Source organism: Dreissena polymorpha, chromosome 4 (assembly GCF_020536995.1).
Source record: "Dreissena polymorpha isolate Duluth1 chromosome 4, UMN_Dpol_1.0, whole genome shotgun sequence".
Classification (NCBI taxonomy): Eukaryota; Metazoa; Mollusca; class Bivalvia; order Myida; family Dreissenidae; genus Dreissena; species Dreissena polymorpha.
This window is the reverse complement of record NC_068358.1, coordinates 71,286,348-71,430,526: the sequence shown is the minus strand read 5'-3', so window position 1 is coordinate 71,430,526 and position 144,179 is coordinate 71,286,348. Positions and strand designations below refer to the sequence as shown.

Here is a 144,179-nt window from a genome sequence, read left to right as displayed (position 1 = left end):
TTTGGCCATTGTCACTGCTATTCCTCTGTTTTCTCTTTTTATTGTTTGAATTATTGATCGTGCACCATTGTAACCATGTAAAAGAAAACTTAGCACGTTTATTTATCTATACTAACATTCACAAATATGCATTAAATCCAGTAAATAAAACATTTTCCTCTCTTGACCTTAAAACGCCGGCATTGGCACCTTATCACGTGACTATACTTGCCCGCTACAAATGACAGACATACTTGCCCGCTACAAATGAAACACATACTTGCTCGCTACAAAAAAACACAAACTTGCTCGCTACAAATGACAAACATACTTGCTCGCTACAAATGACACACATACTTGCCCGCTACAAATGACACACATACTTGCTCGCTACAAATGCCACACATACTTGCTCGCTACAATGAAACACATACTTACCAGCTACAAATGACACATATACTTGCCCGCTACAAATAAACATACTTGCTCCTAGAAATAAACATACTTGCTCGCTAAAAATGACACGCATACTTGCTCGCTACAAATGACACACATGCTTGCCCGCTACAAATGACACACATACTTGCCCGCTGCAAATGACACACATACTTGCACGCTACAAATGACACACATACTTGCTCGTTACAAATGACACTCATACTTGCTCGCTACAAATGACACACATACTTGCTCGCTATAAATGACACACATACTTGATCGCTTCAAATGACACACATACTTGCATAATGAATCTGGAAACAAAGAACACACAAACTTACGCATACTTTTGAAAAACAAAAACAATTTTAATATTATATTTTATGAAACTTTCTAACAATATGACAAATGAACGTTTGTGGTAAAAAAAAACATAGCTTATCATGATTAGGCCACGACTTTTATATTTCTTGGTTTACAAAACCGCCGACCCTAATTTTTGGAAAATGGGAAAAAAATAAAATCGGAAAATCGTCTTTTTTTAAAATATTTTATTCCCGACCGCACTGCAAAACGAGCGAAACGAGAAAAAAAATCGATCTGGTTTGAGTACGGTTGCGAATAAAATCAAGTACGTACAATCACCGATTGGTTCACATATATTGCAGAGATCGGGATATTTTTCAATGTGACACATTATGTACCAGTCCTTTTATGGGCACTTCTCAAAATTTATTTCGGGTAAAAATTACAGACAATAAGAAAATCAGCGTCAGTAAAATGTCGACCCCATCAAAATGTATTTCCGAGTCTGTGACGCAACTATATTGTTTAACATGTTAATTATATTAAACAAACCCGATATTATAGTAGATAAAAAGTATTTGATAATTAGTATAAATAATCCAATAAAACACTGCCATTATTTACGATATATGTGTTTAGGAATTTTGTTTCAATGCTTAGGGCCGAGTAATTTCGGCAAATCGGAACTCAACTTGCGTAAAACACTTGCTCAATTAACAGTTAAACTCCGCCTCCGTTCTCTGCAAAAGATTCGAAGGCGGAGCTATGCACGTGCTTTTATTAAATTGGAGGATTGCAATTGAGAAACAAACACACGATTGGTTCGGCATGTTGATTGCTAGACAAAGGAAGCCAATTTTTTCGGCGCGAAATTTGTCGCTTTATTGCTTCCGACAGAAAGCGGCTTTCCTTTGATGACGTCAAACTGTCAATTCACACAGGCTGCACATTTTCGGAAGACTTTAACTGACTCCTTGTTTACAATTCCAGTAAACAAAAACACTTGCTAACATTAAACTTTGGATTAAATTATCAAAATAAAGCAAAAGCGAAGTTGACAAATATGATTAAATTAATTCGCGTCAGTTCAAATAAGACGTTTTGCTTTGTAAATCAACGAGTTTTCATGACAACAACAACTTTGACAAACATTACCGCGACGACGCATGGATCGATCTACCTCGATTTTTTTTCATGCACGATCTCATAAGTCGAGTAAGAGCAAACACATACCAGGTAATTTGTGTATGAGTAGTTTATCTTATATAAGATTTATGCAACGGGCATCGCATTGCGTAATGGTGCGCATCGAATTATGGAAATGAAGCGCAGTTTTTCGTTTTAATGGGAGAAGAACGCATGTCATGTAACGGAGTGTTTAAAATTGCCTGATGTTACAAAAGGTGCTTTTAGGACTCATTTCATTTGAAGATATAGATGTGTATTATTGCATAATTTGATTTTTTGTCTCTGTGTTAAGGTTATAAAAGATATGTTGTCTTTGTTCTGATGTTATTAGTATTAACTTTTTTTTCCAATGATGTTTTTTTTTTTTTTTTTTTTTCGACCGCCCGATGGACCATTTTCAAAATAATTTTTGTAAACCAATAAAAAAAAAGTCGTGGCCTTATCTAAAGAATAATAACCGTAAACATGACAATCCATATTGTGTCAAATAATAACGAACAAAACGATATTTAATGGCTAGATCCGCTTTTATACTGTGCCTAGAAAAAAGTCAGCCCTTTCTCCGAATTACAGTTGTAAATATATACACACAAATCATACCATATTGGCGAAAGAGCTCTGGACTACTATGACTCCGATGAGTGCGGTTCTTATCGAGGTCCGGTCACATTGTATAGGGATTGGACGCACAGTGTATCGACGGCCGTTTTACGCAATTCCTCTGATTCAAGAAGGGTAGTTGTCAATTAATTTAACCAGCTTATCCAATAAAGACGTGAGTAGGTTAACCGATGATATTAACAAACGAATAGAATTTGAAGAAAAAAATTAGTGTTTTGTATAGTAAGCAAATTCTTATAACATTATATTAATAATATGGTGCAATAAGGTTTCAGAATTGATCTCTATAATGAGAGAGATAATTAGCCGCGTCATGCCAAAATTGGCCTTCTACCATATGCGGCAAGAGTATCTCCAAACCAGTCTAGACAATCGCTCAGTCTGGTTAGGATCTACCATGTCAGCCATAAAGAAAGGCAAGGGTTCGTGGTCTCATTAGCGGGCAGGATAGCTCTTGACCCGATTGCGCGGATGCCAGGGATATTCCTGAGCTACGCTGGGCAAATATGTCGTAAGACCCATTCTCGCATGAAGCGTCTCGTATGTCTCATGCTGTAATACAAGAAGACACAGTGACGCAGTTCATGTCTAATTCATGACTCAGCAGATATATTTCATGCACATACATGACAGTAGACGTTTTTAAGATTATTTAAGCTTTTAATATGAACATACTTTGATTGACAAGGGTTTTCCGTCGTCCTGTATGACATTTTATGGCATTTGACTTCAGTTTTTAAGCGATGAAGTTGGATTACGCTTTTGTCTGCCTCGAATGAAGCGTGTCCCAAATATGTATGCGATAAATATTAAGTAAATAACCACGTATTGAAAATGATCCTATGACAATCTTGTATTTGTGAAATACTGCAATAAAAAGAAAGTTGTTCGCCGCGTTCAATAAAATCTGTACGCTCCATTGAAGCATGTTACATAAATCTAACATCCACCCCGACGAAAAAAAGCTTTTTAGAAAACCAAATATGTCAGTTATTAATATCACCATCGCGTACAAGGTACAGCATGCATTACCGGCGGGCCGTGAACTGCCCTGTTGAAGCCAAGATCTGATAAATTCGCTCATTTGAATAATTAAGATCAAAGATGGCCGACCAGTGACGTTGTCAATACTATATTTTGCTCGCTGTCATGGTTTATTGTGCGTATATACATGAAAAACGGGGGCGAATATTGCTGGTTGGATATAATTTTCATACGAGAAAACGAATGGTTCTTTTCGCACGAAACTGGAAAACTTTTGTGACGTTAAAATTAACGTTCAAATGGAATATGTGACGAATGACGCCGCTGTGTCTTCGTTTACGGGCTTTAGTGAGAGCTTGAGCGGATACTAAGAGTAGAGTAAGAATTTACTCAGACCGGATGCTGGGGACAGGAAAGGGCGGCTACCGATGATTATAACGACGCATGGACCGCAGATTTTCGAATTTAGTCGAAGCGTTGAATTTTGTGGTCCTTATTATTCGGCTTCTCTTCTGTCTCCCCTCTTGTTTTACCAAAAACTATACGCGGATGTCAGTTACAATCAGGTATGACACATGTGTATATATTTTCTTAGTTGATGAACAAGTTATCTGGTACTTCTCTCTGATAAAATGGTTACCTATACTAAGTATTTGGTTCGTTTTTATGAATTTATATTTGGTTGATATAAAGCAATACGAAAATTGTACGTCTCTGTTTATAAATAGATGTTCATGTTGCATGGTCAAAATAATTAGGCAATGTTAGAATATATTAGAATATAATTGTTAAAATTAGTAGAATTTTATTTTTAAGTGGATGTTGGGCAAGCATTATAAATAAAGAAAAAAAAATACAGAAAAATCTAAATAAAGTGAGTAGGACATTTTTTGTATTTGGTCATGTAATATGAAACAAAAATATATTACACCTGAACGAAAAAGGTGACAAGCCTCTTAATATTATATACTTTCAAATGAAACACATATTATTATTATAATTATTAAAATTGTTAAAAAAAATAATGCAATTTACCTGATATATGGTTTGTTTGATGTGCTGTTGTGTTTTTCAATCTGTTTAATTTAATTTAATTTTAAATTTAGTTCAATGACTATTTAAGAAAAACAATACCAAAAAATAATATTTTAAGTAGATAATTAATTATAACCATAGCTTTATATGCCCGTCTTAAAGTATGTTCACCATAAACATGTAGTATTTATATCACAAAAGAAACATGCAACAGTACAATCTTGAAAAAATAAATCTATGCTGTTCTTTATTTTCTTAATTAAAAAACTGCAAATGAAAAATGCAGCTACATAATTTAGATTCAAAACTTCTCTTTATAAATCAAAGTTGTTGTTTTTTTAATCAGAATTAACATTTGCAAATATTTTAAACAAATATGGACACGGGCTACGTTTATAAATGTAATCGAGTTATTATTATTTGGATTTATAACTTCTCTTGTGTTTAATATTTAAAACAGTTGTATATACGTCATCCCAAATATTTGAGAATTTAGCAATTCAAATATTATAACGGCTTATTTTACAAAAATGTGAATACCGGGTAGTATTTCGCTATTTTTTTTGTTTCTGATCACACTTCTTAAATCGCCACATTCAAGTAAAAGATTTAAACAAAATCATATATATTAAATTTATGTAAAAGAATAATGGAGAGTGCATTTTCAAAACATTTGATTTTTATTGTTTGTAGTATTATGGCAACCATTTGACACATAAAGGAGCTAACATGTCAAACGTGTGTTGCAAAAATATTAAAATAAAATATGCGCTCAACGAAATACGTATTTTTTCAAACTCCCTTGAGTTCAGTAAATCTAAATTATTTGAGCATGCTTCATCGCTAAACTATTCAGTGTAAGAATGCGTACATGAGATAAATTGACAATCGTATACATTAGGCAAATCTAATTAGAAAATCAGTCGTCATCCATTCTCATGTAATGAATTGCACGTCGTCGGCTTTGACAGTCGAGCGTCGGCGAAGTGACTCGTATAATGTACTGTGTGTGATGTTCGCCTATATACTAGCAAATTTTATTACTTTCTTCAAACACCTGTGAGTCACGTGAAATATTACCTTTATTAATAGTTATATTGCATTCTTTGAAAGCGATTGTGCATGTTTGTTACGGATCAAAAAATTATTTGAAAAGCAGTCCTCAAAGAAGGATAAAATAAACATTGGCGAATTATTAGAAACGTGTTTTTTTTAAACAATATATGTCAAACGAATGAGAAAAAAATATAATGCGGTATACGCTCTTTAAAAAATGATTTAAACATTATTTAAGCTGTTATTCTCAAAAGCAGAAAAATTTACTGCATGAGGAGTGGGTTATATTTGAGTTAGTTCGCGAACATTAAGTAAAAGTATATATTGTAACGAATTGAGTATAAAGTATTTAGCTCAAACAATAATTATAAAACGTTATAAGAAGATAATTGCAAAAGATATTATTATCATAACCGTTAAACAACAAAAAAACAATTTTGATTATATGTAGATTTTTTTGGAGTCAACGCATTACGTGGGTCTGATCAAATATTGGCGAAATTATCATTCAAAAAGTGCCATGTATGCTCAATGCATTATAGTCAATACGAGAAACATAGTGTAGTCTCCACGAATGCAATCATATATTATTGTATACTATAGTAGCGTAATTACACCCCAAACATCTTTGTTCAAGCTGATTGTTTTGGCGTGTTTGCTAAAATCTAAGGTTTCTAGTTTGCAATGTCATTGGAACACTATGAAAAAATACAACACGGTACCTTGGAAAGTCCAACAGAACACAAACTGACAAACCCCACATAGCACAGACTGACAACCGCCCACATAACACAGACTGACAAAACCCACAGAACACAGACTGGCAATCCCCACAGAACACGTACTGGCAACCCGAACAGAACACAGACTGGCAACCCCCACAGACCACAAACTGGCAACCCCCACATAACACAAACTGGCAACCCCCACAGAACACAAACTGGCAACCCCCACAGAACACAGACTGGCAACCACCACAGAACACAGACTAGCCACCCTACAAAACACAGACTGGTAACCCTCACAGACTCCCACAAAACACAGGCTGGCAACCCTCACAGAACCACACAGAACACAGACTGGCAATCCTCACAGACCCCCACAGAAAACAGACTGGAAACCCCCGCAGAATAAAGACTGGCAACCCCCACAGAACACAGACTGGCAACCACCTCAGACTACAGACTGACAACACCCACAGAAAACAGACTGGCAACCACCACAGAACACAGACTGGCAACCACCACAGAACACAGACTGGCAACCACCTCAGAAAACAGACTGGCAACACCCACAGAACACAGACTGACAATCCCCACAGAACACAGACTGGCAACCACCACGAAACACAGACTGGCGACACCCACAGAAAACAGACTGGCAACCCTCACAGAACACAGACTGGCATTCCCCACTGAACACAGACTGGCAACACCAACAGAACACAAACTGGCAACCCCCACAGAACACAGACTGGCAACCCTCACAGACCCCCACAGAAAACAAACTGGAAACCCCTACAGAAAACAGACTGGAAACCCCCACAGAAACAGACTGGCAACCACCTCAGAACACAAACTGGCAACACCCACAGAAAACAGACTGGCAACCTTCACAGAACACAGACTGGCAACCACCACATAACACAGAATGACAACACCCACAGAAAACAACAGACTGGCAACCACCACAGAACACAGACTGGCAACCACCAAAGAACACAGACTGGCAACACCCACATAACACAAACTGGCAACCACCACAGAACACAGACTAGCCACCCCACAGAACACAGACTGGCAACCCTCACAGACCCCCACAGAAAGCAGACTGGCAAACACCACAGAACACAGACTGGCATTCCCCACTGAACACAGACTGGTAACACCCACAGAACACAAACTGACTACCCCCACAGAACACAAACTGACAACACCCACATAACACAAACTGGCAACCACCACAGAACACAAACTGGCAAACCCCACATAACACAGACTGACAACTCCCACAGAACACAGACTGGCAACACCCACAGAACACAGACTGGCAACACCCACAGAACACAGACTGACAACACCCACAAAGACAGACTGGCATCTCCCACAGAACACAGACTGACAACAATCACAAAACACTGACTGACAACCCCCACAGAACAAAGACTGGCAAACCCCACATAACACATACTGGAAACCCCACATAACACAGACGGGAAGCCCCCACAGAACACAGACTGGCAACCCCCACATAATACATACTGGCAACACTCACAGAACACAAACTTGCAACCTCCACATAACACAGACTGGCGACCCCCACATATCACAGACTGGCAACCCGCACAGAACACTGACTGACAACACCCACATAACACAGACTGACAACACCCACATTACACAGACTGACAACACCCACACAACACAAACTGACACACCACCATAGAACACAGACTGGCAATCCCCACAGAATAAAGACTGACAACACCCACAGAACACATACTGGCAACACCAACATTACACAGACTGACAACACCCACAGAACAAAGACTTGCAATCCCCACAGAATACAGACTGACAACACCCACAAAACACAGACTGGCAACCCCCATAAAACACAGACTGACAACACCCACAGAACACAGACTGGAAACACCCACAGAACACAGACTGACAACACCCACAGAACACAGACTGACAACACGCACATAACACAGACTGACAACACCCAAAGAACACAGACTGGCCATCCCCACAGAACACAATTTTTTTTTTACTATTGTGCTAGTATAATTATGTATTATATTTATGCATTTGTATATGCTAGTTAATATTTCTTTGTATGGGTTAGAAACCAAATATGACTTTTTAGATCTTCATTTATGTAGATCAACAGATTCTCGGCGATTTCACAAACGTGCCTCCCAAATATAAGTGTATTTAGAATTTATCTAATTACATGTAACATATGCCAGTCAGTCATCATGTTATAAAAAATATTATTTAATATCGTTTTTATAAAAAAAATACATACAAATCATGAATATGTACATCTATATTATATGAATACATATTAAAGCATTTTAAATTATTTTTTTCAAAACATGTGTTTTCAATGTTTTGTGATTACTGTTTCCATTATTTTTACGTCTGAAACAAGTTTTTGTTGCGCAATTTATTGTCGTCTGTTCCAGTTTCTAAACAGAAAAGCAAAAAATTAGGTTAGACATAATTCGAGTGCATGCATTGATCATGGTCATTAAAATGCTGAATATTTTTAATTAGTTCCGTCTTACACTTACAGCAAAGTTATAGCATGAAATATTGAAATAATTGACAAATACTGCTTAAGCAAAGATATTATTAGCTGCCTTTACGTTATTTATTCTACTTTAATCTCTGCCGAAAGCGACGTTAAAACAATTCAGTCCATGAAAAAACAATACGCAAACTCATTTAATTGTTTATTCGTGTTCATTCCTTTTCCTATTTAATTCGTTCATCCTCATTGTTTATTTTATCTGCCTTCTTTTTTCTGTTCAGTCTTCTTCTTGTCGATCTTCTTATTCATAATAATAATAGGAAAAAACGCAACTTCGTTAAATTGATTATATATTACAGTACTCCTTTTAAATACACGAATAAATCATTTCTACTTCATAAAAAAGTATTGCTGATTTCGATGCATGGTCGAGTTCATTTCACGTGTAGGTTATAGAAAAAAATCACGAGTAGCTAAGCCAATACTACTTGTAGAAGATCCACTTATATTTCTAATAATTCATGATTACCTCTTGGACAATTTCTTATCTATAACCATCAGAACATTACATAAAATCGTGATTTATTTACTGATTACCAACTCAAAATAGTATAACTTGCCCTCCGATAATTAAAGAGCACTGCACGTTTCTACTGAAACATACATTTTTACGCGCAATTTACCTATATTCGGATTGATTACCTTATTCGCAAAAACCGGCATGTTCAAACATTTCTTTTTTTTTTCATACACATATGATTGTTAAAGGGACCGTCAACCAGATTGACGAAAAAAAGAAAAGTTTTAAAATACCGTACATTTTTACAATTATAAGTTTATGTTGATTGAAATATCACGACTGGTATATAACATTACTTGAAAAAAAGTTGTTAAGTTTTCATATTTTCAGTATATTCGGTAATAAAATTGTACTGGGTATGTCTACCAGGTAACTACCAGTTAACTATGAATAACGCAAGTAGATTGATCATCATTGTCACGTGGTAAATCCAGGAATGCAAATTGTGCATGCGTAGTGAAATGTATATATATATATATATATAATCTACTTGCGTTATTTATAGTGTGTATATCGTTATGTCACCTATTTTCGCGATGTACTTTGGATTTCACATCGCGAAATTTTATTACCGAATATACTAAAATTATGAAAAATTAACAACTTTTTTCAAGTAATGTAATATACCAGTCGTGATATTTTAACTGTCATTACTGCTAAAACGGAATCGCTTAATAATATAGTCATTGAATGGGCTATTTACAGTATATTAACATTTTCTATAACCGAAGCCTTACCAATGTACTTAAACACATGCATATTCGATGTTTCAGAACAGTTACATCGATTTTTATAGAGTTTTCCCAATGAATGAATGAACCAGTTGAATGCGTATACACGTTTTATTTCTGTATTTGTGTTTGAGCCCACGCTAAGTTGCGAACGACATGTATTGTTTGTATGCATATTTACTCGTTGTATGGTTAATATTTTAGCTGACGAAGTTATCATAATCGTGTGTATTTAAAATATGATATAAAATCACGACCTGAAAACTTTAACCCATTTATGCCTAGCGTCTAGAAAAAAATGCCTTGGCAAACAGCGTAGACCCAGATGAGACGCCGCATGATGCGACGTCTCGTCAGGGTCTGTGCTGTTTGCTTAAAGGAATTTCTGTAAGAAATATTATAAATATAGAAATAAATATACTAGACATCCCCAATTTTGGAAATAAATTGATCCAATTTAGAAGGATGGGAGAGTCCACTAGGCATAAATGGGTTAAAATATGATATAAAATCACGCCCTGAACACTTTAAAAGAATCTTAGAGAGTCCGCGTTGGTTCTGTGAGTGCGTTTTATGTGCTCATTCCTAATTCCCCATTAGTGATCGAGATCTTTGTGCAACACTTTCGCTTTCAACCTGCTCAAAATGATTGGAATTGAAATGAATAATTGACACGAGAACCTTTTTATGTTGCTATCAACGCGATTCCACACGTACCATACCACCGCCAATGCTCGCAGATCGAACTATTGATACTGCGCCAGGCTTAGTAAATTAAAGGCAGAATTATATTGCTTGTATGGCAACGTTGAAAGAGAAAAACGGCACGTCTAAGTAATTCATTATTAAAATTACTTAAGGAAACTTAATCAGGTCTTATTTTGAAACATTATTTTTAAATGTAACATGGTGTATTCACTTAAGTTTTATAAGAACACAAAAAGAAATGTAAACTAATGCATCAAAGGAACGAACATTTGCTTTCAAAAAGCGAGATTGTTGCTGTTTTTGTTGGACTGATTTTGATAACGTTCATGGTTAAATAAATTGTTCGCGCTGCAAAAAAGTTGTTAGTTTGTTTGTTTGTTATTGTTCCATGTTGAGTGGCAAGGCCATGACGACATCAACTGATCTTTTTGTATTCCGTTCATTTACGATATTAACCATTTTGACTTGTCTTGAATGTAGGTTGCATGTCTAGCACAAAGGTTGTCCACATCAAATCTTACGTTTTCTTTGTACATGCGAGGCGTTGTTGTGTCGTAGTTTATGTCCTTCTGCACCGCAGAGTGCATCAGTGAGGGGTTTGCCGGAGTTCGATCCTCATTCGCTTCATGAGTACGTTGTATCCTTATCAGACAAATATGTTTTCGTTTGGCCATCTTATATGATTCAGCTTAATACATCACATTACAAAAATCCAATAAAATCATGTATTAACAACAATAATCACAATAAAATATTCAAGTATAATATCAATACTTCGCAAGGACACTGCGTCTTGCAATATGGGAACAATTTACACTATATTCGATATGTCAATGATATGTGTTTGTAACAATTGCGATCATTCAGTTAAAATGTGCTCTATTCATCTAACGCATCATGGACACTTTATTTTGAAAGTGGAATGTGAATACATCCAAAAATATTATTGGATTCATCATTTTAATTAAGCTGTAAGTTTTATTAGCTGTGTGAGAAAAGCATATGTATATGTTTGAAACAAAAGTGCACATGTTTGTTTGGTAAACATTGTGGAAATATGTGTCCTACCTGTGAAAGCGACGTAGAGCAATTGTTTTTAAATTTAAAATGTGTTGTTACTTTTTTTTTATTAGTTGTCGTTCATGACTAGCAGGATGGAAACGAATATTCTCAGTGTTCGACAATGATTTCTTAGAAATCAACCAGTAAGATTCAGTGTCAATCATTGGTTTTCCAATCGTTTTCTTTGGGTTAAATATTGTAATATAATTCTGCGTTTGACACAAGGTCAGTATGCCCCAGCATTTTTCTTAACCTAAAACAAAAACTTATACTTATCTTGAAAATGTGATATTTTTCTCTTTAACATGTAAGTTCGCTTTAAAAAAATCGTGTTCTTTGTTTTCATCCTCTCTTATAACAACGTTTTTAAAAGATTTGTTAAAAACTTTAGCAGAAATTGTAGCAAGAATGCTCGCACACGGACTAAACGTACATTATATTGAGCCTATGTCTATAACGTGTATAAAAGACTAAGAATGGTTAAATAGTCATATCCAAAAGACATCCGCGCACGCACCGCATCTCCAGGTGTTGATATCGGGGTGTGCTGTATATCAATTCACTTCTTAAAAAGCGTCAAAGCGTTCATGGCGAACCCTTTGTTCACAAAAGCTGCGATTCAACAATGCAAATACCTTTAGTTTAAACGCGTTCAAATATTTCTTTCATTTTCCAAGTAATAAAATGCTTTAATTACTAAAGAAAAGCTCAGTAATTTAGCAATAAAAAATAACTCCTAAAATTTTCGGCGGTACGATTAAAAGGATTGTTAAAACAACCATAAATGTTCGCCTACATTTTGTAAAACCTTTGTATACGATAAGATCTTTCATAAATCACGGGTAAATGACTTTGCAAGCTGCCTATCCATTAGCGGGCTACAACATTATCAACGATAAAAAGGGAATATCAACACTATTTAAATTCAAACATGTGTTTTGCGAACGGCGAAAGGTGGCATATGCGCGTAAAAAACACACAACATGTTTAGAGTTAAAGGGATCTTTTCACGGTTTGTTAAACTGACAAAATTGAAAAAAGTTGTTTCAGATTCGCAAATTTTCGTTTTAGTTATGATATTTGTGAGGAAACAGTATTACTGAACATTTACCATAGTCCAATATAGCCATTATATGTATCTTTTGACGATTTGAAAACCTAAAAATTATAAATCGTTGCAACGCCAAACGATTGAATAATTTGGAGAGTTCTGTTGTTGTCGTTTAAATTTGCGAAACTACGAAGATTGCTTATATAAGGTATAAAATACTAAAATTGTGGATACCCGGCGGAATAGCCGAGAGGGCTAATGCGTTTTTACTTCAGACTAAATCCAGCACTCCGGGGGTCACTGGTTCGAGCCCTGGCACCGGCTACTTTTTTTTCCTTCTTTTAATTTTATTCTTGATTTTTTACTGGAGCTTTTAAGATCCAATGTTTACATTTATCAATATAAAGCATTTAATGACAAACTTCAAAATATGCCAAAATCTGTGAAAAGGCCCCTTTAAAATATATCGGTAGTTTCAGACTGTTAAGGAATGGCTCCAATGTTTTGTTTTATAAAGTTTCTAATTGTCATCGTCCTCATTTTGATTCTATATTTAATAGAAATGCAGTGGATCATCCCAAATGTAACGAAGAATGTTTTTGTAATACAACGTTCAAGATAAATTGTCTTTTTATTTGAAGCTAATTTTCTAAGTTAAATAAAGTTTTATACCCATCGACTCCGCTTGAAAAGTTAAGAGTAAAATTATAAAAAGTATATGGACTACCTTAAATTAAGTATTTTTTATTGGATGTAACAGCCTTGTCAGGCTGTGTGCATGTATGGTATAGCAGCTTATATGTTGCGGTCCATTTTCTTTAAAAGAAACTGCAATTGTGTTGCATATTAACGGTATGATGATTTATTCACAAGGGATAATTAACACGGAATAATGGGTTAATGCTACTGAAAACTTAAAATATGTATTCGTTTTATGACAGACAATCTTGAAGAGCTTACTAGTTTTCTTTCTGCATAAATATGACAGTGGCATTAAATCGGAACAGATATGTAATAGGATGGTCTCGTGTTCAAATGAGCCGCGTTATGAGAAAACTGGGCATAATGCATGTGCGTAAAGTGTCGTCCCCAATTCCCAAAACCAGGGAAGACATTTTCCGCTTTTATGATATTTTTTGTTTCAAAGAAGTCCCTCCTTACCGAAAATCAAGTTAAGGCGAAAAGTGTCGTCACTGATTAGCCTGTGCGGACTGCACAGGCTAATCTGGCACAACACTTTACGCACATGCATTATGCCCAGTTTTCTCAGAACAAGCCACCAATTATTAATTCTCAAATGCAAGTATTGCACGACAAAAATGATATAAAAGCAAGAAAGAGTATTTTGGCAAATTAAATAAGGTGTATTGCATACTTCAAATGAACCAACGTTCGCATAGTCTGTGATATTTGCATTTTGCTATCGAATCAGTGAAAAAAAAAAACATTTATTTTTATTAACATGCTTGAATACCAATTTAGTACATGTATTACATACACTTTTGGTTAAATCATTGCTCAATATCTTCAGCTAATAATATAGATATATAATTTGCAACACTAAAACATATTACCAGATCACAAAGTCTATAAGTCAATATCACATTTATGAAATGTCAAATATCCTTTTCATGCTTTTAATGCGCATGATTATACTATATACATACATCCCCAAAGGCGTACGGCTTTAACGGAATAGCTTCCGTATGACGTCAACAGCGTCGCCCGAGCAACGTTGTTTTGCAAATCGTCGTCTATAACCGTTATTTACTTTGTAACTGACACCAAATACCCTACGGGTAAATAATCACAGGTTCAATTAGTAATTAATTTAATTAATTTTCGATTTATTTGACATGTGCGCGACGCTCTTGCCCATCCTTACGCATCCTTGCGGAAACCGTTGGGTAAATCAAAACGTAACTTTTTTGGTAACTGGAAACAAGACATTATAAAGCGACCGATTGTTCAGTTCACTTCGTTTCAGTATCGCGGATGTACATTTGCAGTCGCCGCGTTACCCGATATATGAAACGGTATGTTGTTCATTTTCTTACTTGTTTAATATTAGAAATAATAATAATTTTAATGTATCTTTTGTCGCGCTTTCTGATTTCAATTAATGTGTTAAAAAATATCTCTGAAACCCTCTTATGATATAAAAAGAACATATAAATTTGCTCACACTTATTGCAATTTATTGTGCGCGAACATCATTTAAGTTCATGTATTGTAAACAGTAGCACAGTAACGTAAAATGAACGTACGTACACTATCAACAATGTAATACAATATTGGTATAAGTTTAAACACACTTTAAAAACAGGCTATTCAACAAAGTTTTATTTGATTGTCCCGGCTAAGAACACACACAGGAAATGCATTTTGCAAACATAGTGTCATAGGGAGGTATCGATGTGGGTGACATGGGGTGGTGTGTCGGACACAGCAAGCGATCTGAGAAGAATAAAAGAATAATCCCGAGCATTCAAACATGAGTACGGACTGAATGTAGCGATGAATTGATGTTTTAACATGCAATTAAGTGCAATTCTATAGGGCAATTAATGTCGAAATGTGCACAATAATCATATTACAGCGGATTAAGGAACACACTCGGGGTAAATCCAAGAGGTCGCGGAACGTTCGTTGCTTTGTCGAAGTGTATTGTAGGTCAATATGTTTTTACTTATCATACAAGATCATGCTTGAAAAAATATAGTAAACTATCTTCTCGAGCGCGATAATTTTGGATTGTATTCTTCGCATCGTCATGATATAATTATTCAAATTGTATATGCAGTCTCTTTAATACCATCCCAATGTGTTTTATTTTCGGTATGAAATGACCGCTTATGCAAAGCTAGGCCGTGACGTAGGCCACGTTTTTACCATTCACACGTTTCAGACTTGTGAGGCTTTGTTCAGACTTTTTAACGATTAGAATAACATATAATATGTATGTGGATAATATAATATAACTAGTTACATGACTTTTTCTGGTCGCATGCGGTGTCATGCGGTTATACAGTGTCAGTTAATCAACTATCCTGTATAAAACCGTGTTTAGTAAGTAAGAAGATAAGTGAAAAATGTGTACATTGTACCTAACACACACACGCACACACACTAAAAATCAACTAGAGTTAAAATGATAGGTTTTCCATATTTAAACGTAGTATAAAATAGCTCCCAATTGTGAAAATAATCTTATCCTGAATAGATACAATGTTTTTACGTAAGATAATAAATAACCTTTGTTTTTTTCTTGAATGAATGACATTCAAATCGATCCAAAAGTTGCTTGTAATACGTAGGATTACGCAACCAAATATGTTTTATAACCTCTTTCAAATAACTTGATAACAATGCGCTTAAACCTCAGACAACATCTTGAACATGTGCGCCTTCATATGAACACAAATTATCGAAGGGGCGGTCCTTTCTATCCGGCTGTCAATAATTATGTATTTGGGGTGCAAATCGTCTTCACCATACTATTCAAATATTTCTGATATCCAATGATGCTCCGTCTTTCGAACAATATCTTTTCAATAGCTAATAGAAATATGTAGTTCTCTTTTGATAACTGGGTTTTTGCGCAATTTGAGTAATTTCTGCATGTGAACTGCAATATTGAAGTGTTACCGTCGATTATAAAAAAATCGCTTTTGTTAAATATCGCTGTTTTCATTCATTTTCTATAAATTTCCATGGATAACATGGCATAAATAAAGCAGAGCAGTACGCTGGTTGGCAAGAAATTTGTAGATTTCAAGATAGACGGCACATTGCGGTATTGAATAAATAAATATTTTTCAGGATGCTTGACAATAGAAAACATTTTAAATAAAAACCAATTTCAGTTCAGTCAATTGCGTATTGTTTGTCGTTAAATATTAAATAGAACTCTGGTTTGATAATTGTGAAAACCTTTTAAAACTAAAATTTGAAATTAATAGTAGAATTTCGAGATCGAGAAACCTATCAGTAAAAAAATACATCTTCACATTTATTTATATTTAGGCAACATAATAAACAGTGTAACGGATATATTAAATGTTACGTGCGAGTCAAATGTATTTATTTTGCCCATATTATATTGAAGTCCAAATCGAACGAACGAAGACTTAATCGATACAAATGTTTCGTATTTGTCCATCAACTTGATGCTCCTCTTTTTCTTGCGACTTTGCTGTCGCATGTTTCACCTTGGGTTGAGAAGTATTGATTCCCGTATTTCTGATTTCTTGATAAGGTATGTGATGGAGTTTGAATTGAAACGTTTTTTTCTCACTCGACGCATCCCTTGGGAGTTTTTAAATCTCGCAATAATTTGTAGAAGAACAAAGCCGGGGCGTTAGTAAAGGAATATATACAATTAAGTGGAATATTAAATAATAAACACAAATGTACCGGTATATATTTAATTATTCTAGAGAGAAATACACATTCGCTGTCCGTGTCAAAACGGTGCCAACGTAGGTCAAACAGTTTATATAAAACACAAATTGAAGTGTGCAATCCTAATTAAAACAAGGGCGAAACATTTAATAAAATATTAAATGTAATTCCTTTGAAATTATTAAATGTATTGTGAGTACAAGTATATTAGTAATTTCATAATCAGTTGGTTGCGATACAAAATATGTGCACGTTGTTTACATTATAATGACCATATTGTATTGGTCCGTTAATGTGTAATTCGTTCCTTAATTGCCTGTGAAGGTCTACAAGGATGTTCGTATATTTTCTGAAATATTCTAGTAAGACGTAATTGTGTAGTTCCTGAAAATTTATAGAAATATGTAAGTGTATATTTTCTGAGATTTCCTTGTAAAATGCATGTGTATATTGCTTGATAAGGTCTAGTAAGATGAACGTGTGTAGTTTCTGAGAAATACTATTAAAAGCTGTACGAGTGAAGTTCCTGGAAAATTGCAAAAAGGTGTTCTGTCCCCTACCGATGAAATTTGACAAACGAAGTATCGGCTTTCGTGACACGCGCTTATTTGCACGTTCAAAGTAACCGGATGTCACGTGTACATTTCTTTTGAAGTATTGATAAGATGAATTGTGGCTTCAAAATCTTGCAGTATTTATTGCGCCTATCACGCATTTCGAAAGAGATGCTAAACTTAGCTTTTTTGTTGATATTGAATAAGAATGTTCACTCTCGATATTTGATAAATGCCAACAAAATGTACACTTAATGTTTTCTTAAATCATACGGAATGGTTCGTCTAATTGTCAGTAAAACATTAACAAATAAAAAAAACCATCTGACTGCGACTGTAAAAAGTAGATAAATAACGTACACTGCTTTTTTCAAGTGTTTTCGTACATCAATTACATCAGTTGAAACCATCATAAATGACAAACATCTGTCATAGGGAATTGTGCACACCTTTGTACTCCTTCTACAAATGTTTTAGAAGTATTTCATGTGATGAAATCTGATGACATAAATAGCGGTAGCTCAATGTTAAGAGTGAACATGTAGACTCGCATTCAGTTGATCAAATGACAGGGACGGAATGAACGAACAATCTATTTGAAAGGCGAATATATATAGCTTATACAGTATTATACGTATTGAAAAATGTAATGCATGTATTATAGATACAGAAATTAGCTGCTCATTTAATGATTGAAAAAACACGCAGTTATCGTACATTACAAGTTGTTCCATGAACAACTTTCGCATGCACGGAAAACTCAGTAGTAGTAGTAGCAGTAGCAGTAGCAGTAGCAGTAGTAGTAGTAGTAGTAGTAGTAGTAGTAGTAGTAGTAGTAGTAGTAGTAGTAGTAGAAGTAGCAGTAGTAGCACAGGAGGGAATCCCGTATTTTTTGTTGTATTTGTTTTGTATATATGCTATAATAGAATACCAAAAAAAATAAATAAATACGGGATTCCCTCCTGTGAGTAGTAGTAGTAGTAATAGTAGTAGTAGTAGTAGTAGTAGTAGTAGTAGTAGTAGTAGTAGTAGTAGTAGTAGTAGTAGTAGTAGTAGTAGTAGTAGTAGTAAAAGTAGTAGTAGTAGTAGTAGTAGTAGTAGGAGTAGTAGTAGTAGTAGTAGTAGTAGTAGTAGTAGTAGTAGTAGTAGTAGTAGTAGTAGTAGTAGTAGAAGTAGTAGTAGTAGTAGTAGTAGAAGTAGCAGTAGTAGAATAAGTAGTAGTAGTAGTAGTAGTAGTAGTAGTAGTAGTAGTAGCAGTAGCAGTAGCAGCAGCAGTAGCAGTAGCAGAAGTAGCAGTAGCAGCAGTAGTAGTAGTAGTAGTAGTAGTAGTAGTAGTAGTAGTAGTAGTAGTAGTAGTAGTAGTAGTAGTAATAGTAGAAGTAGTAGAAGTAGTAGTAGTAGTAGTAGTAGTAGTAGTAGTAGTAGTAGTAGTAGTAGTAGTAGTAGTAGTAGTAGTAGTAGTACTAGTAGTAGAAGTAGTAGTAGTAGTAGTAGAAGTAGTAGTAGTAGTAGTAGTAGTAGTAGTAGTAGTAGTAGTAGTAGTAGTAGTAGAAGTAGTAGAAGTAGTAGTAGTAGTAGTAGTAGTAGTAGTAGTAGCAGTAGCAGTAGCAGTAGCAGTAGTAGTAGTAGTAGTAGAAGTAGCAGTAGCAGTAGCAGCAGTAGTAGTAGTAGTAGTAGTAGTGGCAGTAGTTTTTTTCCCGCCAAGGTTGTTTCGAAGTATCTTTATTTGAATATAACCTTAAATGCACTATGAGCATGTTTATTATTTAATTAAGTTTTTGTATCTACATATATATATGTTGTTGTAATTGTTTCATACGCAAAGGTAAATGTGTCAGTAAGATGTTGTTTAACATTCTCGAGATTAATATGCTACAAGATAATAAAATGTCATCCTTTTATTTAAAAAAATAATAAATGCATATTTAAATGAGTTGCAAAAACTCGTTTTAAACATTTATAATCGATCTAGTTGAGAATTGATAATTGCAAATACCATTTAATATATATTAGCGACCTAAACATAAGATTAACGGCATAAATATCAAATATAGAGTCAGTAAACAAGAACTTGTAATGGATTATAGGATTGCAAAACGGTATTGTATTTATTGAAGGTTTGTTTGATAATAAAAACTTTATTTCTGATTGATATTAAAAATCGTTTGTTTAAAAAGCTTCAAAGTCGTATAAAAGCAAACTTCTTCAAAACCCGTTACTTGAGAAATGAAAAATTGAAAACAAAAGGCAAAATATTCCATAACAAGACATAACAAAAATAAAAATTAATGTGCTTATCAATCAATTTAATTCTTTATTTATGTACTTATTTAAGTATGTATTTATTTATACATTTATTTATTATACATGTATAGATATAAAAGTTCATACTCTTAAGAAACACACGTTTCAAATCTTTGAGAAAAAAATCTTCTGAGTCAATTACTTTTAATATCATAACTAATTTGCATTCATCAAATTCATAAAAAGCTATCGAACATAGCTTACAAATCCCTTCTCTTTGCCCGCTCTCCCCAATCTGGGCAATGGAAATGGTGATAAAGGCCGCCCGGGCGACCGTGACGGGACGATGTGGGTGAACTCGATTGACATTGATGGCTCAACGTTGACTTATTGATGTTCGTGAGAAAAATGTCTATACATGCACACCGGCTGCCCTGGTCTATTTCCGAGTCCGTACATGCTTTGTGGTCTTTGAGGATGCTGTATTTCAGAATTCTGAGGGAAATTACTGGTTCAATAGTGTGATTTTGAAATGTTCGCGAAAATGTTCGTGTATATCGTGTAGTACCAAACGATGCTTTTGGAGGTGTAACATTCTTCATTTTAAAACTTTGCTTCATATTTCGAACGGTAACAGTTTTAATCAATTTGCTCGTACCATTATGGATTCAAGAAACAATTATAGTTATAATAGTGGGAACCTTTTAACATTCGCTAATTATACCGTATATAGTGTGTTCCAAAATATGTGTATGTATCCGAAAGGTGTACTTTTTGAGGATAAAAAGGAAGATTGGTGATTTTCAAAGTTATGGTAAGACGTATCTCTTTGTTACTCCGCGTATGCATAATATATTGTGCGCTAGTTTTAGTTGTTTCAATGATAAATAATAGTACCTGTGCTTAATTAATGATTTTAATTTTGATTTTAAGCTGTGTTTAATGTTTATTTATTGTAACATTGATATACATGATATTGGGGCGAAGTAGAGTATAATATCTCCTTATTAGATTATGTAAACTTTTAAAAATAAAATACTCTAGCCAATGATACAGTTTTTCTTCTACGCGGTTATTTCCCACAATTTATATCAGTTCATCAACTTAACAATGAAAATAGAAAATAAAGCAAGCCATGTGCATTCTCCAACGTGTATAGGTAGTTAAGTTTGGTTAAGTGAAGAAAGAATAACTGCTAATATTAAATATTATTTAACATGAAATAAGAAAAATAAAATTGTTCAAAAATCAATTTAAATACCTGGTAAATCCTTATATGCATTAAAGGTGAATTATACAAATTATTGGCAACTACCATGGTAGCGTTAAACGTGGTATACAACAGAATTCCAAGGATGGGCTACACATTGGATTATGTAATATCAATTTTGATAACGGAATTACAAGTAAATAACACTTAAGCGTTATAAATAAACTTATTAATGGTCGCAATTTCTAAGCTTATATCGCCTGTAATATTGTGTATGCAATAAAAGTAATGTGACATTTGATCCGACATGTATCTCTACTTAAAATAATACATCGAATGTTATAGATATTGTGATCGAAGACTTTAAATGATATAAAAATGAACATGTAATGAAATGTATATACATGTTATCCGTAATGTTATGAGTTATAATTTTGATTTTTTTTTAATGTGATCATTTGACTACATTCTGAGCAAGCTCACGATAAAATCATTCATCCTTGACGATTGGACGCGTTAGCACGTGGGGTATGAATAGTTTCGTCTTTTAATTAAAAGATAATAATTAACTAAAAAAATGTATGGCTCATATAAATATTCAGAAGCGAAACCGCGCATTTTGGCGAAATTGCATGCAACCCATCCCACGTGATAAATCGTTCGATCGTCATGTATGAATGATTTTATCGATAGCTTGCACCGAATGTAGTCAAATGATCTCATCTACAATTTCAAATGAAATTTGTTACTTATAACAGAGATATTAACAGTTAAAGTTTGAAAAGTGTTGCTTTAAAAGTATCCAATACACTTGCAGGTCACTTGCAAAATGCCAAAATGCGCGATTGCGGTCTTCAATATATTATGAGTCATACATTTTTAAAGACTAGTGATTTTACCGTGAGCTTGCTCAGAATGTAGTCAAATAATCACACGTATTTTTTTTTAATCAAAAGCTTAACTATTAACTGAGATATTCAAGTTTAAACAGAGTTGCGGTAGAAAAGTCTCCAAGTGTACATGACAAGTTTGATATAAGTTTCGAAAAATAAAACGAAATCCATTAAACCTTCCATGCTGAAAATGAGCCGTAAATTATTCAAAGTAATCAATGGCGAAACGGTCTTTTTCATGATGTTCCACAAGCATCAAAGGAACCATTTGGAAAAATAAAGTCATCGTAGAACGAATTCGACGTCAACCAGTCTGTGCTAATTATTTTTATAATCGACCATCCACGTTTTCAAAGTGGTTACCTCTACAAAAAGTTATTACACGTAAGGAATATACACTTGCGCAACTTGACATTCGAATTCTATGAGTCTTTCCGTCAGATCCTCGTTGGACATGGAACGGAGGTGGTCATTAGTAAAGATGCGAGCAACATCCGCAAATTTAATCTGATTCACTTTGTGTTTGATCCGCCTATTGTTTATCTATTGGAGCGAAGAAAAATGCGCCTTCGGGGTAGAAAATCTTCGTATCTTGATCAGGACATTATGTTTGCTCATGGTCATATTTAGTATGCTTAACAAACAGAATTGATATACACCTTCAGTTTCTGTGTTGAATGTGTTTTTGAAAGTGATATGATTTTTACCTATAAATCAGTGATACATGTTAGTACCAAAAGGAGAAATGTGAGGACTAAAGCAACAAAACAAGAACACTCCATGTAAAAAATGTGTCAGGTAAAAGATGGAAACGTTCATCTGTGATTTTAATTTTGATAATGCATACATTAATGCGTACAATATGTTTTAGTATAAACCTGTGTCCTTTTATATGTAATTAACACCTAAAAACAGCATTGCAATCATAAAAAATGGTGTTTGGGTTCAATGTCAGAGTAATGCAAGGATTCGATGGAAACGAAAGGACAAAGACAAGGTACGTTAGGTAAAAAGGGAACAAATTAAAACTTTTTTAATTTATTAAAACTGCAATACCGATACCGTATGTTATTAGTACGTTTTTGTAATATTGTCATATTTGCTCACGACGAGCATTATTTGCATTGACATGACTATATGTTTTTTCTTTGCCATACTTGTTTGTGCTGCATGAAGGTTGAACTTTCAATGTTATCATTATATGACGGATTGGCTTATTTTATTTCATTAAAAGACAAATAACGTAGTTGGAAAAGAACACAAAAAGAAATTCAAGAATTATACATAGTTTGTTGTTTAATTCAAATACAACGGATCTCCTCTCTTAATTCCGAAAACGACGGCCTTGCATACAATAGTCAGCGTTAAAATTCGTGTACTCAAACGATAGTAACATCATGGCAGGAAAGGCGTTGAACATTCCAGGGAATTGAAGGAGATATGAAGCATTGTATTTCAGATTTGGGGAATTACTACGATCATTTCAAATACAATCTGAACGGTGTGGACAATTGAGTACTCCATACAACTTACGAATAACCTTCTGGAGTATTTAAAGCCAGTTATCATCACGTATTTCATAAATTAAAACTCAACTGTCGAATATCCATTCACCATATTGCACGAATCGAAGACGGACACCGTAGAACTGATAGAAAGCTGCCTCGATCATCACTGGACACTGCATGGATGTATTACAAGTGGCGTTGATACACGAAGTGCATGGAGTTTGGAGGAATATACCCATGCGGCGGATCTTCTAGAAGACTCTGGTTCTGTCTTTGGTTATCTAGCTGTATGATGGAACACTGCGCTCATAAAGCTAGGTTACCAAAGGCAGAAATAGATGTCAGTTCCACAGTTAAATGTCGCGGTATGAGGTTACCAAAGGCAGAAATAGATGTCAGTTCCACATTCAAATGTCGCGGTATGAGGTTACCAAAGGCAGAAATAGATGTCAGTTCCACAGTTAAATGTCGCGGTATGAGGTTACCAAAGGCAGAAATAGATGTCAGTTCCACATTCAAATGTCGCGGTATGAGGTTACCAAAGGCAGAAATAGATGTCAGTTCCACATTCAAATGTCGCGGTATGAGGTTACCAAAAGCAGAAATAGATGTCAGTTCCACATTCAAATGTCGCGGTATGAGGTTACCAAAGGCAGAAATAGATGTCAGTTCCACATTCAAATGTCGCGGTATGAAAAGCGACTGTTGAATGAAGATATTTGGAGATGGATAGCAAAAATATAAGATGAAGATCACAGTTCACCATTCGGATTTCGTTTAAAGAAACAGGGAAGCACCTATTGGACTTATGCCTAGCGTCTAGAAAAAAGGCCTTGGCAAACAGCGTAGACCCAGATGAGACTCCGCATGATGCGGCGTCACATCAGGGTCTGCGCTGTTTGCTTAAAGGAATTCGTGTAAGAAATATTCTAAATGTAGAAAAAAATATACCAGACATCCCTAATTTTGAAAATGAATTGATCCAATCTAGAAGGATGGGAGAGTCCACAAGGAATAAATGCGTTTAGACAAATAATTCAACGTGCTACGGGACATTGGTTGGATGTAAGTCTTAAGTAAGAATTAAAAAATGAAATGGACAAGAAATGCGCATAAAACCCTACGTTAGGAATGCTAGAAGTTGCCGATTAAATGGATTGATAACAGGAAAATGAAATGGATGAATTTCTTGCCCGGGGAGTAACAGGTTTCAGCAATTGAATGTAAAAAACAAGACGTAGAATGTTCATGATTTACATTATTTAGTAAGGAAACCGGCTTTGTTCATCAGATATTGAAACAATGAAACACAAGATATTTCAATACCAATCAAAATGTAATAGTATCGTGTAGAAGGATTGTATTTGTATATATTGGTCAATTAGTTATTAAGCTGTAATAAGTGTTTTTCAAGACAGTAGCCCAAAAACACTGGACGATCCGTTTCACGTACATTATTGAAATGGAAATATGGAATTTGAGGCTTCAGTATGTTATTCAATAATTTCATGTTCAGTTTGCTAAAACTTAACAGTCTCGATCGGTAAAAGAAAATACATATTATCTTAATATATTCTTTTCTTGATCGAGATACTACCAGCAAAGATAACAACGAATAACATGGAATCAAACACCAGATAATGAGTCAAATTCAAACAACTTATAGGCTCCAAAACACGCCAACGACCCTGTGATTGCATATGGAGCAAGTGAGCAGTTAATACGGGAATGTGAAATCATGAATGGAAATCAAGTCGGAACATGCGACAAAATGGAGCAGAATTAAATAGAATTATGACATGGAGTGAAGAAACAACAGCACAAGATTGTCTGCCACTTGGAAGTACAGAACTGCAATGAGTCAAAGAACGTATGATGACATAAATCTTAAGGACCCAAGCTGTTTTCTGGAATTTAAAGGGGCCGTCCAACAGATACAGCGTCGTATCGACGCAATTCGATATTTTGGGAAACTACGAGGATTGCTTATAAAGCTAAACAATATATCCTCTCTGGATATGAGCGTGGATGGTCGAGTGGTCTGGGCGGGAGGCATTTTACTCCAGGACTTCAGGGGTCAGTGGTTCGAGCCCTGTTGAGGGTAACATTTTTTTCTATTTTTAAATTGTATTCTTGTTTATTTACTGGAGATTTTTAGTTCAAATGTTTAAATTTATCAATATACAGCATTTAATGACAAGCTTCAATACATGCCAAAATCTGTTGGACGGCCCCTTTAACTGAAGAAACAATTATTACGCTAGTATGAACTTACGAAGCAAGTCGTTTTTTATTAATAAAAATCTTATTTTTTCAATGGTTCACTTCACGTAATGCATAGTTGACCTCAGGTATCGTGAATGGTAGCATTGCTTATAATGGCAATCTTTGGGGACTTATGAGTATAGTGAACACAATGATTAAAAGTTATATTTTACTTTTAGCCTATTGTGAAAGTCTTATTGAGGATTTGCATAATAAACGGTCTATGTAGGATGATGCAATATTATTGCAGTAAGATGATAACGAATACATGACAACCCATCACAATGACTAGCAGATGTTCGTATTAAAAATGGTTTACATTCCAAAATCAACATTTTTAAATAAGCGAATTCAAAATGGATATCCAAGAAACGAAGAAAAGATTACAATCGTTTTGCAATTTTTCGCAGTTTTCAACATTATTTCATTCATATCTCGGTCATTGCTAACCAGCAAACACATTAACCCTTTGCATGCTGGGAAATTTGTCGTCTGCTAAAATGTCGTCTGCTGAATTTGTAAAATAAGCATTTTCTTCATTTTTTTCAAAGAATACTATCAGAAAAGCAAACAGTTTGGATCAAGATGAGACGCCACGTTCTGTGGCGTCTCATCTGGATCCAAACTGTTTGCAAAGGCCTTTAAAATTCGGTTCCCGCAATGAAAGGGTTAAATGGGATATTGGTGTACTAGTTTTATGCTCATACTTATGATAGTAACCGACAACTTCTCCACTTGAATCAGAGCTAGGGGAGTATGCCCGTAGAATGGACACAGTTATGTGGCCGGTCGGGTATGCCCGTATAATGGACACAGTTATGTGGCAATGTCGGGTATCGAACCCGCGATCCTCGGTTTTAGCGCTCTACCGATTGAGCTCGTCGGAACGGTTCATAGTAGAAGTTAAAAGAGGTACGACAAGTAGTATTATAGTCAATGTATTTCAGTATAAGGGTTTTTACGCTTCTTTATATATTACATAAACATTATTTCATTGTTTGACTACGGCAAAAAACAAGTAATTCACTTGTACTGTGCGAATAGGACAGTGTCTCTAAGACGATGAACTTTAAAGTGTGAAAATTATGCACATTTAAGTTTCAGTTGCATCATATAAATGTATTCATGTTTTAAATCAGTTTTCATATGAAAACCGTTTAAGTAAACTTGATTGACATAATCCCGGAAATGGCGTATACGCCAGATCACCGTACGCGAGATATTCATTTGCAGTCAATCTCTGTACAAGTGTCGCATACCGAGCTTTTAATGTTGATGACGCGCACAATATAATCTAGTGATCATTTATGATAAATATAGGAGGTAAAAGCACGGGGCCGTGACAGGTTATGAATATCATTATATCAATACAAACCGCTCACGCAGACGTAAAACTTCAAAAAAGATGATCGAGTAAGCAACATTTGTGCAGTATTACCGTATTTACCATATCAATTGAAACATTTAAAATCATAAATGAAATTTCTCCACCTTTGTTAAATGATTTAATTGTTAAGAGACAGTCAACCATAAATTTTAGATATACCAATATTTTACAGATACCACAGGTACGCACAACAACATATGGTAAAAATTCTTTTAGATATGCTGCCCCCTCGCTGTGGAACTCCCTACCAGAAGATTTTAGAAAATGTACAAATTTTTCGCAATTTAAAACTTTAATTGGGACATGGAATGGAAAAATCTGTAGGTGCAAATGCTGTAGACTGAATGGGATTTCCACAGCAAGGGAGCATCACATCACTTAGTTTTAAGTACACTTTCTGCTATAATGTTATATAATGTCAGTTTTGCTTAGCTTTGTGTGCTTTGGTTGCTTAGCATGCTCTATATGCTTTATTTTTACTTAAATGTTATATGCTGTTAGTGTTTTTCTTAGCTTTGTATGCTTTGTGTGCTTTGCATGCTATATATGCTTTGTAGGCCCTATATGCTTTATATGCTTTGTGTGATCTGTATGCTTTGTACACTTTGTGTGCTTTGCATGTTTTTTGTGTGCTTTATATACTTTATATGCATTGGTTGCATGTATACTTTGTGTGCTTTGCATGTGTTTCTTGCTCTATATACTCTATATGCCTTGTTTGCTAGGTGTATTTTTGTGTGCTGTGTATGCCTAGTATATTTTGTATGCCTGGCATGCTTTATGTGCTTTATTTGCGCTGAATTGCTATGTATGCTATGTATACTTTATGTGCCCTACGCTTTGTATACTCAGGTTGCTTTGTACGCTCCGTACGCTTTGTATGCTCTGCATGCTATGTATGCTCTTTATGCTTGATATGTTTTTTATGCTCTGCATGCTGTGTCTTAGTTGATATTTTATTCTTTCTCTTAAAAAATTATCTGACTTTTAATGTAAACAAATCTAAATTTTTTAGTACCATATCTGATGTTGTAATATCATGCTATATATTTATATGTATATCTGCCTTTTAATTGTAGAACAAATTGTTTCCAGTCTTTCAGCTTTTATACACTTGTTATTTCTTATTCATCATGTTTTATAGTCGGTTGTACAAGCTGTCTGAGCTTATGTTTGTTGTTTAACCCTTGCCGACTCAAAATAAATCTTATCTTATCTTATCTTTTATCAACATTCACGTGTTGGTAAAAAAAGCGAAACCATCGCATAAATGTCGAATGTTGTGTCATAATTATATTCGCAATGGCAATATTGAGATACTATGTCTGTTCGCTCGGAAACAGTAACATTTATCGTGATATTATCTTATATTGTATCATAGTAATCTTAAACGGTACACTCTAAATTACTTAATGCTTGACATTGTATTTTTGATGTGGTTCAATCACAGTGCGATTTATTACAAACGAACGTATACAAATATTCATATTTTGACAATCTGTTATCTTTGATGTACCAATATTCAAACGTTCAGTTCGTTAGAACCATTGAACACGCAATTATTAAAGCAATAACAATTAGTAATTGTATGTATATTATACAACTAGAGCTTTGTCACAGACGTGACGTATACCCCCACGTGCTGCATTGACAAAGAATATTTTGCATGTACCTTCACAAAACAAGAGAAGCTTATTTACGGCGATTTTTAAGAATTATTATGCCATTATCATTCATGGCCATTTTGAACTCTTGAATTCTTTCGCATGACACGCCGTCCAATGACTGTGAACAAAATTAATGTACAGAGTCATTTTAAAATCTCACAATGAATGGCATAGTTATGGCCCGGACAAGCTCATTTATGGCCATTGTTGACTTTTGAACTCAAAGTGTGACCTTGCAGATATCGACGTAATTCCTTCGCATGACACACCGTCTAATGATTGTGAGCAACTGTACCGAGTAATTATAAAATTACACAATGAATAACATAGTTATGGCCCGGACAAGATCATTTATGGCCATTTATGACCTTTGAACTCAAAGTATGTCCTTGACTTTGCAGATATCGACACAATTCTTTCGCATGACACACCTTCAAATGATGGTGAACAAATGTGCCAAATGATTTTAAAATCTCACTTTGAACGACATAGTTATGGCCCGGACAAGATCATTTATGGCCATTTTTGGCCTTTGAACTCAAAGTGTGACCTTAACCTTGCAGATATCGACGTAATTCTTTCGCATGACACACCGTCCAATGATGGTGAACAAATAGGCCAAATGATTTTAAAATCTCACAATGAACGACACAGTTATGGCCCGGACAAACTCATTTATGGCCATTTTTGACCTTTGAACTCAAAGTGTGACCTTGACTTTGGAGATATCGACGTAATTTTTTCGTACGACACACCGTCCAATGATGGTGAAAAAATGTGCCAAATGATTTTAAAATCTCACAATGAACAACACAGTTAAGGCCCGGACAAGCTCATTTATGGCCATTTGTGACCTTTGAACTCAAAGTATGACCTGGACCTTGGAGATATCAACGTAATTCTTTCGCATGACACACCGTCCAATACTGGTGAACAAATGTGCCGAATGATTTTAAAGTCTCACGATAAATGACAAAGTTATGGCCCGGACAAGCTTATTTATGGGCAACTCCAAGTGTGACCTTGACCTTGGAGATATGGACGTACTTCTTTCGCATGACACACCGTTACATGATGGTTAACAAATGTACCAGGTCATCTAACGATAAATGACAAAGTATTGTGCGGACAAACTTTTGTTTAAAACGCACTAAGTGACCCCGTGACCTAGTGTTTGACCCTGCATGACCCATATTCAAACCTGACCTAGACATCATATAGATACAACTTCTGACCAAGTTTGGTGAAGATCAGATGAAATTTTCGGGACGGAAAGACTGACCGACCGACAGACTGACAGACAAAGTGACTCCTATATAGCCCCCATTACTAATGGTAATGGGGGTATAATTAATAACCTACGATCATTTATTAGTTTGTATTTTCAATTTGTGTTATATAATGGTGCACCTACTAATTTAAGTTAGATGTCATTGTATCACATCTGTAAATATGTCATCGGTACTAACCGTATTTTAATTGAGCTGCATGGATTAGTACTGTTGTTTTTCAGCATCGAATATCTTCAAACTAAATGACCCACGTTTTTGGAAATCTGGGCTTCATGTATGTGAGTAAATTGTTGTCCCAAATGAGCCTGTGTTGCGCTCATGGGCTTATCAGGGGGGACACTTTCCACTTGATATGGATTTTTTTGTTTTCAGGAAGCCTCTTCTAAATGAAAATCAGTCAACCCTTTGCATGCTGGGAAATTTGTCGTCTGCAAAAATGTCGTCTGCTGAATTTCTAAAATTAGCATTTTCTTCGATTTTTTTTCAAAGAATACTATCAGAATAGCAAACAGTTTGGATCCAGATGAGACGCCACGTTCTGTGGCGTCTCATCTGGATCCAAACTGTTTGCAAAGGCCTTCACAACTCGGTTCCCGCACTGTAAGGTTTAAGGCTGAAAGTATTATCCCTAATTGCACAGGCTAATCTGGGACGACACAACACCCACATTCAACAAACCCAGTTTTCACAGGACGCGTCTAAACAACTGATAAGTCACTGTGCTTATACTTAATAGACAGTGCTTTATTCAGATGTAACTAGTATCTTGAATACAAAAAAAGGTAGCTGCGCATGTTTATCAGAAAATCAATCAGATAGGTAACAAATGGTTAATTTAGTCATTAAATTTCAGAACAAAGCTGTTACAATCTGGCATGGTGCAACCTGTGACAGAAATGACAATACAACATTTACAGGTAGTTCCCGTAATTGAACAAAAACACAATGCCAGCTGGCAAGTGAAAATGTTTCACTAAAATGTTTTAAGAGTAGTATGTAGGGATACGGTGTATTTAACTTTTACGCCTTAATTATAACATATTTTCTGATTTCTAAACACTTGTGCCAATGCAGTCTTGTTTAGTTACTTGTTTTGCCCATCTTTTTCAGTAAGGCAAACGTTTTGACAGCATTTTAAACTTTTCTGTAGACTTAGTGAACATTATCATACAAACATGGTAAATTTTTATCAGGAAACATTTATTACAGTGGCTAAAATTATTCGCATGACTTACATTTCATGTCAATTAGGGGCATTTTATGCGCGGGCATTACAAACTTTTTAGAATTTCACCTTTATATCAATGAATAATAACAACAGTAAAATAACCAACAACTAACAAAACCTCCAAAAATGAACTGCATATAACTTTATATAAAATCCCAATCTGATTAACAAAGAAACACTAAGATACTTGTATAAATGCAAAAATAATACAATACAAAATAATGAGACAAACAACTGAAAATGGATTTTCTTTCAGTAGGTGAGACTGATTCCACTAGAGGAAGGAGTCAAGTATTTGAAAAACTGGGCTACCGGCATGTGATTAAATTGTTGTCTCAGATTAGCCTGTGACGGCTGCACAGGCTCATCGGGTATAACCACTGAACGCTTTATGGAATTTATTGTTCGAAGAAAGTCTCTTCATAGCAAAAATCCAGTTAATATAAGGAAAGTGTTGTCCCTGATAAGCCTGTGAAGACTACACAGGCTAATCTGAAAACACACTTTGCACACTTGCATTGAGCCAAGTTTTCCCACAGGCTAAAAGAACACAATTACCCTTGATGAACTACCACAAACAATTAAAACAAGTCCCATTCTTGCCATGAATGCAGTATAGTAAAATATTGTTCTCCTCTCAATTTCACAAAAAGTTGCCTGATAATTTTAGAATCAAAACACATTGTCTGAATAATTATAATGAATGTACACATGTTTTGTATTTTCTCATGTGATTTGATTCATAGGTTTCTGTACTCCAAATTATTGTTAATTGACTGATTATTAACAATAAACAGTTAACTCACTAAAGATTTTGGCTGATTATTGCTATTAATAAAAAGTGTTCTTTCACACCAAGATAGATTTTATTTCTGTAAGAAATCATTTCCACACGGGGACAAACATTTTTAATACAATATTTGATTGGTAAAGTGCAACATAAAGCAGTTGGACCTTACATAACAAATTATTCATGCAATTTAACATATTATGCTAAATTACTGAAACCTATCATGCATGTGTACACATATGTGTACCATTATGAACACCTATGATTTTCTTCTTAAATAAAATCTTGGGTCACATTTTTTTATCCTAAGCAATTTTAAAAACGTGTCTAAGTGACTAAGTTTTTCCCTTCTTAAAGCGTTGCCTAGCAGCTCCCATTCCACCCTTTCTGTGGGTTCGCTGGTTTGTAGTCTGACTGGCATCCTCTGCTTCAACTTTGTGTTCAGAGTTTGGAGACGTTTGCTGGCCCATTGCTAAGGAGAGAACAACAGGTTTCACATTTCATCTATTAATTGTTTATTAAACCACTTAAAAACGTATTTTGACGCATTTGTAGTCACTTAGAAAGTTAAATTTAATTAAAGACCTTTCTTACTAGATTCAAATTTTATAGGTTTCATTTCCAACCCTTAGATACTGATGAGCCGCAAACAGCATAAAACCTGAACAAACTGCGAGTTACTCGAAGGCTGTACTGGTTTTATGCTGTTTGCACATAGCCATTTTCACTTAGCCTATGAGTGGGAAAGGGTTTAAAAAAACAAATGACCATGCCAAAAAAATATTTGCATTTTTTATAACTACATGTAATTTACTTTAATAGAAATAACTATGCAATCCCACACATTCTTTATCAGTCATTATGTAGCCCTCTGCCTTCTTCATCAGTCATCATGCAGCATTCTTTGTTAGTTATCATATAGCCTTCATTACATTAAATAATAAAGCACAGCTAGTGGCTTAAAGTGTTTTTCTTCAGCTTGACCTCTTCACCTTGTGTTTGATTCCACATGAACCTGTTTTGAGCTCAGTTGATATATCATTGAACAAACTATTCATGAATATTGGGCAAAAAATGTGGCATTAGACAAAGATTTTACGAAAATTTGGCAATGAATGTTGAGTGAACAAAGGTTTCATGAAGATTGGGCAATAAATGTAGCATTGAAAAAGTTTTGATGAACATTGGAAAAAACTTGGCGAGCTAGACATTTCACTTTGAAGCTTTCAAAACAGCCATATATTGTCAAAATTTCAAGAGATAATTGACACAAATATTGATTTGGCAAAAAATGTGATTTATATGAGATTTTATCAACTTCTCCTTAATTTGCACCTTGTGCCCTAGTTTTTAACCCCATATGACCCAGGGTCTATCCCTTCCAAATATCCTTGGCACCAAGACAAATGTTCTTGCCATGTTTCAGAAAGATTGGGAAAAAAATGATTTCTGAATTTTTCACAAGGTATTAAATAGTGGACACAAAGAATCAATGACAGACCAAAATGTGATCACAAGAATCCTTCATAGGCATGATAAGCTCAAGCGAGAATAAAATTATATCTATGGATGCATGTAATTGAAGTAATCCATTCATTCACTAGAATTGATATGTAGTGAAGAAATATTTCCCATCACTCCCTGGTGCCATATGTTGTAACATGGAGCCAGTTGATACACACAAAATGTTACACACGGGACCAGTGTTGAGCATGTGGCATGGTTTTATACACATGATAGAGGACAGCACTACAATGTTACTTACCAAATACTACACTACCATTCTACGAATTAATAATAATTTTACATAAATCATAGGACCCCTGCCTGTGGCTAGTGTTGACTATAGAGGTATGGTTGGAACAAATATCATTGATGACCGCAACGCTGCTTGTTTGACCAAATCTTAAACCTCTGGCTATGACATAATGTTGTGTCAAAGGAAAAGATTTTTCCATCGACATATTTAAGGGGTGGGGGTATAAAAATTGCAGCCAACCTTCCATTAAATTCACAGGTGGTTCCAATCTGGACTTCACGTCTGATTGCCTAAGGTGCCTGAAAATGAAAAACTTTAAGATTCTTCATGTTTTTCCTTCTCTTAAACATATGGGCGTTTCTCTGTGAAAAGGGGGTTTAATTCATGTGTGCAAAGAGGGTTTAATTCATGTGCGTAAAGTGTCATCCCAGATTAGCCTGTGCAATTTGCACATCTAACAGCGTTAACACTTTCCGGTTTTATTACTTTATTTGTTTAAAGAAAGTCTCGTCTTAGCAAAAATCCTGTTTAGACCAAAAGTGTTGTCAATGATTAGCCTGTGCACACTGCACAGGCTTATCTGGGACGGCACTACGCACAAGCATTAAACCCCATATAGCATTAACAAGCTTTTGGAAAAAAATATTTTAAGTTTCAGATTACACCAGCCAACACATAAATTATGGCCATCATTTTATGTGATCTTAAATGGAATCAAGTGCTGCCTGTTCATAAATAACTCAAGACATCAATACTGTTAGTTTTACCTTGAACCAGAAACTGCTAGAGCTTTGTTACAAACCTTAATAATATTTCCACACTCCTTTGTCAACTATGTTAACTTGCAAATAACTAAGAACTGTGTGAAAGGCTTGGCATTAAGTGTTTGCACTTCTATTCTTCTTGGTGATGACGTTTGTTTCTATGTCAACTCTATCTCTTCAGAAATGTAGGATTTCTTTTCTAAACAAACTTATTCCAGCATACCAACCAAAAAAGCCATAATCAAACAGGAAGACTAATATATATATGCACTCCATGTGGGTGTAAAAAAAATTAAGAGATGCACATAATGAAAACAATTTGACTAAAAGTGTGAAATAAATAAAAGGTTGACTGTCTCAATATGTGGCTCAATACAAAGTCTTTTCAGCTTTAAAAGCTTGAATACAACAGATCCATAGAATTTGTTAATTATGACTCATAGCCATAAGCTGCATTATTTAAACTAAAATGCATTTTCCTGTACTGTTTATTAGCAAAATAATTGATGTGACAATTTCTCCCTGAACATACAAAATTAATCCACCATCTACATGTATACCTCACCTGTAAGCCAGCAGCACTAGAAATCCAAGGCACCCAAACACCGTAACCAGAAGTACCTGCAGCACCACATTCTGAAAATATACCATACATTATATTACCACAGTTTAACAGAAGATATACCAAACATTATATTACCACAGTTTAACAGAAGATATATCAAAACTTATATTACCACAGTTTAACAGAAGAAATACCAAACATTATATTGCCACAGTTTAACAGAAGATATACCATACATTATATTTACAAATTTAAACAGAAATTATACTATACATTATATCACCACAGTTTAACAGAAGATATACCAATCATTATATTACCACAGTTTAACAGAAAATATACCATACATTATATTGCCACAGTTTAACAGAAAATATACCATACATTATATTGTCATAGTTTAACAGAAGATATACCAAACATTATATTGCCACAGTTTAACAGAAAATATTCCATACATTATATTGTCACAGTTTAACAGAAAATATACCATACATTATATTGCCACAGATAAACAGAAAATATACTATACATTATGTTGACACAGTTTAAAAGGAAATTATACCATACCTTATATTGCCACACTTTAACAAAAGATATACCATACATTATATTGCCACAGTTTAACAGAAAATATAATATACACTATATTGCCATAGTTTAACAGAAAATATACCATACATTATATTGCCACAGTTTAACAGAAGATATACCAAACATTATACTGCCACAGTTTAAAAGAACATATACCACACATTATATTGCCACCATTTAACAGAAGATATACCAAACATTGTATTGCCACCGTTTAACAGAAGATATACCAAACATAATATAGCAACAGCTTAACAGAAAATATACTATACATTAAATCACCACAGTTTAACAGAAGATATACCATTCCAAACATTATATTGAAACAGTTTAACAGAAAATATACTATACATTATATTGCCACAGTTTAACAGAAAATATACCATACCTTATATTGCCATAGTTTAACAGAAGATATACCAAACATTATATTGCCACAGTTTAACAGACAATATACAGTACCAAACATTATGTTGCCACAGTTTAAAGATGTATACCACCTTACAGTGAAATAATATTTGAATAGCTGCCTATGGTATTAAAGAAAGCTAATAACAGTCACAAAATGGTTGTTCTTGTTAGTTTTTTTTACAAATGACAACATTCTTCTTGCTAAAGAAGAAGGCCAAGATGGCCCTAGTTCGCTCACCTGAGAGGAGTCTGTTCATTCAATCTTTACCTAATGTCAAACATAACCTAGATATTGACAAGACAAACATCCTGGTCAAGTTTCATCATTATTGAACCAAAACTCTGGCGTATGGAGTGTTTTTGTTTTTGTAAGATTTGAACTGGTGACCTATATTTTGAGTTGGCCCCCCATACCAAACATCAAACTTTGCTTACAAAAATAAATATAATGACCAAGATTCATAAAATCTGAAACAAAATTGTGACCTCTAGAGTGTTTACAAGGATTTTGTATAATATAATGAAAATTTGGACAATCTAAGTGCAATAATTATGGCATTAATTATGTGATTTTGCTCATTATCAAACTTGACTGAGATCTTTCAGCAACTTTGATAAAGAATGCTTGAGAAATGTGAATGCTAGAGTTTTTACAAACCAAATGTGGACGGGCGGACTGCGGACAAAGACCAATCCTTAAACCTCACCTGAGCAATCAGGTCAGCTAAAAAGTGTGTTTCACCAATCTGAGCCATTTTCCAACTTGTCCGAGAAATCAATAAAACCAATGTATTGACTAAGTTTCACGATGATTAGGCAAAAAATGTGACTTCTATAGTGTTCGATCACAAGGTTTCTCACCCCCACTAGCAGCCATGTTTTTTGACCGATCGGGACCATTTGCGAACTCATCTGAGATATATATATTTAACCAATCTTTTCACCAAGTTTCATGATGATTGGGCAAAAAATGTGATTTCTAGAGTGTTCACAAGCTTTTTTTACTATATAAATATAAGAAAACTGCCCCCCCCCCCCGGCAGCCATGTTATTCAACTGACCCGAACCATTTTCGAACTCAACTCTCATATCAAGGAAACGAATGTTCTGACCAATTTAATGAAAATTTGGCAAAAAATGTGACTTCTAAAGTGTTAATATGTTTTCACTATATACATATAGAGAAAAATGCCCCACCCACTGGCGGCCATGTTTTTTCACCGATCTGGACCATTCTCGAACTGGTCCGAGATGTCAATAAAACCAATGTTTGACCAACTTTCATGATGATTGGGCAAAAATTGTGACTTCTAGAGTGTTTACAAGGTTTCTCTATAGCCAAATAAGGAAAACTGCCCCGCCCACTGGCGGCCATGTATTTCAACTGACCGGAACCACTTTTGAACTCAACCAACATATCATTAAGACAAACATTTTGACAAAGTTACATGAAGATTGGGCATGAAATGTGACTTCTACAGTGTTTACAAGTTTTTTCTTTTGTTTGACCTAGTGACCTAGTTTTTCACCCGGCACGACCCAGTTTCGAACTCTACCGAGATTTCATTGGGACAAAGCTTCTGACCAAGTTTCATGAAGATCGGACAATAAATGTGGCCTCTAGAGTGTTTACGAACAATTGTGAACGGACGGAGGGCAGAAGTTAAATATCAGTATGCTACCTTATATTCAAAGAAATATCTGTATGGAAGGTTTATCAGCAAGGTATATATCAGTATGCTACCTTATATTCAAATGAATATCTGTATGGAATGTTTATCAGCTTGGTCTATATCAGTAAGCTACCTTATATTCAAAGGAATACCTGTATGGAAGGTTTATCAGCAAGGTATATATCAGTATGCTACCTTATATTCAAAGGAATATCTGAATGGAAGGTTTATCAGCATGGTATATATCAGTATGCTGCCTTATATTCGAAGAAATACCTGTATGGAAGGTTTATCAGCAAGGCATATATCAGTATGCTACCTTATATTCAAATGAATATCTGTATGGAAGGTTTATCAGCGTGGTCTATATCAGTATGCTACCTTATATTCAAAGGAATATCTGTATGGAAGGTTTATCAGCAAGGTATATATCAGTATGCTACCTTATATTCAAAGGAATATCTGTATGGAAGGTTTATCAGCAAGTTAAATATCAGTATGCTACCTTATATTCAAAGGAATACCTGTATGGAAGGTTTATCAGCGTGGTATTTATCAGTATGCTACCTTATATATGAAGAAATACCTGTATGGAAGATTTATCAGCAAGGTATTATATCAGTATGCTACCTTATATTCAAAGGAATATCTGTATGGAAGGTTTATCAGCAAGGTATATATCAGTATGCTACCTTGTACTCAAAGCAATACCTGTATGGATGGCTTATCAGCGAGGTATGTGTCTGCCATGACAATCAGGAGACCTATAAAGGAACCGCCTCCACAGAACACCCAGGGCTCCCTCTGCTCCTCTGTAAAGTAATTAACAAGTTTACATGTGCACACGCTAAATTGAAAACAACAATAGATGTGTTTGTCAGAAACACAATGCCCCCTATTGCGCCTCTTTGAAATAAAATTTCAATATATCATTTGGCAGGTTTAGAAATTATCTCCCTTTTAAAGCTTATTACTTCCCTTGGATTGTATTTTTTTACTTTTGACCTTGAAGGATGACCTTGACCTTTCACCACTCAAAATGTGCAGCTCCATGAGATACACATGCATGCTAAATATCAAGTTGCTATCTTCAATATTGCAAAAGTTATGGCCAACTTTAAAGTTTTCTGACGGACGGACAGACAGTTCAAATGCTATATGCCACCCTACCGGGGGCATACAAATGACCTTATGACTAAAGTGTCTAAAGGCTCAGTAACAAACAGGAGATCCATTATTGGCATTCTCGAAATGCGTTTTGTAATGGTGGGTTGACATCAAATTTTAGTAATTAATGTCACTTTTTTAAAGTTTTGATCTACTAAAATCCAACTACAGTGCTGCTGTCATTGATTGCTTCATTTGTCAAGGTGCAGGAGCACATGACTTTGTGGTGCTTTTTTTCCAATAGCTTAAAAAAAAATCTTATGAATTTCAACTAGTGCATAAAAGACAGATTTTATGCTGCTTATGGCAGTATGAAATACATCAGAATTACTTTTTTTTTTTAATAAGCATGTGTTCTTGTTTAAAAATACGATCTGTACTGCATTCATTTATACAGTTATGCTTCACGCAATCTAAAATTTTGTCACCGATTTCAGACGTATTCAAGGATTTATTCTTATACCTTATGATATCGACACAAACTGCAAGAATACTCTCTTTTATGCACTAAAGATTTTGCAAATGAATTTAAATAACTTGAGATATTTGCAAAAATAAAGTTCTTGACAGTGTGTTAACATTCTGTCCAGCCTGTGTGTAAACCCTTGAAAACCCCGTTGATTCTGCACCCTGTTGTTTTTATTAACGTTATGACCAAAATGCAAAATTGCTGTTTCTGCTAAACAATTTTGTATCAGATACAATAGTTTCAAGTAGATCTTCAAAATGTTCATCTGCAAAGTGTAAAAATGTATTTTTAACAAAAGACATAATAAAGCTTTTGAAATATGGTACCCACGAGATCAGAAACTGCAAAATAATACTAGAAATTACAAACGATTTTGACTGGATGAAAACACATTAAATTTCCTTGATATATGCCTGAATGGGCAAGCTTTTCCATACAGAAATAGGATGCCTGTACTTTTATATGCTTAATTGCTTATGAGACTTTATAACAAGAGCACCGCTTAACGGGTGCCACGCTCGGCTACGGGTGCAGTTTTGAATAAATGAAAGCTTGTCAGAATTATTATTTTTTGAAGGTAGGTCACAGTGACCTTGACCTTTGACCTAGTGACCCCAAAGTGGGTGTGGCATGTAGAACTCATCAAGGTGCATATACATACGAAGTTTCAAAGTTGTAGGTGGAAGCACTTTGATTTTAGAGTCAATGTTAAGGTTATCGCACGACGCGGACATCAGTCAGCGGACGACAAGCTGGCTATGACAATACCTCGGGTTTTCTCTGAAAACGCAGAGAAACGCCGTGCTAAAAACACGTTACAGCAAAGAAGTACGTGAAAGACATTTTGCACTTTACTACAACACAACAATAGCAAAACTGTGTTAGAACTAAAAATGTTTGAGTCAACATTAACATATATAAAAACAAAAGCACCGCATAACAGGTGCCAATGCTTGGCTGCGGGTGCATTTTTTAATAAACGAAAAAGCTTGTCAGAATTTATTTATTAATAATTACTTATTTTAGAGGTCACAGTGACCTTGACCTTTGACCTAGTGACCCAAAAATGGGTGTGGCGTGTAGAACTCGTCAAGGTGCAGCTACATATGAAGTTTCAAAGTTGTAGGTGGAAGCACTTTGATTTTAGAGCCAATGTTCAAAACCTTAACAAAATGTTAAGGTTTTAGCACAACGCGGACGGCGGACACAATGACGGACAAGACACGACACGACCAGCTGGCTATGACAATACCTCGGGTTTTCTCCGAAAACAGCCGAGCTAATAAAGCAATACAACTTAGTTAGAATGTAGAAAGATCACAGTAAAGAAGGCAGTATCTTTGAAGAGAGTGGTGAAACTACTATGTGTGGTTGTCAAGGAAACATTCAAACAGAATGAAAATGTTTGTCACTTGTTATTGAATGAAACACTACACATGAAAGGGAACTAAACAACATGGTAAACATTAACTTAATTGACAAGCTAATAGCAATCAATCTATTGAGAAAACAAGGTATACATTGTATATATTTCTTACTTACTCAGAAAAATTTCACTCGTAATTTACCCATTACCATGCTTTATAAAAACTTGATGATCATTCAAAATAAATAAATATTCATAAACTTTAGTTTTTACACTGAAAATAAAAGAGGTAATGTGTTAAAAGGCATATGAATCAATCCACATGAAAACAGCCCTAGCAGCATAATTTTTGTGCATCCAATTGAAGGAGCAATTTATATTTAAAGATATTAAATGGAAAAAAAATTTGATTATCTAATGACCTGAAAATATATCCTGAAGTAAGAATGCAAGAGAAATTTTGATATTTTTACAATTTCAGTCCATTGCTCCTTGAAAACCAAACTCTCTAACAACCGGATTTCTCTGAAAACTTAACAGAGTCAATTAACCATTTTTTAATGTGCTGCTATTGACCCTTATTTTTAATGTGCTAAATTCCTTGGCATACTGAACACTCTCAATGATCAGTGGACAGGGGTCAATCAATGCTTGTGGTAACCAATCATGGATTTGAGCCTACCTCTGGTTATACCAGGCTACATGCTTAGTGTTGCCCAGATTAGCCTGTACAGTCTGGATTTTTCTTTGAGAAGACAAAAAAGTAAATATTATATAAAAGTGGAAAGATTGTCATCCCTGAAAAGCCTGCACTACAAATTTCTGGCAACCAGTTAAATCTGGATACCCTACAGCAGGCGATGCTGGTCAACCAGTTAAATCTGGATACCCTACAGCAGGCGGTGCTGGTCTTCATGTTAAATCTGGATACCCTACAGCAGGCGGTGCTGGTCAACCAGTTAAATCTGGATACCCTACAGCAGGCGGTGCTGGTCTTCATGTTAAATCTGGATACCCTACAGCAGGCGGTGCTGGTCAACCAGTTAAATCTGGATACCCTACAGCAGGCGGTGCTGGTCTTCATCAACCAGTTAAATCTGGATACCCTACAGCAGGCGGTGCTGGTCTTCATCAACCAGTTAAATCTGGATACCCTACAGAAGGTGGTGCTGGTCTTCATCAACCAGTTAAATCTGGATACCCTACAGCAGGCGGTGCTGGTCTTCAACCAGTTAAATCTGGATACCCTACAGCAGGCGGTGCTGGTCTGTCAACCAGTTAAATCTGGATACCCTACAGCAGGCCGTGCTGGTCTTCAACCAGTTAAATCTGGATACCCTACAGCAGGCGGTGCTGGTCTGTCAACCATTTTAATCTGAATACCCTACAGCAGGCGGTGCTGGTCTTCGTTTCATTATATAAAAAAATCTTCTGTATCCTTAATTTTTGTGACCAACAACTCCTTTCCTGATAATTAGACTATTCACTTTTACATTATACCTTCATAACTCTATGTTTTCGGACACTTAAAAATAATTAAAAAATTTTCGTGTCCGAAAACTTAGATACGAAAAATATTCACAAAATACAGATGTCCGAAAACTAAGAGAAGAAAATTAAAGTGTCCGAAAATAGCGTCAATTGTATCAACGACTACCGGTAATAGCATGCGCTTGTAAAATACCATGCCATATAGTATAAATTACAGTTATAAATGTTTGCACTGCATTTAAAGTAATTTTAAATGCTTAATTTATTTGACAGAAAGTTACAACAAGGCTGTACTTTGACCAACAAGTTCAAAGATGAGCATGTGATGTACCGATACTCGCTAGTATGAACCTGTAATTAACTCAATAAAAAAAGCAAACTATGAATTCTTTGTTAATTTCTGATAGTTGTTGTCTAACACCTTCCATTGTTCGTAAATCTTGCAAAAGGGTGCATCACACTTTGAAGCGTTTAGTATTTTTCACAGTTATTTGACTGAGAAGGGGTAGTACCATTGCGGTAGATAATTGAACTGTTAATTGGCACTACCCCTGGTAATTGTCATAATGCTTATTCTATCGGGCGAAACCATTGTTTCATACTGGTTTACAAGGTTATTTACCCAATAACGCAAATGTAATGGTACGGCGTTGCCCTCAGGCATGCACCTGCCATGTTTTATGATGTTAATCTGGTTGTAAACCCCATGATCGAAGTGTCATTAGATATCAAAAACTTGAACGAATTTGGTAACATAGCGCTGTAAAATATACTGTCCGAAAACATTAATTATGGACGAAAACTCGTGTGTCCGAAAATTAAGAGTCACAAAAAATATTTATTTTTGCTAAAAAAGGGGTGTCCAAAAACTTAGTGTCCTAAAACATAGAGTAATTACGGTAATGTAATGAAATATGTTTTAATTGTTTACTGTGTCTCTTGTCATGCGTACCAAACGTTAAAAAAAAATATATAAAATGAATTTAAAATAATAATTTGTGACAATTAAAATGTTATTAATGTCATAATACAAAATGCAAGAAAAAGTGAAAAATACAATTTATTATGCGTTATTGTAAAAACTATGTGCTTTAAATCCTCAATAAAAATATTGTGCCTGTGTTTTAAAAACCTTTATCACACCAAAATGTTCAAAATACTCATTTGAAAATATCACCATCACTGTATTGTAATTCCATTTAAAAAGACCTGCAACAGATTGTTTTATGCAATCTGTTTAATGCAATCTGTTTAATGCAATCTGATCAAACAACTATCTCTCAGCACATCAACACAGTTCAACCACTTAAAACTGGAAAACAATGACAGCTGTGAAGAATCTAAAGAGAGACCGCATGCATATTCAAGACAGAGGTGAAAACTATACTTTTCTTAGCATCTTGTACCAGTGTGTTTGTGTTGGCCACAGTCTTGCGGACCTCTTCGTTGCTTGGGTCAAGAATCATGGCTTGCTGAAACAGAGAAGCACCATGCAAAAATGGGTCATGTGTACCCAGCAGAGCCCTAGACCAGCCTGTACAGTCGCGCAGTCTGGTCATGAACTACCCTTTCTGCTATTAAGTCACTCACAGTTTATTAAGCGGACAAGGGGACTCTTGACCTGACCAAGTGAAGGCACAGTCTGGTCTAGAGCTATCCAGGCACCATATGTCATGAGATTAAATGCTAGATTTCTAATAAGGATACTGATAAATACCAAAGTAGGTATTCAAATCCATAAAATAAATCTGCGGAAAAGTATTTTGACTCTCAAGATGGTGTATTGTTTCATTCCTATTATCATTTGCTTCAAAATATAAATCCTCATTTTAAGTCCATGTTAATGTCATACCAGGACAGTAATTCTAGTTTTAGTAAAATGTTTTTCAAAGACCAGCCAGCTACTAGTATTTTCGTTATAGAAAACAGCAATTCTTATAATTGCTGCTATGGTATGTTAAATTTTGTTCATGTTTTATTATCAGACGGCCAAGTTACATATTTACATATATAAATTAATGATATATCAACATTTTCAATTTTTTCATCATGCATATGTCTGTTCCTGTTGACTGTCCCCTGGGAATACTAGTCCATTAAGTTTTGCAAAAAAATGATTTTGATCTAGAGAAAATTGAAAGACACAGAGTGAAATAACAAAAGTCATGGTCTTTAAGAAGCTACATCCCTGGTCAGGAAAGTAATTCTCGTTTTACTCAACATACCAGATTACAGCGCATACTAATTACAGTTATAATCAAAATTTCAGATTACAAACTTGAAAAATCAATATCATGATCAAAATCATGATATACATATAAATTAATATTTAAATATTTTTCAATCAATCCACAGAATAACTATTATCTTTTATCAATCAGTAAGATTCATTAAAAGTACATGAATGCAATTGTTTTCACGAAATAAGACTTCACATCATGCTATTGGAATGCCAGGTTAGGATGCATTCTTTATAACTTTATACAAAGGAACTCTATACAACAGGGAAAGTAAAGCCTATGAGTGGTCGTCATGGATTTTTTTTCCCTTTTGACAGGTAATTTTTTCTGTCAATATAAGGTGTGAATTTTCCAAATGCTTGTATTGGTGAGCAAGGGAGTATCTTTAAAAGCAGAAAAGAATGAGCTTCATCACAAGCTCTGATATGTTTTTCTGGAGGCCATTACTTCAAATGCAAACATAAAATCAGTGTTCACCAAGATTCAATGAGTACACAGGAAAACACCAATTATATATATACATATAAAAGGCAATAAAGACCAATTACGCGGAAGAAACCGAAGATAATGTGACAGCTCAAAGCAATTTATTCACCATTAAATCTCAGGTGATCGTAAATATGTGTAGGTATACTGTTAACTACATATTCCACGAGCATGCCCCTAAGGTGGGCATACAGGCATTACCAATATGTACATGTAGATATTTCACACCTTGTCACCAAGCAATGTACAATAATGTGTATTTCAAACCTTAGTTTCAGTTGTGTACACTTTCACACTAAATAAATTTATAAAAATCTTTGTAAATTATTTTATATCAACTGTATGTCTAAATTATTTTGTGTAATTGTTGTAAATATTTTTTATGGCAAAAGTATGTCTTCGATCGACTTTTGTTTCTTTTATATCATCATTCCAACAAACAAACAAGAGCACCGCATAACGGGTGTTAATGCTCATCTGCGGATGCAGTTTTGAACAAGAGCACCGCCTTGCGGGTGCAGACAGCTCATCTATTTTCTTGTTAAAGGTGAAGGGACTCTCATTTTCAATCACAAAGGAGGGAGGGGTGGAGTGAAGAGGGGTGTATAGTGTGGGGGTGTGGACATTTATTACATTATCTTCCAAAAATGCGAAAAAAATGCAAAAAAAAAAAAATCGGGGGGGGGGTGGGGGTGGGGGGGGGGAGGGGGGGGGATTCTTGGGTGCGATGGTAGGACGGTATTTCAAACATAAAATAATAAAAATAAATATTTGTGTTTTTTAACCGTTTAAAAAAATAAACAAATTGGGGGGAGAGGTGGGGGGGGGGTGTAGTGTGAGGGTGTGGTGGTAATTTGTGAGATGATCTTAAAAAAAAAATTAAAAAAAATTGAGGGGGGGGGGGGAGATTCGGGTGGGGGAGGAGTGGTGGTGGGGGATTCTTGGGTGCGATGGTTGGACGGTATTTCAAACATAAAATAATAAAAATAAATAGTTGTGTTTTTTAACCGTTTAAAAAAAAATAATTGGGGGATGGGGGGTATAGTGTGAGGGTTTGGTGGTCATTTGTGAGATGATCTTAAAAAAAAAAAATAGGGGGGGGGGGGTATTCGTATGATAACAACGCACTATACACACCCCATATGATAGTAACGCACTATACACACCCCATATGATAATAATGCACTATACACATCCCATATGATATAGTAACGCACTATACACACCCCATATGATAGTAACGCACTATACACACCCCATATGATAATAACGCATTATACACACCCCATATGATAATAACGCACTATACACACCCCATATGATAATAACGCACTATACACACCCCATATGATAGTGACGCACTTTACACCTCCCATATGATAGTAACGCACTATACACACCCCATATGATAATACAAATGTAATGCACTATACACACCCCATATGATAATAACGCACTATACATACACACCCCATATGATAATAATGCACTAAACACACCCCATATGATAGTAACGCACTATACACACCCCATATGATAATAATGCACTATACACATCCCATATGATAGTAACGCACTATACACACCCCATATGATAGTAACGCACTATAGACACCCCATATGATAATAATGCACTATACACACCCCATATGATAATAATGTACTATGCACACCCTATATGATAATAATGCACTATACACAACCCATATGATAATAATGCACTATACACACCCCATATGATAATAACGCACTATACATACACACCCCATATGATAATAACGCATTATACACACCCCATATGATAGTTATGCACTATACACACCCCATATGATAGGAACGCACTATACACACCCCATATGATAGTAATGCACTATACACACCCCATATGATAGTAACGCACTATACACACCCCGAATGATAGTAATGCACTATACACACCCCATATGATAGTAACACACTATACACACCCCATATGGTAATAACGCACCATACACACCCCATATGATAATAATGCACTATACACACCCCATATGATAGTAACGCACTATACACACCCATATGATAATAATGCACTATACACACCCCATATGATAATTACACACTATACACATCCCCATATGATAGTAACACACTATACACACCCCATATGATAATAACACACTATACACACCCCATATGATAGTAATGCACTATACACACCCCATATGATAGTAACGCACTATACACACCCCATATGATAATAACGCACTCTGGTAATGTCCAGCCTGGAATTCAACCTCTCCTTTCCTGAAATACCCCTGCAAACAAAAACAAACAGATAACCGTGTATTTAGTTTAAGAAGTGGAAAGAGAAAAGTTTAAAAGATAAGAATAGTTACATACATTATTTTTGATAAAAAATTATATTAGTCTTCTTACATTAACATTTACTAAAACACTGATAACAATAGCAAATGTTAACTTATATGTAACAATAATATACTTGTTGCATTAGAAAGAAATAAAAGATATACTTGTTGATTATACAGAAAGGTACAGCATTTAAAACAAGATGTGTTTGTGAAACACAATGTCCCCCTAAATGATGTTCGACCTTGAAGGATGACCTTGACCTTGTGAAGGATGACCTTGACCTTGACCTTTCACCACTCAAAATGTGCAGCTCCATGAGATACACATGCATGACAAATATCAAGTTGCTATCTTCAATATTGCAAAAGTATTCATAAAATAAGCAATTTGGGCCACATATATTTGACCTATGACCTTGAAGGATGACCTTGACCTTTCACCACTCAAAATGTGCAGCTCCATGAGATACACATGCATGCCAAATATCAAGTTGCTATCTTCAATATTGCAAAAGTATTCATAAAATGAGTGATTTTGGCCACATATATTTGACCTCTGACCTTGAAGGATGATCTTGACCTTGACCTTTCACCACTCAAAATGTGCAGCTTCATGAGATACACATGCATGCCAAATATGAAGTTGCTATCTTCAATATAGCAAAAATTATTGCAAAATGTTAAAGTTGGTGCAAACAGACCAACAGACAGACCAACAGACAGGGCAAAAACAATATGTCCCCCACTACTATAGTGGGAAGTGGGGGGCATAAAAATGTAATTGTGGTAAGCCTTTAATAATGTTACATCATGAAGTGCAACTGTTCTGATCTACACAGTGTTTTTTTTTCACCATTTGGGAATAGAGCCAGTTCCTTTTGAATTAGAAACAAATTGCGGCGTTTTGACTAAAATTGGGGAAGTATTGTTGTTGTTGATTTGCTAACAAATAATTCAAAATTTAGAATAAAAAGACTTCAATATATTATTAACTAAGGTTCAACTTATAGAGCTGGAAGGAGATAAACTAAATGTTAAGAGCTCAAATACACAAATAAATAATCAAACCTTCAATTGGGAGTTTTTAAGTCCCATTTGGAAAAAATGTATACTTTTTTTGCATTGGGAATTGGGCAGAATACCGGCCTCTTATTCAAACGAAAAAAAACAACACTGCTACATAAAGCTAAATCTATGTACTTACAACCTTTCCCAACCAAGGCAAACTGGTAAGAACATACCGATACATTTAATGTACATATTGTTGCATTCATAGCAGATTTTTGTTACTTTATTTACATCAATACCAAATTTCACCATGCTTGTAAAAAACTCACATATTTTTTTGGGAAATTAAATTCAATATGGAAACATTGCTGGAGATAGTGCTTTAAATACATATACATCTTTGCTCTGATCCATACGAATAAATACAGAGTGAAGTTCAAGGGAGGCAACCTTAAAAAAATACAGCTTTATGGCAGTGTTTCATGATTTAACTCCCCCCAAAATAATCTAGAGCAAATGAGAAGATTACTGCAACCGTCTCACTTTGTCTTCCTCCTGCTGCCGCTCAGCACAGATTCACATACAAACATATAAACATCTTTTTAAATATATGTTTTGCAAATATTCAAAGGAAAATGATAACACTATGCTGAAACACCCTTGTAACCAGTTGAAATGTTTAAATTCCTTTGATTCAGCAAATAAGTCAAAGATGTCACTTTAATGCTCCGGATTTTTCCTACCTGCCTCTTTTTAGCAGCATCCTGTACCCTAGATCTCAGAGCTTCAGATGGGCCTAAATAGAAGGGCACGGCAACCTCAAGGGCCCACCCTGCCCCTGAGGACTCCCACCAAACCATTTCATTATCTGATCACATCAAATTTTATTTGAAGTTTACATAAACTAAGTGAAACTAGTTTTATTGAGTATAAACACAATGTTTTAATGAAAATACATGTTACATGATGTACTTGTAATATCATATGTATATTTTACACAATCATGCTATATTGAAATGAGTTAATATGACCATGCACATTCAAGTGCCCTTTTTACAAAAAAAGCCCTTTTCAAATCCTATCTTTAATACTGCAGATCTTTCCCAATATCCATGCATTTTAAAATACTAACCCATTTGATCAATGTAACAATAACAATAAGGTCACCTTGGGCCACTTGGGTTGTAGCCGTATGGTGGTGTTGGCATCCTGCATGGCCAGATAATACTGTTGCAGCTTTAGGAAGGCCAGAGAGCGATTGCTGTATATGAGGTGATTCTGCCGGTCTGTATCCAGAGCATGAGTATAGTGTAGCACGGCCTCTGTGTACTTCCCTGCCTTGACACACTCATTGCCTTGCAGCCTCAGCTCTTCAGACTTCAAATAAAAAAGATAATCATTATATGCATTCAGTTATTGTTAATTTAATTCTGGCACAATTTGGACACTCTGGGCGAATTCATAATATTGAAGTTTTGCTTTTTAGATTCTTAGTAATACTGATTGGCATGATTTCACAATATCAAAATGTTAGCTTGCTTTTTTTAAGTGACATGTTCACAGTTTGGCAAAACGATGATTTTCAAAATCAATGTCATATATTCAAACAAGAATGTATGCCTTATGTTTAATCAAGCAAAATAATGCTCTTGACTGAGCAAAATGATTAAAAATATTGATAAATTAAGGGATAGTTATCATTTGAGATCTGTAAAATAATAAACTGTTTGTAATGCTTTCCTCAACTATTTAGAAAATATGCAGACTATTACTATAGGGTTTATGGTTAGCTAATCAATATTAACGACTGCATGTGGCTGTGGAAGTGCATGGGCTTCCACAGGAACCGGGTTTGAATCCCGAGAACGCCAATGTTTTTTATTCAATTTTTTTTTCTTGCAATTATCGGTATTTTATGGAATTGTTTTTCAACATATTTAATGGTATTTTTCAAAAATTGGAAAATCTGTGAACTAGTCCCTTTAATAATTATGGAACATGGAGCATCAGTGTAGATATGTATATTATATTTTGAAATAGAAAAGCTTAAAATTTCTAATAGGCACATGAAAAGTACAAACATAAAATCCATGACCTAATTGTGTTAACCTTTGCAGTTTAAAAATTCATGTGGTTAGCACATGGGACAATAATGCCCAGGAATATGTATTTATATGTTTCTCATTAGACAGTCACTTGAGGCAAAAAAAAAGTCCGTTTCCGGTCGCCCGACCGTGTCTCCCAAATCGGCGCCGACCCTCAACTTTTTATTGGGGTCGCCAAAAAAAAAATCAAGAGAAAATTTAAAAAATGTTCATTTCGTTCATATAAGATGTTATATCAAGCAAACAAAGCATATATATACATGTATTTTTTTTATCTTATTAGAAGCTTTAGTAGCCTTCCATTCTGGTACCCCCCCCCTCCCAATTTTTTTTTTAAATCCCTACCTACTGACCCTGTTTTTTTTCCAAGGAGAACAGAAACGGACCTTCTCTTTTTTTGGACAAAGTATTTAACCATTACTTGACACCAAAGCTGTGGAATAAATTCCAAGGAAACACATTTTTTCCTTCTTTATTAAGTGTCAGTGAAAAACACTTTCCCAATATAGTAAAATTACATAATTACAAATTGCTGACTTAATTTTTATATTTTTTTTACATACAATAATTTATTAATTCCTTATTAAATTGTAATTAATCTATTCCTCATTGCAGACATTTAATTTGCAATTTGCATGATTTAATAATAATGGAAATAATATATTATAACAATTATTAATAACATAAAAATTAATATGCAACAGGGAGCATTCAAGATATGCCCGCATGCTCAAAAGTGCCTTTTTTACAAAATATTGCGCGTCGAAAGGGCTTTTTTGACAAAATAGCCCCCCCCTGCCCTTTTCAAATCTTAGCTGGAGCACTTAGATGGTTGTGTGCAGTTAAATACATGTACCAAGCAATACAAAAATCCCAATCTGAAGATTTCTCGAGCAAATTTTCCCATTCCCTGGGGTTTTCAAGATTATTCTTCCAGTTGGCAGGGTACCAGAAAGTTTCCTGATCGGGCAAAAATATCGCTGGATTGTGTTTGATAAATTCCATTTTTATAATCCAGAAGTTTGTATGGTTACAGGTAGTCTTATTTATAAGACGCGCAAAGAATTTAGAGATACCTTTAATATGGGCTAAATTTTTCTCCAAATATTACCAATATAAAAAGTAGCTTAATATTTGAGAGCGTCAACAAGTTGGACTAGGTTACAGGTAGTACATAACACATACATGCCATATGTCCCGGATTGTCCAGGATTGTCCCGGAAATAAAGAAGGTGTCCCGCAGTCCAGGAGACCTGTCAAATGTCCTGGATTTTACAAAATCCACATATACATGTACCTTATTTTAGGCTTAACTGCACATCAAATCTGTTTTCCCACTAATCTGCAGGGTCTCCATGGCAATGCCTACCCAAATAGGGGACTACACTACGTGTCAAAATCGATCAATTAACAGGGGTCCTCTTATCATATTCTCATTTTGGCAGTCAAACCGAAAAGGCGGCATTGTTTAATGTGGTTGTTAATTGGCTTGAATACTTGTATACTGATTATATGGCAGTTTGTTGACGCACGCTTAGAATGAGCGACAACACTCGTAAGCAGTCATACCTGTACCTGCAGTAAGATCATGCAGACGACGATTGACGTAATTTTCATATGCATGTGATTTTATTGCAGTTTGTTGAATTACTTACGCTCAACTGTAAATGATTCTCAAATGAGCATTATTCAATTTGTAATCCGAAACACTCTTCCGAATTTTAATGCATACGCGACATTAACAATTACTAGCGTCAAATAAACAGTGCTTTATCCTTTGTCTCAATAAAAAGCGCCCCAAAATTATGCAGACATAAAGAACGTTGCATAGAAAGTGTGGGTGTATTTTGTGTTGAATAGAAACATGAACATCACGTCACTGACGTCAGGCGACTTGCGTGTTCAGTGGGAAAAAAACGCCCCGATATGACGTTATTTCATCACATCTTAAAAAAGTATCAAATGCGCTACAAAGTTTTTATGCGGCCGTGGATACGCCCACGCGTTTCTTGCAATGATGTGACATGTACACAAAAGCAATTTGGTGCTCTTTTCTAACACGAAAAACACATGGCTTGTATCTAGTAACAGAAGTAGTAATGTTTAATTCGATCTAGTATATTTAGGATAGGCTTTCAAACTTAGCAATTTACAATGTGAAAAAAAAATGGGTACCCAAAATGCACATATTTCTTTATATATTGCTATATGAATACATGTCCAGGAAAATCTGCAAAAGTCCCAGAAAATTGAGCTCAATGTCCCGGAATTGGTCTGAAAATTTATGGCATGTATGCATAACAACACCAACGCACATCGACCAGTGATCAAATTAGGACAAGCAGTAGCAATTTCAAACAATAAACATGTCTGAGGGAGAGCTAACAGAAAAACAATGCAATAGATTTCCCGAATCATCATAGACTGACTGCTATTTTATAAATGTCTGGTACGAAACTGCGGTACAAAAGTCGATCAATTGAACTTAAAAATAATTCCAAAGAGGTACACATTCGAGATGTTCCCACTGTTTTATGGTTTCAATGCGCTTTTTGCGTATTATTCTACATGAAAGCTATTCCATTACCTTATTTGACATTTTAATTCATTGAAATCGTTTAGTAAAACTAGTTTTAAAGTTAGTACAACATTGGCTACACACCGCTAATACTGTGTCGGTGCAATTGTGTGTAACCGATATAAAGACTATTATAAAGGGATGTAACTCCATTAAAATATATTTTATTGAAACTTTGTATTCTTTCAACCTCATGCGACTAGTAATAAGTCCAGTGAATAATTTATGCGACAGTTATTTTAGTTTTGGTTATTGCATTTTATTCCTTTTAAATACTTTAAATGAATTTAATCATAGTCATTTCTGGTACGAAGTGGTTCGAGTCAGCACGATTCAATATGGCAGCGCCCATGAACAAATGACAACAAGTTTGACATTGATATGATTATTACATTTTACGAAGCTGTAAATTTATACAATTAAAGGAAATTTAAGGCAGACAACATATCTCTACAATGCCGATAAGAAACCACTTCCCAATATTCCATAAACTAAGTATGAATTGCATGATAATATTGAGTTCTTATTATATACAACCATTGCTGTGGCATACATGCCGTTTTGAAGAAAAAAATATGTGATGTTTTATACCCATATGTTAATTATTTAACAATAAAGTATGTACATAAAAAACAACCACACAACTGCATGGAAGCAACACCATCTGACAAGGCTGCATAATTGTGATTTATAGCATGATACGAATGTCCATTAATTGCCTTAATTTAGCAGGGTAGAAAATATAACTTCCGTTTAAGATCTGCTTTCTGACCGGGTGAATCAAATATGTTGCTACCATCTAGTCCACTGGATGAAATAATGCTTCTTAGATATTTCTTATTATTGTGGAGTATTTGATATGTTTTCCAATGGTTTTGTCTGCAAGACATACAAAGTTTGGATTTCAAACTGCAGTTTTCAAGTAAATCTTCTTGCAAACAAACAAAACTTAAGAATGATTCAGTTAATGTCATAATGATAAAAAAGTTGGTTGCATGATGTTTGCAGCTATATGAATAAAATTTAGGAAAATCTTTGGCACAAATCTAACAGAAATTGTAAATTTTATGAAAAAATACAAGAATGAACAACATTCTTGTTTTTAAATTAAATTTAAAATGAATTATTTCAGTTGGCTTGTGTGTTATAACAAAATATATATGAGTTGTATGATGTTTTATACACAATAGCGTTACAAAATTACCTTAATTACTCTATGTTTTCAGACACTTAAAAATAATAATTTTTTTCGTGCCCGAAAACTTAGATACGAAAAATATTCACAAAATACAGATGTCCGAAAACTTAGAGTCGAATATTGAAGTGTCCGAAAATAGCGTAAATTGTATCAACGACTACCGGAAATAGCACGCGCTTGTAAAATACCATGCCGTATAGTATAAATAACAGTTATAAAAGTTTGCACTGCATTTAAAGTAATTTTAAATGCTTAATTTATTTGACAGAAAGTTACTACAAGGCTGTACTTTGACCAACGAGTTTAAAGATGAGCATGTGATGTACCGATACTCGCTAGTATGAACCTGTAATTAACGCAATTAAAACAAGCAAACTATGAATTCTTTGTTTGTTAATTTTCGATAGTTGTTGTCTAACACCTTCCATTGTTCGTAAAACATGCAATAGGGTGCATCACACTTTGAAGCGTTTAGTATTTGTCACAGTTATTTAACTGAGAATGTGTAGTACCACTGCGGTAGATAATTGAATTGTTAATTGGCATTACCCCTGGTAATTGTCATAACGCTTATTATATCGGGCGAAACCATTGTTTAATACCGGTTTACAAGGTTATTTACCCCATAACGCAAATGTAATGGTTCGTTGCCCTCAGGCATGCACCTGCCATGTTTTATGATGTTAATCTGGTTGTCAAACCCCATGATCGAAGTGTCATTAGATATCGAAAACAGGACCGAAATTTGGCAACATAGCGCTGTAAAATATATTGTCCAAAAACTTAGAGACATTAATTATGGACGAAAACTCGCATGTCCGAAAATTAAGAGTCACGAATAATAATTATTTTTGCTAAAAAATGGGGTCTTCGAAAATTTAGAGTGTCCGAAAACATAGAGTAATTACAATAAGTTAAAAACATTTATTAATAGTTTATTAGTTTGCATCCCTAACATAATGTAGTGTAAACAATTAATAGCAAATGGTTCAGATTAACTCAGGTGGTAGAGCACCATCCATGTGTTCAACCACCTAAATGGAGAACTTTTTCTTCCTGGTTAAATTTAAAGTTGTGAGCAGTAAATTTTAGGAATTCCCCTGGAGTGGGTTTTCAATTGGGGAAAATATTTTGGAGGTGCTCATGGACAGTAACACTTCATTAGCTTGAGCATCTATGACTCTAAAACGTATGGTTACCGGTACTCACAGTTGGCACAAATCGAAGAGTCCCTTCACAATTGTAAAGGCTTAAATATGAAAAAAAAACACCTGTAAATCAAGATTGATAACTTAATAACTTAAGCACATTTGGCATTATGGCATTATATTACCTCCCCCCTATCTTGAGTTTGTTTTGACATCTATGTGTAGGTACCAAGTGTTTCCACCTTGTTTTTCAATCTGATTAATATGATGTTTTCTCAACCTATTTCAATCAGAGAAGAATTTAACTGGTGCGAATAGCAAAAGAGGCATTCGGTTGATATTAATTAAATGTTGTTTACATGAAAATACTGACATTTGAATTGGATCTTGCCAATTAAAAATTATAACTCTGATGGTTAAACATTATAGTAAATATTTTTGACTTCTCAAGATGAAAACATGTATAACTCTAGACATGCAATACCGGTAACTGGAGCATTTTTGTCATCTTGCGACTACAAGTTTAAGAAGTATTACTGTATGTATGATTATTGATGCTTGGTGAAAAATTAGAGGTCATGGGTTCAATCCCTACTGTGGGAGCATTCTTTAGATCTCCCCAAAAGACACCAAGTACTGGTTCTAGGCCTTTGAAACAGACTCGAGATCCTTTCAATAAGTGTGAGGCTTTCCATGCAATCGAGCTAAAAAATAAATAGGTTTAAACTAAACTTACTTAATGAGAGGACTATGACTATTTTATCCGTATTGTGCATTAACCATAACCAAATGTTATATATAAGTTCATTTCTGTAAATATACAAATTAGAACAAGCCTGCAAGCCGTGTACAAGTACATTGTATATTTTTCATAATCTGGTCTTGCTTGTTCTAACTGCAAGTTTCAATATTTGTTAGAATGATTGAATTAACAAAATCTACTGACTGTTCTTTTTATACGCCCGTATAAAATACGGGACGTATTATGTGAAACCCCTTGGCGGGCGGGCGGCGGGCGGGCGGCGGGCGGAAGGCATCACTTTGTCCGGACTCTAATTCAAATTGTATTCATCCGATCTTCACCAAACTTGGTCAGCAGTTGCATCTAGTTGATATCTAGGCCAAGTTCGAATATGGGTCATGCCGGGTCAAAAACTAGGTCATAGGGTCAATAAGTGCATTTTCAAAGGGGCCACTTTGTCCGGACTCTATTTCAAATTGTATTCATCCGATCTTCACCAAACTTGGTCAGCAGTTGCATCTAGTTGATATATAGGCCAAGTTCGAATATGGGTCATGCCGGGTCAAAAACTAGGTCATAGGGTCAATGAGTGCATTTTCAACGGCGCCACTTTGTCCGGACTCTAATTCAAATTGTATTCATCCGATCTTCACCAAACTTGGTCAGTAGTTGCATCTAGTTGATATCTAGGTCAAGTCCGAATATGGGTCATGCTGGGTCAAAAACTAGGTCAAAGGGTCAATTAGTGCATTTTACTTTGTCCGGACTCTAATTCAAATTGTATAAATCTTATCTTCACCAAACTTGGTCAGTAGTTGCATCTAGTTGATATCTAGGCCAAGTTCGAATATGGGTCATGCCAGGTAAAAAACTAGGTCATAGGGTCAATTAGTCCATTTTCAACAGCGCCACTTTGTCCGGACTCTTATTCAAATTGTATTCATCCGATCTTTACCAAACTTGGTCAGTAGTTGCATCTAGTTGATATCTAGGTCAAGTTCGAATATGGGTCATGTCGGGTCAAGAACTAGGTCATAGGGTCAATTAGTGATTTAAATATTATGTTTTAGAGAACAAATGAGACTAAGTGTACACTTATTGATATCAATGCATATATATGAATATATCAGTTATATAAGTTGTTGTTGTTTTTTTTGCTTATTTCCAAAACAAATACATCAATCATCAGTGTATCATCTCCAATGGCACACGAATCGGGCGTATATTGCTCCGTCATGCGGCGCTCTTGTTTTTATATTTGATTTGCACAACTAAATTACCATTAACATTAAATATCTTAAGACTTTAAAACACAGTTTTATGTGAAGTTGGAATAAGAAATCAATTTGGGAATAAATTGTGTTTTTTCAACCGTGCATATTATACAGTTTTACATGTTGTATTTATTTAGTTTGAAATATTATAATTAAAATAGAAAATTGCATATAAAATAGCATCATTTAAATTGTTTTACTACAAAACTGGATTTTTTATTGATTTTTTTTAAATCCTCATAAAATAAAACTGTGTCCATACGGTGCATGAACACAGTTTAAAAATACAGTAAAAAGGATAAATCACTTTTAATAAAAAAGTCATGGAAAATTGCTTATTAAGCTTGAAGTATAGTTTAAATATTACAAAAATAAATTCTTATCATGAAATTAATAGTTTTGTTTGAGAAAATCCCCAAATGATGTTCATTCCCAGTTTGATGTCTTATTCCAAATCACATAATACAGTGTTTTAACTCTTTCAGTGCTGGAACCGAGTTTTGAAGGCCTTTGCAAACAGTTTGGATCCAGATGAGACGCCACAGAACGTGGCGTCTCATCAGGATCCAAACTGTTTGCTATTCTGATAGTATTCTTTGGAAAAAAATGAAGAAAATTCTAATTTTATAAATTCAGCAGACAACATTTTAGCAGATGACAAATTTCCCAGCATGCAAAGGGTTAAGCTTGATTATTTTGAGAGTCACACCACAAGTGTTTGCATGGCGTCTTAATTTTAAGAACTTGTTGGCTAGTAACTCCAGCAAGGCTTATGATCAAAATATAAAACTTTCAAGAAAACATAAGACTTTTTACCAATCAATATACTACATATCATTGATTAGTTTGATTTATTTGTTAACAGGGACAAGACAAGTGAAGACTTACATGGAGTTTGATATTGAACTTAGTGTCAGTGGCCACTAGTATAGTCACTAGTCACAATTATACACCCTACTACATTTGTCAGTAGTAAATGGTTATTTTAATTGGTTATTATAAGTATTGCCTTGAGACTTGTTAATCATTACCAAAACAACCTCATGCGTAAGTGTGATCATGCATTTACCGGTAGTCAGTAAGTGTGATCATGCATTTACCGGTAGTCAGTAAGTGTGATCATGCATTTACCGGTAGTCAGTAAGTGTGATCATGCATTTACCTGTAGTCATAGAAACTAAGAAATGATGATCAAATTTATTGATCGGTTAATACAGAACCACATGAACCTCTTCAATTAATGTATTAAGCAACGATAGTTGAAACTTGTCTTTATTTGCGTAAGAGTTTGTTCAGGAAAAGGAATATATATTGTGTCTAAAATAAATTACATTTGCCAATATTTGAATGTCAGTCAAATATATGAATACTTTCAATCTTAAATTAAATTTCATTGACCATGTTGACGAAGGCTACAAATATGGCACTATTAGAATAATTTTGTGGAATTTCAGATAATTAAAAATATGTTTTCTTTCATTCTTGGAAAATGGGGCTTAATGCACGAGCATTTAATTACATTTTTAGTCAATCCAGTTTAGGCAGAAAGTTTTGCCCCTGATTGGCCTGTGTGGACTAAAAGGCTTATCTGGGAAGACAGCTTTCAAATATGCATGTAACCCTGTTTTCACAGAGTTAGGCACATTACTTAAATAACATTTCATTGGTTATTGTAGAGCAAGCAGCCTACACATACGTTTGGACTGATAAATGTGAAAGATTGCTGCCAAAGCACTACAAGGAACGATGCCTGAACTTCATGATGAAAGACCCGGAGGCTGTGCACTGGATTCCAGATCCAAGGAAATATGAATACAATAAGGATGGACTGTTGTGAGTAGATTAGTTGGTCCAAAAATCTAGGAATGTCATGCATGCTAGCTCAGTTGGTTGATCGATGGACCACACATTTGGGGATCAATAATTCTATGCCCTACCCAGCAACATAACTTGTGTGTTGATTGGTAATGAAATCCATTCTACTGACATCCACCCCTACCTCTGATATACAAAACTGTGTAGAAGCCTGCATCCTATTGTTTGGTAGCATGTATACAATTGTGATGTACCGAAGCTGATACACAATTTTGAGGTAGCCTTTTTTCAACAATTCTTAAAGGCCTTCCAGTAATATACAAAATGTATATAACAAGGAGCGAATAAGACCTTTTCCCTCTGTATCCGCTATACCCACTTTTCCCATTAGTTTGGTCACAAGATTATAGTGGACTTAATATGCCTTTAGAAAAAAATAATGGGATAATAATGTACATATCAAATGTATCCTAAGTAACAGGTTCTGGCAACCTTGATGGTTTCTTTCTTATGGATCATTTTAGTCATCATTTTTAAAGGAAAACCTTTGCACTAATTTTGATACAAATAATGGCATAAATCTTCTAATACACGAACTTTAACTATCACCAGGCTACTGTTTGAAAGTGATTTTTGTTTTCAAAATTATTGGCCCATGGACAACATGTGTAGCAATTTTTTTTCAAATTGTGTTCCAAACAACAACAACAAAAAATGCACAAGTTTTGAACCAAATAACAACATCTATGTGATGGTTTTTCAAAATAAAAATAAAATTTCCATCGAAAATATGTCCTAAATTGCAAAAAATGGCCATGCCTAAATCTGTAGTGACTGATGAATCTAGAGGGATACACTGTGGGCAATCAAGGTCAAAACGTTTGTCTATAACCCTGAATTGGCACTTTTTCATTGAAGGCAAAAGGTTCAGAACCACCCCATCTTGGTGAAGTACCCGGTGCAGTGTAACCAAGGCCTGTGGGGTGGGGAGGGCGTGGTACAGTGCTTCACCAAGCCCATCACGGGCCGCAGGAACAGGGACGATAACATGTGCAGGTGAGCCTGCAGGATGGAAACAAACTTTCAAACATCTACAAATGGACTTTCAAACATTTTGAAAATCACTTTGAAACTTTTGGAAGAGAACTTAAAACTGTCTGAAATTCACTTTGAAATGTTTGGAAAATCTCCTTCAAACTTTCTAAGATTACTTTCACACTTTTTGAAATTTAATTTTTAACAGTTTCAATTTTTTAAATTTTAATTTCAAACTTTTAAACATTTAATTTCAAACTTTTTGAAAATTACATTCAATCTGTGCTATATTCAGTTTCAAATTATGGAAATTTAATTTCAAACTTTGGAAATTAAATTTTAACATATTTTTTAACCTGATTGCATGAAGAACCTTTGGCTGACACTGTCTTGCCTTGGCAACTTGGAAATAATCTGCACTTTGTGTATTTAGAAATATCTTGTGAACGCTCCCTTTATGCTGGTCAAAAGAAGAAGCTGACAGTCTCATGTCAGATACCATATCCACTACACAATTGCAACCTTGTTGTATGAAATCTGCAATGTGCTATGACTTACAGTACTCAAACTGTGGAGCAACAGACCACACAACAAAAACAGTCAAAATACTTGTGACAAGCCTTATTGTTGTGTATTTTTCCAACCAATATAAAGGGTAAACATGTTTTTAAAAAACTTTGTATGTTAGTGATGTTTACAATCTCTTTGTCTCATAATTATAGGCAAAACATGATTTGCTGGTTCAGAACAAATAGATTTATTTGAAATTTTACAATTAACTGATGAGTAGAGCTAGTAGGACATGTACAGTGTTTGTCATGCATTGCTGGCACCGATTCCTATGTCCGTTTTAGTAATAGCTGGCTTAAGTGGCTTATTTTAGCTTGATTGGTCATTGTTGGCTTGGTTACTACTTAAAAATACCCCTAGTACTCTTGAGTATACTACAATGTACCCCAACATAATATACTTTAACATACCTTGCCAATATTAGACTGCACCCGAGTTTTATTCCCATCGAAAAACATCACCAAACAAATTTCTTTTTGAACCAAACTTTTTTCAACATGCTTTTTTGATTTTAATTTTGATAATATGGAGGCTATTTCACAGAATATTGACATAAGTGTAAACATAATTAATTTGAAACAAATGAGCAGACAACAACAAATTTAGCATCAGTTTTCTTTGGTATGTTGCCATACCTGTGGTACATTGTAGTATACTAAAGCGTACACGGGGTTCTTTATAGCAGTACCCTAGCTGACAATGACCAATTTAGCCTTATTTTATGTAGCTAGATTATTGTTTGCAGTTGCATTTATTTCACATATTATGTTATTTTAATTATACCGCCATTACCATTGGTAATAGGGGCTATATAGGAGTCACTTTGTCAGTCTGTCGGTCGGTCTGTCTGTCCCGAAATTTCATCCGATCTTCACCAAACTTGGTCAGAGGTTGTATCTAGATGATGTCTAGGTCAAGTTTGAATATGGGTCATGCCAGGTCAAAAACTAGGTCACGGGGTCAATGAGCGTGTTTTAAACTGAAAGTTTGTCCGGACCATAACTATTTCATTTATCGTTAGATTTTAATATGACTTGGTACATTTGTTCACCATGATGGGACGGTGTGTCGTGTCAAAAAAGTATGTCGATATCTCAAAGGTCAAGGTCACACTTGGAGTTTAAAGGTCAAATGCTTTTCCGGGCCATAACTTTGTCATTTATGGTCAGATTTTAAAATCATTTGGCAAATGTGTTCACCATCATTGGACGGTGTGTCGCGCTAAAGAATTACGTCGATATCTCCAAGGTCAAGGTCACACTTTGAGTTCAACGATCATAAATGAGCTTGTCGGGGCCATAACTATGTCATTCATTGTAAGATTTAAAAATGATTTGGAACATGTGTTCACCATCATTGGACGGTGTGTTGCGCGAAAGAATTTCGTCGATATCTCCAAGGTCAAGGTCACACTCAAAGTTCAAAGGTCAAAAATGTCCATAAATGAGCTTGTGCGAGCCATAACAATGTTGTTCACTGTGAGAACTTAGAATCATTTGGCACATTTGTTCACCATCATTGGACGGTGTGTTGCGCGAAAGAATTACGTCGATATCTCCAAGGTGAAGGTCACATTTTTAGTTCAAAGGTCAAAAATGGCCATAAATGAGCTTGTCTGGGCCATGACTATGTCATTTATTGTAAGATTTAAAAATCATTTGGCACATGTGTTCACCAACATTGAACGGTGTTTCGAGTGAAAGAATTACGTCAATATCTCTAAGGTCAAGGTCACACTTTGAGTTCAAAGGTCAAAAATGGCCATAAATGAGCTTGTCAGGGCCATAACTGTGTAGTTAATTGTGTGATTTTAAAATCATGTGGCTCTTTTGTTCACCATCATTGGACGGTGTGTCGCGCAAAAGAATTACATCTACAGGGAAGGAAACTAACGTTTTACAATTGGTTGCCCACACGGGCAACCATCTTTAGTATTTTGGTTGCCCAGCTAAAAACTAACGAGCCCACAGAGATTTTTTTTGTTGCTTTTATTAGTTACAGCCTTAGCCATTTGTATTGGAAAAATTAGCGCGATAAACCATGAAATTGGGGAAAAAAGCGCGATAAACCATCAAATTGGGAAAAATTAAGCATTATAAATATGATTAAAAGAAACACACTTGTTTTTAAGTGCATGTTCAGGGGGTTTTCAAGCCATTTTGGGAAAAGGAGTCTAGTCAAATAGGTATTTTTTAATCGATAAGTGGCAAATTTGGGAATTATTTATCAACAAAAAGGACTAAATTAAAGTTATATATTTTGCAGGATGTTATAAGAAACTTCTGTCTTAAAAAAAATTAATAAAAAAATGGTTGAAATTTGGCTTTTTTGGGAGGGAAATTTTGGTCAGAGTTTTGGGAAAAAATGTTGATTTTTGTGATTGAGAAGCAGCCAAATTTCGGCTTTAATTTTGAGCAAAAAAAATCACTGGCCCAGTACGATGTACATGTAGGGTCGTGTGTATATAAGAATTTCTATAAATAAAATAAAATATAAGTAAACAACAACTTTGCTAAATTGACAAACTGTCTGTGTATTATGTCATAATATAAGTCTGAGTTAAATCATTTCATTGGCTTTGATAAATGAATTTTATTAAACGTATTATTAACTCACAGTCGCCAATTTCATTAAATGTTTAAATGCACTTAGTCCAAATAATTAGACGTAATCTGTCGATGTAAATCAACCTCATATTTATAGGAGTAAAATGCACTGAATTGTTTCAAGCTTAAAAAGCAAGTTGCCCAGCCGGACTACTAACTTTTGAATTTGAGTTGACCAGGCCAACATGTTCTGGCCCCGGGCTCACGGGCAACCACTAATTTCCATCCCTGGTCTATATCTCCAAGGTCAAGGTCACACTTTGAGTTCAAAGGTCAAAAATGGCCATAAAAATGAGCTTGTCAGGGCCATAACTGTGTCGTTGATTGTGAGATTTTAAAATCATTTGGCTCTTTTGTTCACCATCATTGGACGGTGTGTCTCGCGAAAGGATTACGTCTATATCTCCAAGGTCAAGGTCACACTTTGAGTATAAAGGTCAAAAAATGGCCATAAATGAGCTTGTCCGGGCCATAACTATGTTGTTAATTGTGAGATTTTAAAATCATTTGGCTCTTTTGTTCACCATCATTGGACGGTGTGTGGCGCGAAAGAATTACGTCAATATCTCCAAGGTCAAGGTCACACTTTTAGTTCAAAGGTCAAAAATGGAAATAAATGATCTTGTCTGGGCCATAACTATATGTCATTCATTGTGAGATTTTAAAATGACTCTGTACATTAGTTTTGTTCACAGTTATTGGACGGCATGTCATGTGAAAGAATTCAAGAGTTCAAAGGTCAAAATGGCTATAAATGATAATGGCATAATAATTCTTAAAAATCCCCATAAATTAGATTATCTTGTTTTGTGAAGACAGCATGCAAAATAGTCTGTGTCAATGCGGCACGTGGGGGTATACATCACGTCTGTGACAAAGCTCTAGTTAAATGCTTGGTTTAATTTTGCATTTAAATCATATTTTTTGTTTTGCTCCACTTATCCTTTAAAAAGAGACCCAAGATTGATTGAAGAGTTTGGGCCAAATTGTTGTATTCTAGATATTTGCATGTGTAATTTATTGCCACCTGATATGTTGCAGGATTCCCAAGTTCTATGCTACCTAATATGTTGCAGGATTCCGAAGTTCTATGCTACCTGATATGTTGCAGGAATCACAAGTTCTATGCTACCTGAAATGTTGCAGGATTCCCAAGTTCTATGCTAACTGATATGTTGCAGGATTTCCAAGTTCTCTGCTACCTGATATGTTCCAGGATTCCCAAGTTCTATGCTACCTGATGCCTTGCAGGATTCCCAAGTTCTATGCTTCCTGATATGTTGCAGGATTCCCAAGTTCTATGCGACCTGATATGTTGCAGGATTCCCAAGTTCTATGCTAACTGATATGTCGCAGGATTCCCAAGTTCTATGCTACCTGATATGTTGCAGGATTCCCAAGTTCTATGCTAGCTGATATGTTGCAGGATTCCCAAGTTCTATGCTACCTTATATGTTGCAGAATTCCCAAGTTCTATGCTACCTGATGCCTTGCAGGATTCCCAAGTTCTATGCTTCCTGATATGTTGCAGGATTCCCAAGTTCTATGCTACCTGATATGTTGCAGGATTCCCAAGTTCTATGCTAACTGATATGTTGCAGGATTCCCAAGTTCTATGCTACCTGATATGTTGCAGGATTCCCAAGTTCTATGCTAGCTGATATGTTGCAGGATTCCCAAGTTCTATGCTACCTTATATGTTGCAGAATTCCCAAGTTCTATGCTACCTGATATGTTGCAGGATTCGTAAGTTCTATGCTACCTGATATGTTGCAGGATTCCCAAGTTCTATGCTACCTGATATGTTGCAGGATTCCCAAGTTCTATGCTAGCTGATATGTTGCAGGATTCCCAAGTTCTATGCTACCTTATATGTTGCAGAATTCCCAAGTTCTATGCTACCTGATATGTTGCAGGATTCGTAAGTTCTATGCTACCTGATATGTTGCAGGATTCCCAAGTTCTATGCTACCTGATATGTTGCAGGATTCCCAAGTTCTATGCTACCTGATATGTTGCAGGATTCCCAAGTTCTATGCTAGCTGATATGTTGCAGGATTCCCAAGTTCTATGCTACCTTATATGTTGCAGAATTCCCAAGTTCTATGTTTCCTAATATGTTGCAGGATTCCCAAGTTCTATGCTACCTGATATGTTGCAGGATTCCCAAGTTCTATGCTAACTGATATGTTGCAGGATTCCCAAGTTCTATGCTACCTGATATGTTGCAGGATTCCCAAGTTCTATGCTAGCTGATATGTTGCAGGATTCCCAAGTTCTATGCTACCTTATATGTTGCAGAATTCCCAAGTTCTATGCTACCTGATATGTTGCAGGATTCATAAGTTCTATGCTACCTGATATGTTGCAGGAGTCCCAAGTTCTATGCTACCTGAAATGTTGCAGGATTCCCAAGTTCTATGCTAGCTGATATGTTGCAGGATTCCCAAGTTCTATGCTACCTTATATGTTGCAGAATTCCCAAGTTCTATGCTACCTGATATGTTGCAGGATTCGTAAGTTCTATGCTACCTAATATGTTGCAGGATGCCCAAGTTCTATGCACCTGTTCTGACCGAGAGGAAGTTGTACAGCGAGATCCTTGACAAATGGTTTGAAATCCCGTGCACGAACCGCGCCATGGACCTTATAGACGATGCTTTCGGACTGGATTATTATGTTCTACAGGTATCAAGGGAGCTTTTTATTATTTTTATCCCCCCAGTAGGGTGGCATATAGCAGTTGAACTGTCCGTCAGTCCGTCTGTCTGTCTGTCTAGTCTGTCACTCTGTGCGTCCGTCCGAAAACTTTAACATTTCCCATAACTTTTGCAATATTGAAGATAGCAACTTGATATTTCTAAAAAAAATTAACTTTCTCTTATCATATACATAATTATTGTCTGCATTGTTTACTTGTATTTATGTTTGCATGAACTGTGGAATATTTAAAGATATTAACCTATATCTATATTTATATATGTAGCGGGTGTTGCTTAGAATAGGTGTTACAGAAAATCGCACTCAACTACAGACACACAAACACATGCGCACGCACACACACGCATACGAACACGCACACACACGCATGCACGCTCGCGCACACGCACGCACGTACACACGCACACATACACACACGCGCACACACACGCACATACATTCACACACATGCGCATACACACATATGCACGAACCCGCGCACACACCCCCTTACACGTACATGCACAACACACGCACACTACATACTCGCGCAACATGCGCGCACACACACGCACAAACACACGCGCGCCGAACCACCCCACACAATTCTGTAGTTCTTACTGTTACATTACTACTATTATAAGTTACATACAATCTACGGAGCTTTATATAAACTTTTTATTTTGTGTATTTCCAGTGTATGGAAAAGCGCTTTTTTATGTGGCTCATGAGCTGTGATAGGAGGATATGTATCTATTCCTATATTTATGTATATAGCATGCGGTGCGTAGAATATATGTGTTATAGAAAATACAGAAAATATGTGTTTTATATAATTTGTGTAATTTTCAGTATATTGTATTTGCTCTACAACTCCACATCACTTATGTTGTCAATTAACCTCTTTCCAAATAGGGCAACACATTTTTGTAATCATTTTTGTTAATAAAAATTAAAATATTTATTGAGAGTAAGACGCTCATAATTTTGTTATATGAGTAAAAACACATCTGGTGGTATCTCTAGTTCATTTTGTTTTCGGAACTAGATTAACTGCAGGCCAGATACAGTAAACATGAAAATACTGGAGTTACATTTTATAAGTACAAAATGCTTATAAAACGTTTGCTTATCAAACAAAAACGTGGGAATGTCCGTCAGTCGATCTAAGTAGGTTTCGTTTTTCGCATATTTCAGATCGACAATGCGACGGACATACGAATGTTTTCGTGTATATGTCTTTGATCTTAGCACATATCGTGTAATGTTGATATTTGTTAAACGTTTCGTAGACAACAGTTTATTAAAACGTGTACTGATTGCATTAATTGTGTTTAACAATAAATGAAGATATACATATATAATCAATAGATGATTTTCAAATACAGTAGGTGCATAGGTTCTTTTTAACTGTCGTGAACCTCTTGACAAATAATAGCACAAAATGTTTGTATAAGAATGCATATTTTGTCATTGTAATAGTCATGTTATAGTCATTATTGTAACATAAGGTTATCAATTATTACAACGTTTTTTTACGAAATACAGGTACACACAGTGCAAAACAATAAGACAGAACACATGCATGTATACACACATACACTCACATACACGCTCACAAACACACATGAACATACGCGCGCACTCAACCGCAGACAAACACACACATACACACGCGCACCCGCACACACGCGTTTTACACAACCAGCACACGCACACATACACATACGCGCGCGCTCGTGCGCCCGCACACACACACACGAGCACGCACACACGAATACGTGCACGCACACACGCAGCCGCGCACACACAAACCATACACAAACACGCACACACACGCGCAAACACACACACGCGCGCATTCACACACATAACTGAACCGGCGCGCACACTCCTTTCAACGAACATACACAACACAGGCGCATAACACACGTGGGCAACAAGCGCGCACACACAAACACACACACACACGCACCGAACCACCATCCACACACAATTTAGTAGTTTTTGTATTGGTATATTATTATAATTATAAGTTACCATAAATCTACGGTGTTATATATATATTTTTATACTCAGATCACTATTTCAATTAATTTGTGCATTTCCAGTGTACGGAAGTGCGCTTATGTAGGTCTCTATTGGAGACAAATCGTTTATTGTTGTTTTCTTCTCATTTTTGTGATTATTTCTGTTTGCTTCTTTTTTTTATGGACTATTCAGCTGTTTGTATCCATATTTTTTGTTTTCTTTTTTCGTTTGTATGTAATGATATCTTATGTCTTATACTAGAAACCAACTGGGCATTTTTTAAAATAGGGACCAACTGGACAAGCATACACAAATTATCATTTACATCACCCTCCACTTCTTTAAATGATTAAGATATGTACTTTAAATGTAAAAGGGCTAAATAATAAAGACAAACGCATAAAAATCTTCAAATGGTTAGACGAAAAAAAAAATAGTATAATCCTATTACAAGAAAGTCACTTGACACATACTTTAAGACAAACCTTAAAAGATGAATGGGACGGAGACATCTATCTTAGTGGTCAACATTCTAATAAACAAGGCGTGGCCTTTCTGATAAAAAATAATATTGGGATCACAGTCGATAATTTTAACGAAATAATAATTGGCAGACAAGCGAGTATAGATATCAAAATACACGAAACACAATTAACATTAATCAACGTTTACGGCCCTAACATAGATGATTCCACTTTTTACGAAACACTACAATCCTTTATAAATAATAATCAAGATAAAAACATCATAGTCGGTGGTGATTTCAATACTGTTCTTAACCCATTATTAGATAAAAAGAAGGGCAACCTTTATACTCATCCTAAAAATAGAAACATTTTAAATAACATAATTGAAAACTACAATATGATAGACATCTGGCGTACAATATATCCAAACGAAAGAAAATTCACCTGGCACTCAAACACAAAACCAACAATATTTTGTAGATTAGACTATTTTTTAATATCTGAGTCTCTTTGCAACATTATTGACACATGTAACATAAAACCAGGATTTATGACTGACCACTCTCTAGTTGAACTTAAACTGCATAATATACAACCTGAAAGAGGCCCAGGATACTTTAAAATTAACAACAGCATCTTATTAGATACACAATATCAAACACAAATAAAACAGGAAATATTAAATACAGTTCAAAATAATAAAGATGCAAACCCAAATACCTTATGGGAAGTAATTAAAGGAAATATACGCAACACAACAATTAGATACACATCATTTAAACAAAAAGAAACACACAAACGTGAAACTGAAACCATCAAAACCATTTAAACCCTTGAAAAACAATTGCATCAAACGAACACAAATGATACCACCGACATTGAAAATGAAATAACGTTAAAAAAACAAATATTAGATGAAATTTATCATTCACATCTCAATGGAATAATACTAAGAGCGCGTGCACAGCATGTTGAACACAATGAAAAAAATACAAAATACTTCGCAAACATTGAGAAACGTAGAAGCGAACAAAAAACTGTACACAAATTAGTAGTCAATGGCAAAGATATAACAAACAGAACTCAAATACTAGAAGAACAACGTTTATTTTTCGGAACCCTCTATAAACGAAAAAATGTTGAAAATAACACTCTTTTTAAAAATACACATCACGCTTTAAATCAAGAAGAAAAACTATTGTGTGACGGATTACTAAATGAATATGAATGTGGATTAGCACTAAAAGAAATGCAAAATAACAAAAGTCCAGGATCTGATGGCATCACCATTGAGTTTTATAAAATATTTTGGAATGATATCAAAACACATTTAATTAAATCACTAAACTATTCTTATAATAATGAAAACCTAACTACGCTTCAAAAACAAGGTATAATATCACTCATTCCAAAACCTGGAAAAAACTTAGAATCTTTATCGAGCTGGCGCCCAATTAGTTTACTAAACAATGATTATAAAATTGCAACTAAAAGTATAGCAAACAGAATAAAAAAATATATTACCATCAATCATTTCAAAATCTCAATCTGGTTTCATAAAAGGACGTTACATTGGTGAAAACGTTCGTCTTATCCAAGAATGCATCAACTATTTCAACAATTCAAATGATCCTGGTCTAATATTCTTGGCAGACTTGGAAAAGGCATTCGATTCGCTTGATCATTCATTTATGTTCTCTTGCTTAGAAAATATGAACTTTGGTGAAAGTCTCATTCAATGGGTCAAACTATTCTATACTGATATTAACAGTTTAATCATAAACAATGGCTTCTTTTCAAAAAGTTTCAACATCGAACGAGGGGTTCGACAAGGATGTCCACTCTCATCATCGCTATTTATTATTTGCATCGAGTATCTATCACATCACATCCAATCAAATAAAAACATAAAAGGCATATCACTGAACCAGACGAAGAAATCAAACAGTCCCTATTTGCTGACGATGCAGCTTATTTTTTAAACGACAATTACGATTCTTTCCATAACCTAATAGAATCGCTAACCCTTTACGGAATGACATCGGGTCTTAAACTAAACAAAAGTAAATGTACTGTGCTACGAGTAGGTAAATTAAAACAAAGTAATGTTCAATATAAAAAAGAAATGAAATTTCATTGGACATCCGATGAAGCCACAACGTTAGGAATTACTTTCACAAATAATGAAAAGGATACAGTTCTTAAAAACATACTACCTAAATTACAGAATTTTAAAAACTGCTTAAAATCATGGCATCACCGTAAACTTACACTAATCGGAAAAAACACAGTATTGAAAACGTTTGCACTTCCTAAACTAATTTATGTATTAACAGTCCTCCCAAATCCACCAAATGATGTTATTAATGATATAAAATCAGCAATATTTAATTTCATATGGGACGGTAAGCCTGACAAAATGAAACGAACTCAGTTAATTCAATCTGTAGAAAATGGAGGTATCCAATTAACGAACATTGACTTATTCTTGAATGCAATCAAATGCAGCTGGGTTAAAAGATACCTAGATAATACCAATACGAGTACATGGAAACTATTCTACCAGAAAATCCTAAAAAAATATGGTGACTCTTTACTCTTTGAATGTAACATCAACAATACTATCCTACATGAAATTGCAAACGAAAACATATTTCTGTCTGATGTTCTATCAGCATGGAGTGATGTCACTCAAAATCTAGAAACCCAAAACAGCAGTAAAACTATTTTATGGAACAATAAAGACATAACTTCAAACAATAAGACGTTTTTCTATAAAGATTGGTTTGAACGAAGCATAAAATATGTCGACCAATTATATGACTACAGAATTAAGGATTTCTACTCTTTTGATAATATATGCTACATATACGGAATACCTTCAAATAATTTTCTGAAATACTACACACTAATCAAAAGCATACCCATACATATTAAATCTGAAATCATTACAAATAATACACCATGTACTCAAACAACATTTGTAGAAAACATACTTGGAAGAAAAAACAAAACAAATAAAATATTTTACACACTACAAATTAAAAACCCTACAGAAAACTCCAAAATCCAAAATAAATGGCAAGTCCTTTTTGGAGAAAATGAACTTAATTGGAAACACATATTTACCATGCCATATAAAGCAACTATTGAAAGCACACTGAGAAATTTTCAATATAAATACATCCATAGAATTATAGCTACAAATAAATATCTCTTTAAATGCAAATTATCTAACTCAAATCTGTGTGACTTCTGCAGTGAAAACATTGAAACTATAGAACATCTTTTCTGGGAGTGCAAACACATCCAGCCTATTTGGAATCAATTAATATCTTTTCTTGAACAACATCAACTAAACGTTAAACTATCTTTCTTAAATGTAAGTTTCGGAATTAACTCATTGAAATCAATAGACTGTAATAATATTGTGAATTTTATGGTTATATTGATGAAATATTTTATCTTAAACATGAAGTACAAAAAACAAGTACCAAATTTTAATTGTTTTGTCCATAGTCTTAAACTAAAAATCCAGATTGAGAAAGAAATAGCCCTCAGAAATGACACATTACAAATCTTTGAACAAAAATGGAATCGGATTAAATTCTCATAATGTTTTGTCCACTTATATACATTTCACTCTAATGCTAGTTTATCTCTCTAAAATAGTTTTGTTTATTTTTTTTATTATTATTTTTTTTCAATCTGACAAGACCATTGTGAATATACAACAAAACACACAAGCCCAGTATGCTTTCTTCCGCCTTTACACAATTTATCATTTTTCATAACTATTCCTCTGTTGTTCTTTTCTTTTCTCTCTAAAAAAATATATATTATATTAGCATATCTTGTATAACATGTCTGAACTTTATTGCTTTGTACAATCACTATGTTGTATGATCATATACATGTTTACATTGTATGTATGATATTGAATAAAAAAAAAAAAAAAAAAAAAAAAAAAAACTTGATATTTGGCTTGCATGTGTATCTCATGGAGCTGATCATTTTGAGTGGTGAAAGGTCAAGGTCATCCTTTAAGGGCAAAGGTCACATATATGGCTTCAAGTTCAAAGCGGCGTAGTAGGGGGCATTGTGTTTCTGGCAAACACATCTCTTGTTCTTGTCACATCATAGGGACACTTATGCAATCTGTTAATTAATTTAAAAAAAAATGCCTTTGAAACAACTCACAAGTTGTAATTATGAAACATTGTGCACAAATTATGGTAACCTTAACTCAGCATATGAATACAATAATTAGGATATCGAGTAGTTTTTTGTTTGATTTTATTTCATCACCTGAAATAGGAGTCTAGTATTGTTTCATTAACGCTTGAACATTGTATCCCTTGCCAGTAATGATATTTCTCTATCACACAAATTTCTACTTTTGAGTACATTGAATATGTTTTTTTTTTAAGTATCAGTTCAGGGATTTATATAATTTATTATATTTTTCTCAGAGAAATCAGAGAACAATCCAAGTAAAGAAACCAACATACCAGTAAATGAATACAGATTATTATATGTGATTATCTCCTTTATGTTCAACACTTGCTTTAGACTCATGAACGACATCTAAACTCGAAGCTTGCCATGGACCTGCGCCGTAAAATGCTGATCACTCTTGCCACCGAATCTCAGCGGACCAATCTGACGCTTGTGCGCCAGAAAATCCTGAAGAGATACGAGAAGTTCATGATCCCAGTAAGTGGATTCTGGTCATTCCCACGAGTGTTTTACTTGTAAATGGCCTGTTTTCAGTGGGGGTTTAATGCATGTGCGTAAAGTGTTGTCCCACATTAGCCTGTGCAGTCCGCACAGGCTAATCAGGAATGACACTTTACACCTTATATTGATATTTGCTTAGAAGAGACTTTCTTTTAATGAAAAATATCATAAAAGCGTAAAGTGTCGTCCCAGATAAGCCTGTGCTGACTGCACAGGCTAATCTGGGATGACACTTTGCATACATGCACTAAACTTCCTTTTCACAGAGCATGGTTCAATTGTTTACTAAATTTCTTGGGGAAAAAAGTGCTTTGGTCAGTTAAGTTAAAGTTAGTTTTGTTTAAAGTGGTTTATTTTCGTTAAGTATCAACTAAAGTTTGTTTTATTGCTTGTTTCAAGTATGAACTGTTAATTTTAAGAAGGAAAATACAAATTAGTTTTTTCCTTTTTATCGAACATGGCCCTCATTAAGAAGAGTAGTGTTTGTATAATCAAATATCCAGTTGCAAGGACACGGTTTGCTCCTCTGTTCTGTATATCTAAGATTCTTTGTCAATGGATTTGTAAGTGATTTATTGTATAATGCAGATGTGTGATGTTGTTTACCACTGAACCGTAATTATACACATACCAGTAATTATTCCACTAAAAAATTTTTTTTGGTAAATTTAGAAGTGTTTGTTTTCTATTACAATATAAACAATAAAAACTATGAATTTTACTGAATAGACATACCAATGGATTGGTTTTATTATTTCAACAGTTTATGTTGAGTTTAGCAGATTACTTGTGATTGAGCCAAAATGTAAATTGAGTTGCCTCCCTTGGTTCATTGAAATTGTGTGATACATGTTATAAGAAAACTCTGTTTCTCTCTGTATTGTTTAAAATTCGTCTGTTGAAAAAGATTTTAATACTGGCAAAAAGATGAGAGACTTTTCCATAGAAGTTTGATGTTTAAAAAATAATTTACAATATTTGTCTATCCTACTTGACTTATATATTTTTATATTAGCAATATTGTTATTCAAATATTTGGTTACTTTTGCTTTCATTTTTCCTGCTTTTCATCACGAGAAGATCTTGGTTATGCCAGTTAAATCACAAACTATTTTTTTATAAGCTGAACAATGTTCTCATACAACATGAGGGACTTCAGGTAGTTAACACCAAACTGAACTGTCTGCTAATTGAAAACATTTTTTATGACAAAAATATGTGTCTATTCTTCAACACAATGCATTGTTTATGTTTTTTACATCTCAACTATGAAATGATACACATTGTTTATATGTATTCACATAATTGCTTTATCAAAATGGTTGAGAAAACTTGTATAAAGGGACCTAAGTATAACTACTCTTGGCAGTGGTGTCAAAACTATTATCTCAATTGCCTCCCTTTACCCAAAAAAGTATTTTTTCAACAACATGATAGTGTGATTTGTTTTCATTTGAAATTTAGGTGATTTAGAAACAACATAAAAGGATGAGTTTTTTAAAAAGACATAAAAGACTGAAAGTGTAGAAAGAAAATACCTTATGGGTAAAGTAAAAGTAACTATTTTCCATCATTTTGGAGTTCCAAATGCTAGTAGTGACAGACTTACAGTTACATATTTAACAATAAACTTTGTATATATATATTTGAGCAGGTTACTGGGGAAACCATGATATCCCAGATAAGCCTTTGCAGTCCGCACAGGCTAGCCAGTGATGATACTTTCTGCTTTTATGGATTTTTTCATTTAAAGGAAGCACCTTCTATATATAAAATCCATTCTAAGCGTACTGCAAATGCTAATCTGAGGCGATACTTTATGCACATGCATACACAGGCTAATTTACCAATAGAAAGGCTCATTAGTATTTCAATTATTTTAGAGAAAAAAAGCCAAGTTAAATGTATTTCAATCACTAAATATTTGTTTCTGCTTTTAACTTTTTATGCCCCCCCCCCCCCAGATCGAAAGATTGGGGGCATATTGTTATTGTTTTTGGCCTGTCTGTCTGTCATTCATTGTGCATGACTTGTCCCGCATGTCCCTTGGTTAAAGTTTTGCAATAACTTTTGCATTATTGAAGATAGCAACTTGACATGCATGTGTATCTCATGGAGCTGCACATTTTGAGTGGTGAAAGGTCAAGCTCAAGGTCACCCTTCAATGTCAAAGGTCAAATATATGGCTTCAAAGCGGTGCAATAGGGGGCATTGTGTTTCTGACAAACACATCTCTTGTTGATAATAGAAATCAAAGACAAGAATATTGCATTAAAACTATAAACATATAATAAAATATTTATAATGCCTCTGCCTTATCCCTTCCTTTATATCCTTCCTACTAGGGATGGCATCGAATACCAATATCGGTATTCGAATGTTCGCAAATTCATTCAATCGAATATTCGAATATTCGCATAAAATGGCTGGATTGATTTTACCTTGTTATGTGTTAATTTCCATTGGGTTTGTAAGTTACATGTATATCCGTTTGCTAAATACGAGGCTGTTTATTAACGTTGCTATCGAATAATTGTATCGCTGTCGACTAATACTATGACCGATACTGTGATCGGGCACAAATAGAATGAAAAACATTGTGTCATAGAAATTTATTTTTTAATGATTCCGCAGATTTGTAGCAGACCGCGCATATGTAAAACTAAGTTTACACACATAACACGTTGCGGTCTTTTTATCCACAGACCGTGTAAAGTATTCCATACTGCAGATGGAGCTGGTGGTATTTTCAGATTTGAATTATGATTCCTTGATGATTGTTTAATTTATATCATCTGTTACTTTTGAGTAATACACATATTTAAATGTCTGTTCAAACTGTGATCACAAAAACTAAATTATTATTCGCAAGTAAATTGAAGCCCTTATTTGGTACCTAATTGACAAAAAACAGTTCGGGCCCTTTCTTATAGTAAGTATATTGCATTGCGCGATTTGAGTAATTCACACATTTTAATGGCTGTTCATACTGTGATCACAAAACTGAATTATTATTCGCCAGTCAATTGAAACCGTTAATTAACACCCCATTGGCAAACAACAGTCGGGGCCTTTCTTAGAGCGTGTATAATGCATTGCGCAATCAACACTGATACGGGCCGCGTTATCAGTTTGACACGAAGAACGTCACGTCAAACATGTTACTCCCAAGTGATTTCGGTTGCTTTTTAGTAAGCAGGTCATTAAATATTGGTGAAATTACATTTGGAAAAAAATGCGAATATGCGAATATAATTTTTATTATTCGAATGCTGACCATTCAATCGAATATTCGATTATTCGAATAATTTTGCCATCCCTACTTCCTACCCTTTCCCACTTAGAAGCAAAGTGAAAATGGCTATGTGCAAACAGCATAAAACCAGAACAGCATGCGAGTAACGCGCAGTCTGTTCAGGTTTTATGGTGTTTGCTGCTCATCAGTATCTAAGGTTTGGAGAAAAAGCCTTAAAAACTTGAATCTAGTAGGAAAGGTCTTCAATTAAATTTATCTTTCTTAGGGACTACAAATGCGTCAAAATACGTATCTAAGGGTTAAGTCACTTACTATAATTGTCCAGCTGAACAATGTTCTTACACATCATGAAGAACTTCAGCTAGTAAACACCAAACTAAACTGTATCCTAATCTAATACAAATTTAATTACCAATGTTGTTTCGTCAAAATCTAATGTTTTTTGTATTTCATATTTCAACTATGAAATGAATCACATTGTGTTTATGCTATTCAAAATTTGCTTTATCAAGCTGTTTACCCTGGCTTACATCAAGGGAGATAAATTCAACTATTCTTAACAGTTGATTCTGAACAATTGTGAATTGCTATAATTATTTTGTATTAAAGATGGCTTGGTGATTTTGAATTATTGTATCCATATGCAATAAGAATGATTGAGAAACAACAAAATGAGACATAATAAATGAGGTTTTTTAATGAGGTTTTTACAAAGGTGTAAAAGACTGCAAGTATTGAAAGATTTTGTAGGTATGGTAAACATAATCATCTTCTATCATTTGGAGTTTGAAATACTCAATGTTGTGCGACAGACTTTCAGTTACATATTTATGCCCCCCTTCGAAGAAGAGGGGGTATATTGTTTTGCACATGTCGGTCGGTCCGTCCGTCCACCAGATGGTTTCCGGATGATAACTCAAGAACGCTTACGTCTAGTTGAAAATAAACTTTGTATGTAAAGACTTTTGAACCAGTCTCTGGGAAAATAGTGCTCAATTCATGTGCTTTATTTTATTTCACGGATAAGCAAGTGCAATCCGCGCAAGGTAATCAGCTATGAGCCTAAAACACTTTCTACTTTTTTTGTTGTTGTTAATTAAAAGAAGAATTTTCTAAGGAAAACACCAGTCTAGGCGGATTGCACAAGCCAATCTAGGAAGATCCTTAAGGCACATGCATAAGGCCTGGTTATCCCATATACCAGCTTGTTGGTATTTCAATCATTTGTTAAATTTTATTCATGCAAGTAACAATATTCAGCGCCAATGAGCATGATTTCAAAATTCTAACCATGCATTCCAAATAAAGTTAATGTATATGAATTTTCCCTATATTTAATGAGCAATCTGTTTCCCTTTTGTACTAAAATATTTGCTCTATCATCTTTTCGATTTGAATTATATTGGGGTTTTAACAATGTCACTATGTATGCCCCAGTGGCCTTTAAAATGCTTAGCTGCTGTGAATGCTTATTACCCAAAATATGACAAGAATACCTGGACACCCATTCTCTATTTCTATGGTTATGAGTCCTCTATAATCCTCATCTATCATCCTTAAGGACCCCCAAGTGGACAGAACTATGATACTTTATCCCTCCTTTTGTGAAATTGATGTTTTCATACTTATACATTAAGGCGTCCTTTTCAGTTCGCTGTCATAGGGAGATTTTGGCCAAATTATTTGCTTATTCATGGAGGTTTTAATCTGTAAATGATTGACTCGGCAAAACCAAAGTGTTTTTCGATTTAGGATTTCTTTTCAATGAAACTAGCAGCTAAGTTGACACATAGTGGACATGTCTGAAATCTTCAAAGTCAGATTTGAGTGTGAATGATTAATATTATTTTCAGAATTTTCCGGTCAGTTACACTACATTACTAGTGCTCTTAATTTATTGGATTCATGAAGAAAAAAATTTTTTGGTACATTTTTCTTTTGTTTAAACTTTGTTAACATCAAGAACTTCATTTAAATGGTCATTTTACACCCTTTTGCAAAGTTTTCTTTCAAGTGCCCGCTTGTTTTCATTATCACATGAACCATAATCAGATATCTCTTTGAATCTGCAGTAGTAAATGAAATAAATGAAATTGTTTTGTGTTTGGTGGGTATTAAATAAGTAAATGCAGTGTTGTAGTCTCAAAACAGTCCAAATCAGATGAATAATGGCCCTTGAATTTTACACAAATTGTCGAATTAACCTTTTCTGCCCCGTTACTTGGATTATTACGAAAGTTTGTAATTGTGTTTGATGGCAGATAATCTCCTTTGTGATAAATTTGTATGCAATTACTCATGCCTTGGAAATATCTTTATTCCTTGTAAGATATATATACATGTACTATTTTATAGTGATGAATAGCTCAAACTATTTCCAGTGATAAATGTGTTTGCCTACTGCAACAATTTGCTTTGATGTTATATGCAATGAGTAATGTTTTGCATCAGTTACTTCAGATTGATAAACAAACTAATACATTTTAATTTCATACTATTTATTCATCCATCGTTAACAATACAGTTATCAGCACTGTAAATAAATATCCATGAGAAACAATGACATACAGTTTAATAATTATTTACACTATTTGAGTATAAATGTCTGACCAAGTAATGGCAACATTAGCAACAAACTGTATTAGTTACAAAATAACTTTACAGGCAGAGGTAAGTAAAATAACTGTAATATGAACTGAGAGAAAATATTTGAACAGTTTAAATGGATTTCACAAACAATCATGTATTTCCATGCAAAATGTCACATCGTAACGGAATGATACGACCCACAATAATTCTTAACCATATTATTACAGACAAAACAAACATCAGCACTAAAATGAAAACACTACTGTAACGCAATAGTAAAATTTTCACTTCAACACAGGAATTGCACAAGTATTTGTAGCATTAATACTGATTATTGAGCTAATTTGCTGTTCACAATCGTCTACAGATTGGCAAGTGTCTCAATCTGTGGTTTTCCAGAGCGATCACGCTGTCTGAACGAGTCGCTGAATTTCTTAAATTTACGAATCACAGCTTTCTTGTCCATCACTTTCACCTCGTTCTGAAGGTTTGCAGTCCCTGCAGAGGGGAACAATTGTCTCTTGCTGCCTGGTTGAGCATTCATCACTGGTTTTGGAGTGGATGTTTTCACCTCTGGCGTTTTGGACTTTCGGCGAAAACGGAATAAGTTTCGGAGAGGTAGATTCTGTTTCGGCACTTTGAATGTGGATCCCTGAGCGCCCTCTGCTGTGTCAACATTCTGAAGTTTGGGCGAGTTCACTGGTGCAGATATGCGTGGGCGCAAGTTGACTTGAGGGGCACGGGTGTTTATGTTTGAGTCAGATGATCTGGCATCGCTGGTTGTTGACAGACTGACCCGTGAGCTGCTGCTAGTGTTTGTCCCTGGGGAGTTGTACGGGGCATTGATGCCACTGCTGCACACACTGTTGGGACTGTCAGTGAGTATAGAGTCTACATTGGCACTGCCCTGAGAGTTGCCCCCAGGGTTATCGTTACTGGAACTCGACTTTCCCTGGCATTCAGGTCTCTCACTGAGCGCGATCATGTCGTCATCGCTAAACGACTCCGGTACACTGTGGTCATCTGTGTAGGTGGCACCCACGCTGGTCAGGTCAGGGAGAGAGGCCCTGCGTGCCTCCAGAGAGGAACTGCCACTTGACTTGTCCTGCAGCTTCACTCGAGTGCTTGACCGAGGCAGAGTGTTGGACTTAGGGACAGTGCATTCGGTTATATCCCCGCACATGCTTTCAACAAAGAGGGCCTCCTCTCTGCAAGTGTCACTGGGCTCTATCACAGAACACGAGGCAAGAATGGTCTTGGAACACGGCTCACCGAGCAGTTTATGCAGCTGGTGATCCTTGCACTGAGGCTCGCCATTGCTGCCTCTTGAACTCACACTTCCACTTCTAGCACGTTTAGATGGTGGCAGAGGAGGCTTATTGTTTGCCTTCTTGTGTGAGTTAGTGACTTTCTTCATGTATGATTCCTCTAGACTAATGTCTTTGTCAGAACCACTGTCACCATCATGGATTGACCACGTGTACACACTTTCACAGTCATTGTCACTGTGCCCGTTATTGTCACTGGCCGGTCTGATCACAGATATGGTGGGTTCTGCCCCACACAGAACCATAGCAGGCAGAGCATTTATCATGGTGGAGTTGGCCATTGGTGTGCTCCTATGGCGACTGCCAGATCCACTAGACCCTGTGGAAAGGAAAGACTCGTTGAGCATCGTAGAACAAGCACGAGGGTTGGACCCGTTGCTCTTATTGCGTCGATTGCTGCCACTGGAGGAACCACCAGATTCGTAAATCATGGTGGAAGAAGCCTGCGGAATGAGTGGAGTGTTACCACGGTGACTGCCACGCCCACTGCTTGATGATGAGAAGCTGCTGTCAAGCATGGTAGAGGAGGCAAGAGGCTTCGATGATGGCTTGCGGCTCGATCGAGAATATCTATGTCTCTGTGCTCGATCTCTGTTCTGGCGACGTGAACTAGGTGTGGAGTGATAGTCAGAGCCAGAGCTGGTGGTAGAGGGTGGTGGAACCAAAGGTTTGACAAACATCGGCTTCTCTGGTGATGATTCTTTGCCCTCAACGTGACGGGTCAAAATATCAGCTGCTGCCTCACAGTTATCAGCGTCTTTCAGCGCACCACCACAGTTCACAACCATACTGTTAATTTTTCTCTGGCGATCCAATGTAAAGTCTGAGTAGTACTGGAGTCGTGACATGAACTCCTTATCAAGGTCATAACACTCTGGCACGATTTGATTGTCAGTGGACTCATCTGATTTGGGGTATCCATCCGAAGAGGAAGACATACGATTTGAGCTGCCACTTGATGTGGTTGTGTTGGAGTCTGATGAAGAGGTCTTGTCAAGACTAGCGATAGCCTCAATGACTGGTGTGTGGTTGTCATTAGCTTCGCTGTGAGGCGAGTCCAAATAGTTTGAGTTTCTATCCACAACTAGAGTCTTTGAAGAGGGTGAGGACACATCCTGGGGAAGTCCATCACTTTTGTTTACAAGTCCTTCCAAAATCTGTTCAGACTCTGGAAACATAGTGCGAGACTCATCATCACTGCTGCTGTCAGAAAGACCGGAGTATGTAGAATACGTGGTCCTGCTGGGTGTCTGCCTCATGAATGTCAGGGTCTCCAGTCTGGTGACCTGTGTGAGTGAGCTGTGAGCGTTCGTCTTCATGAAGGAGGGAGTCGATGGGGGAGCCATGATACCGGACCCCGTATCGGAGTCAATCCCGCAGGACTCCAGCAGCTCGTGGAACTTGGATGCAATGTCCTCTATCTCTGAGTGTAACACTTGCTCTTGCTGCTTGATACTCAACTGAAAGAAAAATGGTGATTTGTTAGCTTTTAAAATGCAAAAACTGCCAATGAAAATGCCCCAGTTGGGGCTAAGATATCTTTTAATCTATGTTGATCTGATTTGAGGATATTTAAACCAAATAAAGGACTGTTTAGGGCCACAGTGACTTTATTTATAAGAGGACTTAAGGTTGACTTAACAATATGTTGATATCTGATTATTGTCGAGACAACCTTTCTGCAGCCCCTGATTTTTGTTATGTAATATAAAATATTAATTGAAAACATTTTGTAGTTTAAACCCATTCATCAAACTACACCAGTGGGATGTTAAATTATTCACATTGCATGAATGAAAACTCTGCCGCAGAAAAACTAATCCCTCAATGTATTTTAGTAGTAATCCTTGAAGGGCCTAGTTGCAAATTTGCAGAGCATAATCCATGTTTCCGCTTGTGTCAAATTGAACTCTCATTTTAAAAAATAAATTTTGCTAAATCCAGATGTGGTTTTTTTTAGGAAATGACCAAATAATTGTAATTCCTTAGTGAATGCGTCAATGTAGAAATGACAGTGAACTTGCACCCCATACTGTGATAAATCGTCAAAAAATTAGTTTGACCCGCTGGTTTTAAAATGAAACACTCAAATGTTGTGTTTTATGAAACTGCACAATTTGTAATCAAAAACGTTACCACCTCCCACTTAAGTTTAATTTTCCCACATTATTGGAGCTCTGTGATTAGCAGTCGCCACCAATAAATCCCCATAATGTCACCACTAACTAGCAGGATCCCTCAACGGGGCTTTCAAGGGGCCCACTAATTTATGCAGCATCAGATAAAAATGCAGTCCCAAAAAATTTCAATCCATTTCAAATGCATTCTACATGCAACAAGGTCGCACTGTATTTCATTGAAGTTGACCTTGTAGAAACTCAAGACCACAGAACTATTTGACCGTTTAGTTATTGCTGGTCACTCTGAACCCTTAAGGCCAGCATGTTACTTTACTTGACAAAGACACTGCGACCACAAAATTTAACGTTTAATTTTTCTCAATATTTCTGGGACAGTGGACACGCGAATCATAGTTTTTCAGGATCATTGAATTCCCTCAATTAAGTGGTTTAAATGGTGACAAGACTGCTAAGTGGGAATTAAAATTTCAAGATCTAAATTGTGAACATCACAGTGGAAGGAGCACAAGTCCACCTCTCCGCAAGTCGCTTACATTACAGAGGTGTGCTAAACGTTTTAATCATTCGGAAAAATGACTGACAGCTTTCAATGCTGAACTTGAAATGATAATCACGAGTCATGATTGAAGCATTGTTTAAAATGTCCACAGTTAAGTAACCCTGGAGTACTCCAACTAATAAACCTCTTGCCCTGACTAATTGATGGAATTCAGTGGAATAATAATTTGATACTCCATTTGTAAATGGGAAGCCTTCAGTTAGAGGGACAGGTAACCCTGAGCAGCTGACAAGAAGGATTGGAGTAATGAGATAATTCACTGTGCAGGGTCGAGACCCTAGTTTGAAGTGCTCTAATCATGCTGGTGATTAAGTAGACATTCAGTTTAGGGGTCAGCAAAAATTAATTTAGACACCAATGACCCATAGAGTGGCTGCACTTACCCCCCCCCCCCTCCCCCCCCTATAAAAATACACATATCCGGAAGCTCATAATAAATAAGGGTCTTCTTATGTTCCATAATAATATAGCTTATTAACTCCCTGGTATTGATTTAATGGCCCTATAACAGTGTTCCCACTCCTGTATCTTACATCAGCTCTGTTATCAGTCACAATATCAGCTTCATGCTGTTAGCCCATTATGGATTGTGTTACCAAACAAGGCAATGTTATGCATAATTAATGACGCATTAATATCACACAATTTTAATTTACACACATCTCCTAATCTGTATTGGTCTGGAACATTGTTTAGGACCAGATCATAACCTTTGCATCTCTGATAAAAAAAATACCTGAAGAATGTTGTTAGTCTGAGATTTATCTGATTGATATTTTCTCACATTCATTTAGCACGAGTTCATTTATTATTTAATTTATCACCAATACTGACCAGATAAAAGAAAGTAAAATAAAAAATCCTTTACTGGCAACTAGGATTTTTTAAATGAAATTTAAAAATCTTAAGTGCACATAATTATTTACATCATATCATTAAATAGGTATTAAAACTATAAAGTACAATAATGTGATGCCTACCATATCAGCCTGCAGCATTAGGTACATCTCGTCAGGGGCCATAGAGTCACCCTCGCCTGACGCCATTGCAGACTGTATGCGATCTGAAAATACACAAAACATTATATGTTACTCATATTTATTAACAATTATTTGTTACTTAATGTTTTCCAATTATATAGTATAAATATTCACACACAAAAAATGATACAAGTTATAGAACTTGAGCCACTAATGCTAAAGAGGTTTAAATAATATAAAAAATACATTTTAATATTATATTTGATGAAACATTTTATTTTAGCTGTGATGTGGTAATTTCATTCTAATTTCATTTAAATAATATATATATAACCAGTAATGATTTACTCCAGTATTTTTCTTTATAGGCAATCAACAATCACAATTGCCAACATCATCAGCACTATTATTACTAATATATATGTACCTGTATCAATAGCAATAATGAATCCATCCTTAGTCTGAGTGTACAGTAAGTTAACCATTTAGAACAATTAAACAGTCACCAGCTTAAAACCTTGAACCTCAAATGAACACTATGAAAGTCATATGACAATCAAAGTGTCTCCGTCACAAGTATTTATGATAGTTTATGTCATAGTATGAACAAAATATATCTTATTGTCACTATCTTTCTTGGTTTTATCAGAGCCACTGTGAATTACATGCACACACTTTTCTCTCAGATGTATGAATGATGGGTTTAACACTGGCCACACTTCACACATCCATCAAAACCTGCTCTCCCCATTCACTAACACTACTAGTACATCTAAAGCCTCGCTGATTGGTTGATTTTACCCACCTACTTTAAACAAGCCCCTCCCCTTTATTGGCTGGAGGCAGTGTACAGGTAATCTCCAATTTAACCGCAGGACATCAGACAGGGTTTTGTTACCTTGATTAACTCGATGTTCACATGTTATTCCCTGACATAATACCACATTGATTATCTTCTTTGATCCTTAACATAAATGTTGAGATAAGGTGATAAACCCCTACATTTTCTTCTTTAATAGTCTCTTCATTTGTACTTTTCAATTTTAGGGGTCTTTTTGCTGCCTAGCCTGACCATGAGGGATAATATACCTAGCCACACGCCAAGTCCATTAATGGAAGTTTTTAAATTTTTGGTCAGTTTGGTGAGAGTGAAAAGAGCAGTTGTTAATTATAGATTGCGACACCCTCTTCTCATTTTGAGCACTAGCAGTCAATCATTTTCACTGCTCTAGTCATTATAGCAAACCTATGGCCTTTTCACCCTTGTTAAAATGTTTAAAAGATTAATCTAAATCACTAGCTTTTAAATTGTTTTATAGGTATTTCTGGGGTTTTAATCTATTTGTCGCCATGCCCCAATGTTTAATGATCATAGCTTCCGTGTTGGAGCAGATGCATTCGATTTATAGCTTGTTCGTCATTGAAATCAGTTGTCAAAATGTACAAATGATCAAGTTAGAAATCATTATTAAATTCAATTACATTCAAAATCGTGCCTAGATTTACACACTATGGGAGGAAATGGCAACATCTGTGCCATGGAGGAATCCACAAGTCATTCTTTTCTACAAGATTTTTTACCTTAGTTACATAACACCCATTCAAAAATTCAACACATGCATTTTACTGTAATTCACTGTGACAAAGTGTGGTGTTATTGCAAGTAATATTTTTGCACATCATGCACAATTTACACAGCATCCCCAGTATAGAATGTTATGAGCAGATGGTGCATAACTCACAGTGGTATGTCACCTCTATTGAATGCAGTGTCACCCCACCTTTCCAGCCATTGTTGCCATCTTAATCGAACCCCAAGTATTGTTCATTGAGGCACAAGTATTGTGTGCAAAATAAAGGCAAGGAACACTGATCAAGACTTGTTGATTTCATTAACCTTTGCCATGGAGGTCAAAATGTTACATTGAACAATATCAAACCAAGAATTTTAACAGATTTCAAGAAATTTATGCAAATTAGACGATGAAACTTTACCAGAAGGGAATAATTCAGACATGTTCCTAGTATTTGACATGATTAGAATTTCATAAGGGTTGAAATTCAAATTGAAAAACATGACCTTTTAATGACTGCATCTGCTTGTTAAAAACATCAAACAGATCTAAAAAAATAATCTAATCAGTACATTTCTGTTTAAGGAAATGATCTTATCACCTATGAAAAGCAGACTTTCAAATAAGCAAACACCCTACTTCCTAAAACCCAAGTATATGTCAATGTTACAAAACAAATGTGTGATGTTGTGATTCCAACTAACTTTCGTGTTTTCCTAAGCATTAGAGTCCATCTTCAGGCAATAACAGAGACTTACAAATACCCAAGTATATGATCACAGAAAGCTAATCCCTGCTAATTCCCACATCCTTGCAGTCTCTGGACCATATGGATAAAAATCCCTAAAACACACAGCCTCAAGGGCCTGTTAAAAACACCAACTTGATACTTGGCGTAAATGTACTCTTTATTTTTACGCCCATTTGAATGGAACTGGTATATGGCTATGAAGTAAAGCGTTCACAATTTAGTGTCCATATGCTTAGATGTTGACCTAGGTGCCATAAGCACGTCCTGTACTTTTGCAACATATGTCTGTCTTGATGCATAACAATGTATATTTTTTCAAAAAAAAAACATTTACAAAATATATCAAACAAATATCTTACCAAAGATATTATCCAGATTCTTGCTATTCATTAGCATAGCAGTAAAATGATCCAAAGATGTTTCGACATGTTCATCTAAAATGTGTATTCAATTTATAAATTTAAAATCTGATAAAATTGGATTCTTTCAGGTTCAGTTTAGAGAAGCATTGTTAGAAGAATAAAGGCTCAATTAACCAGTGTCTTTGTCTACTTGACTCTAGCAGATGATTCAACAATTTATATGGGAAACAGTCAACAATGATGCATACAAACATAAATTTTTTATTGCGATATTGTTGGCTTAAGGTTGTTACTTGGTTTTAATGCGAGGGACATTGTACTTAGCTTTCATAAGTTCAAAAGACGGATTTTAGACAGATTTCATGTTTGCATTCATAAACATAGTCTAACATCTATGAAATGAAAACAGTCTTTATTTTCCAATGTTAATTTTACATTAAATTTGTGCACAGTTGAATGATAAATTAAACATATCATTCATACTTAACACTACAAGGGATGAACGCCACCCACAGATTCCAGATTTATCAATTTTGCTGTATTTGATCTTTTAATCGTAATTTGAATGAGTCTCAATTTTCTGAATAAAACATCATTTTTGATAAGACGGCAGTTTTACGAAATTGTACACCAAATGTGGACCGATGAAAATCATTGGAAGATAGAACTTCTACATGTTATAAAATCAGTTAAATTGATTCAAAGAGATCAAATTTCAAAATAAACAATCTTATAACCAAGATTGGTTGGACTTTACTGTCCATGGTATCTGGAAAATGATCAGTTATGAGAGATTTCTATGGAGACTTGCCAATTAGAGCTATCTTTTGTTCCCATTTATTTATCTGCAATTTTATATCCATCATTTTGCCCAGTATTCTCTTGGGAACATTTTCTTCAAATTCAAATATTTAACAAAATCGAAAAGAAAATAGCAAATTGCTCACTGCTTCATTTGTGAAAACCATAAAAACTGTTCATTCAGAAAAAAACGGGTGTAAAATGACCATGCATTAAATAGAAATAAAACTGAAAATTTAGTTTGTGTAACTCTAGTCAATTTTCAGTACAAATAAATAAAATTGTTCTCGTTGAACAGAAATACCTCTAATGATGGCCTGAGCTGCATATGTATCTTTGAGTGGCAACTTTCCTCTCATTAAAATCATAATTCACTTCAATTTTACAACCTTCCAGACACAAAAATGAGTGAACATTCTAGGTACCCCACTCTTTAAAGGTATAGAACAAATTTGGTGAGCAAAAACATCAATTGACACACTGAAAGGTAGTATTAGTTTTTTGAGTAATTAGTTGGACATCCAACCTTAATTATCATTAAGGGCACTGAAGGTAATCATTAAGCTGGCAATGGGAGGCAAGTTGTCACAGTTTGGCTAGAAATTGAGTTCTTGTGACAAACGCCAGTTGGAAAATGGATGGGAACTATACAAGCTTAGATTTAACACCTTTTTTCCACCCTGTCATTTCAAGTTTCAAGTCCTGCCATCTGCCAAAAAGAAGAGGGACACAATACTGTTCAAATATTGAATTAAACATGGCTAAAATTGATTTTTGCAATTCGTGACATTGAAATATTGAGAGAAAACAACAGCTTGTTGACTAAAATCCTTGTAGTGGACACTAACACATTGGGAACATCAGTCTTTACAAATGTAAATATTTGATTAGCAACATGTCATGTAAAGAGACATGAGATTCCTTAAGAGCCTCTGAGGTCAAACGTTGTTAAATCCCCCTGAAATGGCAGGTATACGCACTAGAATAATTGCCTGAATTGGAAAACAGTAATAAGAGCCTTGATTTGATTAAAGACCATTTGAAATTTCATTAAAAAGATATTATGCTCTTAAATACCACCTAGTGATTACTGTGGCAGACTCATTGAGCAACAGCCCAACTAGCCCCTCAGAGTAGGGCCCTAGTTCCCCTAATTGTTGTAACAGAGAGGCTGCTCACAGGCAGCTAATGGTGTTTGAATGCTCATTATAAGCCATGAGACAGGGGCTGGGGACTTGTGGATTGGGCTGATAAAATACATCAAGGCTACTGCGGGTTGATAAAACCAAGGAGATGTGCTTATCATCACAAATCAAACACCCATCAGTGGCAATAAATCAGACAATCAAAATACTGGTCAGTGTCTGTCAGTTCTAAAATCCAAATAATTTCAATTCCCACATGTAATTTGGAAAGAAATGAAAACAAAGTTGGGTTCCCATTGTCCAGTTTTGAAAATGTGTGAGAATAAATGAAGAAATACCTTGAGAGTAATTCTGATAATACTCCATTAGCAGTGACTTTAAGAAGTCAACATTCACTCCTGAACTTGTGTAGACCTTCATATCCATACAGCAAGAATTATAATATAAATTGCGCTTTTTAAGTAAACATAAAAATATGTGTAAATAAATATATCTTTAAACTAGATGATTCCACCAAGTGTGCTTAGCACAAGAATACTGATCTTAAGCAAGTAAAGGAGCTATTTATGTTTACCAGAAATTAATTAAAGTAGGCAAATTAATTTAAGTTGATAATTTGTGTGTGAAATTGCTTTAATACAGGAAATAAAAAAGGTGCTATATGGACACCAGAAGTAAATAGAGAAGGAAATGCCCAAATTACCAGTATAGTCTGATTGCAATTTGTATAGGATGAACAAGGTGTTAATGAACTTCTTAATTGAATAATAATTGATTGGGAAACAATCGAGGACTTAACACTCAATGGAAAATGTATAGGCATATTAGTCTTGGTGTCAGGGAAATGTACTGTGTGCTTTTGAAGAATTAGAAACTGATGTTTCCTATTAGTAAATGTGTTGCAGACCACACAATATTAATACTACTAAGGTTTTCACACAATGATTTATAAAACCACCCTTGAAAAGAATGTCCCATGTTAAAATATAATACAATAATATTAGTGTACATAAGGAAATTACTTGAAAAACAGTGATCTTGTTAAGTATAAAATACATTACATTCTAAATATATCTGGAATTCTTATCTTTCCATGGTGATTACACTTTGTCAATGAAAAACATTTGACACCAAGAAAGTTTAATGTTGAATTAGATGTTTTTTATTTTTGATTTCATCAACATGATCAGTATCTGTGTTTGTTTCCATTAAAATCATCTCCTTAGGTGTTTAAAGAAGGCCGAAAAAATGTCTTCAAGCTATACAAATAGTTGAGAAATAAAATCATTGTGTTCAGTGGGTTGTAATAAAGGTTATCTTTATTGTCCATCATGTCCACCCAAGGAAGTTGTTTACCTATTAATGAGGTTTTTCATAATTTGATACAAAGAGGAAACAATTGATCTTCAATTTGAATCTTAAACTCCCTTTTTATGTCTGAACAAAGGGCTGGGGGCTGTTCAACGGATAAGCATGATTACAAAGTTATATTTTCACTTATTTTATTGTCTATTTTTTAGATATCTTGTAGACAAGCATCAAATTTCCTTTCATCTTTTCTCTAATCACATGGTAATCTTTTAAATATCTATTTTAATTGTTTCATATGATTGTGTTTTAAAGAAGGTACTTGGATTTCCATTATGGACAGTTATTCTAAAAGTAATTGTTTTATTGCTCAGTCCAGGTGTGAAGTTAATTGATTGTTCGTGTTGAAATGCAAAGAATCTTTCAGATTTACAAGATGAAAGTAAATAAACATAATCACTTAACTGCTCTGGGTATGTCTTGTAGATATCAACTTTCCTCATAAATATAAAGTTGAGAGCTTTCCTTAGCATGTCATAAATATGTGGGTTTATATTTGTTAAAACTACTTCTTAATTCCAACCAAACAGTCCAATGCTATTAAGTTTCTTATTTTTAAGTACTTTAAGGTTTTAGAACCAACAAAATAATTGGAATGCATTTAAGTTATGACTTGTGTTTATGACTATCTTAAACTATCCTATGACTACAGTAAGTCAGATTTAAAGTGTTAAATTAATTGTTTTCATACAAAAGAAATTCATCTTGAAAATGTAATTTGTTCTTTATCCATAATTAATTTTTAGTTTTTATGTCTCACCTTTCTTTTGGTTTAAATATTGCAACGCTTTGGTTGCTGCCCTCAGAGTTCTTCTATAACACTTGGTCATCAAATACACAAATGCCTCACTTTGACTTGCCATAATAATGTACAATCCTCTTACAATTATTACATACAAATTCAGCACTGTGATAACACAAAATGGGAAATAAACTTTTATTAAAACATATATCAAACAAAGCTAATGTTCTGTTCTCTTCAATATGAATGTTATATAACTTAATATGCAGAGGGTCTAAATTGCAACATAAATCATTATCTTCAAATTGAGTTTTCCTCATATTGACAAAATTGAGTAGCTAATTGTTAGTTAAGTATTTAAAGTATAAGCAATGGTTCATCATCTTGTGTATTGTCTTACAAGAATAATTAGCACCTTAATTGGACCATAATTTTGTTCTCTGAATGTCCTGAAATGTATGGTAATTAGGATTAACCAATTAAGTGACAAACATCATTATCACCTTAATGTGTAAACTTAATCAAGGCATTATTACCTTGACAAAATGATTTATACAAAAAAATGAAATTCTACAATTTAGTATTTTAACATTTTCAATGTGGGGTGCTGTGAAACTTGTATAAGGCTTTATATTGATCATAACACACAGCTTTATGAGACTGATTACCTCATCAGATAATTGATCACATTTTGATAAAATATTTGCCTACACCATTCTTTCAGATTTGCATTTAGATTGTGTGAGATAATTATGTCTGTATGGATAATGTTACCACATTATTCTGTATTACTTGAAAATGTGTATTACATTTGCTTACACTTTAATTAAAATTGAAATTCATGAATGTACATGTAAGTAGGGTAAATCCATAATAGCGCAGACGTTGATTTAATTATATCTGATTTCAAGCTATGTAGATTTTTTTGGAAATACATGACTCAAACAGACAAACATCTCTATGCAATTGTAAAATAAATAAACATCAGTTCAACAAAAAAACAATAAAATTGGGAATAAAAACTGTTACAATATTTTACAGTTTTGTGATTTTGCATCATAGGTACTATCCAGAAATCTTCATGAATGTTTAGAGTAAATATTTGTTGTGGTTTTGAAAGTGGGACAAAAAATTTAGTCAGGATACCACAAGCACTTATTATCATCAGCTGTTACAAGGTACAAATATGGAGATACCAAATCACAGTGACATCATTTTGAAATCAGAGAAGCTGTAAACAATCGTAACAACTGTGATGTAAGACAAATAGTTATAGTTGTGGGTGAGTGTCCAAATAGGTGGGCATTTCTAAATGACATCGATTTCAATGGATTTCAATGGACACGGGAGTGATATTTTTGCTTTATATTTTACAGCCTGGGCCTTATAGATTGGGAAAATAGCATGATAAACCCTGAAATTGGGGGAAATGAAACAATATTGATATGTTTTCACATAACAGTATTCCAAATTTTGTACGAGTGCATGTTTAACTGCAATTTTAAATTTGTATATTTAAGTACTACATAATTATCTTGCTGTATAATAAAATCAATAATTAGTCAGTTAATTGAAAAAGGTGATATTTTAGCAATATATTTTTGGGAAAATGTTTCTTTTTGTATTGGAAAACATCTGTAAGAGGCTATTGTTTTGGGGGAATTTTTATGCAAACTAATGACAATTATATAACATATCAAATGAACTGGTTCCCATTCAAAAATAATCTAAATATCATGTTGAACATACTGTTTTTAGGCTTTTAACTTATGAGCTCTTATTATCAAATGGTTTTATTTCATAAAATAGTTTACAAACATGTAAAACAAGTTTAGATTTTGACTCCTTTTAATTTCAAGTTTGGGTGCCGTAAGCAACATTATTGAAAATCTGTTTAAATGCATTTGTCAGTTAATTCTTTAATATTATATGATAATAAGAATTGTGTTTTAAAGCGGAAAAAAAATCTGGCCTTGTTTTCATTTGAAACAGTACTGTGTATAAGAGGAAATTGGGTTCAACAGTACAAAACGTAGTTTGCCTTCATTGAAAACTAATTTATCAAAGGGCCAAGCTGTATTCCCCATGGGCTCTAGACATAATCTGCCCAAAATTAATTCATTTCTAATTGAATCAGAATGCCCAATTAAAATTCATCAAATGCAATTTAGACCCTATCAGGAATGCATTGAAACAATCTGTGCCTGAAAGGAGATCGCTATATGCAACATTTCCCTTGCAGCACACTTATCTCCGATTGGATTAATCTTCCTGTTTCTAAACTTTAAACAATTTTCTTTCTGTCTTGCCCTTAATTCAAAACATAGGGTGGAAGGTGACCAGTTAATCAACCTTTCCCGCATATTAAGTGTTGCAAAAATCTCTTGTTTTCCCAGTTTGCACCATATTTGGTAGACACAAGTTATTCGACAAAGCAAACTGAGACAACTATGTGCATTTATCCACAATCAGCATTGCGCAAGAGTTTCAGAAATTGAATTTTCCCATAGGCAAAACATTGCCCCATTACTGAGAATTTCCACAGCTGATAGGTGACAATCATTGATGCACAAAGCAACCTTATCAATAGTTACCTGTGTGTTGTGCCTTACAAGATTATTGCCAATTCATTCTTACAGAAATTCAAGTATTTAAATGAATTACTGGCAGCCATAATCACACATACCCTTGTGCTTCATTCAAAACTGACCCAACAACAAACAGAGAGACCCTTGTGATAGGCACAAAGTTCACAGACCCCTGAAGTGCAGGAGTTATAGGCCTTATGTAATTACCTGATAATATTTCCCCCAAACCCCCTCCACTCACCTTGCACCACTCCAGTGAATTTATCTTCGTTAAAACTATTCCCTATCATTCTCCAGATTGGCTTGATCAAACTGCCTTTTTACACAACCTAACATGATTAATTCTACTTTGATCATTTATCACAGATTATCCCCCTTAAAAGAAACACTAAAAAGAACACAATAATGCTACAGTTCCTTATGGATCACCTATAATCCATGGTAATAAACACTGATTTTTGTGGATTTTTTATTCTCCTTTGCACATCAATCTCTACAGTAACTGTCTTCACAGCACTTCCAAGTTAGTTAAGGGACAGTTAAATTAAGGAACATCAAAGGGCAGCTAATCAGGTTATCATTTGGGCATCCTTAAGTTTAGCTTGAGCTGTAAATGTTATCTTTCTGTTGTTGGGGTTAGAGATGGGACCCTTCATGAGTATTAATCTTGCTATTGTGGCAACAGGATTATGATAGGAACAGAATTTATAGATCTTGAAATCAACACTGATCATTATGCACAAAATAACCCTGATCACCATGATGTTTAAATCTTGTCTGTTTGTTCAATTTATAATAAATTAAATTATCAATAACAAATAATCAATTATATTGTTTGACTGAGTTATTGAATATCAAAAGTAGTTTGACAGTTGTTTTTCAGATATCTAATGCGGATATTTGTTAAAATACATAAATTAACTGTTTGACCCCAGTACATCTATTAAAAGCATCAACATTTATTTTATGAGATATAAAATTTTAAATTTTGAAGAAAAAAAACCACTAACACAGCTGTTTACATGGCAGGTCAAGACAAGTGGGTTATATAATGTTTCCTGAAATAAAATGAATTATAACACTAAACAACCATTGAAAACTGACAGTCCTGCTTAAACAAGGTGTTGCAGTCCTAAAGATATTTGTCTACAGGGCTCAATGATACAGCCAAGTGCAATATTTGCACATCTTTGTATGATCTTATACACAGCCCAGCATTTTCCAACAGACAGCAGGGCTTAGCAGGAAATTGGTACTTTTTTATTACATAATCTTAGTTAAATTACATAGCATCTCAATGTCAAGAAACAACACCCATTTGCTCAGGGACTTATTATTTTTGTAAATTTTGTTACATTCACTTCACTTATTGTTTTATAATACCTTCCTACAAAGTAAACATTTCAAACTAAGTCCTGCCTGGCAATGTGTATGTTATAAACGTATTTCTTTGCCTCAACATTTCAAGCACTGCCACAAAGGGCCCCATTGGTTTTAAATTAAACCCAATTGATGGAGGCCATGACTATGTCAATTAGAGGTAGACCCATGTCAATCATGGATTCACCAACGCCTTGGGTTTCTGCATCTGTCATTTGTACCCCATGACAGCAATCCATGCTGCCTCAATGCTACCAATGTCAGAGCTAATTTGACGTGCACCATGCGGACATTATGGTCTTATGCCACATGCAGTCAGCTAGTTACAGAACAGCCTACGTTAGTTACAGAACAGCCTACGTTAGTTACAGAACAGCCTACGTTAGTTACAGAACAGCCTACGTATTCACGTTATTGATACCACAAAACCTTGCTCCCCTATAGCAAACAGGGTAGCTCCTCACCAGTCTGCACAGGCTGGAGTAGTGCTATGGACTCTGCATAGCACGTATTAGACACATTTTTGCATGGAGAGGGTCAATTATACTTAGTTATACATGTACTTTGTTTTGATACTAAAGTTCATGTGATTGCAGCCAAGTTACAACTTTATATCCAAGGTTTATTGAACCTTAAAATTTATTGATGTCTTCTATCAAAGTGTTCATAATGAATGCGTAAGCAAATCTGTGTCATTTGGAACATATGTATTTTTTAGACGTTGATGAAAACAGATGATTGAAATAACTAGCAATGTGGGAAATACACTGGCTGGAAAACAAGGAAAGTAAATAAGAACTGTGCAACATGTCAAATTATTTTCTTAAAAATAAAATCACTTGGAAGTTTAAATCAAATAAAAAATGTGCAACATGTCAAAATATAATATTAAAAATAAAATGACTTTCCACATATTCTTTATTGTTCAATAGTGTCGTAACCTACCCGATAAGTAATTTCATAAGCAAATACTGTGATGGATGAATTTATCTTCTGATTGACATTTCAAAATGAAAATGGAATGAACACTTATTGGTCTGCCAAGTCAAGTGGCAATGTCTACATTTTAACTAATTATCCTTTTATAAATGCGCCAACAAGCTTGATGATGAATTGACTTGTAAACAGTTTAAACTTGTGTGATTATTTAAGATCCAACAAATTAAAAACACATACTTTATTTATTTGACAAACCTCAATTTGCCTATTTTGGTCTTAAGTAAACATTTTAAGATTACTATGAAATAAATATCAAATCAATGAATAGCATTGTACAAAAAGTCAGTCTTCATGTAACACACATTTTACTAGCTAAATTAAGCTTCCTATAATGCTCTAAATGTCAAATGTCTGCAGTAAAAAGTTTTAATCAATTTCAGTTCCAATTTTAAATTATAAGTTGTTTTTCTCTCAAAATTTGCAAAACATTAAATAAAACTTCACAATGCACAAACTGTTCGAACAGAAGATTTCTGAAAGTGGGCCATTTGTATAAATGATCAAAACCAAATGATAAAAAATATAATAATTCTATTACATCATTGAATCTGTCTGAAAGTGGGCCATATTTTCAAATAATAAAAACAAGATGATCAAAAAAGTATTGTTCATTGTTTGCTAACAATCTTGAATGAACAATACAATATATGTGCAGGTACGTATTTAATACATGACAGCTGAAATTAGCTGCTTTTTTGTTGTTGAATTTGTTTCTCAGATTTCAAAGAAGCATTTGATCAAGTTAAGTATTCTCTGTATAGAAGCCCTGTCAGATACATAAAGGCATACAACTAGTACAGACAGTTTACTTTGTCACAAATGGAACAATGGGCTGCAATTAAATTATTCTTTTACTGTAAAATAGCTTTTAAAAGATGACAAATTGCTCTTAAAGTTATTCTGTCCTATACCCTGTGATTTATTGATGTTGTGGATAAAAACATTAAATTTTGACCCCAAATTCTTAGCCCCAGAATAACACATCATGACTCATACAAAAAAATGATATTCTTAAAAATGAATATCTGATGCACCACTATTAAGTTATTAACTAGCATATTACATGTTTAAAATGATATGTGGACTACACATAAAATAACAACAAAGGATACAGTCTTGGACATAACCCACTTGATCAACGTCGAGTGATTTTTGCATTGGTCGAGTGAAAATTCCAAGCCAGTAGCCCGATCGGTCGAGAGCAATTTTTTGTGTCCGAACTTAGTAACAAGTCCGAAATAAATTCATATAGACGCTTATTCAAAACTGCATTTGTTACTTCCCTTGAGCACTCATTAGGGGTGGCGAAATCAAATGTCCGAGTTGCCCGAGTCGTACATTTGCTTGTCTGGGCAACTGATTTTTTTCAATTAAGTTGTCCATGGACAACAAGTTTTTTAAAAGTCGGGTCCAGGTATACAAAAAAAAACATTGTATTAAAGCCGTAATTAAGTTTTACAAAATCGGATGTTGACATGCGAATACATTGTCAGTGCTATTTGCGGAGCAATCAAGCTAAAATACGGGCACTCTCCTGCGCAGTGATCTCCCTTATTCTATAAGAGACCAGGAGCATGCTGCATTTTAAACATTCGGCCCGACTGTTAGACAGTGTACAGACTGGTTTCTTTATTTTTACAATCCGACGGAAATAAAAAGTATCAAAGTAAGATAATCAAAACACGGTCTACCTTGTTATTTAAGACGACTTTAATGGTAAAAATGGAACATTTCATTTTTTTAAATCTTCAACAACGGAGCAGAAACCCGAAGCTTTGAGCAGTCCACCTCCCCCCAAAAAATAAGAAAGATTATGATAAAAAATATGATGTAAGTAAACGCACCAGAACTTTTCAAGAAACTTGGCTCACAGATTTACTTATGTTCAACACATGTTTTAATAACACTAGCTTTGCAATTTAAAAGTTTTAGAAAGTCTTTATATTGTTTATAATATACTGCTATAATGAATGTACTATTGAAATACAACTATATACACAACTAGCAAATCATACTCATTTTGGTATAGTCCACATTGTTTTACATTAATCAATAAATGCGTTTATAATTTATTAAACATTAACGTAAGTGTAGTTCAGCAACGGACAAGTTAAATTTCCTAAATGGTTGTCCGTGGACAAGTATAGTTTTTTGAGATTTCGCCACCCCTGCTCATTGATAAGACGCTTATCGAACAATGTTGTAAGTCAATCTCACGAGACGCTATAACTTTTATTGTTACTGGATGGAGAACTCGCCGTGATACATTTATTTTAATGTCTTTTCTGTGTAATTTTGAGGGCGCAACACACGAACATCAACGTCAAAATGAGAATTAAGGTTGCAACAAAAATATGAACAGTAAATGAAACGAAACTTCCAACAGTCATGGAAAAATAATCGGTCATGGCTTCGTTTTGATGTCTCCAAGTATTGGGGACTTTGATTCTTAGCCTACATTGCTGACTGGCTGGTAAGTACATTCCATACTTAATGTAAAAAACAACAACATGCAATTAAATATCATGCACTAACTTGCAGGTATAATTTTTAACAGATAAAATTAATCTGTCAAGGAACGAACCCTGCCTTTTATTCAAATGTGTTCTCATACTGCATTTTAGATGCTAATTCAATCAGCGACAAACCAGATGTGGCTTAGGTAATGAAACTACTGCTACAAATGTCTTTTAAGTTTAAGAAGACTCAAAAAAGGGCAGAAAAGTTACCTTTGTGTTCTACTTCTTATGCACAGGTATTATTGCTAGTTTGAGATTGCATTTACTTTATTCAGAGATATTTGAGAGGAAAATTTATATCATGTTATAACATTGTTTTTTCAGGCCGCCTTTAAGAGCATACCTGACATGTCAGACCTGGATGACGGTGACTGAGACAATGACCATGATGGAATTGAGATGTCTGGAGACCTTGTATTAATTATTTTGTCAGACATTTACTGTGAATAAAAACAAAATCAAGTTTTTTTTTTGTTTTATCTTAATTATGCTATGTTTTTTTCAATACAAACATAGTTACAAATGTAAAATAATTATAGCTTTTATTTCAGGCTAGTTAAAATTGATTCTGGCTAGTGAAATTTCCATGCTGGTAGCCCAATTGGGCTAGTGCTTAAAAAAAAATAATGACAAGACTGAGGATGTATTTCAATTATTGTTTAACATGACTGTTTATTTTATTTAAATGTTATACAATCTTCAAACTCGTATAAGCAGTCATATTAACAAGAAAATCAGCTCAAATGTTTATTTAAGAAACCTACGTAATGTGAGCAGCCTTGTCATTCCATAAAGTTATTAAGCAACTGTCAATTAGCATAATGTTTATTTGTTTTATCAGCAGCAAATTATTTTCATGGTGCTTCATTGGCATGATTCAGCTGCAGTGGCAGAGGTCATTTCTAATTCATTGAAATGCGCTAATTTAATGTGCATGCTAATCTAAATGGACTGAGCAAGGCTCCATTTGTTACAATCATTAGATAATTTGTCATCGGTGAGCTTGTAAAAATAAACAGATGCAGGCCACCAGTTGCCACTGAATTATTATCTACGAATGTTCATGAGCACCTCAGACTCAGTGATGCTCCTTTAAAATACTGTTTGAACACTTTGGCTCACAAAAGATGCTCAAAGCCCCCAATAGAAATCGTAAACATTATGAAGTCCTGCATTTTTGTCCCAAAAAAAAATAATAATTTAGCCTCACTGATACAATGCAAACATCACAATGTCAAGGGATTCAATATGGTTTATAAACTTAAAAGTATTTAATGGCTTATAATTTGCTGCATATATACTGAAGAATGTTTAGCTAAGCCATTTTCTTATTAATTATTCTACAATTATGATTTGGTTCTATTCATGAAATGAACTATTTGCCTTCATGTCGACCAATTAATATTTAATTAATATTTGGCAGAATATCATTATTATCTGATATCCATTTTTATATATTACAAATATCCCATCAATTTCTCTTAGCCAGATAGCATCATTCAACAGTTCTCTTTCGCCTATCAGGGAACATCTGTGATATTGGTTGCCTGGTTATCAGTGAAATCATTATCATTATCATCCTTCCAAGCACCTGTCCCTCATATTATTGGCAACTATTGATACTGTGGGCTTCAAACATAGGGTAATACATTACCTCATGGATCATTAATTATCATCTCATGTTTTTTACCAATATATGTAAAACAGTGACTGAGTGAGTAACACCAGATTGGTACTGAATATCTGGTTATTTTTTCCTCTTTGTGTTGTTTTGTTATTGTTTTTTGTTTGTGATTTGCCAACTTTTTTCGTACACCATCATGTGATATTTCAACATGTGCAATCTCTAACACTTCACTTAAAGATTTTGGAGATATGATGCTAAAACTTTAATAACTTAATATGAATAGGAAGAGTGTGCAAACTTGTTACAAATTATTCTGGGTGTAAATCAGATTAACACAAGCTAATGGTAACAGTTTAACATTCCTGAAAAAGTCATATGCTTGCTAATATAAAGTGATAATCCATTCACAGCAACAAATATTGCACAAGCCTGCAGAGTGTTGAAAAATCTGCTATCATGGGGCATAGTTCAAGAGAGCGTTAATTTGATTTCCACATTTGTCTTTGACAAGGCTGCCCTCTGGTGCCATTGTTGTTTATAAAACAATCGTAGGGAGCAACAATACAAATGACCATTTGTTTGCACAATCTTTACTCTTTCATTCCCACAACTTTCAAATAAAAGAAGAATACTTTTAATGAATTTCCCAAACACTGGAAATGAAAAGTGATAATACAAATGCAACACTCTTAAAGGGCATTCAATACAAAATTAACACAGGGCCAGTATTGTACATCTACGCTAATTCCTTAATTCAACGACTTAATTGGAGTTCAATTCTATCAGCAAATATTTGTCTTCAACACACCAAGTGCAAAGATGTGATACAAAGATATGGAGTCCAATTGACACCACAATGACAATCCAGAGTCTTAAAATAGTGTAAATAAAACCCATGAGAGCCGGCTGTAAATGAAAGAGGAACCCATACTGGTCATCTTCCATTGAAACTGGACAGTCTCATGTGCATGCAAAATAGCATAATCTGAATGGTACTGAAGTCTGTATAAAAGAAGCACCTGACTGTTCAGATCTAGCATGGACACGGTTTGGAAAGGTCATAAAAATAAACTGCAATTATGAGTGATATACTACAGAACATCAGTTGAAAACTGCTTTAACAATGACCATGGCTTAGACTGCTTGCCATGCTCTATAACCATTATTGGTACATTAGAAGCAGCCAGCAATATTGATATTCAAATCCTTTGAGTATGCCTGCCAGATGATGTGGTGGTATGCTAGTCATCCATCATCCCTCACACTGACCAAGACACACAGATATAATCTCTAATTGTGCACTAAAGTCACTGAACAGAGAGTCGGAGATTTGATTAATGAATGTTCCTTTTGTACTCTTTTCTTGAGAATAATCAAACACTAGTTAAGGCTTGTGGCTCTCTATGACCACTGGTTGGTCCTCATTGTAATAAGCTTGAATATTAATAACAGAGTATGGATATTGAAGACAAGAACATATGCTCCTTATGAAATAATGTTAGTTTCAAATAAGAGTGGTAAACATGAATACTAGTAATGTAATTTACAAGTTTCAAAACGCATAGATCAATTGCTTGTTAACATTATTTTATTATTTTGTTTTAATTATACTTGTTTGCATTTATTTCTCTGCTTTAAAATATTAAAAGTATTTTGACTGACAGTTCGGTTTTTTTTTTGGTCAATAATGAATACATTAAAGTAAAAAAAAAAGCAACATATGTGAATAAAATCTGGTTATTAAATTCTGTAATTACAAAATGAATTTGGAAAAAGGTCATCATAGTTGAAAAGACACCAATATAATCAAGAGCAGAAAATTGGAATTCACACAGGGTTAAAAATTCAAATCTACAGGTCTCCCATCTGTTATGGTCCCTAAATAATCCCCTGTAGCACAAGCAAAAGCAAAGGGGTCATGTTTTCGTCCAAGGATAAAAAGGTAACATGGACTGGGATTGAAATGAAACTCATTAAATTAAAATTTTAATTGCTAGAAACCACAGAACACAACTTAAACGGGATATCAATATCAGAGAAGGGAGCAAAATGGATTCAAAATGCCTGTGGTGACAATATAAGAGAAAACTAATTGAGTCGCATCATGTGAAAATGGGTCTTATGCCATTAAATGATATTCATGAGTGTTACTCTAATTAAATGCTATATTTAAGTTTATAAAGCCCAATAAATCTTGAAATTGGTAATCCTTGAAATTACCACGAAGTCTTGACTAGGTTCAATGTATTCAAGAATTGAATACCGAGAATAATTAATATAAACAGACTGCATAGCCATCTATTGTTTTCACTGTACTGTACATTTGTTCCCCATTAACAACAAGACTTTTATTGATAATAAATCAACATAGATACCCCAGGTGTAGCAACTTCAAAGTCATAAAGCAGCAGCCTAACCAAAGTATAACACACTGATGCTATTAGCATGAGGATGCTAATTAACAAGGTAGCAGCACAATTGCTATCATAAATCATCAACACTTTGCAATAGGGGTATCTCATTATGCACAGCTATCGATAATAGATGGTTAATGACCGCTGCAACTAACATGCTGAAACATGTATGTCTACATGAGCATATTTTACAAGCACTCAAAGATGATTGCTTAGAAAATTAAGATATTCCAATATCTTTGTTCACGAATTTCTATAGTTATTTCTTTCTTTAGATTTGCAACAGTAAGTATGAAACAAGTTTAATATTATTAAAATTTTACATATGTGATTGTTTAAATTGTTACATGTGGTATTTTCTTAAATAAAAAAATTATTGGATGTAAAGAAATCTATGAACAGAGTTATCAATTTCTCTTTATACTGAGTGATATAATATGTCAGATGACTCAAATCAGTACATTACACATATTTCATTTGTTTTAAGGAGGTCCTTTTAAGTAAACAGTCAAGGAACAATAAAATTAATCGTCTAAATTTATCTAACAGTATTATTATATGTCAATTGTCCACTTACATTTCTATATTCCATTTTATATCTTAAAGCATTCCTAATTACATACACAGGTAGTGCCCTATTGATAAGGTTATCACATTTACAGTATCAAAATGTATAACAAAATTATATATATTTACTCCAAATGATCCAGATGAATCCTTGTTGCACCATGGTTCCGTTGCAATACATCAACAGGTCACAACATTCACACATCAAAATGTTTGCATCCACACCAAAGCCCCAGAAAACAATACATAAACAACAGCAACAATGCTGCTGAATCCAAAATGCCAATATGTCAATATTTTTAACCCAGTTCAGAATCACCACTTCATTTTACAATAGTTCTAGTCACTCTGTTGTTGACAAGAATCAAACATGCAATATGTCCCTGTACACAATACCAGCCACATAATTTCACATCATTTGGCAAACTTCAAAACTCAAATAAACAACATGCTTTATGATTGGTTTAACACCAAATAATCTATTTTGCAACAAACATCATGTGACTATAATGTAATCAATTGTAATCAATTAGCTCAAACACAACAGTCATGGTCACCAATTTACCAGGCCCCTGCTGAGACAATGGCCAACAATTATGATGTTCAAGGGATCAAAGGGTACACAGGGGCACTAATTATGCCCTTTTATGATTATGGTGTGAAAAAGATCAAAGACATATGTGGGGTAAAATCAGAAGTGCATAGTAGCTGTGGTAACATATTGCACACAAATTAAAAAAATCTCTTTGATATTTCATTTTCACACCTTACTTGTTTTGGAAAACAAGATAATTATGCTAAATAGGATAAAATGGTTATTCAGGATAAAAGTATAATTCATATAAAAGTCATTTATCAATAATCCATTCAAACTGTCAAAAGTGTTAATACTTCAGCTTATTATAGATCAGAACACTTATTAATTAAAATGCATTTTTGTCCCCTATAGGTTTCACCGGAGGGGACTTATGGTTTGTGCTCTGTGTGTCTGTCACACTTATCTGGATCCTGCGATAACTTTTAAAGGTCTTCATATTTTTTCATGAAATTGAAACATGGATAGATGGCAATATTGACATTATGCACGTCATTTTATTTTGGTCATATGTCAAAAATTCTGGTTGCTATGGCAACAATAAAAAATTAAAAATTCTGACACTGGTGGAGCCAGTAGGGGACATGTATTGTTTGGCAATAGTCTTGTTTTATTTGATGTGCTAAATGTTCATATCAGTGTATGAGTGCTAAACAATAGGTACAATAATTGCAATTAAAGACTTGACAGGAAAAATTGGATAGTTTGTTTTTCATACTAAAATAACCTGTTTAGATGTCAAACAAGCCCTCAAGTTTAGAGTGCCCATCCCATCATGATAATCCATTGGTGTACCAAACTAGAGGGGCAATCTATCAATCACTCTCAAGGGCCTGTTACATGATAAACAGATGAGACACCTGATTCTTTTATATCTTTTTTACATTCCATACCATTTAAAATCTGCTTATGATGCAAAATATTTTCAGCACAATTTCCATAAATCTCTAATCCTGCACCTGCCCAGTGTGACCCAGTATAGCCAACAGGTGTATCCGCTCCTGATAGACCCAGGCATGGTTTAAGATTGTTGGATAGGCGGATTGAAAGTTGGCCTGAAATTTATACCAATAATTTTCATCATGAAAATGTCACAGGCCCAGCAAACATAAAACATTGTCCACATTTGTAACAAGATATGATTAATATAATTAAAACTTATAATTGCCATGGTAAGTGGACGAGGCAGCTATTAAGATGTAATAGGGCCTCAGATGTTGCAATTAGTCTGCCCTTGGTGACTTTGGGCCTCAATAGGGACTGTGAGAGTCAACAAGACTTCCACATAACACTTGAAACTTCAGCTTCTATTAGATTCTATTAACTTGCAATATAATAGACACAACAAGGAGTACAGGAACCTATAATTGTCAAGTGAACATGATTTACAACCTTTTCGGAGACAAAATTTGACCACACACTGAATTGTTACGTTGTATTCTCCAGGGTAATAGAGGCATGGAAAACTGTTTTCAACTGATTATTTTGTTATCGTTTTGCAAAGAAAATGAAACATAACAAAAACATCCTTACAGGAATAAGAATTTCATTCATGTGCTATAAATGAGGAAAAGTCAAATAACACAGAATTTTGTTCTCACATTTAATGATTAACAAGGGCATATGTATTTTCCTTCTTCATGTAATTGATAGAATTTGATAACAAATTATGATAAACAATTATCAGATATACCACATTCATAAATAGAGTTATACAAACAGGATAATGTCAACATCAATGTGAACAAGTTAGCGTTCAAATTCATAATACTTACTTTTAAAGAATTTAAAATAATTTAAACTAGTATTAAAGGAATTAAAAATATTTATTCTTTTGAAGTAGCATACAAAGTTTATACAAATTTTGCCATCACTAATACTTTCAACAGAGGAAAGTTAATCAAAGGGAAGCTATCCTGATACAACCTGTCATTAAAAGGGGGCTTACTGTAACTGAAGTATTTGCTTTTGTTAAGTTGATGACTAAACCTATATATAAACTTCATGCTTGAAGTTTAAAATTGCATAATTTCATGCCGTTGAAGTAATTGTAAGTGTCCATTTTTGTGATAAAATGGTAAACATTTAGACATTAACATCCCCAAGAAGTAAACATTGAGAGTTCTAACTTCCTGTAAGGAAGTAAATAATCATCTATAAAACGGGCATTAACTTTACCAGAGAAACTTAAGGAGCTTCCACAAATACAAGCTAATGGTTTTATTCAAAGGGAACCTACAGATAATTGATTTTTCATTATTTTATGATCACTTGAGCACCCTGAAATTTTATGCAAAACAAAGTTCATTTTGTAGGACTTGCGAACATTTGACAGGGCAGGTGATTAAAAAAAAATGCAGCAGCAAAAGAGTCAGAACAAACATTGTCATTTATTTTGGCATACACCGTTTTACTAGATTCAAATACTATATTTATTGAAGAACACTCTTCAGACTGTCATATGTGACAGGATATTTTTCTTTGTGTACAAGAAGTCCATCAGGCTACAAAAAACAAGCTCTCCATGTCCATCAGAACATTAATTGCTGGCTAGCAACAATAGCCCAAGAAATAAGCCTGTCCTTTTCTGTGCTTCATTAGGCCAACATAAAAAGGAAACTTGATTCAATCCTACCCTGTATTTGGGACACAACAGGTAACAAACAAGGGGCATTTATCAAGACATTTTTAACAATATAAAGTGAATTCAACAACTTTGTTAATTTTGGCTCAGTATTATTATCCCCAACAGGTGCTTGTCATAATACCCTTCATACACACATGGGGACAACTAAAATAAATATGGATGTAAAATAAACTTGAAACTAACGTTTTGCATCGCATATCATAATAATTATAATACAATGCTTCAAGATCTTAGTTTAACTAATAAAGCTACCCAACAAATGGGGCATACTTAATTTACAGTAAATGTAGATTTCCATGGAACAGACATTTGGTCTGATAACCTATCAGACCTGCAGGGCCAAAATTAAATTTGAATGACCAATTTAATCATATGTATATCTTTATGTTAACTTTATAAGGGCATTTTTGTGATGTCTTCATGATACTGTATTTTTCTTTTTGTTGATAACCAAACACATATTACCTGTATATAATTTAACAATATATTTGAAACAATTATATTTTCATTAATACGATAAATAATTTTACTATAATAATTTGCCATATTGATGCAAAAAGGTACCATTTGCCTTCTAATTTCAATATCACATGGTGGTAGGTGTTGTCAGATTCTTAACGTATGACAAACACCCAGCATGTTGATTGTGTGCAGCATGTTTTTCAAAATCCACAAAAAAGACTTAGGTGGAAGTAAGGTGATGTCAAATTGTTGCAACTTGTCTCAGACTGTGAAACAAAACAACAGCATATCTGACCTTTATTAATAAATTAAAGTTTTAAAGGCTTTAATTCCAACCCTTAGTTACTGATGAACAGCAAACAGCATAAAACCTGAACAGACTGCGAGTTACTGGTTTTATGCTGGTTGCAAAAGCCATTTCACTTTGCTCTTTATGGTGGAAAGGGTTAAAAAAAAAACTTTTTCAAAGTCTGACTCTTTGTTTACACATATCAGACCCACTCAAAATGTTTAATCTTCTCAGTCGGACAGACATTTTTCTGGAAGTAAGTGGATTTTTTTTTTAAGAAAATAACAAATTTCAGTGAGTTTTGTTTTAAAGTACCGGTAAGTATGATTACCTATCTTTTTCTCATTTTTTTTTAGGGAGTCATGACAACAGCCCTCACTTAAGACACTTTTGAAATTGTTTTGAAACAAGTATTTGAGTGACTTGTACATTTGAACACGTTTTTTTTTCTATTTTGTAAATATAGTCATTTATAATTATTCACACATGGCATTTCATATGGTAATTTTACAGTAGAACAGCCATAATGCAATTGTGAAATTCGGACAAATAGGAGAAATACATTTGTTTAGAAAAAGTGGGGTTTCAAATCTAAACCTTTTGATAATAACAGTGCTGACATAATATTTCAGTTAGAATTTTGAAAATCAAGTTTGAAAACATCTAAATGGCAGTATCACCTTCTAGGAAAGCAAACTCTAACATGCCCTCACGTTGTTGTTGGCAGTCCCTTACATCCATCTTAAAATATCACTCAGAACAAATTTCTTCAATAGTATCTCATGGAACAAAGCGTAAGACAGTAACCAAATGCAGTCTTATAGTTTTAAAACAATGATGCTGTACACTACTGTAAGCATTTATGAGAAAAGCAGCTTTCTGGTTAGTAATGAAAACCAAATAAGGAACTTAAAAAATAAAGTGCCCCAAGGTGGCAGACTTTATCATAACTGACATAACCTTACTGAGCAGTGCTATTGATCAATCTCATATCTGTATCATTTTTAAGTGTATCCATTTAGAAATGTATTTACAAGATGAGTCTCATTTATATTTTTATTTTGTTATTCAAAATAAATATCATTTCATGAAGTCTTCTCTAAAACATTTATTAGAAATACTCTCAAACAAACTATTTAATGATGTTTCCGCTATGTGCCAATCACAAAGAAACCTCTATGGGCAGTTTCGGCATTGTCTAACTTACCCAGCCCCTATTCTCGTGTAATGATGAAACCAACGTCACCAACACGATTCCTATCTTAGGTTGAATCTAGAACTGTATTTTGGATGGAATATAATTACCCTTTGTCAGCCTCTGTTTCAATCCATTCCATAACAGTGGAACCATGTTTAAGAATCCTCAGTATCAACCCTTTGTAATTAACCTTTCACCTTCAGGCTAGCTCCAATCTAATGGTTACAGTTTCAGGGGACTAATCATTCCATCAGTAGATATTCAACTCCAATCCATGTCACACTATCTTTCCACCAGAATAACTAATTAGTATCAATGTTTTGTCTGCTGACAGCCAGAGTCAGTCGGATTTATTCCACCTCTGAAACAAAAAACCTCTGGCCTTCTGGAACGATATATTTCCAGCCATTGTCACAAATAACAAAATGACAGTCCTAACCTTTCTAGAGAAAAAAAATGCCATGAAATTCAATTCAAAACGGAATTATTTTTCTGCAAAGGTAGCTATCATATATGGTTTTAATGCACCTCATTGAAGTACTGACGGAATGTTCCCATTAAATGCACCTGTCTGTGCCAGGTGCCCCTCTCAACTTCCAATTAATAAATCAATAACAGTACCTGGGGCAGACCATGACCAGTCCTACTCACAAAAACATGATTCAACATCAAATTTTCATTTTAACATTTTCCAATAAAATCTCTAAGAAGTGACAATTTTATTGAATAAAGTAATTACCGTATTGCATGCACACTCATTCATTTAGATGGGAACAAAAGTGGATGAATCGATTGTCAAATGAATATTCATTTCATTGCCTGTAACAATATGGTACCTGATTATTTCCGGTTTTATGCATTTTATAGTCCCATTGTTTAACTTTATTGTGGATCAAATATTTTATGAAAAAGGGGATGGTTATCAGGAGGTGATCAGCAGTTTTACAAGGGATAATATTTTTATTTAACCATTATACGGCCATTACTTCTATGACAACCAATTATGAAACATCCCTAAACAGAATGGCTAATTACAGTAAAACTTAATAAAACCAATTATTATAATTATTATTTTCATGATTTTTTATATTATTATCAGCGATTCTTTTCCTTCTCATCCTAAACTACCCGTAAAAAGCACTTAAAAAATGAAGAAAAAACATTTCTGATTGCTGAATTTGCATGAATTTTGTTCCAAAACCTCATTATATGCAGGTTAACATAAAATGAGCACTGAAACTGAACATTTTATCAAAAAGGCATGGAAAGAAAAATTTTGATGGTTTTGTGCCAATGAGTACCAAGCAATTAAAAGACCCATTATTCCTTAATATCTGTAGATTTCTGTATTTTTATGCCCCCCCCCCCTTCGAAGAAGAGGGGGTTATTGCTTTGCACATGTTGGCCGGTCGGTCTGTCAGTCTGTCCACCAGGTGGTTTCAGGAAGATAACTCAAGAACGCTTGGGCCTAGGATCATGAAACTTAATAGGAACATTGATCATGATTCGCAGATGACCCTATTGATTTTGAGGTCACTAGGTCAAAGGTCAAGGTCACGGTGACTAGAAATGGTAAAATGGTTTTTGGATGATAACTCAAGAACGCATAGGCGGCCAACAGGGCGAATTCTGAACAATATAACTGAAGCAACTGGTCTGTAATCCTAAATCTATAATTATCAGTCCAATGAAACATCATCATTTGAGTAAAATAAAGTGGATCAGTAAAAATATTATCAGAATATGAGATTTTTTGTATATTTTGTATATTAAATATTGTGTTAATGTTTAATTTTGTTGATTAATATAAATATAAGCAGGACAGGGGAGGTAATACACTATTATATCTTTCTTATATACAGGGGAAACAAATGCAATAAGTTTCAATTTCATGTTTAATAAATAGAGGATATTTGTTCATGTCAGTGTGGGATCATTTGTTATTTTTTTCATTGTCCCTTGCTTGACATATTGCTTTTATATTTTGCATACTTGTTTACCAACATCACCCCAACCTATATTTCCCCCCCCCCAACCTCCCCCCCCCCAATTTTTTTTTTAACATCATCTAATAAATTACCACACCCCACATTATACCCCACTCTCACCCCCACCCCCCTTCCACCCCCCCCCAAAAAAAATAAATAAAAATCTTATAAATTACCACACCCCACATTATACCCCCTCTCACTCCCCCAACCCCACCCCCCCCCCCAAAAAAAAAAATTAAAAAATGTAAACATCTAATAAATTACCACACCCCACATTATACCCCCTCTCGCCCCCCCCCCCTACCCCCCCCCCCCACCCCCCAAAAAAAAAATTTTTTTTTTAAACATCTTATAAATTACCACACCCCACATTATACCCCCCCCCTCTCACTCCCCCTACCCCCCCCCCCATCCCCCCCCCCCCCAAAAAAAAAATTTTTTTTTTTTTTAAACATCTTATAAATTACCCCACCCCACATTATACCCCCCTCTCAACCCCCCACCTTTAACTTTATTTAAACTCGTTATTGTTAAAATAATTGTCAGCAATAAAAACTGTGTTTCATGTGAACTGCTAAAATATACTGTTATTCAGATTTATAAATAAGCCCAGCCTATATTTAAATGGTTATTGAGAACTATTCAACACTATTCAGCCTGCATTTCAATACACGCACATTTAGGAAGGAGACTGTGTACGGGTATTTCCCTCTCTAGGGCCCCAGTGTCTGGTCAGCTACTGTGATTAGACAAAATGTGCCAACTTAACTGACCCCAAAGCCCTTAGTATTTATCTACCCATTACATCACAGGTTAACCAGCACCTGTCAGTTAATTAAATCATTCAAGTATTGCTCAGCTTAAACATGCTACATAAACACTTGGCATACCTGTACATTAATCAGTTGATAAGATCAAGATTTCTTTAAAATGTAGCACCATTTTGTATAAACAGCAACAGTAAATAGATACAACCAAGATGACAACATAGGTTGTAGGGGCTGTTTTCAGGTCAGGTCCTAACTGACACATAACAAGTTGACATGTTTATTTTGTAAACAATCATGAAAATGAAATGAACCATGTACCAGGCATTTGCATATTTAAATGTTGTATGCAAATTTTCAAGCATCTTTAGACTGTAAAAATAGACCTTTATACACTTCATTTAATTTTAGACTTCATCACAAAAGAGTTGAATACAGCCTTGAACACCTTTATTTTTGGAAATTAATAAAGAACTTAGTTCAGTGATTCCTGTTAAGTGGCTATGAAAGTCCAGCCAAGCAAATCTTATGAAAGTTTTAATTGAAAAAAGGGAAACAAGTATTATATATTTTAAATGTACATGTATTTCATTAGAGGTACATGTATTAACCCATTTATTATGCTGATTTTCCTTTGTCTACAAAAGCACACAAATGTCAAGCAGTTTTATCAAATGTAAACTCGAAATTGATGCAAAAAAAAAGGAACTAATAATTGATCTATTTCTACCCAAACACAGTGCTAATACACTTGGCTAGAGTAAGGAATATTTGTATGCAGTTTTCCACAACATTGCTTACCAAAACTATGAAAGACGTTGTTGTTCAACGGCAGAAAAAGATTTCGTTGAATCATGACTACAATGCCCTTGCAACGGGCCTTGACCAAAGGTCAAGGTGACCAAAGTGGGTCATGTATGTTGCCGCGATAGTGTGTCACAGCAGTGGGCTTGATGTCAGATGTCAGTCATCTGAAAAAGAACACAATCATATGTATAATGTTTAAATGTATTTTCACTTACTTAGATTTTACTTTAATTCTGTTTGCCCCTTCCCAATGGTGACTTAAATTTTACCCAGACAACAAAAAATATCTGAAGTTCTGGCCAGAGCAGGTGCCCCATTTGCAGATTTATTTTGCAGTGGTTTCCCGGCAGGACGCCACAAAGACTGTGTCAATGCATGATGTATTTAAAAAAATTGCATGCACGATATCATTTGTTACTAACTTGTATTATGTTAAGTTGATTGGCATGTGCATGTGGGAAATTATTAAATCACCGAGAGCGTTTTTTCCCACAAAATATAACAAAAGCTATAATATATTAGCACTCTTCAAAGAGAAAAGTAATGTCTAGGTGAAAACATTAAAATAAAGGTACAACAAATCAAGTGAGGTTACCTAATTTTGTAAGCTGGTAGCATTGCAGGGCGAGTTGCTTGTAATATATTTGTACATCCCCGCTTTGTTTTCAAGAAATTCGCTAAGGCAGTTCAGTTTACAAAATGAAGTTTCATTCAGGTTTGAACAACAAAAAAATCTGCCACAATCATGGAAAGTCTCTCTGTGAAGCTCCAAGTTGTCTAAATCTGAAATATTTAACAATTAAAATTGTAGTTCGAAATTGAGAAGCATCCAATCGGTCAATATTTTAAGTTGTGAAAAATCTTTCATTGAGGAAAGGGTAGGTGTTAGTCCTTAAGACATGCATAATTACTGATAATGTGAATTCTGTGATATAGCCCAAAGAACTGTGATCAGCATCAGTTCATCTTACTTTTACTCAATAACCAAATCACCATTCGTGTGCAATATCATCATTTTATGCTAAGTTTCATATTTTGCTCACAGGAAACTTTAGTTTCCTGTAATAGTGTTTTTTAATAGTGGTAGTGGTAGATTATTAGATAGCCATGCAGGTTCTTATCGATGTGATATTTACGATCTTGTTTATACATTTTTATCTTGTTTATGTTTAACTACCCGGAACTTGATGTAAATATTGTGTTAATGGAGCACATTTAATGTACAATATTAATGCAAACTGGCGGCAAAATTGGTCTTAGAACAACAACACAATATATGGTGGTTTTCGTTCTGCCGGAAAAGAAACATTGGCGTGTGCAACCCCTGTGAACTACTCAATTCAAAACAACTTACAATCCTCAATTATTTTGTTGGCTTTTTTTGAAGCGCAGACGAAAAATTTATCTCGTGCATTAACACATGTCGCTTACATCATTGACACACAAAAAGGGGTATCATCTGCTTTGTTGAGCTTCTAAATATATGTAAGGGGTTATCTTACCATTTTTTATTCAAGGAAAATACAATCCAGTAATGTTTGTACATGCTCAAAACGAAAGTCCAGTTGTGCATACACACACCATTCCAGTGACAGTAAACAATACACAATTTCTCTTTAAAATCCAGCAATCAGCATCCTTGATAACCCACACGGAGGCATATTCAAATGATATTGCCTTCTTACAGTTCCAACTTTCACTTTATCTCGATCTAAAAATCCACAACACAAGTTTTCAAATAAGTAATTTAAACCATCCAATTCGTATTTTCTGCCTCCCATGTACACACAATTTCCCCAGCATAAACACATCAATTTCGATAAATTTGGACAACTGGCCGTCAAGACGTGGGGCTCCCGAAGGGGCTAGGGAATATCTAATCCCTAATTATGGGGCTATTTACTCTAGCTGTCAAAGATGGGGAGACTGGCGGATCGAACAATAGCTTGACTCAAAGTGTTGGCAGGGATTTGCTCTATTGTGAAGCTATCAAGGTATCTTGTCAGGCATACCACCTCTATTTAAACAAGTGTAGGTTTTATTTTAAGAATTATTTTAAAAGTCATATAGAAGGCCAAGAATATGAATGGCATAAAATTTCGCTAATGGATTTGTTTCACTTACAGTTTTCATGTCATTCTCTTCAAGAATTCTATTTATTTCACATTTACTAATTAACATAACATTTTCATCCATATTTAGCGTATTACATGTACATAGGCCATCACTTTGTTATTTGCTTAAGATTCACTTTTTTTAACTCACTAAATTCCTAATGAATTTTCATATTGTATTTGCTATATCACTTACTTCTTTCTTTTCTATATTACTTACTCCTTCACTTATAACTTCCCCACTCGACCCTTCACTCCATCACTCCCTACCAACATCCGTTCCTAACTAATGCCTCAGTCACAAATAATCCCTTCGCTGGCAGATGCATCGGATCTCCAGGCATCGGGAAGACTGGACATGTCCAAGCCATCCGCTGTCCGATGAGTGACACAGTTTAATAACTCATTCAGAAATAGAGACCGATCACTGTCCAATCAGCAGACGATTTTACGATCATAGGGCTGGCGCCGGGTCGATGATCACACCGTCACCGGGTTATTTTGTAGCATCGGGGGGCATCCGGAGTAATTTTAAGTCTCGTTAGAAATTTTACCCAACATTGATGCCCGGGAAGGAATCAAGTTGAGATCGAAAGAAGATCGGACAATTAATGCACGGTTATCGCCCAGCAGTCGCCCAACATCGGATTCGTTGTATGTGTATCATGGCAAGCTCTGTTTGGCTTCTGCCAAGCATCCTGTGGAGGCCAACAGACAGTTGCCGGCCAATGTATATTTCCCTGGGAAATACCTTAATTTTTGTTGATACACATACAATGAATCCGTTAAATCGCAGCGCAATAACCGGGCATTCATCATCTGATCGCTCTTCGATCTCAATTCAAATTCATCCCAAGCCCATCGTCGGGTAAAATTGAAAGTGAGACTAAAAATTAATAAGGATGCCGCCTGATGCTACAAAATTACCCGGTGTCCGTGCAATCATCAGCCGGGCGCCAGCCCGATGAGCGTAAAAATACGTCGTCCGCTGATTGGACTGTGATCGGTCTCTATTTGTGACAGAGATATTAGTCACTAATTTAATACCAAACTCCATCAATCAATCCCTTTTTATCCCATTCGCCCTCAAACTCCATCTCTCACTCCTATACTGCATCTTTCACATCATCCCTTATACTCTATCACTCACTTTCTTCATAATTCCATCACTTTCTCCCTTACTCCATCCCTTACTCCCAAACTACCTACCTATCTCCTTTACTCACTCACTTCTTAACTCCACCACTAGCTCACTAAATCTAACAGTCACTCACCAGTCACTCACTCCCTTACTCCATATTTCACTTCATCACTCACTTTCTTCCTTACTCCATTCCCCTCTCCCTAAATCCATCCTTCAATACCACTCCCTTACTCATTTCACTCAAAAACCTCATTAAATCCATCACTCCGCCACTCTTTACCAAACTCTGTAACTTCCTTTCTCAACAATGCACTCTAACTTTATCACTCACACACACTCTCAAACTCCATAACTCATTTCCTCCCTAACTCCATCATTCTTTCCCTCTCTCATTCACTTCATCACTTACTAAGTCAATCAAAATCTCTCCTAAGTCAATCACATCTCGTTCTTTAACTCAATCACATTCCTTATCAATTATCATCTTATTGGTCATCAACTCTTTTCCTCACTCAATCACTTACTCTTAAACTCGTGCAGTTATTCATTTACTTATTGCTCCTTCCCCTCTGCGTCCTTTTCTCTTAACCCATTTAAGCCTAGTGGACTCTCCCATCCTTCTAAATTGGATCAATTAATTTCCAAAATTAGGGATGTCTAGGATATGTATTTCTTTCATTAGAATATTTCTTACAGAAATTCCTCTAAGCAAACAGCGCAGACCCTGATGAGACGCTGCATCATGCAGCGTCTCATCTGGGTCTACGCTGTTTGCAAAGGCCTTTTTTTCTAGACGCTAGGCATAAATGGGTTAATAATGATTATGAACAGGCACCAGTCTAGTGTTCAAGAAAGCTTTTTGAAGCTCCCTAATTGTGCATCATTGTTTGGAGATCCCTAAACAAATATAATGGCCATAGTTTCACTTTTGATGTTGTTTTTTGTAATTACAATTTGGGGCTTTGCAAAATTGTTGCTTGGCATAACCCCTTTATTTGGGCTTGAATTACAAATAATAATAGATGTTGTGAACTTAAGAGGGCCAAAGTCAAATTAGGGTGGGCTACATTACAGGACAGATTTCCTGACAGGTGTGTTGATTTGTCACTTCCATACATAGGGGGCTGGTGGTCTGAGTTAGTGGGGTTAGTTCTTCTAGCCCCTAATGCCTACAATGTTGGCCATTTTGTACACACTCCTTTTTATACAAGCAAATAAAAATGTCGAAAAGTATAATTAAATATATCAGAAGTGAAATTTCAAATTAAATTTGGGGGCATGTATTTTATGAATGGGTGTAAATAGTTTTTGACTTGTTTCCTTTTACAGCTTTAAGATCCTTTCATTGCTGTTTTATGACTGTGTTGGTCAAATAAAGTTAATGAAAATGTTTAGTGGACTAGTCGAACAGCTGAACTTTTGTTTGCCTGGGAAGAAACTTGTCTTTTGCAATCAGCATTTTTTTATTGTGGGAACTTGGCATAATTATTACAGTCAAATTGAATATATTACCCAAAATGAAAAATGTATTACTGGGTTATTCAAATTGTCCATGGTTTGATCATTCTTTCAAATATAAATAATTAAATCAAATCTCAGTGTACAATTATTAAACAAAAAGATACGCAATTTTGTTATTTTAATGTAAGGCCCCAAAAAAGTTTTATAGGGGACATATTGAAGAATCTCAGTCGCACAATTTGTTGGTCAGTCTGTCTGCATAAGTTCACATTTCACAACACATTAAATGTGTAGATGTTAAAAGTGAGATTGTATGATTTTGGCAAATATTTATGAATGTATATAAAATGTGTAAAAAAAACTTATAATACATATATTTCTATATAAATTAAAATAATAGTTAAGAAGAACATGTGTCGAAAAACGCGAAATAAGCCAGATATTTAATTCTGAAATCGAAAATGTCTGTACAGTGGAATTCACCAGCATGTATGTCATGCGTGTACCAAGGGAATCTTAATTTAGTTTTACGGATCATTTTAATTTCTTGCAACGATATCTATTCAAGCGACACACGAACACTAACTCCGATCCTAATAAAAAGATGAATGCTTTGGTTATTGTAGGAAAATATGTACGAAATATCTTTGTCACAATCGGCTCGGGGCGCTAATTTGTCTTTGTTGCATTTTATGAAATTTGTCTTCAATGTATCATTTTTCTTGCCTATTCTTGTTATTGTAACATATTTTTATCAATTTATCCTATTACCAGATGAAAATCGATAGTATAACAACGATCGTATAAACTTTACCTTTATACTATCGCTATTTTTAGACCATGGTTTTCCGATCTCTATCTTAAGAACACTATATGTTTCAATGTGACGTCATAGCAAATGATGACGTTGAAGTAAACAAACACTACGGAGTCAACTTGGAAAACCAGCGCTGTTTCTTTGAATTTTAAAGTATTTTTACTCTTTTTGAACGATATACGACCACAAAATAATAGGATAAATAGAATATTATGTGAGTTTTGGATAAAGATTAAGTTTATCATGCTCGGCCCAAACCATGTTAGCGCTCGGCAAGCCTCGCGCTACATCGGTTCTAAGCCTCGCATGATAAACTTGATCTTTATCCAAAACTCACATAATATTCTCTATATATTACAATTTAACACATATAAAAATCAAACAATATCACTTTAAGGATATAAAAATCAAACAATCTCACTTTAAGGTGCTCTCCAAGCTAAGTATTTGTGGGCTGTTTGCCCATTAACATGGTCATGGAAGAAGCATAAAATGTTCTAAGTTAGCGGAGCAAACTACTTCTTCATTTCTCAGGCTATTAAATTGAAACTTCAACTGCGTCATCACCATATAGGGCAACTTTGCAAGACACTTGTTTGTATACCCTGTTACCAACACATTTCTGAGTTATTTGCCCTTGAACATAGCTGTCAATGCAGCAAATGGGTATAAGTCAAGTTTGGTAGAGGGGTAAAAGTCAAGTTTGAAAAAGGGGTATATTAAAGTCAAGTTTGGTAAATGGGTATCAGTCAAGTTTGGTAGAGGGGTATATGTCAAGTTTGGTAAAAGGGTATTAGTCAAGTTTGGTAAAGGGGTGTAAGTCAAGTTTGGTAGAGGGTTATAAGTCAAGTTTGGTAGAGGGGTATATGTCAAGTTTGGTAAAAGGGTATTAGTCAAGTTTGGTAAAGGGGTATTAGTCAAGTTTGGTAGAGGGGTATAAGTCAAGTTTGGTAGAGGGGTATAAGTCAAGTTTGGTAAAGGGGTATAAGTTTGGTAAATGGGTATCTGAGTCAAGTTAGGTAGAGGGGTATATGTCAAGTTTGGTAAAAGGGTATTAGTCAAGTCTGGTAAAGGAGTATAAGTCAAGTTTGGTAAATGGATATAAGGTACCGGTAAGTCAAGTTTAGAAAAAGGGTATAAGTCAAGTTTGGTAGATGGGTAAGTCAAGTTTGGTAGAGGGGTATAAGTCAAGTTTGGTAAAAGGGTATAAGTCAAGTTTGGTAAAAGGGTATAAGTCAAGTTTGGTAAAGGAGTATGAGTCAAGTTTGGTAAATGGATATAAGGATAGTCAAGTTTGGTAAAAGGGTATAAGTCAAGTTTGGTAAATGGGTACAAGTCAAGTTTGGTAAAGGAGTTTAAGTCAAGTTCAAGGAAAATGGGTATAAGTCAAGTTTGGTAAAGAGGTATAAGTCAAGTTTGGTAAAGGGGTATAAGTCAAGTTTGGTAAATGGGTATCTGAGTCAAGTTAGGTAGAGGGGTATATGTCAAGTTTGGTAAAAGGGTATTAGTCAAGTCTGGTAAAGGAGTATAAGTCAAGTTTGGTAAATGGATATAAGGTACCGGTAAGTCAAGTTTAGTAAAAGGGTATAAGTCAAGTTTGGTAGATGGGTAAAAGTCAAGTTTGGTAGAGGGGTATAAGTCAAGTTTGGTAAAAGGGTATAAGTCAAGTTTGGTAAAAGGGTATAAGTCAAGTTTGGTAAAGGAGTATAAGTCAAGTTTGGTAAATGGATATAAGGATAGTCAAGTTTGGTAAAAGGGTATAAGTCAAGTTTGGTAAATGGGTACAAGTCAAGTTTGGTAAAGGAGTTTAAATCAAGTTCAAGGAAAATGGGTATAAGTCAAGTTTGGTAAAGGGGTATAAGTCAAGGTTATTAAAAAAAACATGCAAATTGTTAAATATAACTTTTCTTTTAAGTTGCCATATTATTGTGGATATTGTTAGCCATACATTCATTAACCTAGAGCATACATATTCATAGTGTTTCCTAGAGACCAACAGCACTAAGCACTGGTTCTTCCCAGGAAATGAACTAAAAAATGTTGATGTCAGCCTTTGACTGGTCATACAATATTATTGAGCTCAAATATATTTGGTTAAACTACCTGATGCAATATTTGTAATGTTTTCTCATAGATGTTCAATAAATATTTCTAAACTGACATTACAAAGCATTCACCTGTTTTTCATGGCCCAGGTTTCCCCCCTGAAATCCAGTCTATTTCAGAAACAACAAGCATATGTTATTGGTGGTAATTGGTGCCAAAAAGGGAAAATAATTCAGTGAACACTGCCAGAAGCTCTTCTGATCCACAATATGCTGCAATCAATGAGGACATGGTCAATGACCAGCTCAACTGATGATACAAGATTGTTCACTGACCATTGGGATTTTATTTCCATTTATAGCGCATTATTGCCATGTTAGTTTGTAACAAAAACAGGAGCTTTATTTATTTAAAATCACACATGCTGGGTGACATCCCTTGGTCCCATTAAAGTTGGTAATTGAAATTGGAAAAAAATCCCAGGTTAGTTCTTTGATCTTGGGGATAATGGATGATGCTTTTGCCAACCAGGGAGCTCTGTGCTATCAAAGGTACATGTACTTCAGCCAGGGTCTTGAAACAATTTCAGATATTTCAGTAAGCATAAATTGCTGGCACTGGGCAAATGATGAGTTACTATTTTAATGGGTAATATTCATTCCAATTAACACTAAATTTGTTGCATGTGATAAATGACTATCTACTGAAATGTATCTGGAAGCTTTAAACTTCATTATCTGGTACAGACTGACATGAAATGTTTCCAAATATAAAATAAACATTGCTTTTTTAGTTTGTTTTGTGTCGGTCATTTTAACTGGGGAACTCTTTGTGTTGTCATCAGACATCCAGCATTTAATATCTTTTAACATTGGTAAGAACACCAACAATTGAAAGTACCGGTAACCGTTCTCTTATGTGGTCTCTACTTTTTAAAGTTAATTTCACACATTTCTCACATTTCAGATATCTCTCTTTCATCTTGTTTGAAACAATTACAATGTAAATGCTTAATTGTGAATTTCTTTCATACTGAACATGTTTTACTTCAGTACTTTTCATATTTTGACATGAATCCCCCAAAAAAACACACCACCTCCCAAAGCTCACTATTACAGTTATAAAAACCACCAATGTCTGCGGCAGCTGATTCTAGTGAAGAAAGACAAAGAACAACACATTTATTTCATCAAAGAACAATGCAAGAGTCTTCAGTCTCCCCAAAAGTAGCATTTAAACATTGATTTTTGAAATTTAATCAGGTACAAAGGCATTGAAATACTCCTTGCCTGAAATTACGATTGTATGGGTTATTCATCAGTAAATAACTCAGCCCTCCACACTGATTGCATGTAATTACTGGTACTCAATGGTTTATTTTCCAAGACAATAACTCCAGAATGTCCTCATTAAACACTCTGTAGTCACAATTAAATTTCGCCCTTGATCTTTACAATCTGGTGTAGATTTCCCTAACCACCATCAGAAGTCATCTTCTCCATCGCTAGTGCTCACAAAGAAGGAATAAAAAGGGGCCATAATTTGGGGCCTAATTACTGTAAACACTGACAAACTATCTGGATATCCACAGCTTTGATGCCATGAGGAGACCATATGATAGATCAGTATGGCCTAATTGGATGCATTTTTAAGAAAACACCAGTTAATTTTATTTAGTGCCTTAAGTGAAATTATCTTCTTTGCTGATGCTAATTATGGGCAAGCATCTTTTGACGGATGGGCTTAAATGTCCCTAAAATCTATCTCATCTGTGACAGGCATACACCATGGGTAGAATTTGTCAAGATCGATTACTGAAAATGTGCAGATGACTGGAAGAATGTGTTTTTCAAAACAAAAGATGCACTGGCACATGTAAAATTAATGGCTTTTAGAGTTAATTGATTTTAATGCATGTTTTTGTTTATTTCTTCCAGACCCAGAAAAAAATGCTAGACATTCATATGATGAGTGCTTAAAGTCATGGTTTTGAAATGGTGCACCTCTTTAGGAAAACAATGGAATTTGTGGCAGATACTCATTTTTCTAGCAGACATTGCAAAATATCAGAAAATGATATGATAAGAAAATCAGCTCTTAAACAACGATTGTCACTAATCTTGCTAACACACAACAGTACATATGGGCATATGATCAGGGTTGACGCCTCTTTTTACTATTTGCCCCCCTGACCATAAAACCTTTAAAAAAAAATATGGTAAAAATTGATAATTGACATCTTTAATTACTAACAAAACTAAACAATGAATGCTGCTTTTAAAATAATGATCTAGTAATTATTTATCCTTTCCCACTCAGAAGCAATAAGTGAAAATGGCCATGTGCAAACAGCATAAATCCACAACAGCCTGCAAGTCACTAGCAGTCTGTTCAGGTTTTATGCTGTTTGCTGCTCATCAGTATCTAAGGGTTTGAAATGAAGCCTTTAAAAATTGAATCTAGTAAAAAAGATCTTTAATTAAATTTAAATACAGTGACTACAAATGGGTAAAAATACGTATCTAAGTGGTATAGGGTTAATCATGTGTGTCTTGTTCTGAGAAAACTGGGCATAATGCATGTGCATAAAGTGTCGTCCCAGATTAGCCTGTGCATTTGGCACAGGCTAATCAGCGACGTAACTTCCCACTTAAACTAGATTTTCCGTAAAAAGGGACTAAATCCTTAAAGGAAAAATACAAAGCAGAAAGTGTCGTCCCTGATTAGCCTGTGTGGACTGCACAGGCTCATCTGGGACGACACTTAATGCATATGCATTTTGCCCAATTTTCACAGAACAAGACACATATAGTTTTTATACACACAATAGCGGGTGATGCCTCTGGTGTAAATGAAGTTAACAAACTTGGTAACTAGAGTTAGTATAATCAAATAGACCTGTATATTCCATGTGTGCCAAACACTTAATACAAATTATTTTTTTCAAACAATCTAGTTTGCAAAGAAAAAAATTGTAATTTTCTTTTGTAAGAACTGCTGCCTTATAGCATTGAATTATTGAATTATTTTCTTTGAACGAAGGCTTTGCATTTTCTTTGCCAAGGCTGTCAATCCAGCTTTCATCATTTTGATGTATTAATGTTGTTTTTGTATGAATGTTCTTGTATTGTATTTAGAATAGCTTTCTTACCTTTAATAAAAGACAAGCGGGATGCGGGGGTTTATTAGAATTTATCTGCTGATAATGGAGTTTAATTGTTCCTATATATTTAGGGATGATATTTATCAACAAATGACCAGACTGTTATAATGAGCATATGATATTGGGTGATGGACTTACAAATCCAGGCATATGATATTGGTGATGGACTTACAAATCCAGGTTTATGAAATTGGGTGATGGACTTACAAATCCAGGCATATGATATTGGGTGATGGACTTACAAATCCAGGCATATGATATTGGGTGATGGACTTACAAATCCAGGCATATGATATTGGGTGATGGACTTACAAATCCAGGCAAATGATATTGGTGATGGACTTACAAATCCAGGCATATGATATTGGTGATGGACTTACAAATCCAGGCATATGATATTGGGTGATGGACTTACAAATCCAGGCTTATGATATTGGGTGATGGACTTACAAATCCAGGCATACTGGTCATGTACGTAATTCCGGCCACTTTTGGGACTATTTAAGAAAAATCTTTAATGTTAGGCAACTGGTTGAAACTAAACTTCACATATATAATCCTGGGTTCAAAACTCACCTAGCATGAAAATTTAAATAGAATTAGATCAGTGAATGTTACTTAATGAACAGAAAATGATGACATGTAAACTATCCATTTTCGAAGGTTAAATGTACCTAAAAAATCGGCCACTTTGATATGCAGATAAAATTACAAAGCATATCTTTTGACAAATGTCCTCATTTTCAGAGTATTAATCAATGTTTATACTATTTTTTTTTTATTTTAAATTAAAAATAAATGCGAAATTATTATACCAGTTACTCCCCCTACCTATTTTAATAAATATAAACAATGGAAAACTGCTATTTCATAAAAAAATATATGTTTTTAATGTGTTAAATAATTTTTTTCAAACATAGCTAAAAAAGTAAACACATTTTGTTTGAAAAGTTGACTTCAGTGTTGATAATTAGTAAACGCTTATATATAATATTAAAACATGTAATCTAGTAATATTCTTTTAAAGGGAGGTAATTCATATATTAAAAATTTATATTTAGGTTCTGATTTGTATGTTTTGAATATAAGTTTTTGTACAATTAATTGGTAAAACTTTAATTAAAGTTTATAAGATAAAATAAAAATAATTTTATCAAATATATTTGTTTCTTATATGATTATAATTGTTGCAACTAATGATGACATCACTTTCCCCATGAGCCAAATATTTCCTGCTATATTTGTGACATTTTAACACAATAGTTTACAGTGATATGGTTCTTACATTTGCAAAATATTGAGAGTGGGGATGGTTTTCATGTTGATTTTTTTAAATAAAAACAAAATATGTGCGTTAAGATCATGAAAATGATTATACACAGGTGGCCGATTTTTTACGTACAGGCCGGAATTACGTACATGACCAGTATGATATTGGGTGATGGACTTACAAATCCAGGCTTATGATATTGGGTGATGGACTTACAAATCCAGGCATATGATATTGGTGATGGACTTACAAATCCAGGCATATGATATTGGTGATGGACTTACAAATCCAGGCATATGATATTGGTGATGGACTTACAAATCCAGGCATATGAAATTGGGTGATGGACTTACAAATCCAGGCTTATGAAATTGGGTGATGGACTTACAAATCCAGGCTTATGAAATTGGGTGATGGACTTACAAATCCAGGCTTATGAAATTGGGTGATGGACTTACAAATCCAGGCTTATGAAATTGGGTGATGGACTTACAAATCCAGGCATATGATATTGGGTGATGGACTTACAAATCCAGGCATATGATATTGGGTGATGGACTTACAAATCCAGGCATATGATATTGGGTGATGGACTTACAAATCCAGGCTTATGAAATTGGGTGATGGACTTACAAATCCAGGCATATGATATTGGGTGAGGGACTTACAAATCCAGGCTTATGATATTGGGTGATGGACTTACAAATCCAGGCATATGATATTGGGTGATGGACTTACAAATCCAGGCTTATGAAATCCTGTGAGTATCATTAAGACTTTCACAGGCGCAGATGTAAACATTCAATAAAATGTGCTGGAACAAATTATTTCCTTTACATCTTCGTGGACATGCTGTTTTATTTATTTACTAAACTGTCTCACATGCGCTCAAATTCCATATCTTGGAAAGACTGACCATCTTTCTGTGCAAGCCCAGAAACTGTAAGAACAATCTGCCACTCTTCTTAGTTCAGTTTATTTTCCACACATGTTGGTGTCAAGTAGTTTGTACGGGATGGCAAGAATGTGCGATGGAATATGCAGAAACAATAATTATGAGAACTTATTAGATTTTATTATTGGGACAGATGCTTACCTCAGTTTGTTACTACAAAATTTAATGGGCATTAAATTAATTAACAAACAAGGTCTGTAAGTATGAACACATGGTTTACTAAATGACCCTAGCCCTTGGACTATAGGCACTGGACAATAACATGGCTAAGATTTATTTGCAGAGTTAATCCATTACCACTTTATCTACCGGGGTATACGTTTTTGGATACATGTGTAGTCCCTTAAAAAGTTGCATTTAATGAAATACCTTTCTTATTAAATTCAAAGGCTTCATTTTCAAGCTTTAATAGGTACTGATGAGCAGCAAACAGCATACAACCTGAACAGACTGCAAGTTACTCCGGCTTATTGCCGCGTGCATGAAGTGTCGTCCCATTTTAACCTGTGCAGACCGCAAAGGTTAATGATGAACAACACCCATAGCCTAGACTGGATTTTTATATAGAACAGACTTCGTTCGTAAGAAGAATTCCTAAAAGCGGAAACTATTGTCTCTGATTACCTTGTGCTGACTTCACAGGCTATTCTGGGATATTACATGTACTTTACAATCATAATAATCCCTGTTTTCCTTAAGCTAGGCTCTTTAATATATTTCAAATCCAATAAGGGCACTTGTTCTTACTGGCTTTAAAACAGATTTATGTTAAGTGTTCTCAGCCAGGTTTTTTCTCACTATTTTATACATGTCAAAATATAAATGTCAAACCTTGGCACATTAACAGTGAAAGAAATTCAGTGACCATTTGGACTGGACGCTGAGTGTGGGAAGTAATCCTATATTTCCAGAATGAGTTTCAGGGAAATTTCATTTTGATAACTTAATTCTGCAAAATGTATGTGTGTTTTTTTATTAATACGTAGTTAGATTTATTCTCTAGTTTAGATTTATTCTCCATCATTGGATTACTGAATTTAAAAAGCAAATAATTGTTTTTGTGAGAAAACAGTTCACTTAAGATAAGCTTATTACTAGTTGTTTTTATTTATTTTGTGCTGTATTTTTGGCCAAAAAATTACTGACAACAGGACATAAGAATATACCTTAAATTGGTACTTTTAAAAGCATAACAGAGAGGCAAGCCACAACATGACAATATGCTGGTCAAGGCAAAAAAGCTGCATTGCTATACACACAATTCAATCAGAAAGCCCAATAGGTGGTTGATTGGATCACCTACTGACCCTGCCAGGTGCTTATCAGGACTCCTATCATGCCACTATGATTGGGCCCCTTGATAACATGGCAGGGACACATTGGAAGTGGTTTTACCATGAGCCGGACAGCTCAATTTCACAGAATGCTGCAAAACTTGTCCGCAGTAATGATGGCTCTGGTTTCTTTAGAGTTTTCAAATTCCACATTTAATACCATAAAATGACAAGTTCTATAACAATTTCTGGTATGAAAAACAAGTGAGTAGATTTTAAAGGTTCAATATGTCTTGTGAATAAAACTTGTATGCTATAATAATATGGATACAAAATTTTCGAAATGCTGTCACAGTGTTATTAAAAACTTATTTTTTTAATTTATCATCATATTTTCAAAGAATGTCATTTGTTTCACGCAGTTTTCTGGAGACTTTAAGATTTAATTTCTTTCATAAGGTACAGCACTTTGCTTATTTGTGTAAATATAAGTCTTTCAACCCATGCAGAGATGTAATTGCTTCCAAGATTGCTCATCAAATCCCTGCAGTCATTTCAAGTCTTGTGATATTGATCAATTCAAAGTATTGTTTGCGTTATATACTGTTTTATTTTTTTTAATTTTTTTTACTGAAAATGATATGAGCCAAACTGTGGATAAATCATTTTCTATGCATGTGCGCAAACTGTCGTCCAAGAATAGCCTGCGCTGACAGCAAAGGCTTATCAGGAAGGATTCTGTCTGTTTTTATTGATTTTTTTGTTTAGAGGAAGTTTCATCAAAATGAATATCCAGTTTAGGCAAAAGTGTCCGCTCTGCGCAAGCTAATCAGGGACGACACTTTTTGCACATAGAAAATGCGCATGCTTTCACAATTATCAAACCATTAGGTCATAATATTTTGACAGTCATGTTGGTATCTATGTTCAAAGTGCTGAAAACAGAGCCATTACAGTCACATTACACCCAGTTGTACAGTAGGGTGTCATACTTTTCTTTAGACCCCAGCCCATGGTGCTTTTTTACTTCACAGTTGAAGTAACAAACTGATGATGGTTTTTAGTCACTGGATTGTAAGACCTGTCTATAATCATCAAGATATCAGACGATTTGATTTGACAAAATTTGATAGTTGACAGCAATTTCTGCCCTTCAATAACGCCAGTTATAATTGGCATGAATGTCAGATGGTGAAAAAAATTGAAGGGCCACAATATTTATGTGCTAATTCTGTGTGAAATGGCTACATGGTCCTTTAAAATCATTACATCCCAAGGAGTTCCTGTTATGCAAGAGGAGAAAAAACTGTGGATTCAGCCACTAGATGTCTGTGGGAACTATGACAGTTTTTAGGTCGTTTTCACTAATTAACTGTCTGTTAGATTTATACCTTTTGTGATGGGAACAGTTTTAAATCAGGACTGAAAGTGATTTGTAAAGAAGATGTTTATGTGTGGTCAAAATGTTTTTGTACCTAAAAAAGCAAGGTTGTAAATGTCTGTCATGGTCAAACATAATTGTTCAAGCATAGCAAATGAGATATTTGTTTGTTCGGTTGATGAGAGAGATTTTGTCAAGTTTTTGTCTTTTTCTTGATTGATTGGCTGCTTTTGTATTTCATGATTATATTTGAATGGTGTGAAACCTAAATATCAAGTAATAGGGTATTTGAAAATATATTATTGTCCCCTACCGGTGAAACCGGAGTGGACCTATGGTTTGCGCTCTGTCTGTCAGTCTGTCCGTCACACTTTTCTGGATCCTGCGATAACTTTGAAAGTTCTTCATATTTTTTCATGAAACTTGAAACATGGATAGATGGCAATATGGAGATTATGCACGTCATTTCATTTTGTTCCTATGTCAAGAATTCTGGTTGCTATGGCAACAACAACAAAAAAATTACTGACAATGGTGGAGTTTCATCGGTAGGGGACAATATTGCTTGGCAATCTTTTGTTATTTCAGCATTTATCACATTTAAAATGTTCTACAAATAATTAAAATTAGATGATGGATTATCATTCCTAAATTATTTGGTGGTGGTAATTTTGCCAAAGCAAAGCATTAATTGCGCATTCGAAATACTGTACTCTGTTCACAAGTAATTTAAGATACAATATTGATTTGATAATACTAGTACTTATAATATTTCAAACGCATGCAAAAGTCTTGCTATATAACATTGTAAATATGCAGTCATTGAAACAAAAATATGTTAATAATTTAAAATGCTTCAATATTAAATACATGCAAATTAGTATCAAATATGCAATCAATATGCCCATTTGAGTAAAAACATGCTAATTGTGAACATTTATTGAAAAAATGTCCAATATGCAGCATTTTTTCTAAACATTTTTTATTAAGGTACTCCATGTAAAAAATAGAAAACAAAAACATGCATGTAACTTGTTAAAACAAATTATAAGTGATAAGCATAAAGTCATACCATACAGCTGATTCAGAGAAATTAAGTCCAAGGTATTTCTTTATTTTAGCACATACATTATCATAAGTGTAATTTGTTCCTAATTCAAAATTAGTCCACATATGTTTTCATTAGCATGCAATGTAATGGAAAATATAACTACTCTTTTGAAACAAACAATACTAGCTTGTTTAATGTCTAGACATCAATGATCAGTATTGACCAATTGAGCACCCAAAGGTGGAAGATGTGTGCTATAAATTAGGAAAAACAGAAGGTAAAGACATGAATTTGCGTTTTAGGTTGGTCGAAAATACCCAGGGGCTACAGACAAACAACCAAACCATATGGAAAAAATGCCTATCACTAGATTGCTATCTTAAACAATGTTATAAATTTTGTTTTGACATACCAAAGTTTATCAAAGTCCTATCTACAGTATTTAAGATGTTATTTGCAAATTGATCATTGATCTATTAAGGTAATTACGGTCATAAAAAGCCTTAAAACACAGGCTGCTGTACATAAATGGAATGGCCATCTACATTTCGGGATCACTATTATTGGCAGAGGGATATTGTTTGAGCTGGTTAATAGCCATGTTCTTGTGTCCATTACATCCAAAGGTGTTGCTAAATGATATTAAAGTGCCCAGACTGGTAAATTACCATCATTAAGAGAGGAGGCTTGACTTATCAGACTTGAAAGGGCTTTTAAAGGGGATTTGGAGGATTGTTTTAAGATGATTTAGGGTTTAAGGGGACATCAGGTCCTTGTTTACTGTTACTTAGTTTAATGACTTATTGTTTGATGTTGGAATATGGGTACAAGTTGTCATGTTAAATTATTTAAGAACTGATATGCGTTGGGACTATTGTAGCTTAAATGTTAATCTTTCCTCTTTATTGTCCCCTACCGGTTTCACCGGAGGGGACTTATGGTTTGCGCTCTGTTTGTCCATCAGTCAGTCAGTCCTTCAGTCTGTGAGTCTGTCACACTTTTCTGGATCCTATGATAACTTTAAAAGTTCTTCATATTTTTTCATGAAACTTGAAACATGGATAGATGGCAATATGGACATTATGCACGTCATTTCATTTTGTTCCTACGTCAAAAATTCTGGTTGCTATGGCAACAAATATATTAAAAATCTGACAGTGGTGGAGCCGGTAGGGGACATATATTGCCTGGCAATAGTCTTGTTTGTTAATAATGTCTTGCCTACAACTTTGCACTAAAATATTGAAATACAGCAGTCAAGTTTTGGGGTGATTTTTTTGCCTTTTGTGTTTTTTTAGTACTCTCTTGATCATTAAAGCATTTCATATCAAACATAAGTTGAAGAAAATTCCATTCATTTTTACAATTATATTTGCATAGGTATAAACTTTAATTTTAATTTGATTCCATATGCTATTTTTTTCATTGTTTAAAATCTGACCATTTGCTTGACAAGTATTATTTTTGTATTAAGATAATATGGTTAGTTGTTTTCCTATGTTTTAATTGTTGGTCATTACAATTTTATTAAATAAAAATGCACTTTATAAAGATTATTTGCATTCAATAGGATGTTTTATTTAAGAAACTGACATTAATGTATGCACTTCTAAATAGTAATTGGCAGACCAATTTGTGAAATTCATCTACCAGTATATGGTCCTTTATTTTATGATTTGAATAAAAGAGAAATTAAATACATTTTATTTCATGTACATCAAACAAAGCATGTTTTAGATCAATAGGATATTTCAAATTTTTACAAGTCCCAGTTATAAAATGAGCATAAAGTTTTTTACATTTATAATTGATCAATTACTCGTTTGTCTTGCAAATTTTATTTATGTAGGAATTTTGAAATTGTAATGACACATTCATGTTTTTTCTACTTATGTTTTGCTATAAACACTATTTTTTTATTTGTCAACAAGCGTCATTTTTTAGCAGGACTATTATATATGAAATATATATAGTGGAGCTATCCTACTCACCCCAGCGTCGGCGTTGCCGTTCCCGTTGGCAATGTTCCTTGAAATATTGCTTTCATATTTTGCATTCTTGTTTACCATCATAACCCCAAACTATAAACAAGAGCAGACAACTGTATCAAGCATTTTGACAGAATTATAGACCCTTTTATACTTATAATATGCATATTATTGATAAATCTATGTTTAAGTTTGCGTACTACCCAAATATTTCCTGTGTCCCTTGACATATTGCTTTCATATTTTGCATAATTGTTTACCAACATGACCCAAACCTATAAACAAGAGCAGACAACTGTATCAAGCATTTTGACAGAATTATGGCCCATTTTATACTTAGAATATGCATTGATAAATTATGTTAAAGTTTGCGTACTACCCCAAATATTTCCTGTGTCCCTTGACATATTGCTTTCATATTTTGCATATTTGTTTACCAACATGACCCCAACTTATAAACAAGAGCAGACAACCGTATCAACCATTTTGACAGAATTATGGCCCATTTTATACTTAGAATATGCATATTATTGATAAATTTATGTTAAAGTTTGACAAAACAAAACTTACCTGACATACCACAATGCACTCCACCCAAACCATCCCCCATGCCCCCCCCCCCCCCCAGAAACCCCCCCCCCCCCCCCTAAAAAAAAATTTAAAAAACATTTTTTTCTTATTTTTGAAAGATCATCTATTAAATGATCACACACCCACATTATACCCCCCACCCCCCTCTCCATGATGGCTTACGTTATACTGTCAAGCAATCAAATAGCGCGCTGTCCTCTGACAGTTCTTGTTGTTTATTAAATTGGCTAATTACATTTGTTTTGTTTGGAACACAGATGACACTTTTCTGTTTTGATTAATTTAATGAATTCCTACTGATAAAATGGATGATAATATAATCAGTTAAAATCTTCTGGTATCTGTCAGACATATTTTGGAGTTTCATAAAATGATTTTGACATTAAGGGAAATAACTGTTCTTTATAAACAATTCAGTATGCAGATTTAACTCCCTTGATTGCTTTGATTTGTGTCAATTGAACAACAGTAATTTTGATTCAGTGAATGCATTTATATACTGCAAACTAAGACAATAATAAAAATCACAGTTACACAAAACAGAACATTATGGTATTTTTGCTTTAAAAAAAATTAGTCAATGTGCAAATATATTAAAAATAAAATTTGCATTTAGACCTAATATTATGGTTGTTGAGTATTAAAGGGATCTTTTCACGCTTTGGTAAATTGACAAAATTGAAAAAAGTTGTTTCAGATTCGCAAATTTTCGTTTTAGTTATGATATTTGTGAGGAAACAGTAATACTGAACATTTACCATGGTCTAATAGAGCCATTATATGCATCTTTTGACGATTTTAAAACCTAAAAATTATAAAGCGTTGCAACGCGAAACGATTGAATAATTTGGAGAGTTCTGTTTTTGTCGTTAAATTTTGTGAAACTACGAAGATTGCTTATATAAGGTATAAAATACGTACAGCGTGTGTACTCGGCGGAATAGCTCTGTAGGCTAAAGCGTTTTTACTTCAGGACTCTGGCAGGACTCCAGGGGTCACTGGTTCGAAACCTGGTCCGGGCAATGTTCTTTTCCTTTTTTTAAGTTTATTCTTGATTTTTTTCTGGAGCTTTTACGATCCAATGTTTACATTTATCGATATAAAGCATTTAATGAATAAGTTAAAAAATGCCAAAATCTGTGAAAAGGCCCCTTTAATACTGCAAGTTCACTTGCTGAAACATTCTAAAATTCTTATCCACCTAAGACACCGTTGGCAAGGCCATACGATAGATGGACGGGGTGTGTTTAAAGTCTTAATCTGTTAATTGGATTAGTTTTAGACCTCAAAACAAATGGGTGAGATACTGCGGGAAAATTTATATTAAGTATACAATTCATTCCTCTTGTTTCATGTACCCACAGTTATATTTCCTTGGTAAACAATTATGCCTTTAGAAAGCTCAGAATTGTGAGGTTGAAAAGTGAGATTGACATGGGCTGTATACAATGCAGAAAGTAACACAAACAACTGACTAAAGTAGCAAAGGTCAAGGTCACATGGCCCTGTATTTAGCCCTGTTTTCACAGAGTGCGGCTTGTATTTGTCTTCAGTTGGAGGAGGCGGAATGGGTGGGGTTGTCCATACGTGAGGCACTAGAGAAGGCGGAGCAGGAGGAGGAGTCACGACGTGATACTACGCCCCTCAAGTACCTGCTGGCCGACAAGTACAGACAGGAATACAAAGGTGGGTAAACTGGCATTACAGCTGAGCATTATTCCTTCTCCCTACCTCAGGTTCATGTTTGGTAGTTAGTCAGTCATTGGCATATAGAAGAGATCAGAGGTCTTGTGATTACTGCCTGAACTCAGAAGTTACACGCCTGAGTCCCTGCTCGACCTTAACCTACATAGTGGTTTGCATGAGTCATAAAACAGATGAGCAGTGTTTTAGGTGCTTCATCCTGGGCATTTGAAGACCAAGGGTCGTATCTGGAATGGGGTGTCTCCTGGTAATAATGAAGAGTCATTAAGGTTTTTCTTCACCAATCCAAATATATTATAAAATATCAACAGCTACTAGTATTAAAATTGTGCCTTCTATTACATCATAATTTCTGCAGTGATAAAATAAACAACATACATTCTTTTAAGTTGTGTTTTATGGGCATTTCTACATTGATATATCAAAGAAATAGTATAAAGAGTTATAATCTTACATTTTGACATGAGTAACCCACACTTGTTCTCTAAGTAGCTTTTGTACAGAGTACGTAGGAAAATGTACGAGCCCATCACATGTTTAAGTGTCCTGAGTTTCTTGTGGTCTCGTTACATCCCTGATATGGTGCCTTCTTTTCTATTCTCACACCTGTATTGATGATGATTATTCTGTTTTCTTGTTTTTTTATCCATCCACAAAAACATATATTTACACAATATATACTAAATCTAAATGAGGGTCATGTTTGTCAGAAAAACTAGGTCATGAGTTTAACTCTACGAAAAACCTGTCTACCACTCTAGAAGCCACATTTATGACTCAAGCTTGATGAAACATGGTCAGAATGTTTTTTATGACAATATCAATGCCAATTTTGAATTTGGGTCACCTGGGATCAAAAACTGAGATCACCAAGAAATGTCTTTGACAAATGGCTGTCCTTGAACTCAGTTGAGCGCTTATAGACCATCATGGCCTCCTTGTTTTATCTAATGTTTTTTTGGTCGCTGGTGTTGAATTTCAAAACCTAACAACAAAATTTTCCTTGTTTGTGTATACAGATACAGATTAAAAGCCACATAATTAAATATGGTACACAAGTTCGTAAGCAGTACTGTATTTCAAATTATTGTTTGAAAAGAAATTTTTCTCAGTATTGACATTTAGAAACAATTAAAACTATTAGTATAACTCTTAACACTTTGAAGTCTTGAAAGCAACCCTTGGTTTTCTTATGATTTTATTATTTGTTATTCTTTCAGAATTCAAACTTCAAGGTCCCAAGCCCATGGAAAAGAAACTCACACCAAGTATCAGGTTAGTCAACATTTAAAGGGCTGGCATGGTCATTACTAAAACTGTACTTCTTTAATAAGCAGTATTGAAAATAAGCCTTGCTGTAGGAAATGGGGTTTAATGCATACATGTTAAATGTTATTATTCTTGTTTTTTGGAACTTGGGGAATCATAAAAGATGGTACAGCATCTAGTATCTTGCCCTTGGTCTTTTCAAGTTCTTTTAATGCCACCGAAGGGTGGCATATAGTTTTTTAACTGTCTGTCAGTACGTCCGTCTGTCCGTCCGAAAACGTTAACATTGGTCATAACTTTTGCAATATTGAAGATAGCAACTTGATAGTTGGCATGCACGTGTAATAAATGGAGCTGCACATTTTGAGTGGTGAAAGGTCAAGGTCATCCTTCAAGGTAAAAAGTCAAATATATGGCTTCAAAGCGGCGCAGAAGGGGGCAATGTGTTTCTAACAAACATATCTCTTGTTTATCTTCATTGTTTGATTAAGATAAACTGACATGTTGCTGTTTACATATCTTACATACCCCATATTGTAAGGATTATAGGTACATATCTTACATACCCCATATTGTAAGGATTATAGGTACATATCTTACATACCCCATATTGTAAGGATTATAGGTATATATCTTACATACCCCATATTGTAAGGATTATAGGTATATATCTTACATACCCCATATTGTAAGGATTATAGGTATGTCAACATAGTATTGTTATTTAACCTTACGAATAAATCAACAATTAAGCCCAGTTTTCTCAGATCAAGGCTTATTTTAAAAAAGAGCTTTTATCAATTTCAGCCTTAAAGATTTTGGAAGGGCTGTCAAGGATTACATCAAGTAACCAATGGTGGAAGTCATCTTCAGTGCTGATGTACAGCTGCACTTTTTATAACATGGTTGTCTAATATCTTTAGAAACAGATGAGAAACTCTGTTTTTGCAATATGAGTGGTTCCTTTTTTATTGCTTATGTCCTAATGACTGAGAACAAAGTTTTTGTATTTTTAATGGATGTTCAAAACTAATAACATACTGTACACAAAAACTTATTTCAAAACTAAAACGTTTGAATCAATAAACGCATGTTCATTCGTATTGTTCTCTTGAATGCAAACTTTAGTTGATTAATCCACACGCCATACAGGTATATGGCATAGCATTTATCATATGTCAATAAAACAAAGAAACTAAAATACACGCATAGCCGGTTTCATATGCAAGGGAGAGCAATCTTGCTGCCACAAATGTCAATCATGTACAGTGACATCCCCTCTATATATCGGTTTTTGTACATCGATTCTTCTTAGGACCCTTTTTGAGTAAAAGTTTACGACTTACCATTTTGCAATTTTAACCGATATCATTTGCGCTTCATCAAGTCCATTATACCGTTGTCTCATCATATTGATAATAAACATATCAAAACTGGTGTGCGTTTGGGTTATCCTCCTAGAATTTGAAACTTGATGCAGATGTGCTGAGGAATGACCACCCTTCAAATAAGTGAGTAACACAGCATGACAGTAAAATACTTGTTTAACATGAATATTGTTAAGAAATAGGGACAGTTTTGCTACATTGATCATTGTCGGTTCGGGTAATACTTAAATGTACCCCGTGCACTCTTAATTATACTTAAATGTACACCGGGTACTCTTAAATGTACCCCAGGTATGGAAAATATACTTTAACGTACCCGGGAATTCTTGCGCTTAATTGGGCTCCATTGGTCATTGTCGGCTCGGGTACTACTTACATGTATCCCGGTTACCCCGAGTACTGAACATATATTAAAACGTACGCGGCCAACTTAGACTGCATTCTAGTTTTAATCCCGCCCAAAATCCGATGCCATAAAACGCAGCTAAGTAACACGAAAACAAAATCTCCTTGAACAAAACCTGCCTCAAAATGCTTTTGGGGGTATGAAGCTTCGGAAGTGTAGAGGCCATTTTACAAAATATTGACAGACATATGAACATAATTAATTTGAAAAAAATAAACCGACAACGACCAATTTAGCGTTAGAATTCCCGGGTACGTTTAAGTATATTTTCCGTTCCCGGGGTAGATGCATGAAGTACCCGAGCCGAAAATGACCATCGAGCCTAAATTGGTCGTTATATGCTTTTTTCAAATAAGCTATTTTCATATTTATGTCAATGCTCTGTTAAAAGGGGTCTATATCTCCGAAACTCCATCTCAAAAGCATGTTGAGGCAGGTTTTGTTCGAAGAGAATTTCGCTACGTATTCCGTAGCGCGTTTTCCAACATAGGATTTTGGGCGGAAATAAAACTCTGATACATACTAAATTGGCCGTGCACGTGTTCGAATATTTTCTGAACCCGGAAGTATACTTAAAAGACAATGATATATCGACCGACATTTTGTGGTTCAAATTGAGGTTTTGTGTTAATATGCGTGCGCCTATTCAAATAAGCAAACAATCAACAGAAGCCGTTCCGCGAGAGTAAGCATCATGCAAAGGCTGCAAACGCACTAGACGGATGGGAGAGGAGGACACAACGCGGAGTAATGTCATTAAATTGTCTGACATCTGAACTTAAACTTATATTACCTGTAATTAAAACATGACCTTCCTTGACGATGAATTCTCTGTTCTTTGAATAAGAACGTGTTGCTTTTTCCGATTTTGCAATGTTTATTTGAACATCCTTGCAGTAATTATAGATCTTGCCCGACTTGATTTATTGGCATTTTCCTGATAATTTCTTGTTTTCTGCCTACTCACAAGTACCTGTGCCTTCTTTCCACAAACCCGACATTTTCTTGCCTATACTTCTTTGCTCGAGTTCAAAAACTTGATTTTCATGCTTAACTCCTTGATTTACACCATTGTATATCACACATGTGAATGTCAAGCTTAACTCGTTGATAATTTATATTTTTATATCACACTCGATCATATTTGCATAATGAAGGAAAACTCTTTTAGTATATAAAACAATATTACGACGAGAATTGAAGATGTATGTCATTAAACTGTAAGGCCTATGAGATTTAACTTAAATTTATTTACATAATTATGCAGCTGCCGAATGTAATGCCCGATACATGTAGTTGCAATTTTTATGCCCCCCTTCGAAGAAGAGGGGGTATATTGTTTTGCACAGGTCGGTCGGTCGGTCCGTCCGTCGGTCCGTCCACCAGATGGTTTCCGGATGATAACTCACACCAGATGGTTACCGGATGATAACTCAAGAACGCTTAGGCGATCATAAAACGATCTTAAAACTTAAAACGATCATGAAACTTCATAGGTACATTGATCATGACTGGCAGATGACCCCTATTGATTTTCAGGTCACTAGGTCAAAGGTCAAGGTCACAGTGACTCTAAATAGTAAAATGGTTTCCGGATGATAACTCAAGAATGCTTAGGCCTAGGATCATGAAACTTCATAGATACATTGATCATGACTGGCAGATGACCCCTTTAGATTTTCAGGTCACTGGGTCAAAGGTCAAGGTCACAGTGACTCGAAACAGTAAAATGGTTTCCTGATGATAACTCAAGAATAATTAGGCCTAGGATCATGAAACTTCATAGGTACATTGATCATGACTGGCAGATGACCTTATTGATTTTCAGGTTACTAGGTCAAAGGTCAAGGTCACAGTAACAAAAAACGTATTCACACAATGGGTGCCACTACAACTGACGGCCCATATGGGGGGCATGCATGTTTTACAAACAGCCCTTGTTTAATAGTATTTTAGGTAATGCAAACTGAAAGCAATGTTTACTGGTTCACCTATAAATTTGGGGATTACAGTGTACGTAATCATTTACTTTACAACGTTATGAATTCACACCAAATATTAATTATATAACAACATTATGAATGCAGATTCGACAAAACCGCCAACTGTAATAATGATACATATTACTCATTGCATGCCATGTACAAAAAAGTTATCCGTCACATAATGATACAAAATATTATCAATATTATTGAGAGTTATTAAATAAATAACTGATGTTCAGCCTTCCTAAGCTTAAAATTAATAGTAAGTTGTAAGTTCCTATTCACTGGACTCCTGTCGATCAAAATGGACAAATGCCAGTTGAGCGCACGTCGCGGCTTCCTTTCTGTAGTGTTAAATAAAAAGTGAAGTTACCTATTCATATAGTAACGGTGCATGCGAATTCATATTTGAATCGCGTTTGCGGTTTATTGAGAAATATATATAATTGGTCCCTTTGTCAACTTCGTCAGTAAATGGAGTATAATCTACAATAATTACCTTATTTTCATAAAATCTTAGAACCTCTCGGGGTACGCAAGATGCTTTCTGTAAAACTGAAGTTTTATCTCCGTAGTAAAAACACACTGTATGAATAACTACTGATAAGCATAAACACACTGTATGAATAACTACTGATAAGCATAAACAATTTTTGAAATAAAAATGTGCGCATGTTTTTTTTCGTGACGAATTTATTTAAAAGTTTGTGTAAATGAATAACTGAAATTTAGTGGGTTTTAATGGAAAAAACATGGGTAAGTATGCAGTTGTTTATCCTCGGTACATTTAAAACATCTTAGATTTTGTTACCTTGAGTTCGGGTCAGATAAGTTGTCTAAGTGTGTTCTAAGAACCCAGGATCCAAGACGTTTTCTACGCGGCGACCAACCAATCTGGGGTCCGAGAGGCACGGCGACCAACCAATCTGGGGTCCGAGAGGCACGGCGACCAACCAATCTGGGGTCCGAGAGGCACGGCGACCAACCAATCTGGGGTCCGAGAGTCACATTCCTGATCATTTGGTAGCCATGCATATTCTAATGCAAAACATATATCTCAATTTTTATTTCAATCCCGTTTGTCTTTCATAAAGACATTTCTTGTAAAATGTCTCAATGGTCAATATAACAACAAACAAGCTCCTATTCGTGCACTCATAAATAATGATCTTTAACTTAAATTGTCTACAACTCAAATGGTCAACAACTATCTTACCTAGTTCTATGTTTTAATCGCACTCAAAATATTTCGATCTTTATGTCACTGAACCCAGTGTTTTTGACATGCAGTAAAATGTTCAAGCTCTCTGTTTTTCTGACGTTTTCCAAGCAGGTCTGTTTATCTTCAGCTGGCGATTATAATTGCAAATCGGAAGTAGTTTAACCATTGGAAAACACTTAACAAACGCCAGATACAATCATTGTGGGGCGTGGCCATCGAGTGGTCACATGCGTGCACACGACCGTTGTCAACCTCCAATCTGGTGCGTTTGTGACAATTAATCTCTGAATATGGCTTTAGCACAACGTGCCACAGTAAATTCTAGACTCCTCCCACATTGAATATTGTAGTGGAAAGGCTACTCCATATCAGTTCAGTTGAAAATGACATGTTGAATACATAATACGCAATACAATGTAGTTCTTCGCTTTATGAAGTTGAGCGTTAATACTTAACTTCGATAATAAGCATACAGAAACGCAACTGTAGACTTTTAACTTTGTTTTTTTTCCGGATTCCTGCGCACACGGGATAATTTAATTAATTGGTACACACACTATTTACTTCGTCAGTTGGGAAGCAACATTATACAATCAATGCAATCAACACTCATTTGTGAGTTTTATTATTCAATATTTTTTATAAGTCGTTTGATTGTTTACTTTATGTATATTTAAACTTTCATATGACACCATTATGGGCGTGTAATATTTAATTTTGATATCTCAATTGTTTGCAAGGTTTCTGCGCGATAACACTGTTTGCATTTTTTTATGCAAACACTGTATGAAGTAAAGACGAGACATTGGCTCATCGGGTAAAAAAATGAGTAATAAAATAAACACTCCGACACATATGCAAACATTATCGTTTATGATACACAAAACAAACATACACAATTGCACATCATCATGCGTTGTTTGGTACTCTGCATAGGATAAATATTGAAATGCTTATACAGTACTTATAAAGCAGATACTGTATCCACACATTCATTCAATTAATTAAATTTCAAAGATATGTTCGTATGATTTTGACAATCTTTTTAATAACGCATTTTAATTATATGAACTTTATATCTTTTACAGTTTTTGTTGAGTATAATAAAGGGATAACCATATATCAGTTCTAAGTTAGAAGAGACCCGTAAGCGGCGAAAAGCAGAAAACGAACCGAAAAATAGCGTTTGTCTCCTGATTCTGACAATACAACAGACGTAAGAAAACCATATGTTATTGTTTCCCAAATGTATCGAATCATGGACGACTCGTACATCGGTAACCGATGATTACTGAGTGAGATGTAAGTTTAACTGAGCCACAGTTAAGTCCGTTTTGTGGTTAAAACCAGTACTTGTTTGATTTAATGCCATTACTGTAAGAACTATACCCACTGATCGCATGACCGATATAATAACGAACGATACCCTTCAATATTGTTTTGATAAACTAAAAGAAAGTTTACATTTCCACGTATTATTACAGCAAAGTGCTTCCCATCACCATAAACAAACAACTATGATCTGCGCGAGATTCGAAGATCTCCATCGCAATAAAAACCAAATACTAAATACTGTACGAATGCGATACATATAAGCTTATACCACCACTATTATTGGATAAATATTGATTGTTATATCATACGTTGCCATGCACAACTTTCTTTGCAACATGCAATATGTCTTAAATGTGTGTGCCGCATATGTTATGAAGACCGGCCGCTTTCCTCTCGTTGTAACATATTCAGGAGAAATTCTAAGTAGCGCATTAATTGGTTTCTTGTTTGTTGTCATATATTATTCAGTTGTTTCTCAGGCGTTCCGTGCCTTCTGTAATTGAATTACACCTGCTGTTTACCCACACGTCCGTGACTTCTTCACTTATTCTCACCAGTTATTTACTTATATAGACATGTAGCATCGGGTCTGGTGAGACATATTACTATTACCGAGTTGGTTCAGGGCTTTGATGGATATCGGCGAGTTTCGTCTGTCCACGGTTCGGTCATCGTTTAAATGTGTGCCGTGACGTCAGAAGACCGTCTGGAAGTCAGAAGGAGGATCGAACCAGGGACGGCATCAGAGAAAGGTGGCCATAACGGTACATGCAGAAATGCAGACTGGGGCCTCAACGGGATAAATCTCTAAAAGTTATAGAACATATCATCGAACAGCAGTACCAGGTACGATAAACGCGAGCAGGAAACTGTTAGTTAGGGAGTTAGGACCATAGCCGCATGATGGAATTGCCTTGATGGCCGTAGCTAAACGAACATCACTGAACGACTAGTCTAGACCTATCTAACAAATGGGAACGGATCAGGCAACACAGGGTCTCATTTGCCAAAGTGAATGTATAAATAACTATTTTGTGGCGTGTGTCTTGGCAAACAGAATAAATTTGTGTATTTTTTAGCCTATTAAACAATTATTTTTTTATCGGCCAGGTCATAAGGTTAAATCTCCGTGTAATGCAGCCTCAGGCACAGATGCCATGAAAATACACAACAAATAAACAACGAATCGCACTCGATCATCTCCGCTCTGACTGGTGCTGGAGGCATGGTGCATGGGATCTCCACCCGGTTTAGTGAAGCACCCTGTATGTTGCATTTAAAGAGTGACGTAAATTTACACTTTCCAACCTCACGCAACATACATGTAAATCTATAATTATCTTACTTAAGCAGTCCAAACGACAGATGTAACCCCTCCATGATCCTTTTTATCTTCAAGTACGACCCAAGGTCATGGACTCGTCGTGGCTTCTCTACAGTTTTTAAATGGGATGGAGATATAAGACAAGGTCCGTGATTATCATTTAAAAAACACTTAAACAGAAGAATGGACATAAACAATACACACTCAAACGTTCAATCTTCATGTATCACCTTGATCTTGAGGTGTAGTGACTGACATTAATTCTACACATTGCATCAATTAGCATAACATATCAACCAAGTTTTATGAGAATCCTTCAAAGGACGCGAACAGACGATGCATATAATTTCCAAAAGTCAACTTGACCTTTAGGTGGCTGATTTATGCCTATTTTAACATTGTTCCAGTGGCCTTAATATTTGATCATGAATATTAATCACGAAATCTCTCAAAGGTAAGAAAAATATAGCATTCAAATGTGACATTGACCTTGAGTTGGGGTAACTGCTTTATGCCTTTTGCACATCGCCTCAGTGACCTTAACATTTGAGACGATTTGTACGAGCATTTTGTTTCAAAGGGTAAAGCAGCGGACTAGACTTGAAGGCTCGAATATTTGACCTTCCAGGGTTAGGTTTACCTTGACACAATATAAATCCTTCAAATGGTATAGGAGACTTACATGTTTGCTACAGTATTTAAACGTCTAATTTGATATGGACCATAAGCCAGCGGGCCTTTTACAATATTGCCTAAATTACATCTTAACAAACGAAAAACTGATTTAGTCTATCATTCAATTAAAATGGAATGTCACAACAATGAACCATGTGTTTTGGACTTCCTTTTGGAAGTTCTGCGGTTAACAAACACTCACAAGCGGGTGTCTTTTAACCAACGATACGTGGACGTTAGCCCTTAACCTTAAAACGTCCCCCCGAAAGTAAATCTTGGCTTCTATATGGCTGTGATCGTGTTTTTTTTAATCAAGAACAAAATGCAAATCTCTAATTTTCTACAGCGTCCCACCGGGGGGGAATAGAGCTTGTTTTATGGGCATAATTTGAGAGAATAAAATGTTTTCCTGAGCACAGATGGATTAAACAATTAATGGGCATGAACAGTTAATATTTTGTTAAGATTTATGTCAAATCGGTGTCGTTATTCTTTTGAGTTAAAAATTCTACGAATTGAATATGCGCACCATTTTCTCGTGCACTAACAATCCCTAAACGTTATGAATATTTTATGTGCGGTTTCTAGATTTTGTTTCACAAATGATCGGAGTTTTAATGGTCACCGATTGTTTAATATTGAATGGAATACGAAAACCTTTAATTCAATGCACACACCACTTTTGTTGCCAATATCATCAAATGACAAGTTCTTAAAAGTGCCAATATTGTTCACTCTAAATATGCACAATTATTTTCAGTACCGAAAATGCCTCAAAATAACCTGATGTTTGTAAAGCATCTTAATATAAAATAGTCCACTACATGTATATAGGCTGATTCATTTTGTAATATTTTATATGAATGCTTTATGTGTTTCCATTTTCATTTCCTTCAAGCTAGTAATGTGGTTACAAGTTTTATTGTAGACATCAGATGAACAACTCACAACCTCCACAATGTTCATGGATGCAGCACAACAAACCAATGAAGCATGAATTTATTGTAACGGAATTTCGACCCATCCTTTGCGCAGGTGGTGGGCTTGTTGCCAATTCACTGAAACACTATCAATATGTCATAAAACAAGATTTTTCAACACTTTGACAAAAAATCATTTCTGATATAAAATATCACTACCACTATATGATGTCACCTACCCATATGTACACCTCTGGGACCACTGTATGATGTTACCTACCCATATTTACACATCTTGTCATTTTAGAAATGATTTGTGAACAGTTATTTATCTTTATACTAGTACATGCAAGTATATGTAATTTATGGTACTCTTGAGGCGAAGCCAGTTTTGACACACGAGACATTATTTGAAAACAACTTTCAAAAGGGCCACTAAAGTGGTCTAATCTTAT

General features: G+C 34.8%; 3 protein-coding genes across 9 annotated transcripts; 1 reads left to right on the top strand and 2 right to left on the bottom strand.

Annotated features, from left to right (window-relative positions):
* Positions 1-31,779: 31,779 nt before the first annotated feature.
* LOC127877005 (uncharacterized) lies at positions 31,780-53,570 on the bottom strand. The gene is made up of 8 exons (XM_052422576.1): positions 53,479-53,570; positions 49,954-50,163; positions 47,656-47,724; positions 44,089-44,173; positions 38,920-39,020; positions 35,531-35,601; positions 34,442-34,500; positions 31,780-32,914 (listed from the first exon to the last, which is right to left on the bottom strand). The coding sequence occupies exons 1-8, from the start codon at positions 53,488-53,490 to the stop codon at positions 32,778-32,780; spliced, it is 744 nt and encodes a 247-aa protein (XP_052278536.1). The 5' UTR covers positions 53,491-53,570; the 3' UTR covers positions 31,780-32,777.
* Positions 53,571-53,775: 205 nt separating this feature from the next.
* Positions 53,776-135,905, top strand: LOC127877003 (39S ribosomal protein L28, mitochondrial-like). Of its 2 annotated transcripts, XM_052422574.1 has the most exons (8): positions 53,777-53,964; positions 59,508-59,664; positions 60,565-60,702; positions 66,404-66,545; positions 73,628-73,771; positions 133,050-133,182; positions 134,421-134,475; positions 135,277-135,905. In XM_052422574.1, the coding sequence occupies exons 1-8, from the start codon at positions 53,925-53,927 to the stop codon at positions 135,317-135,319; spliced, it is 852 nt and encodes a 283-aa protein (XP_052278534.1). In that variant the 5' UTR covers positions 53,777-53,924; the 3' UTR covers positions 135,320-135,905. The 2 variants fall into 2 exon arrangements, with proteins under 2 accessions (XP_052278535.1, XP_052278534.1); XM_052422575.1 differs by lacking the exon at positions 73,628-73,771 and having other exon boundaries at positions 53,776-53,964.
* On the bottom strand, positions 79,533-114,083 carry LOC127877002 (uncharacterized). 6 transcript variants are annotated; one of them, XM_052422570.1, is made up of 5 exons: positions 113,744-114,083; positions 112,837-113,024; positions 112,236-112,405; positions 84,649-84,731; positions 79,533-82,428 (listed from the first exon to the last, which is right to left on the bottom strand). In XM_052422570.1, exons 3-5 carry the CDS (start codon positions 112,288-112,290, stop codon positions 80,002-80,004), a joined length of 2,565 nt encoding a protein of 854 aa, XP_052278530.1. In that variant the 5' UTR covers positions 112,291-112,405; positions 112,837-113,024; positions 113,744-114,083; the 3' UTR covers positions 79,533-80,001. The 6 variants fall into 6 exon arrangements, with proteins under 6 accessions (XP_052278530.1, XP_052278531.1, XP_052278532.1 ...); XM_052422571.1 differs by lacking the exon at positions 112,837-113,024; XM_052422572.1 differs by lacking the exons at positions 112,837-113,024; positions 113,744-114,083 and adding an exon at positions 113,596-113,668.
* Positions 135,906-144,179: the final 8,274 nt, after the last annotated feature.

What these genes read in the sequence shown, in the direction of transcription:
- LOC127877003 (XM_052422574.1), top strand. Translation starts at nt 53,925, where the DNA reads ATGCCGATAAGAAACCACTTCCCAATATTCCATAAACTAA. An exon ending in TGGATTATTATGTTCTACAG is followed by an intron (nt 66,546 to 73,627) that starts GTATCAAGGGAG and finishes CACTTGCTTTAG; the next exon opens with ACTCATGAACGACATCTAAA. An exon ending in GTACAGACAGGAATACAAAG is followed by an intron (nt 133,183 to 134,420) that starts GTGGGTAAACTG and finishes TTATTCTTTCAG; the next exon opens with AATTCAAACTTCAAGGTCCC.
- LOC127877002 (XM_052422568.1), bottom strand. Translation starts at nt 108,219, where the DNA reads ATGGATGTAAGGGACTGCCAACAACAACGTGAGGGCATGTTAGAGTTT. An exon ending in AGAGTTTGCTTTCCTAGAAG is followed by an intron (nt 84,732 to 108,158) that starts GTGATACTGCCA and finishes GTGTATTTTCAG; the next exon opens with ATCGCATACAGTCTGCAATG. An exon ending in TAATGCTGCAGGCTGATATG is followed by an intron (nt 82,429 to 84,648) that starts GTAGGCATCACA and finishes TTTTTCTTTCAG; the next exon opens with TTGAGTATCAAGCAGCAAGA.
- LOC127877005 (XM_052422576.1), bottom strand. An exon ending in GTGCGTTATTATCATATGGG is followed by an intron (nt 44,174 to 47,655) that starts GTGTGTATAGTG and finishes TCTCTGTTTCAG; the next exon opens with CAAGCCATGATTCTTGACCC. An exon ending in ACCTGTGAATTTAATGGAAG is followed by an intron (nt 32,915 to 34,441) that starts GTTGGCTGCAAT and finishes TTCTCTCCTTAG; the next exon opens with CAATGGGCCAGCAAACGTCT.